Consider the following 144,179-nt stretch of genomic DNA (forward strand, 5'->3'; position numbering starts at 1 on the left):
TGGGTATATGTACCTACCTGGTCCAATGTGAACTGCTTTCTACATGAAATACATGATTCCTTCATTATGAAAACTCTTCAATAACATTTCTCCAAGTCTTACCCATGGCTATTTCCCCTAGAATTCCCTTTTCCCTCTTTCCATTTTGTCCATTTCAGTAATGAATAAATACATAAATGAAATTAAAATTCTATAAAATATTTTTTAAGAGGAAAACATAGAACCCAGTGGGCCCAGCAAATCTCAGGAATAAAGAGAACAAATTATTAAGAACAGAGAGCTCAGATAAAAGGTCTTGTTCCCTTCAATCTATTCTCCCAATTGCAACTTGGAGAATGACTCCACAGATCAAAGCTAACAACAACACTGATAAATCAGATTTGATAATGGCATCGATATTGATAATGCTCATCAGAGCTGCCACTTACTGAGTCCTTGGCATGTGCCAGGCCTCACAGTAAATACCCTGTGAATCTGACTTCCTCTAATCATATCTGTTCCTTGTTTGAATGCTTTCCTTTGCCTTCAGGGTAAAATTTAAACTTTAATAACAGAACAGATAAGGCTTTGTTCAATCTAACCTCTCTTTCAACCTTTTCCGTCTCATTTCCCACCACCTTCCATCCCACATACCAACCATGAAGGAATCCCTCCTTCTGGTCTCTAAGATGCCTGGTTCTCTCTCACTTTAGGGCCAATCCTACTTAGTTGGAAGGTCTCCGCTTCCACATCCCTTCCTCTAGGGGGCTTTTCTTGACCTTCCATATCCTGGGGAGTCTCTCCCATGCACAGAGCAACTGTGCTTGCTGCCATGGATGAATTTATCCCGATGTATTATCATTTCCTGCCTCTGTATTCTCCACTAGACCATAAATTCCATATGGACAGAGGCTGAATGCCAGGCTTACAGATTGTTCCCAGTAAATATTTATAGAATTAATAAATGGAAAAATTCCTAATCCTATGAATTACTTAAATGGAGAGAAGGCAGAAGTTACTCTCTTTGTCTGTAATATAAGCCTACCTTCCCCCAAAAGGGAGTGTGAATTCAGCGTCTCTGGTGTTCCTGTCAGACAGTCTGTTCATGCCCAGAGAACAGTGGGGTATTTTCCCTCTACCACATCTAGCACAGTGTTCTAAAGTGGGCAATGCAGAAGGAACTTTTGTCATTCAGGAGACAATATTGACATGCTCATTTATATGTATGTAATAATTGGAGCTACCCGATCCGAAGTGAACTGCTTCCTACATGAAATACATGATTCCTTCATTATGAAAACTCTTCAATAACATTTCTCCAAGTCTTACCCATGACTACTTCCCCTTTTAACCTCTTTCCATTTTGTCCATTTCAGTAATGAATAAATACATAAATGAAATTAAAATTCTATAAAAGATTTTTAAGAGGAAAACATAGAACCCCACTTGGGCCCAGCAAATGTCAGGAATAAAGAGAAGAATTTTACAAGTTTTTGCTATGTGCACTGACACTCCTGCCCACCCTGATGTGTGTGAATGTGAACATGAGACAGCCGTGAGTGGCATGACAGCCAGTGGACTGGGAGGACAGGAGGTGCTAGCACACACAACATGCAATTACTGCAGGTTACACATACTGATGAATGGGTTCAGGGAGTCCGTTATCTAACCTTAGTTACACAGTAATCTCACAAAGTGGACACCTTATGTTTGAAAACTGCTGTAAAACTATAGATAAAAATTAATACAGAGGGTAAAAACTAACAGATCAAAGATGATACCAGCACTGTGAGCATGAGCTGGCATGTCTACTCTTCCTAGTGTGAGATCTCCAAAAGCCACATTACTAACTAAAATAAGGATAATGTAATGTTATATGACTATAAGTCAACCAAAAATAAAGATGTTTAAAGCAGCTACATCGATTGGCATAAATCATACATTTTAACCAGAGTGTTGTGCTTGAGATGTTAACTGGTAACAAAGGCATACGTATGTAACTGATAAACAAACTTCCATAGAGGTAGGGTCAAAGGGTATTTTCATTGAGGGATGTTCGATCAAAACAGCTTGAAGAACATTTGTCCAGGGAGGAGCGAGTCCCTTCCTTCTCTCCCATTCCACGTTGTGTGCCGTCCTCCTCCACCTTCAAAGTCTGGAACTGTTATTCATTTAAAGGTCCCTTTATGGTCCCTCTGGTCCTGTGATGCCTACCCAGTTTTCAGTGTCTCTCCTCAAGGCCAACCCTCTGTTGTTTGGAAGTCAAGTCCCTGAATCAATGACAGCTGTGGACTTCAAGTTGAAAGTATGAGGCACTAGAGAAATATCTCCGTGGAATATTTCCTTAATATCTTTGTCAGTGCAAAAATGACACTAGTCATTCCTGAATACAATGAAATATAAGCCACAATCCCTCCTCTTCAGGAAGTAGTTAAAAGGGGTAGTATACAAATTAATGAACAGTTAGAAAAGAAAGACTTCTGTCACAAATGTGTGATTCTTCCCTCTTCTCCTGATCTCAGGCAAGTAAGCAGACTTCCCGACCTGATTTCATGTAGTAAGTGTGGGCCCACTAACCGAACCTTGCCATCTTCTGCTCCGACATTCACTAGTGCCATTGCAACAGCTTTCGCCTCCTCACACCAGTGCAGTATAAAATTTCACAGAGGCCAAAACCATCAATAATAATGATTTGCATTTTATTGGATCTGGATTGAAACCACAGGACCTATCAAAAGACAAGACTTTGATGATTCTACTGGAAATCTTAGAAATGAAACAGTTGTCTTAAAGAACAAGTGTGCTTTCTGAGAGTTGTCCTAGTGGTAATTTTTTAAATCCTCTGCTTAACATTTGACATATTAATGATCGACTTCTCAACCCAACATTCCTCACTACAAAAATGTTGAAAGGAATTCACTCACCGTTGTCCTTGTTAGTTGGAAATGAATGCTTATTGATCACTGGTATTGATCCACTTTAGATAAAAGCAATACTTTTCAAATGTGCCCAAAAGAGTTTGAAGACTAAAGTAAAAGTGTAACTTTTCCTGGTTGCGAGGTGATTGATCACAACTGATTTTGCTGCCATAAAACATAACTTACTCTGACACTGCTTATCGGGGCTCCAGAGCCGGCCCTCATTGAACTGCGCATTATGTATGAGTGATTGATGTGGGTTTGAATATTTTGTTAGATTCACCTTTCATTCCATTTTGTATAGCTGACTTACATGAAAGATGAGGCCTTGTGAAAAATTCTTCAGGAGGAATGTAACAATTATGAATTTAAGTGATCTCCAGTGATTTTGTGCAGCTGATAAAGCTAATTCTTGCTTTGTTTAGAATCAGAGAGCTCAAGTCAAGCCCAGCTCATTGGGGCAGTATTTTTCCAAATGGAATATCTTGGGGTTTTTTTTGTCTGTGTTAGAAGTTAAAAAAGAAAAAAAAACTGGTAAAAATCCTAGGAAGGTCAAGGAAAGAGAGTAGCCAGGGGTGTGTAAGCAGAGAGGAAAAACAAAAGACGTGTCTCTTGGGAACTGTAACATTTGAACTTTATATTCTGACCCAGGTTAATTCGACCTTATTTATTCATATCATTGTAACTAACTGAAATATATATTTGTAACATTTGCACGGGATTAGATTAAAGCTCATACAAATGGCAGTGGACATACAGTGATATAATGCCTCCTCCATCCTATTATGGGATGGGAATTCATGATCTCTTTGTGCACAGAAAAACTGGATTTGACGATGTAAAATGACAGCTGTTTTCATCTAGCTTCTCTTCCCAGTCCGTCTACCTCACACAACAGTCCATCATTAGAGATCATTACTGCATTACTATTGTTAACAAGGAGGAATAAAGCCTATGCCGTCGTCTTTCTTAGACATAATAAGTCTTATGGAACAAGAGTACCCTAAAGGCCCTTCGCTTCTAAAAATGATTAAACTTCATTCAAATCACAGCCTGTAACCCACTTCTGGGCATAGCATCAAAGTCAGCTCCAAAGGTGCGATCTAAGGCCGTATCCTATTCCTGCCTCAGGTTTTGCACAAGAGTAGTTTGCATGCATTATCCTCAAAGAACAGATTGCTTTTTACCAAAATCCTATGCATTTTGGCACTTGGTGAGTGTCTTAGATGGCATTAACTGTAAAGCATTTCTTTTTACATAATTATGGCTTTGTTTTCAGTGTGTGCTAAGATGGTTGTAAAAGTTTTAAATGTGAAGGGCTTGAGGAATAAGAGAAAAATCTTTGAGCGAAAATGCAAGCCTGTTGTTAACAATTAAAGTGAAATTTTTCCTGACAGTCTTTCAAAACTGAAGGAAAAAAATCTGAAAGGTTATTTTAATAATCGTCTCCCAAATTACACCATTATCGGAAACATATAGAAAATACAAGTCGTGATGATTGCCAAACACCTGGAGAATTAGAGCTATTGTTTTCTGGGTGTATTTATGTAGCAGTAAGACCATCTTTGTCAATAACTGATAAAACTAAATGCAGAGAGACCTGGTGTTCATTCTAATAATGAGAAATCCAGGAAAGGTCTTTGCCTCAGGCATTTACTCAGATGCCTAAATCCACCAACCTCGCCATGAATGTGTTAATTGACATGCTTGTATAAATTTTAGTAAAGCCATAATATTTTTGCATGGCAACTATTAAAAATATTTTTTCTCTTAATTTCACCAGGGAGGCTGAGACTCTGAATTTTTTCCCCCTTGCAGGAAAGAATAATTTAGATTTTCTTCCATTCCTGTCAGAAGTTGAACAGACGAACAAAACAGATTCTTCAGAGACAATTTTACACAGAGTTACATCCATCCAATTCAATTATAAATTAAATTGACTAACGAACCATAGCTCATTATGGGAATCAATTACTCAGAACTGTCTTTGGACCAAAAATGTGGAAAATAAAAAATAATGGTCATACTTCAATATACCAGATTGTCAACGTTTGAAAGCTCTGTTTTTCTCTTGCTTGGCATAGTCCAGCGCCAAAAAGAAATGATAATCATTTGTTTTACTGCTCCTAGAGATGTTCTCGTTTTATGAAGACTAGTTAATTCTTGAGTTTTGATCTCTTTGGGACAAGTACCTCAGGCTTTTCAGAGATGACAGGCCAACCCTGGAGTCATGTAATCGCATGGGGATCTTTCAGATCGACTTATGCAAATGTGTTATTAAAAGGAGCCTCATTTCAGCCTCTAGTGTCACCCAAGAAATGAGAGCCAGAAATCTTGGGAGGTCACGTTAAAAGCATTTTATTAATAAAATGATTCTAGTAACAGGATTGGGGGGCCATAACTTCTGGAGCATTTTCAGTCCAATTGTTTGGTAAAAGTAAATCTACAGAGAATCCAATGTTGCCTTATTTACCGAGCAAAAAAGCCTGGTAAAAGATCAGTATTAATGCCATAACACTCTTTAAAATCTTTCTCCTCTTGTGATCTACAGTCCAGAAATTTCCCATCTGTTACAATGAATTTAAAAACCGTTCTGCTTTGAACATGTGAAGGAGAAGGTGATGTGCACAGGCACGTATGGATGTGAGCGTGGAGGACATGTCATAAGCCAGCGAGGGGTCTGTAGCCCATGGAACACGTGATAAGATGCTCAAAGAGCTGTGCTGGGACTTTTTTCATGGAGCTGCACTCCTGGAGATGCTTTAATTTTCTTTTTCCTCATATACTTCTTTTTCACTCACACTTGGAGAGTACCAAGAGAAAATATTTCGAACTCAAGTGTTCACATAAACAACTAAGAGTTCAAAAATAAAGTATACTTTTCTCAACAAAAAAAGCCGAAAAGCTTTGATCACCCAGGAAAACTGTACTATACATGAAAACAAGTTAATCCTTATAAATATATAATTCAGCATTATTTTGCTTAGAACCTCAGTGTTTAAATATCCCTTTGTTAAAATGGACTAAATCTGAGTATTTTCACTAAAACATTTTTTAAAAAACATCAGACATAAAGAGAAGTGGCTGGAACATTTCAAATGTGGTTTTGGCTGATACAATGATGGGGGGACAGCTCTTCTCTCATTTACTTTTTTATCACTAGAACAAGGGAAAAAATAGTTGCATTTCTCTCCAGAAATGGAAGAAAGATGAATAGACCTGTGATTAGAAATGTAATCATTTAATAAAAGATCCCTTGAAAAATCATTTTAATAAATAGAGTCATAGTTGAGAGATTCATGTTCAGGGTTCAGAGTTCAGTTCAAAGATTGTAGGTATTAGATGGAATCACTTACAGGGGATAGGTTGCATTCTATAGTAAATAAATACAACTCCCTGTTTTGATGGCTTTCTCTTGTGAACAGCTCAATCCTTGTCCTTAGGCTTGGATTCATATCATGTCTCTTTCTTATCATCTGGGAGACGGTGGACAAGACAACCTCTCTTCACCTCAGCCTCCTAATCTTTAAAACTGGAATAATATTAATACCTATTTTGCAACATTGCTAAGAGAACAAATAAGGTAATGCACATACTTCACTCAATGGCGGGCACACAGGAATACTCAATACATGTTACCTATTATTCCCATTATGATTTTTCTTTCTATTTTATAATTTCAGAACATGTACAACTCCACACCCAAAAGGAAAAGCATATTGTCTCTTTTCACTTTTTCTGGGGCACTTTGTTGAAACTGGACTGTGCCTTGTTTCTCAAATAGCCAGTCAAAGCAGACCTTGGCTAGTTGTTAGGGCTGCTTACAAATGTTGGAGGGGGTGCCCAGGTCTGCAGCTGGGCTCGGAGGGGAGTCCTGCGGAGCACATGGTGCAGCTGTCTTCGTTCAGCCCTCCAACCTAGTGGTGCCGCCATTTCCTGATCCTTGGCCACATCCCCAAGCCCTGCAGTGCTCAGGGGCCACCCCTAAGGCATAGGCCATCACAGAAGATCACTATGAAGTAAGTGATGGCTGCCCTGGAGGCTACAAACACTCCGGACTTGGAAATCACATACATGTTTCTGGTAATTTGTCAGTGTTTAGAAGGTGTGCTTCTTAAAGGCCTAAGGCATGATCAAACAGTGCATTGCATGAATATCGTGCTCTCGAGCCCACATTCAACTGAATATTGGTGTTATCAGAGGTAAATACCTTTCTCTTTACTCCTTTGTATAGTGATAGGCAAAGAATCCCAGTTTGAAAAGCTGAAATCAGACTTGTACTGTATCGTAATAGTTCTCGGCAAAGCCTTCTGCTGTTTTAATTTTAACCAATTAGAAGAGCCAATCTTCTTTTCCCTCAGAAATGTTTTAAAAGATATCACATTCAAAGACTAGACATGCCTGCAATTAATTACTGGTGTCCAGCTAAAGGTCTACCATTAGCTATTGCCATGACAACCTTTAGAAGGCCTTAGCCCACCTGTTGCAAGATAGAAACAACATTAGGCAGTTGGTTCCTGTACTTGGCCTCCCTCTAGCCTATGGGGAATTTGTACTAATTAGAATTAGTTGTCCTTCTGTAGTCCAGCTCCTGACACAAATTGCATTCTGTAGCTTCTTGTTCCACTTGAGTTCACAGACAAAATAGCCCATGCCATGTTTGAAATGAAGCAAGGCAATATAAAAGGATTTTATGTAATTGGCTAATATACTTTAACATTTTAACTAATATTTTCAGTGTTGGTTTCTGGGAAGGGAGCTTCTTTGCTTTCTTCTCCTTTTACTTGGTGTTGTTTATGATGATAAAGCACGTAATTTTAATATGGCTTGTTCGGATGTCATTAACCCATTGTCAGGCTCAACTGCTTATAGAACAAAACAAGTGACCTTTAAAAATGATAGTTTGGAATGGCCCCATGGTGATGAGGATGAGAAGTACAAACAGCAAAGAAAACAACAGGAGCTTTTCTTCTTGCCTCTCACTAAAAAAAGAAAGAAAGAAGAACAAAAAACTTCATTGAAAGCATGAGCCCGTGAAGGAACAGCCGTAAAGAAATAGAAAAGCCAGGAAATTATTAGGGTGTTAGCATGTACAGCTTCACCAGAATCAGTGAGATCCACAGCCTCAGCAAGACACAACAGCAGCCAGCCACAGGACCCACAATTGGAGAATAAAAGACAAAAACTTGTCAGTGTTCCCCAGGTAAGACTGACTTTTAAGACTAACTTTTAATATCTCAGGAGATTAGGAGGGGAGTGAGGAGATGCTGCCGGTGCTCCATCCAATACTTCCTTTTCTGAATCGGACGAAGTGTTGACGATGGAACAGTGTTACTAAGAAGGAAAGTCTATGTCATCTTGATCATCTCATTGTGGCATCATTTTAGTTATTTCTAGAAATAGCACAACTCCCAGATTCAAAGCAAAACCAATGTCCTAAAGAATTTCTGTTAGATTTTTTCCCCAGACCTGAAGGAGCCTCAGTTTGCCCAGCTCATTTTCATTATAGACAGGAAATAGGCTTTGATTCATGCTGCACTTTTCCTGCTGAGGTACCTGAGTTTCCAAGGATTCATGAGACAAATGGTCTCATGGTTTTTATAGACCTTCTCTCTCCACAAGAGGTTTTCTAACCAAAGTATCTTAATCTTCCCACAAATAAGTAAGATACAGTTTTATTTTTATTTTTTTAAAAAGACCCAGTTGAGAGCTAACAGAGTGTTCTTTTCACAATTTAGTTGGGGAAGATGGTTGCAAAACCACCATTTACTTTTTCATAACAGAGGAAGTGGAAGTAGTTTTAAAATAAAATCTATACACATCCCGAATTCACTCTCCAAGCTCTCAACCATATCAATCTCATACTGTTCAGAATGGGACCGAGGCCAAGGACAAACGTCTCTCTTTCTTTCCATGACTTTGAATCTGAATTCTGAAATGATAAGAAGTACTTTAAAATTCTTAAAATAGATGGATTCAGAAATGTCTGCCCCAAGGTAGTGCCTAGTCACTCATAGACAAGCCAGAGCTGCCTTTGTGAGAGCATTAAGTGGAAAATGTATAAAATGTGCAAAATGTGCAAGGAAAATCACTAAAAAATCCAAGGAAATTTTAAAGTCTTGATTTAACTGAGAAAATTACCTATATTTTCAGTTTTTGGTGTTCTATTGTAAAGTACTGTGGAACTACTTGAGAACAAGAAGAAAGTCATTCCTTAGGAAACAAGAAACTTACTTATGAAAATGTCAAAGTGTTTATCAAAAAATAGCCTCTTCACACTTACCATGTGTCAGAAATTTTTATGCTATTTATTTGTTTATAAAACTCTCCTTTTCCTTGAGATGCCACAGAGGAAGAAAAAAAATTTTCACTAGAGCATTCATAACTGACACCATCAGTAATAATAACATAAATGAACATGAACCACAAAACTCAGTACAAACCACACTCCCAACTGGGGAGGCCAGAGTGGTTCCTTGACCCACCAGCATGAACAAGCTGAACGATGCACAGAACCCTCTCTGTTGGCTTGCTTCCATATCAAATGGGCAACACCAAGACACTTCAACTGACCCAAATGCTCTCGTGGATAGTTAGTTGCTCACTAAGGACAGATACCAAGTCAGTCCCTCTCTAGTATTCTCTGTCTTAATGAAAAGTACTTTAAAAATCAACTCACATTTATGTCAGGATTTATCCCAGAAGGCACCTCTTCCAGCAAGACTTTTCTAGTCCTCCCACTCCCATTTGCAAGTCACCTTCTGGGCTACCCTGTAGTGACATGTGCCTGCCTCTCGCTTAACTCTTCACTTTTTGTTGGCATTCTCTGCAAACAAAAGATTCCCAAAATAAAGGATCTTGATTTTCCCATAACCAACAAATAAAACAGAGAAATTAGTTTTACTGAAGGAGACCAAACACAAAGGCTGAAAAAAATGTCCCTAGTAATGATCCACAATCTGTTTCCCATGCCAGCCTCCCCTGCTGATCTATGAGTGTTGGAAAGCAGAGTGTGGGCCCCTCTAATACCCACCATCATACCAGGCACAGAGTAGATGCCTAATAACCATTTGATGAATGAAGGTGTGAATGAATGCATTTCATTATACTCTGAAAATCATGGTAAAATAGCAGTAAAGCTTGACATTCACCTTCATCCCTCCTGATTCACGAGTTGGATGAAGCAAGGCCATTTCAGATGATTAGTGTTTTCTGTGAATAATTTGTGTTTTGAGAAGGGTTTAAATTAACAAATAATATGGGGGGGAGGGTTGAATTGGTTCTGACAGAATTAATTGCTCTTTCTCCTATCCAAGCTCCCCTGGCTTCTGAAGGAACCAGAAAGAAGGAGATGAAGGATGGTTTATAAAGTCAAAGAGAGGAAAAGTGGTAAAGTCAAGGACACCTTAGGTCTCTGTGACAACTGATGGAGACTTTTCCGGACACCAAAGAAACAACTTTATTCTTAGACTTGATTGTTCATAAAAACCTGAGCAATTTCTTCCACTTCCTTAAAAGTGGATCTTAACTGTGATGTAACATTGCAAAAAAACCCAGACCTTAAGCCAAAAGTCACATTTGAGGTTATCCTAAGCTGAAAACTCTTAAATCTATTGCAATAACCTCTTAATTTTTGCTTTTAATGTTCCAGGGTTCTAGAATACCCTTAGAATAAAAAAATAAAAATAAAAGTAAAGATGAGACTCCTGTGATTGATGGGTAGTTCTGAGGCCTTATGTCTCTTCACACAGTTAATCTTTTTGATATGACCTTTCTTCTCATTTCTTTATTTTTTAGTCACCAAGGCATTTCTCTGAAAAATCATCTGTTACAATGGCCCTAAAGCAATTGTAAAGGAGAAAATAAAATCATTTATCAAAATTGTATGAATTTGTAATTCATAATAAGCAAGAGATAATTTAAGGAGGTAGTTTTCTACCACTAACATTGTTGTCAAAATAAATACGGAGAAGATAATTATAGTAATTAACAAAAGGGTTAATTTTACTTTGTCATAAGATTAGGTTCCATTTGATTTCTGATTGAAAGAAGATCAGTACCAAATATTTTGTCTTCATAGCTGCAGATTATTATATATTTAAGCTAAGGATACATAGCAGTTTCTCAATCATTCACTCGCACTGGGAAAGCACTGTATCAACACCCAAATGCCTCCGCCACAACTCTCAGCTCTTTCTTCCCAAGCTCCAGTCCATGGTTCCTTTACCTACTCAGCAAAGAAGGCTCATAGTATATCCTCCTAAAACAAACAAAAAAGTGCCACGTCCCATATATTTTTCCAGTGAAGGTGTTCGCTCTCTTACTGGAAAATAACATTCCTTGAAGAGCTCCTAGGCCTGAGCTCTGTTTGAATATGGGCATGCCAGAATTATATGCTAGAGCAGCACATGGAATTCCTCTAGCAAACCACAGGAGTGGTCATATCCTTCAAGTCAGAGTTTAATAATCGTGTGGTCAGTTGAGGAATTGCTGTTTTGTAAGACTAATAGGCTTTAAGCTGAAGGGGTGTGCATGAATACACATCTGTCTGTTGGGGAACTCTTGGCATCAGGTTAGGCTGCAGTGAGGGTCCAAAAACATTATAAATGGGGCAGAAGAAAATACACATACTACCTCTCTTCAGTAATTGAAGCAATTAGATAAACTCATTCTTGGATGCTTATAGCATTCTTCATTAAGTTTATGAATGTTTTATGCCAACCATACCTTTAAAAAAGAAGATAAATGAAATACTTTAGTTATCAAAGCTTGGTCAGGAGGTAAGAAATGTACTGTACCTGTGGAGGCCTCTTTCAAGATAGATTGTGCTTGACTCTGCACTTTGTAAAAGGCTAAATAACCTGGAGTAAGTTATACCCTTTCTATTGGCTCCATTTCTTTTTAAGAAATTGGGGGATATAGGTAGAATAACTACTATAGCATTTTCAGCTCTGACATTCAGTCAATCTGTGATCTTTACCAGGGCCAAGACTGGCAGCAGCTAACATCAAAAAGACAAAAATTGACTGCTTTCCCCCCAAACAAATTGCTAAGCTTTCTAGTCAAGTGTTATTTGCAATTATTAGGTACAAGAAGAAAACAAAAAAAATTTTAAAAGAATGTCAATGTATCAGTTAGCTTTGCTGTGTAACAAATCACACCAAAACTCAGTGACTTCAAACAATAAGTATATATTATTCTTCATGAGTTTGTGGATTAGTAGGATAGTTGGCTGATCTGGGACAGGTTCATCATACCTCAGTAGGGCACACCCATTTGTTTCTGTTCAGTTTGTGAGTTGGCTTAGACCTACTGGTGTAAGATAGCCTGCCTCAAATATTTGGTATTTGGCGGACTATTATCTGGGGAAACAAAGGTGATCAAGTCTTGGGTCCCCATCATCCACCAGGCTATATTTGGCTTATCTTTCTTGAGATATAGGTTCAAAACTGGCACATTATCACTTCTACCATGTTCTATGGTCCAGAGCAAGTCACCAGGCCAGCCCAGATGCCAAGAGTTGGGAAGTAAGTTTCACTTCTGGATGGGAGGAACTACAAAGTCTTATGGCGAAGTTCTTCTCTACAGGAAAGTGTAAAGAATCATGGTTAGCCCTGGCTGGTGGAGCTCGGTGGATTGAGCATTGGGCTCAAACCAAAGGGTTACCAGCTTGATTCCCAGTCAGCTCACGTACCTGGGTTGGGGGCCAGGTCCTCAGTGGGGGCCACGTGGAGAGGCAAGCACACACTGATGTCTCTTCCTCTCTTTCTCCCTCCCTCCCCCTCTCTAAAAATGAATAAATAAAATATTTTTTAAAAAGAATCATGGTTATTTTTGTGATCAATTTACCAGACCACAGTCACAGAGAATGTTTTGATGGCCATGAGAATACAATGGCAATCAAGATCCACTTATCCCCTCCAAGAAATTACAGTTTAGAAAGAGGGAGAAGCTAGACGTAGCTAATTAGAATGCAATGCAATAAATATTAGAACAGCAGAAATAGACGTGGGGCAACTTCTGCTTAAGAGACTCAGGGAAAGCTTCTCAAAGATGGTGACCTTTGAGCCAAGTCTTATTCAGGGCTGGCTCCCAGTGCCTGACATGGTTTCTGTCTTTCAGCGAGTACTCAGTAAATATTTGATGAAAACATGAATGAAGGATAAGAAAGAGTTGACATAAAGAGAATAAAAAGAATATCATTTCAGCCTTGGCTGGTATGGCTCATGTGGATTGAACACCAGCCTGAGTACCAAAAGCTTGCCGGTTTGATTCCCAGTCAGCTCACATGCCTGGGATGCAGGCCAGGTCCCCAGCTGTGGGTACGTGAAAGGCAACCGCACATTAATGTATCTCTCCCTCTCTTTCTTCCTCCCTTCCCCTCTCTGTAAAAGTAAATAAATAAAATCTTAAAAAAATAAAATCATTTTGAGAAGAATCATCATGTGGTATGAAAAAAGCTTGATATTTCACCTTTAAGAATATTTATTTTTCAACAAATATTTGCTAAATGTTCACTATGTGCTAAACACAAAGGATAAATAACATGAACTCTAAAGAAAATGGGAGAGAGAATACACCTCTATGTGCACTCTCTTTACTGTGAGAAGGAATATGTGTTTCCTCTAACTCTTGTGCCCTACTCACACAAACACCACTCAGCTACATTTTGCCATGTGATAGAATCGATGGCAGTGAACTCAGTAAGACTGTGAGCCCATGGCACATGGCTGGGCTGCTGAAGTTCACAAGCTCAGACCTCAAGACGCATGGTAGTGGCCAAATCCCTAGTTATTGTCCCAACAGAAGATCCTGTTTTTATTTCTCTTCCAAAGTAAAGTGCTCAAGAAAATTACAATAAATAAGTAATGTTACTATTTGGAATCCCAGAATGTGTTGAATACTCTCTAGGTTTCATGGACTGCACATTTTGGTCCTGGGGCATGTATAATCCTGGCATAGCTTCTGCAAGTCTTATGAACATGCCAGTGTTCTTCTAAATGGCAGGGGCTGAGTCAAAATCAATTTTTTTCTATCTACCCCATATTTTTAAGGCTGGCCGTCAAAAGCACAATACCATAAAAGGTTCACAAGATGTTTGGCTAGTTCAAAGACCTTCATCAGTGGGTGCCACAATGTTATGACTTGGAATTTCTCCACATGTATGTACAATGCTCATCCGAAGTGGCAAGCTTACTAATGCTTATCAAATATACCCAGAGTAAACTGTAAAAAAATAAAAAGAATACGTAGATTAAAAGTATTAAGCACCCCTTATCTTGACATTTTTAAGGGCTGCAGATATAAGTTCATTTCTATGGGCTGTAATACAGCTCTCTATTCTTTTTGCTTGATTTTGTGATACTAAATAGATATCTATGACATTCAAATACATAGCAACCAGTAGAACATAAGTCCTGACCAATCAGAATAGATATATGGAGACCCCAGGTGTGCCAGTCATTAACCTTTAGTTGTTGGGTGGCAGAGAGCTCTGGAAGAGGCACGGGGTGATGCTCTGGTGATCCAGATGGCTTGGACAGGGAGATTGCTTTTGGAGCTCCTGACTGACCTCCTTCACCAATCATCACAATTGGCACTGTGCCTTAAGGCCCATATCTGGTCTACATCTAATGAATACCTGCCTCTCCCATATGTGGTCAAGCTCATTATAATATACTTAAGATTACTGATTTCTAAAATTTAGGGAAAAGACTGATGTTGGCCATGTACAAATTGACAACATTTCTTTACCTTTATTTTAAGTAACATCTACAACCTATCTTTTTTGTTGTAGGGAAGCAATTATACATTTAAGAATAGCAGGATGAGTAACACAGAATCATGTGAAGTCAGCCTGCTAAATGTTTCATTCAAATGAAACAACTGCCAACCAATGTCAAACCAGCGCTTGCTTTGGGGGTAGCAATATCAGCATTTCCTTTCTCCTCCTTCCACCTCTCACCCACATCCTTTGACTCTCTTAGCCTAACGGGTGTGATGGCAGGTCTGGAGGTCTGAGTGCTAACAGTGCAGGCTTGTTGTAAAGACCTCGTGAAAAACAACCCAAGGTCCAGCTTTGGAGCACACACTGGGCTTCATTTCTGTGTTGTTGTTTTTCTGGTCTTTAAAGGCAAATTCTTTACTGGTGCAGTAAGACTGGAACTTGATAAACAGAACAAATGTTATTTTAAACACCATAATGATAATAATTTAATCAAGTGTGATTTGCTTTTAATAACATTATTGGCCTTTTCATTTTGAAAAGTGGCCATGTGAATGGTTTGCTTTTGCATTTTTAACAAGGAAGGAAATAAATGATCCTGCTTGTAGGAGCAGAAGACTAATGATGCTTATTCCCACACTCTGTTTCATGGAACGAAGTCAGCAGACGCTGCCATTACAAGTGATTGGCCTGAAACTCCAATCCCGATGAAACCAATGGCAGCACTGGGCCTGGTCCTTTCTCTGAACCTTGAGGGCATCCACCAGCCAGATCAATACTCACTAACACTTGCACTGCGCCTAATCGTTTACAAAACATTTTCACTAATATGTGCTCCTTTAAACCGTGAAGATGAAACAATGTCCAAATCTATAGAAAAGTTTTACAAGAATTTATTTGGGTCAACTTTTTAGGACATCCTCAGAAGCAAGATATCAATGGATTGAGTAAAAGCTCCAGAGAATGACAGTTTAGCCATTCCTTTTTGCATTTAGTATAAAAGGAGAGAATGTAAGGAAGGTACATAAAACCCATTGGTGGTAAATTAAGGAGGCAGGAGAAAGCAAAGTGGGGAAATCTCTGTGATTGTATAAAAAGTGACATGAAGAAACACATCCTACTTGCTTTTACCTTGGTGGCTACAGGATAGTTAATAATTAGCATTTACAGCACATAGAGATGGTATTCAGGGAAATGTGATGACAGTAAGGGGCTCTGTGACCCTGCCCTCTGGTGGTCTTGCATTCTGGTGCCTGCAGTTGCATCTTCAAGGAGTCTAGGAATGAAAATTACTCTGACATTTCAAAGGTATATTATCCTACATGCATAAGAACACTGGACAGAGTTCATGTGAGATAAAGATTGACCTTAGCTAAGGAAGCTATAGGCCCAAGACATGATGTTGGGAGTTTTTAATCAGACCATTCTTTGTGGTTACATTTGGTCATGGAGCTTGTCAGATCTATTACATACCCCTTTTCCATTCACAGCCATATATGCCTTTCATTTCATAGATGAGACACTTGGATTAAAACTGACTTGGCCAATGTCACACCACAAGTAAGTATGGCACTGGAACTTGAACCCTGTACTTAGACCTCCACATTCAAGTTCCTGCCTCTGCCCCATGGTGGATGGTGTGTTAATATAAGAAACTTCTGTGGCCCAAGCTGTAATTGTGAAAGGAACTGAATTCCATTCATTCCGAAGTCATACACACTCTTACCACAGACCATCTGAAAAAAATATGAATAAATAAACAAGTCATCATTAAACCTGCAAACTGCTGGGCGAACAAACTGCCAGGAGACTGAGCTGGAATAGTTCACATTAGAACACTTCATTTGCTCACACCTAAGGGCCTCTCTCATTTAAGAGGTTTACGGTGGTGGGAGTACCTATCGCTACCACCTAAAACAAGAGGAATATTGTTTCTGCACAATCTGCGAATACAGGACTGGACCATCATGAAAGTGTCTGTGAGTCGTTAAAGAACTTTCATTCTGCTAGAGCCCTCAGTTCGGGGAACAAATTGTTCATATTTTATATACACCCCTGTTTGTAAAATTGGCTTTACCAACAGCGAACTTCTTAAATGAACCTGATGTTGTTGCGCATTCCAGACAGCCAAGCTACATTCCAAGTCCAGAGGACCAGGGACTGGTGAGATTTGGTGATAATACCAGAGCAGTCTTGATGCCTTAACACTGATTCCTAAACAAAGACCAGGGGAGGGAAGAGGCTGGAGTAGAGAGAGGAAATAGAAGGAACATAAGTTACAGTGGATCCCCCCAGAGTCCCCTAAAAAAGTGCTTTGAGAAAGAAAAAGGTGACTAGTAAGTTTATTTATGCTTTTTAAAAAGCACTGCCAATCCCAATTTATCAGTTACTATCTTGTGACAATTTATTCATTGTTCACTGTTAGAAGCCAGAAGTTGCACAGAAATACATGATTGGTGATAGCTTCTCCATTTCAATATGGTATAATAGAGATAACACAGTGCCCAAAAGCTCTGCAGCCGACTTTTTGTCTGCTTTGTCTCCTTTCATTACTCTATCAGAATCTTCATTTAATATAATCCAAAAAAGCAAGGTAATTGCTTCACTTATCGGTTATCATCGCTCTTGCATACTTATCGTGTCAAAATTATTTATGTGGATAGGCCAGGTTGATCTTGCTGCATTCGGGAGCTTAAAATTTGAATAACTGTTCTGCCAGTTAGGTTATCCAAATTGCAGCATAAGCAATGAGCTTTCCTGGATGCTGGCGTCGGGAAGAGGAATAACCTCTTGGGTGTGCAGGTGGGAAGGGGAGCACTGGACTAGGGTGGCATCAGAGGAGAGAGGGGAGGGCCACAGGGCAACTGGAAGATTCGTTGTGGCACTCCACGAAAAGTAAAAGAAACGAAGCCAAGTGGACACTGCCTTTTGGTGTTTTTCTTCCCTCAACAATTGTCCACAGACTAAATAACACAGTTATTCTGAAAGGCAAAACAGACATTTTGACCTGGGCCTTTAAATATCCCCCCATCTCCTGTATGATGCCCCACAGAGGAGTGTTTCAAAATGCATTTTCCTTCTTGTTAATAATCATTTTTCACTCGTTCAGTATTTTGCTGCTTTAAAGACGTATTAAGCTAATGTAAAATGTGGCAGTTTTTGCAGTCTGGAAGTGAACATTTATTTCCACAAAATAATTTTTGTTATATAAGCCTTGTTTTGAAGTATCTAAGACTCTTTTTTAAAAAAATAAATATTCTTGGTAAAAAAAAATTAGAGTGTTCATTCCCAGGTCAACATCAGAAATTGTGCCTATGTTAGGAGAGACTGATTAAGCCCATTTTTATTCCTGCCAAATCTGGGGAGTTCTCATAAAGAGAGTCTCAAAACCAGTGGTGCCTTTATCCCGGATCTTCCAGAGCCACTAATGCCCTCTCAAAATGGCTGTGGTGTTTGAGCCGTCCTGACACGGTGGGACCTTCTCATACTCAGCCAGTCTTTCCCATTTACAGTCAGGGGAAGACTAGAGCTGCTGGATGATAGTCTCATCGTTGTCTTTTTCTTTCAATTCGTTGGAGTGACATTGGTGAAGAAAACCATACAGGTTTCAAGTGTACAACTCAACAAAACATCATCTGCATTGTGTGTCCATTGCTCAAAGCAAAGTCTCTTTTTGTCCCCATTTATGCCCCCTTTGCCCACCTACCTCTACCCCCTTTCCCTCTAGCTATCACCAGACTGTTGTCTGTGTCTATGTTATATATATATATATATATATATATATATATATATATATAGTCATATATGATATATGATATATGATATATGATATACACATATTATATGTTTTAAGATCATCTTGGGCTATGTAATGGAACTTAATATTTTTCAAATTCTCTCAATGTGACATATGATCCCATTTATTCACCCAGATCCTTCCACCCAAGTCACTAAGACTTGATATCAAAAGAAAATTTCAGTTTTATCTGGACTAATTGTTATTTCTGGACTAATTGTTAGTCCAGAAATTGTTATTTCTGGACTAATTGTTATAAAGGATCACCTTTGCCTTACAAAGGTGATCCTTTATCACGCTTTAATTCCTCAAGCGTGATGGTGAGCCAAGGGGTTGGAAATGGAAAAGAGAGAACCAGGTCGTGTTTGCGGTTTTCTTGGTAAATTGCATGAAAATGAAATGAAGAATACTTGTTTAAATCCAGGGTTTGTATTACTTTTCTAGGAACTACTATTACTCTAGAAGTTAAAACTAAAAACTAGGTAGATCTCACGATTTTTAAAGATCCTTGCCAACCCTAAAATGTGGTTCATTTAAGATGTAACACAGGGAGAATGTGTCGGAGAAAGGTTCACACCTGGGATAATAGGTAATATCCCAGTTTCTGGGAGAGTGTCTGGGATCTAGTCTGCATTCAAATATGTATCGGGTGAATGAATAAATCAGTGAGTGAAATCTTCCCCTAAACTCCAACTCCCAAAATGCCACGTCACAGTCTGCAAACACTGAGCACCTCTACTGCCGAAGGAGCCCTGTCTAAGACTTACCTATTAACCTTTCTAGACTCTTCCTTGATCACTTGGCACATTATTTGTTGACTCCTGTAATGCCGAGGTTTACTACTTTGTATTGTCATTATGCATACGCCTCTTTTACATCCTGTCTTATGCTGAAGTCAAGAATTCAAAGCCCATATACTTCCTAGTCTGTGTACTTGGTTACCCACCCTACAATGACTGATGCAGTGTCTTGTACACATTAAATATAAATGTCTAATAAAGTTTTATTTACTAACAAATAAAGGAATAAAATTAATATTTTAATTTAATATCACACATCTCTGTTACTGGGAATATCTAAATGACAACATATATTAGTAAAAATAGAGAAATGTAACCAAAATGACTTCTCAACATTGTGTGAGGCATTTAAACAAACCATCAGCATAGTAATTCTGCCTTAGGCTCACTTAGTTCCTTTAACTCTTTATAATTTGAATATCTGTTCACCAGTCATTATAATGCTCCTCCCTAAACCAAAGTCAGAGTAAAGTAGGGAGGTGAGAATGTTAATGAATAGATATTGAATGCTCACTTTAATACATGAGAAAAGTAAATTCTTCATACCTGAAATGCAGCATGCCATTAATGCAAGCCCACTACATTGTTTATTTATTATTTGCTCACCAAATATGTTTTGACCAATGGCCAGTCAGTGTGTGGCTGCTAGGATTGACAGATAAATAAGATAATTCTTCTGCCTTTGAAGAGTTTAAAGTCAGTGATGAAGAAAGAACTATAAAAAACTATATAATTTAAATCTGTATTTGTTACTTGTTAGTTGTGTAACCTTGGACAACTTGTACGTGTTCTCAAGGTCTTGGCTTCTTCCACTGGTTAAATAAATATGATCATACTCAGGTCATGCCCCTGTGATACAGCTGCTACTTCATGAAGCAGTGCTGGGTAGGTAGCAGGCAACTCAGCAAACATTGGCTGTGTCTGAGTGTACAAAATACCAAGGAAATAGAGAAAGCAGAGAACAAAGTCAAAATGTAAAGCAAGAAAGGTTTCACAGGGATCAGACTGGAGGGATGAGGAGAGAATTTCCAAGATAAGGAAGAAAAAGAAGTAGATTTCAGAAGTGGAAGCATCATTCACAAATGTGTGAAAGGTCTCAGCAAATTTTCAAGTCAGTGGATGCTGACTTGGGCACTTCCATTTTTTTATTTTTTATTTTTAAATTTAAATTATTTTATTGTTGCTCAATTACAGTTATCTGCATTTTCTCCCCACCACTCCCCCACACCCCCCTCCAAACCCACCCCCCTCCCTTACTTCTACCTTCCCCCTTGGTTTTGTCCATGTGTCCTTTATAGCAGTAGTTCCTGAAAACCCTTCTCCCCACTGTCCCCTCCTTGCTCCCCTCTGGCTATGGTTAGATTGTTCTTAACTTCAATGACTCTGGTTATATTTTGTTTGCTTTTTTCTTTTGTTTATTATGTTCCACTTTTAGACACTCCTGATCTTTTTCTTCTACCTAATTGATATCTAAATAGTTTTTCTCCACTTCAAAAATGTGACAGTTCTCTTTCCTTCTTAATTAAAATGCCCTGTATCAGCACTTGTTTTATTTTTTTTTTGTTTGATTTTTAGGGCAATGACTTAGGTTGTTGAAGTCATTTTTAATTTAATTTTAAGTTCTACAGTAAGACAGCCACCATCATGTTTGTAGCATATCTTTTACATACATATATCAAAGAAGGATCTGGAATCTGAATAATGACTTTATATTTTCTTTTTTAAAAATATTTTATTTATTTACTTTTAGAGAGAAGGGAAGGGGAGGAGAGAGTGGGAGAGAAATATCAATGTGTGGTTGCTCCTCATGTGTCCCCTGCTGGGGACCTGGCCTGCAACCCAGGCATGTGCCCTGAGTGGGAATCGAACCGGTAACCCTTTGCTTCATTCACAGGCCCATGCTCAATCCACTGAGCTACACCAGCCAGGACATGACTTTATATTTTCAATTTGATATCACACATCTGTGTTACTGGGAACATCTAAATAATAATACGGGTATGCGAAAAAAATGAAAAAAAGGTGGCCAAAATACAGATGTCTTAAATTATTGAAATACTAGATAAGATATGGATTTCAATTCTATTAAAATAAATAAAAATCCAATGTTTTTACATTAAAAAGCATTTATCCAATTCTGGGGACTTAATGTTATGTTGGTATAATATATGAACGCATTTTTCCTCCTTTCATTGTTGCCATTACAGTATAAGACTGTCTAAAACTTATTTGGGTCAAGGTAATCAGTATGTACTGCTTTTTCGCTCTATAAAAGGTCATTAATTCTCAGACAAATTTTTACTGCCTTTTAAAAATAGGTGCTCTGTTGGACTTTTCCCAGTGATCTGGGACCCTGCCAAGCCTCCGCAGATCTTCACATGTTATCGTTCTTGGCTCTGTGATTACATCAATTATTTTCTTGGCAAATTCGAGGTAGAGTTGGTCAAGCTCAACCAACATAAAATATGTAATACCCAAAGTAAATTGTAGGCTAGTTCAAATTCTGCTTTAAATTTTTTTTATTTCTTTTTAATTCTGCTTTAAATTTAATTTTTATCTTAGTCTTCTTAGTTTAGGCACATCTCTCTAGTCACTTTGTTTTATGATCACACACTTTTATACACACATGGAACTGCCAAGTGGCACAGTGAACAATGTAGAATCATCCAGAGCCCTTAACACTATTAAATCCTACTTGAGCCACAAGGAATAATTAGCAAGGTCTAGGGAACTTGTATGGGAATTTACCTATTTACAGTTAGGTCTGTTTGTGAACAGCCAGATGAGTCAGATAAGCATTTAGAGCAATTCTAAGATAGCTATAAAGTTTCTAAGTTCCAGGTGATGGACAGGAACTACATTGCCTTCTCTCTATTCCAAATTCCACCTGAAATGACAAAACACATATCAAAATAAATAAATTCTTGGCAGCACTTGAATGAAACAAAACAGAAAAGGGGAGGAAAAATGGGGATGACATTAGCAGATGAGTAAATTTGATGAAGTCTTAGATGATAGGAAGCAGATTGGGCTGTATTGTTAGATAACCTCCAGCAGAGTACATCACAACCCAAAATATACATATGGAAAAAGAAATGTAGCAGACGTGGTGATCACTTTTCTTAAAAGGTCTCTGGAGAGACTCCACACAGGTACAGGTAGAAGTTGCTCAGGGACAGAAATAAGGGTTTGTAACTAGACCATCATCAGAGCAGCTGGGATAGGTTATTTCTCTGTTTTCCCTGTATATGGAGTGGTTGGCTTATTTGGCAGTTGTGGTGCCTTTAGCATGTTAATAAAAAGCCACTTGTCAGAAAGGCACATCCTTTGACACAGAGCCTAGAGGCAGTCCTCTCATTCAGTGCAGTGGCCTTTGGTTAAAATGGTCCATTTGACCTAAAAGGATATTCATGCCAGCTATCTAAATTAATAGTAGCCCTTTGTGCTCAAATGTTAGTGATCAACCAAAGATTAACAGACATTTAAGAAAAACAAAGTACAATAAAGAGTAAGACTAAGGTGAATAAATAATATTGATCACAAAAGAGTGATAATTGAAGGAATAAAAGAGAGCATTAAAGATTTCTATTAGCATCCTCAAATTTTCAAGAATATACTCTATTTTTAGTATTTAAAAAGACTGTTATAAGTTTTTAAAAATAAAAATGCAATCATCAAAAAATAAATTAAACAACAGAGTGAAAATAGCAGATAGAATCTAAGATTAAAATTTAATTGGGAATTAATAAAACTTCCTAGAGTAGAAAAAGAAAAATATATAAGCAAGAAGCTATTTCAAGAAATATAAAGTCTCAATGCTCAAAATAGGGTCCACATACCAGCAGAATCAGCATCATTTATCTGATTAGAAACAGATTTATTAAATCAGAGTCTTCACGTTAGTAAGATCCCAAGATGAATTGTATGCATTAAAATTTGAGAAGCACTGACACAGAGCATAGATCCAAAAGGTCCAACGCCTATCTAAAAAGTGATTTAGAAGAAAACAATATAAACAATGAAATAGTTCAAATAACTGAAGAAATAACAAAAGAAAATTGATGAAAATTTTCTCAAACTGGAATAAATATCAACCCCCAAATCGGTAAACACCACAAAATATCAAGTGGAAAAAAACCACTAGATGCATCTTTATAAAATATCAGAACACTAAGCATACAGAGAAAAATTCTAAAAACTTTCAAAGAGTGGGTAAAAGTGTGATTACTCAAAAAGTAGTGACCACCAGAATGGTACCATGTCTTATCAAAACAACCAGGTATTAAAAACTATAAAGCAACTTTAAAGCTACAATTTTCTATCAAATGCAATTATAAATGAGATTTAAGTGAAAAATAAAGGTCTTTTTAAACATGAAAGAACTTAAAATGTTAACCTCTCATCTACCTTTTCTAAAGTTTTATGAGGATGTACTCCCATAACATGAAAATAAAATCTAAGAAAGAGAAAGAAAAGGAATCTAAGAACAGAGGTACAGTGAGAGAAACCTCAGAATGAACAGTAGGCCAAATAAGTAATGTACATAAATTAGAAAGAAACCAGAGGACTTTACAGAAAAAAGATGTATATTAATTGGAGGTGGGTTGAGGATGGTAGTGTGAATGGGAAAAAGAAAGTCATTGTGAAATATTAAATAAGCCAAAATGTGAAATTACTTTGAGTAATTATTGATATATAATATAAAGTATTTTATTCTTTATTATCATGTAATAAATAAATAATGTATATATTAGTTATTTAAACTTTAGTGTTTGGAACTATTTGAGATTATATTGCTTTCTCCATGTGCCTGCCTGGTCATACATGATTTTGGAAAAAGTAATATTCTTCATGTATATATATTGATTATTTCAGATGTTTATATTTTTAATTCAAATAATACACAGTTCATAAAACATATTAGATATAAAACTGGAAATTGTACACATGTAATTATATCAGTGTCCAAGTACAAATTATTATAATAATGCCTATATATATTTTGCTTTAGACTGTAAAAATATAGAAAGCAATGATTCAGCTGAGAGCAGTCAGTGGAGAGAATTAAAAAAAAAAAGAATTGTAGGTATACTGCTTTCTTCATCTCGAATGGGGAAATACAGCCAGTCTGAAGCTAGTGATTGAAAATTGTAGGTTAAGAATAATATCAACTAGTAAAGATAATCAATAGAAAAGGTAAAACAAAAAACAATAACAATGTCAAAGCAAGGCAAAAACACACCTGAGAGAAAGGAAAAAAGGCAGGGTATGAGTGTATAAAATTTTTCATCTTTCATCTGGAAATCAGTAGATATTATGTAAATACTTACAAAATATAAAAAATAACATTATTTAAAATATATAATGGTAAGTATCAAAATAACTAAAAAGAAAAGCAATCAAAGTCATTATCTTTGGAAACCTTTGGAGATCAGTAGAGGGCAGTGAGGATAAATTTTATGTTTCATCCATTTCCTACCTCTATAAGTTTAAATATTTTAAGCATTATATATATAATGTTTAAAAGTAAAAAAAAATTAAAGTTAAATAAACAAGTTCAATGAGATATACAGTATGTATAATAAGTATTTAGTTACCACTAAGAAGAATAAGAACTAAAATTTTACTATTAATTTGGTTGAGTCTACATTTTTTGGAGCATCTACTACGTGTGTGCTCTGGTGCTAAGTGCTGGGTCCACAACCCAGAGCCAGACAAACATGGCCCCTATCCTGATAGAGCTTATTGCCTACCAACGAAGACAGATATTAAGCAAATAATTACACAAATAATTGTTCAATATACTTGTGTTATGTGCTATAAGGAATAGTGTATAATGAGAAAATAAAACTGGAATTGAAGCCTGGGAGACCAGGTTGCTTTAGACCAGTCGTATAATAAGCAAAGTTTAACAAAATTTGATTTCTTGGTACTTACATATAAAGGCTATTGGATACACAGAAAACAACTCATATGAGACAACTGCTTAACTAAAGGCAACTAAAAGAGTTCTCACTTAAGCAAAGTTCTACCCTTTATCCAATGTAAGTCAAGTCAGAAATAAAAGCATTTACAGATTGTCACGGTTTTAAGTTTTCTGAACTTGAGAAATTTATACCACAAATGAATCAAATCAGTTGAAGTTTTTTTTCAAAAAATAATAATGGAAAGCTGACAGTTTGGCAATCTGCTGTTAGGCTAGGTAAACATCAACCCACTTTAACATTTGTGGGGGGAAATGCTATTTTCAGAGATGTCAAGAACTTCAAGTTGTGAAGGAAGTAATTTGAACTCCTGCACTTAAAAACTATTTACTTACCATTTCCATCAGCATTCACTCACATAAACTAAGTGTGAGGACCAGAAAGCATATTTTTACTCAACCTGTATCCAAGTGGGATATGGAATAGAGTGCGAGAGAGTAGTGGGTCTTCTGATGTGACCAGAGGGCTGGCCAGGCAGGGAGGACGGTCCTGAGTGAAGGAGGAGTCTCAGGGGGCACACAAGGAGAGTGCATTAAATAATTAGAAGACCATTTATAATTTACTAGAACTGTCATTACTGCCCCTTAAAAGAATCTGGGTTTCTCTCGTGTACCATGTCGGAACTGAGATGGTAAAGCCAATTGTCGACTGCTGGGACCCCAGAATGGAAAACTCAACTACATACAATGAATCAGCACCTTTCCTTACATCTACCTGTGTCTATGTGAATCCTATGCCATACGCTCTGCATTCACATAGTCCCCAGCTTTCACACCCATTGCTGCTGCTCCTGGTTTGGCAACCTGTTAAACTCAACCATTTAATTAGACTAGGAGTGCTAACTAGGAGTGCACTTCTGACTTGTTGTTCCTTTGAAAATATCCATTTCAACCCCACAAGTCTTTATGTACAGATGCACTGGATAAAACACATGGAAAGAGTTTATTCTTATGCAATCCAAGCAAAGGCAAATAAGCAAAAAGTTTATCCACAAGTAAGAAAGTCATTTCAACATGTATATTGTTCTTAAAATGATAAATGTAATAATATGTGAATCAAACCTTTTTAAGATAAAATAAAATCAACAGATACTAGGTTGCTGATTACTTCTATCTGTTCCCAATCTCAGAAATTTTGCCAAACCCCTAGAAAGCTAAAGTTAGGATAATAATTTCAAAGAAGGTTAAATTTTAGATTGATTTCCTTAGGAAACCCAAAAAGAAACCAGTATTTATTTTTCAGTGCTCCTTTTTTTCTTTTGGGGGGATAGGGTGTACTTTGTTTTATTAAATTACTTCCAGTCTTATATTAATATTAATAATCCTTGCCTTGTAGAATACCAGGTATTATATAATAGTGTGGTCCAGAATTGTTTTAGAAACATATGTACAGCATTTACTACATGCCAGGTCACTACATGTTTTATATATATTAATTCATAGAATCCTCAAATACCCTAGAAGATTGATATTCAGAGAGGTCATGTAACTTTTCCAAAGTCACACATCTAAGTAAGTGGCGGAGCTGGCATTTAAACCCAAGCAGTCCCAAGAGTGCTAGTGTACAAGAACAGCTTGTAAATAAATATCATATTTTGACTTTGACTTTCCTTATTGTTTCATCAACTTTTATCTTGAGACCTCAGCCTCAGGTGTCAGTAATTCCTTTACCTCTTGAACACTCTTGCCCTTGGCTCCACCTGCATTTCCGGCCTGCCTGTCAAACAGTTAATGATCTGCACGCAGACACTTACATGAACTAGTGGAGCTCAGCCTTTAGAAGAATCCTAGGGGAATTCTTTAAAGATCCTTCACAACATGAATAATCGCCCCCTAGTTTACTCATTTGTAAATTTTTGTTTTCATAGCATAGATTTTCTTCAGGCAGGGCGAACCCAAATTACCTTTTCTTAGCTCCTCTCAGAGGCATCCAAGAAACCTGATGGTTTTAACTTCCACAACAACCATTCTCCTACAGTTTATAAAAATGAAAGGTATGTAGCACAAAAACTCTTTGTGAGGGAATAGTTCTCATAAAATGGAAATGTTCGCTCCTTTTACTTGCTTGGAATGCTTATTCGTTCAGGCCACAGGACAGGGAAAATAAAATTTAAGTATTCAGAATGTTATTTCTATTCATTTAAATGTTTTTCAGGCCAGACTCGGTTTCCATAGAAGATAAAATTAAACTTTTATATCAATTCACTTCTCACTTTAATGTCAAGAGATTTTCTGTTCTATATGCTTAGTCTTGTGAGTAAATATCAGCTATCCCTGATTTCTATAATTACCACTTTCACAGATCTACCAGCTCCGAGAGTGCCACCCCTTCACAGATTTAGTTTTCTGAGATCAACAGTAGAACCAGACTAAAACATAACTTTGGGTACGATGAGTAAAAACTTAAGAGATCCAATAAGGGCAGACGTTCCAAAGTTGCCACCAAGTCAATCAATGATGTATGAATGCACAGCTTGACATTGGAAGCATAGAATGGTTTTGGTCTCAGTTGCTGAACCCCACGTTTTGATATGGAATACTCACGACACATTCAAGGTTCAAGTTGAGATCTTCTGTTGTAATATGAAACTTTCCCAATTAATGGCCAGCAGTAGAGATAAACATTACTGGGAGTAACCTACTCACTTTTCTCTGGGGTCTCTGAAACACATTTTCTAAAATCTTCCATGTGATCCAGATCATGTTATAGATTTGTTAACTTTGCAATGCATCGATTGAAACATCATAATTCTTTCCATGACAACAGTGTCTGATGTTACAGACACCCAACCAGCAAGGTCAATAGTTGACAGATGGCTGTTGAAGTCATGCAATTCCATTTCTCGAACCGTTCTAAAGAATGTAACTGAAAAAAAGGTAGAACCTGGACTAAAACACACCAAACAATAACAAGCACAAAAATAATTGCTCAAAATTTAATGAATCTTTCTTTGATATGACAACCAATGCAAGAATCACTGAATTCACTTTCTCCCATAAAAGTCAAAACATTTTTTAGATGGTGGCAGTTTATCTAAATTACTGGTTTTTCTCCATCAGTCTTTAGGCTTAATTTCATTTGCTTTTATGGATATGGTAACCCTTTTGAATAGCTTTTAACCTTTTCAAAGTTGCCTTGACCCAAAGAGCCTAAATTTTTTAATACAATATTGAATAATAAAAATTGAACAACTGAGTGCTTTTTCTTACCAGCGGTCTGCATTTGGTACACTAGGTCCTAGAGCAGAGTTTCTGTCTACATAAAAAAATTAAAATACCTGTATGTAGCTCAATTTTAGCAGAAACCTTCAGCTCTGACCTCTGTTTCATTGGCTCCATTGTTCCTCTCGCGACCACAATATGCTGGCTTTCTCTCTCCCAAAGAAAGAGTGGGCTTTATCCTGCAGCACGTCCGCTTCCAAGGGCTCTTACTTCAAGTGCCCTGCTCGTGATTATGGTAAAGTTAAGAAATCTGCAGCAAAAGAATGTCTCTTTCAATCACATATCTTGTAGATAACTTCATGACTAAATGTTATACACCAAGCCTTTTGTTTGCTTTGGTTTGTTTCCTCGCCATAGTCTCTAGGGCATTTTATGTGTAGTGTTTATTAGGATGTAGGACAAGATGATCCACAAATAAAATTTACTTTAAAATTGTGCTGTGCTATTCAATTACCAAATTAAAAGGAGAAAAGGCAACAGGGCATTTCTGCCAGCCTGTGAGAAGGGGCAGCCCCCAGCCCAATGCCCGCCAAGGTGGGCTCATGATAACAGGCAGAGGGAGAGGAGGCCCTTCCTGCATCCGGAGCAAGGAAGACCTATTGTTGGGAATGTCAGTCAGCTGACATTCTGCCTCCTGCTCTCTGTATCTGAAAGGGGGATCTGCATTTACTGAGCCAGTTGGCAGCATGCGCCACAAACAGCAACGCACTGCAGGCCCGCTGTATGGACTGTCACCCCGTGATAAGTGTGCCAGCTCAGTGGTGCAAAGGTTTTCAGATACTTTCCCCTGGGCTATCATTCTCCTCCTCCTCTTCCCCTCTCCCTCACACACACTGAGCATCAGGCTCACTTCTCAACATAGTCACAATAACCCATCCCGGCCAGTGAGGCTTAAAATTGAACCATGGTTCAGGGAAGCAGTAGGTTCTCCCTGCAAGCACCCTAATGTGTTCAACAACCATGCCAGGTAGCGCTCTCCCTTCTCAGAATCAACTACTTATGGAGACCATCTGTCAATGAAAGTTAGTTTTTATGCAAGTCCTCTAACCTAACATTTGAAGGATAAACAAACTTGTACTTATATGCTTTTCCTTAACAATAGTACCTGCCTAAATGTCCTCTTTAGATGCCTGCTTTGACTGTAGGCGACAGGAGTCCAGGGTGGGAGCTTCTCCAGTGGTTGAGTGTGCACCTCCAATAGGATAGCACATGCAGCTCAGGCTTGCCATGCCGGGCTCTTTAGATGGATGGAATTATTTCATTTGGCACCATGATTGCCTCAAATGATACATATTTTCAGAGAGAAACACTGCAAAAGTAAACTCGAACCAATAGGGACATTTATTTTCCAGGCTTAAAATTAATTTCCTGTATTTCTCTGGGTTAAAAAAAAATCTGTTGGAACTGCAACCTTATGAGAAGAAAAATCAGAAACTATTTCTTTTACACTGAGCCCAGTATCAGATGAAATGGAAATGTAAGGATTTCCTTAGCGTTAACCCACCGGAATTCTGCAGCTGAGAACTGAGGTCTGCAGACTGTTTTAGGTTAAGACCTTGCTCCATTCCATGTTAGGTAATCAAATGTCATTTAGGCAAAATAAATGGGAAGTACTCAGGGAATCAGAAGAGGTGAAAGAGCAGAATCTGGTTTGGATAAAAGTTTAATTCCTCAGTTCCAAGAAGCATAGCCCTTCGAAGACGGTGAGCAAAGTCAGACAGGAGTGGCGGAGTAATGAAGATGGATGCAGCTTGTTATCAGCAAGCCGTTTACTAGGGCTTGACATAACCTTAAACATTGCAGATAGCTCAATGGCACTTGCCACTAAAGCCCTAATTAATGAATAGCAGGCCCTAAATTAACAATGTGCATTTACAGTTGAATTCTGGGCACTCATTAAATGATGTTCAAATACTAAGCAGCAACTGTTGGCTTATTGCTGCTGAACTGCTCCATCCACTGGGTGTTTGGGAGGAGTTTCCACCAGGGCTTCCTTGTCTCCGAGGCCTGGGGACCAGCTGCAGAACAGAAAGGGACATGTTCTCCGGGGGGGACCGGGTGGAGAGAAGAGAGCTCAGCTCTGAGTGGTGACACCTGTGCTGCCAGTTAGGCGGGATCAGAAACAATCTCATATTTAGCTGGGGCTGCCAATAAAAGTAAAAAAAGAAAAAAATGTTTGAATCCTACCCAACTCTACCAAGGACGGAATAAGACATTTCAGAGAGGGGCCCCACACTGCACTTTTGTGGGCAGGCTAGAATGTTCTCTGGGGGTGGAGGGTTCAGGCAATGCACAGATCTGTTTGGTGAAAGCGTCATTAATAAACAATTAAGGGCTTGCAGGGAGGGAGCAGGGGTCTGACGACACCACACACGGGTCCTGACTGCTCCTTGCACGGAAGGAGATGCCCAGCCCAAAAGCTGAGGCACGATGGCCAGAGCCAACCAAAGACTGCTTTCTGCAGCAAGCAGTAGCTTATCGAACTCCTGTTGGGGGGCGGAGCGGGGGTGTGGGTTCCTCTTGATCCTGAGGAATACAGGGAGCTGTGGACTTGTAAGGTAACAAGGATGTGGCTCCCATGTGGGAAGGTATATATGTGACTATTAAATAATATTACCTTCAACTTGCACAGAAGTTAAATAAAGACAGAAGCCAAGTATGAGTAAGAAATTGGAGAGTAAATTAAGTGGAAAAGAAACATTTTTGAAACTTTCGTGCAAGTTGGCAATAAAAGAGGTTCCTGCAAAGCCATGCAGAAGAGTGGAATGGATTTAAGGGGAGAGATGTTCAGGAAACATCTCCCTTTGAGTTACGTCGGCTCTGGCTAAAGACCTGGGGCAGGGCCCTTCTGTCATGAGGGGAGAGCCTCCAAGGTTTATAAGCGGTCACTTTCTGGAAGCATCCATGCTAAAGAAAGCACAGCTGTCCGGCCACTGAGGGCACAGGGCAGAAATTGTGTAACAGCCTGGGCAAATTCCCCACATTGCAGTGCCAAGGTCCATGTATGGTCAAAAGCAAAGGCATTCTCTTGTTTCTATGGATCATTCCCACATCAGGCTTTTCAGACCTGGATTTGTGTATGTTCAGGGACAGGGTGTTCCCATGGTCCCTTAGAGGCAGTATAAAAGCAAACCAGTTTGCCAAAGGAGAAAAAAAATAACTCTTAGTTTTAAAATGCCAAAGGGAGTTTTGTGGAGGCAGGGGCTAGGGTCTGGGGTGCTATACTCTGCATGTCTGCCACCTAAGTATTCCGAAGTAATTAATGGGTGGGAATTGAACTAAGTGGGGGGAAAACAGGTGTTTCTCTATTCCCCAGGGCATTTCTCATTTATTATATATCTAGTCAAAAGTTTCTTTTTTGAGCAGACGTTGTCACATACAGCTAAACAGAAGCTCTGTTTAAAAAGCACCCTAAGCAATCATTTCAAGAGCTGCCCTCATTCCACATTGTGTGACTGAATACAAATCCTTTATTCTTGCCAGTTTGATGATGAGATGGAGATTTAACCTCTGCTTGCCATCATTATCAGTTCACTGAGTTTCTGAGTCTAAACCACAAAGCTCCTGACAATGTAAGTTCCTGGATGTTTGCCCCTGCCCCCCTCCCCGCCCCCACACCCAAAGCAGTCCAACTACAGAGCTTACTGGGAGAGGAGAAGATCAATGGGAAACAGTTTCTCATTACAACATTCCCCTAAATTTCTCAGAACTCCATCCATGGGATCTCTAGTCCCGGTAGTCATACAATTAGGTGGGGAAAAGTGGGATTCAGAGAATAAAAGAGAATGAACAAAGGGCAGACGCAAATCACAGCATCTTTTTCTGCCTCCATTAAAGTGGCATAGCCCAGCTCATCACAGCATATGTGTGTAGGCTGCATTTCCTTGGGTTTCAAAAGTCTGATGGTTCAATGAAAAATGTATGCCACAATGAAGCAACAAAAGAACTATCCGTTTTGGAACCGTCACTGGCAAAACTTCAAGATTCCCTAGCCCGTTTTCTGATTCAAAGGTCCCTGGGGTATCTCATATGTGTCCAAAATCACTGCAAGTGTCCTCTCCTTCTGCTTCATAGCAATTTCTCAACTTTCTCTGTCACTCCTGACTCCCAGGATGACTCTCCAGATGTTTTAATTGACATCAATGTTCAAGCCAGATATTTCCACCCTGACAGTCTTTTTTAAAAGTCTGACCTTGGCCTATAGAAGTTTTCCTGGACCTGCATAAAAGGAACCCATTCTTTCTCAGTCTAACATATTACCTAGGAAGTTAAAGGATAGCCATTTATTCATTGGAGGGGCTTACTCCTTGGGGGACAAGTCATCAACCTCTAACCTGTCAACTATTCATTCTCTCCTCTGACCAAAGACAGTTTCACCAGCTATTTATACCAGCCAGATTGTCATGTTGAGGTAAGCCCACATTGGCTGACTATATAGTCGAGGCCCTCACTCTTGGATGCTCAAATAAACATATTCAGGTGAAATAATTTTAGCAAAAGTCTCATTACTACACACAGGATAATATATTAACTCAGATGTTAGCCTTACCCTGTAGTACTAGTGTTTTTGCAGGACTGCCTCTTGTATTTAGTTCAAACATAACAGAACTCTATTTCACACATGCACACGCACGCACACAACCAGAATCGTGCTCTTTCAAGTAAGGGTCCAGGGTTTCAGATTCACTCTATCTTACAGCTCTGTTGTCCTCAACACATGGTACCCAAGATCACCATGCCCTTTTGTATCAAACCGGAAGAAGGGGGAAGATATGTATACCCATTTCTTAACCTTTTTGACTCAGCATCAACACACTGTGTACAATCAATTACATAACATCAGTGCCAAGGCCCTTGTACAGTCAAAAGCTAAGGCATTCTTTGTTTTCCTATGGATCATTCTTACATCAGGCTTTCAAACTTAGATTTGTGCATGTTTAGGAACAGAGTGAAACCGATTGCATAATTCCTCCTAGATATAAGGGGTAGAGAGCTAAAAGTATTGTAAAGCAATAACTTTACACCTTGGAAAAGGAAGCACAAATGCTGAGGAGAGTCATACATCTCTGCCAGAACATGAGACTAATACATATTTTAACCAAAGAACAATAACTATATATATATATATATATATATCATTTCAGTTTGCACGTTTTTTGCTTACTTGTGTTTCAGGTACATTATCTCTTTTAGTTCTCACCACAAACCTAAAATGAGCCAGGTAAGATATTATTACTCTAATTTAAAAGACAGAAAGAAAGTAAAGAAACGTAAGACATTTTCTGAAGAATAAACATGAGCTGAAGAAGATGATGTCAGCCCTGGCTGGTGTGGTTCAGTCTGTTGGAGCATTGTCCCATACACTGAAAGGTTATGGGTTCAGTTTCCAGTCAGGACACATGCCTAGGTTGCAGGTTTGATCCCTGGTCAGGGAATTTACAAGAGGCAACTGACAGATGTTTCCATCCCACATCAATCTTTCTCTCCCTTTCTAACCTTCCCTTCCCTTCTCTCTAAAATGTCCTCAAGGAAGAAAAAGAAGTTATCAGTAGGAATGGCAGAATAAGGACCTCCAAAAATCAGCTCTTACATAAAAGCAAAAAGAAGAAAAAGCAAAAACTGTCAAAATCAAATGTTTAAGAGCTCTGGAAATTAATCAAAGGCTTGCAACAACAAATATCTATTCAATATTCTTCATAAGAAAAGAAAGCTTTATGGTATTATAACTTGCCCTATTTCCATCTACCTCTCTTCAGTGCTGATATGAACTTGAAAACCAACAGCCTCACAATTACAGTAAATATCTATCTGCAGCCTAGCAGCCACTAGTGGGTTTCCAGAGAACTGCTATTATTTGACCAGTTCAGTTTACAGGAAACTGTCACTTGAAGAGTTGTCTTTATTTGACCTGACTCAGAACTTACTTCATGTGAACAGTCTTTTCCTTCAAGGTGTTTACCAAAAACAATCAGTGGCAATTCTATAACATTGTAGTTCCCCGGGGCAGCAATAATAGTTGGGGCAAAGATGAAGCTAAACAAAAAAAATGTAAAAGAAAAAGTTTGAGGATAAAAATGTTTATTGAAGCCTTAAAAATATCTGACATATTTCTGGAAATCTAGAAATCCATGTGGTTGTATGGAGCTGTACACATGCTCAGGTAAAATCTGAGAAGGCTCTAAACTCCTCTCTGGCTAACCTTGTACAAAAACAAGAAGTTAAGGGCCCTGGCTGATGTAGCTCAGTGGATTGAGCACAGGCCTGCGAACCAGAGGATCGCGGTTCGATTCCCAGTCAGGGCACATGCCTGGGTTGTAGTCCAGTTCCCTGCAGGCCAACTCCCAGCAGGGGACACACAAAAGGCAACCATACATTGATGTTTCTCTCCCTCTCTCCTTCCCCTCTAAAGATAAGTAAATAAATAAATAAATCTTTAAAAAAAAAAACAAGAAGTTAAGACTTAAGCATATTGTAAACTCCAACCTCCGTGACTCCAACCTCCGTGTTGGAGATGTATCCTAATCCAAACACCCAGCCCTTCAGCAGAGACTGGACACTTATTGGCTCCAAGAATTTAAGAAAATGTCTTTCAAATCATTAGCTTACCATCAAGTTAACTGAGCAGAGATCTCAATGGTTAAACATGATTTAAAAATAAGTAGATTTTAAATAATTAGTTCAAGAAGGTCACTAAACAAAATTAACTAATTATAGGATGAGAGAAAAAGAGACTGAATTCTAGAGCTGCTGCCACTGGTGTTATTTTAAATGTCCACTTTTTAAAATATGAGACATTCAAAGAAACAAGAAAGTGTGATCTATACATAGTGAAGAAAATCAGTCAAGAAAAATGGCCCTTGAGGAAATCAGGTGTTAGATTTACTAAAAAAAACACTTTAAATCAGCTATTTAAAATATATTCAAAGAACTACAGGACACCACATCTAAAGAACTAAATAGAAGTAGAATAACACAAATAGAAGTTCTTGAGTTGAAAATTACCATAAATAAAATAAAAGATTCACTGGAAAGGATAAGCATCCTCAATATCAGTTTTAAACTGGCAGAACAATCAATGAATTTGAAGACAGGTCAATTGACATTACAAAGTTTGAAAAACAAAAAAAAAGAATGAAGAAAAATGAAAAGTCTCATATACTTTTTGCACATCAAAAATTATACTAATGCATGCACAATGGAAGTCCCAGTCAAGGAGGAGAGAAAATGGCAGAAAAAAATATTTGAAGAAATAGTGGTCAGAAACTCCTCAAATTTCATGAAAAACATTAATCCATGCACTCAAACACTCAATGAACTACAGGTAAAATAAACTCAAAGATACTCATGTCTACATTTATATTAATCAAGTCATTGAAAGACAAAGAGCAAATCTTGAAAGCATCAACAGAGAAGTGATTCATCATGTTGAAGCAATCATCATTAAAATTGACATCAGTTAACATCTGTTTTCTTGTCATAAACCATGGAAGCCAGAAGGCAGTGGGTTGACATATTCAAAGTGCTGAAGTAAAAGTCTTCTTAAGCAAGAATTCTATATCCAGCTAAACTATCCTTCAAAAATAAAGAAGCAATTAAGACATTCCCAGTTGAACAAAAACTGAAAACTTATCACTACCTGACCTGACCTATGAGAAATACTGAAGGGAATCATCCATGAAAAAATGAAAGGACAGTAAATAAATTTACTGTCTTTATTTACTAGACAGTAAATAAAGCCCAGCTGATAACACCACAATTTACAATAGCCAAATGTTGGAAGCAATGTAAATTCCCACCAGTAAATGAGTGGATCAAAAAACTATGGTACAGGCAAGGACTTCTAGCCAACATGGAGGCATAAGTAGATATACTTTGACTCCTCACACAACCAAAACAATGACAACAACAAATTTAAAAACAGAAAAACAACCAGAACTGCCAGAAAACCTGACTGTATGAAAGTCCGACAACCAAGGAGTTAAAGAAGAAACATTCATCCAAGGTGATAGAAGGAATGGAGATGGACAGCTGGGGTGGAGAAGACTCATGGTAAGATTTCAGCTGGTGGACCAGGTGAGGCATTGGCTGGCAGATCAGGTGGTCCCACATTTGTGTGGAGATAAACCAGGAGAAACAACTGGACAGAGAGAGAGGCCACACAAACCAGGGTACAAGTACATGGAAATAAAGCCTCAATACCTCTGACTGAAAGAACCTGTAGTAGTTGAGGTGGTGGGAAAAACTCCCAGCCTCACAAGAGAAATTGTCGGAGAGACCCACAGGGTTCAAGAATGTACACAGGCCCACCCACCCAGGAGCCAACACCAGAAGGGGCCAATTTGCTTCTGGGTAGCAGGGTGAGTGACTGAAGGCCTGCTAAGAGCCTAGAAAGCAGCATTATTCTCTCTCTGGCCTTTCTTCCACTTACAGAGCCACAACACAGCCAAGTAGGTTGCCCTGCCCTGGAGAATATCTAAGACTATACCTCTTAATATATAACAGGCACTCCAAGACAAAAAAAAATGGCCCAAATAAAAGAACAGATCAAAACTCCAGAAAAAAATTACAACTAAGTGATGAAGAGATAGGCAGCCTATCAGATGTACCATTCAAAACACTGGTAAGCAGGATGCTCACAAAAATGGTTGAGTATGGTCACNAATTCTATATCCAGCCAAACTATCCTTCAAAAATAAAGAAGCAATTAAGACATTCCCAGTTGAACAAAAACTGAAAACTTATCACTGCCTGACCTGACCTATGAGAAATACTGAAGGGAATCTTCCATGAAAAAATGAAAGGACAGTAAATAAATTTACTGTCTTTATTTACTAGACAGTAAATAAAGCCCAGCTGATAACACCACAATTTACAATAGCCAAATGTTGGAAGCAATGTAAATTCCCACCAGTAAATGAGTGGATCAAAAAACTATGGTACAGGCAAGGACTTCTAGCCAACATGGAGGCATAAGTAGATATACTTTGACTCCTCACACAACCAAAACAATGACAACAACAAATTTAAAAACAGAAAAACAACCAGAACTGCCAGAAAATCTGACTGTATGAAAGTCCGACAACCAAGGAGTTAAAGAAGAAACATTCATCCAAGGTGATAGAAGGAATGGAGATGGACAGCTTGGGTGGAGAAGACTCATGGTAAGATTTCAGCTGGTGGACCAGGTGAGGCATTGGCTGGCAGATCAGGTGGTCCCACATTTGTGTGGAGATAAACCAGGAGAAACAACTGGACAGAGAGAGAGGCCACACAAACCAGGGTACAAGTACATGGAAATAAAGCCTCAATACCTCTGACTGAAAGAACCTGTAGTAGTTGAGGTGGTGGGAAAAACTCCCAGCCTCACAAGAGAAATTGTTGGAGAGACCCACAGGGTTCAAGAATGTACACAAGCCCACCCACCCAGGAGCCAACACCAGAAGGGGCCAATTTGCTTCTGGGTAGCAGGGTGAGTGACTGAAGGCCTGCTAAGAGCCTAGAAAGCAGCATTATTCCCTCTCTGGCCTTTCTTCCACTTACGGAGCCACAACACAGCCAAGTAGGTTGCCCTGCCCTGGAGAATATCTAAGACTATACCTCTTAATATATAACAGGCACTCCAAGACAAAAAAAATGGCCCAAATAAAAGAACAGATCAAAACTCCAGAAAAAAATTACAACTAAGTGATGAAGAGATAGCCAGCCTATCAGATGTACCATTCAAAACACTGGTAAACAGGATGCTCACAAAAATGGTTGAGTATGGTCACAAAATATAAGAAAAAGTGAAGGCTACGAAAAGTAAAATAGGCCCTCGCTGGTGTAACTCAGTGGATTGAGAGAAGGCTGTGAAACAAAGGATTACCAGTTTGATTTCCAGTCAGGGCACATGCCTGGGTTGCAGGCCAGGTCCCCAGAAGGGGGTGCACAAGAGGCAACCACATGTTGATATTTCTCTCCTTCTCCTTGTCTTCCCCTCTCCCTACAAATAGATAAATAAATTTTTTAAAGAAAAGTAAAATAAAGGAAAATATACAGGGAAGCTACAGTGATGGGAAGGAAACTGGGACTCAAATCAACTATTTGGATAAGAAGGAAGAACAAAACATTTAACCAGAACAGAATGAAGAAACAAGAATTCAAAAGAATGAGGAGAGACTTAGGAACCTCCAGGACAACTTTAAACATTACAACATCCAAATCATAGGGGTGCCGAAGGAGAAGAGGAAGAGCAAGAAATCAAAAACTTATTTTAAAACATAAGGAAGGAGAACTTCCCTACTTTGGCAAAGGAAACAGATGTCCAGGAAGTCTAGGAAGCTCACAGAATCCCCAAAAGTTTGGACCCAAGGAAGCACACACGAAGACACACCATAATTACATTACCCAAGATTAAAGACAAGGAGAAAATCTTAAAAGCAGAAAGAGAAAAGGAGACAGTTACCTACAAAGGAGTTCCTATAAGACTATCAGCTGATTTCTCAAAAGAAACCTTGCAGGCAAGAAGGGGCTGGAAAAAAAAGTATTCCAAGTCATGAAAGGCAAGGACCTACAACCAAGTTTACTCTGTCCAGCAAAGCTATCATTTAGAATAAAAGGGCAGATAAAGTCCTTCCCACATAAGGTCAAGTTAAAGGAGTTCATCATCACCCAGCCCTTATTCTATGAAATGTTACAGGGACTTATCTAAGAAAATGAAGAAGATAAAAAATATTAACGGTAAAATGACAACAAACTCACAACTATCAACAATCAAACCTAAAAAAACATAAACAAAAATGAACTAAGCAAACAACTAGAACAGGGACAGATTTGCAAAACTACAGACCATATGGATGGTTATCAGCAGGGAGGGGAAGAGGGGAGAGTGGGGGAAAAGGTACAGGGAACAAGAAGCATAAGTGGTAAATACAAAACAGACAGGGGGAGGTTAAGAATAGTATGGGAAATGTAGAAGCCAAAGAATTTATATGTATGACCCATGGACATGAACTAAGGTGGGGGAATGATGGTGGGAGGAGGAGTAAAGGGCAGAGAAGAATAAAAGAAAGAAAAAATGGGATAACTGTAATAGTATAATCAATAAAATATTTTTTTAAAAAACTGTGGTACATTTACACAATGGAATACTGTGCAGCAGAATGAAAGAAGGAGCTCCTACCATTCATGACAACATTATGGAACTGGAAAACATTATGCTAAGTGAAATAAGCCAAATGGTGAAAGTCAAATGCCAAATGATCTCACCTATAATTGGAACCTAATCAACAAAACAAACAACAAGCTAAATATAACCAAAAACACTGAAATAAAGAACAAACTGACAGTAACCAGAGGGTAGCGGGGAGAGGGATAATGGGGGGAAAGGGAGAAGGTCCATCAAGGAACATGTATAAAGGATCCATGAACAATGACAAAGGGGATAAGATCAAGGGTGGAAGGTGGGACTGGGAGGGGCAGGCGGCCGTGGTAGGTGAAAGTGGACACAACTGTACCTGAATAAATTGTTTAAAAACTATAAAAACTATTAGAAGTATAGAAAAATGTAGATTTTTTTAAAAAAGAAATGGAGAACACGGGTAAATACGTAAATATACAGACATTATAAATATATTTTTATTTCTAATTTTTTCATCTATAACATTTAAAATACAATTGCATAAAGCAGTAACTATAACTATGTTGATAGACAAATAATATATAATGGTATTACTTGTACAACAATAATATGACAAAGGAGAGAGGGGTAAATGCATCTGGAAACAAAGTTTTTATATACTATTGAAATTAGGTTGTATTAAAACAAAATAAATTGTGATAAATTATTATGTTCATTGTAAAAACCATGGAAAATATTAAAAAATAACCAAAATATATAGTAAAAGGGACAAAGGGATTAAGATGCCACACTAGACTTAACACAAAAATCCTTACTGAAAAACTCACAGGAACAAAATAGACATGAAATACGGAAAATAATTAGAAAATATGGCAATCCTACCTTATGAGTTAGCAGATTAGATGTAAAAGAATTAAACAAAGATTGGTACAATGAATTTAAACAAAAAAACATGATCCAACTACATGCTGTCTACAAGCAACACTGCGGGTTGAATGTGGAAATAGTTTGAAAGTAAAAGGATATACTATGCAATAGCTACTGAAGAGAGCTTGAGTGGCTCTACTAATATCAGTTAAAATAGAATTTAGGACAAATGTTACTACAGAAAAAGAAGGACATTTTAGAATGATAGAAATATCATTCCTTCAGGATGTCATAATTATAAACATAAATGCACTTAACAGAGAAACCAAATTCCATAAAGCAAAAAAATGAACTTCATTTCATTTGATGGCTGAATAATAATATCTAATATACAGAAACAAATTTTGTGTATTACATAACAGATGAATCTTAAAAACAGTATGTTCAGTGAAAGAAGCCATACACAAAAAAAGTGCATACTGCACAATTCAATATATATGAAATGTCCAGAATAGGCAAAGCCATAGATATAGAAAACAGACTCATGATTGCAGGAGTTAGGAGATGGGCAAATAAATAGTGATTAATAAGGGGTACAGGGTTTCTTTTGGGGGTGATAAAATATTCTGAAATTAAATAGTGATGATAGGTGAATAGCCTTTTGACTATAGTAGAAATTACTGGATTATATACTTTACAAGTATGAATTTTGTCATTCACACTTGTGAATGACATACTACACTACAAGTATAGTATGTCATTTATATCTCAATTAAAAATTACAATAAGTTTTAGCTTTTCCACCTTTCTCTCTCTCAAATACACACATACACACACCATGGATTAGAACCGAGTGAAGATTTGATTGCAACTCTGCCTAACAGTAAGACTTTTTGTTTGTTTAATATAGGGTGGGGCAAAAGTAGGTTTACAGTTGTTTATATCATACAATAGTAAATAATAATACAAGAATAAACTCTATTTGGCATACTTACAACTGTGGACCTACTTTTGCCCCACCCTATACGTGATTCATCTTCATCTAAAGTAAATTTTTTTAAAAAACACTAAAATAGCTCTTGTTGGGTTGGTTGGAGTGTTGTACCATACACCAAAAGGTTGCAGGTTGACTCCCAGTCAGGGGACATACCTAGGTTGGGGGTTTGATCCCAGATCAAGCCACCTACAGGAAACAACCAGCTGATGTTGTTCACTTGGGTGCTTTTCTCTCTCTCTTTCTCTCCCTCTCAAATCAATAAACATATCCAAGGTGGGGAAAAGCACTAAAATAGTTCAAATATTTCTGCAAATTTTATTAACCATTGCCCTAAAATAATTTTGTTTTAACTTTGATATTTGTATTTTTAGTGCTTCATAGCAAATATCATAAACTTAGTTACCTGGAACAACACAAATATATAATCTCAGATACGGTTTTTATGGGCCAGAAGTCCAAGAATGGTGAGTTGTCTTCTGCTCCGTATCTCATCAGGATCAAATCAAAATGGCAGAAAGGAGTGGAGTTTCATTTGGGGTTCTGTGTATGCTTTCATGTTAATTTTTGAAAGAATTAAATTCCTTGAGGTTGCGTGACTTTAAGGGCTCTTCAGCCCCTAAAGGCTGCCTCCGTGGCCCTCTCCATGATGTGGAAGTTTGCTTCTTCACAGCTAATAGAAGCACATTTCTGTCCTTTCTTCTGATTCTGATTTCTAGACCCTCTTTTAAATGGCTTTCCTAATTAGGTCAGGCTCACCCAAGATAATTCTCCTTTTGGTTAACTTAAAGTCAAATGATTAGGGACCTTAATCACATTTTTAAAATTTATTGACCTTTATCATACCATATAATCAAGGGAGTGACTCTTTTCAAATTCATACTCAAGGGGAGAGAAATACGCAGTACACATAGGTTATTGGGGTTATCACATAATTCTACCTACCATAGATTGTTCCATGCATGCTACTCAATATGAACCTTGTTAAGTTACAAGCATATACAAGCATGCCTAGTGTTTGGACACCCCTTGGAGAGACTTGGTCAAGCTACACATCATCAGAGCCAGACTCGGCTTATGCATAAGACTTAACAGTAGCTCCCAACCCTGGCAACCCATCAGAATAACCTAGAAATTCTTGTAGTTCAACTTCTATAAATTCTGGTTCAATATAGAAGATATAGCTAACCCCTTTCACCACACCACACACACACACCTGTTTTTGAAAAATTCAGATGAACAGCAAGATTGAGCTTCCTTAAGACTCTGCAAGCCACAATCAATTGAGAATAAAAGCAGTACTATGAGTAAACTTTATGTTGACTTGCTACATCATTAAATTTGTGTACATATGTAACTAGCTTACTTACTTTAAGCTCCAATTCCCCCTCACTTTTTGTTCATAGGGGGAAAAGTATACCATAGAAAAGGAAGCCTGTGGTTTAAAAAATCAGACATACTTGAATTCAAATTTCCACTCCATGTGTAACTTGTTTATAATCTCCATAAATACTTAAAATCTCAGTCTCCTTTCTCCATTCACAGAGTGAGAACATCCTTGCCAATCCCGTTCACCTCTCAGGAGGATGATGAAGATGAAAAGGACTGGCAAACTCTTCTAAACATATGTTGCTACAGGAAAATTTGAGCCTTCGTTCTTCAGTTCCCTTGACTTTTGGACTGCAGCAATTCCTTGGCTCTGCCCTGTGGACGTCCTGGGAGAACGCGTCTTCCTATCCCATATTTTGGGAAAGGGAGGGAGAGTTTCCTGAAAGGGGGCTGCTAGGAAGCCTGCCCCCTTTCCCGTGGGCTGCCTTCCATTCTCTTTGTGAGATCCGCTTGACAGGAAATAACTATGCATCTGTGCACAGTGCCAGTTGTCTGTAGGTGGAGGGGAAAATTTTAATATTACATAACAACCCTCCCTCGCACAGAATTACACATAAATTGGGCATGCGTGATCAATTACAGCACAAAATACTGCTTCTGCACCCACCTCCCCATACTTCCTCTGCACCCACCCGGTCGGCCATGATTTGTCACCACTCACAACCAGCTCACTGCCACTGGCTTATCCAGCCCCTTGTACTCAATACTTCACTCCTCTCACCAGTGGGAGAGGTTAGGAAAAGCAGGATGTGGCCTAGCATGAGTGGAAAGAGAAGTAAAGAATTCTGCATGAAAACAGGACTGTTAACAATTGAGCCTTTATCTTCTTTAACTTGCAAATAATATGTTTTATCTCACTTAAAAATTGATTCAGAGCATGAAGATAATATATGTCATGTGCAGTTTGTAATCTGATAGGCACTATCTAATCATGTGGTTTAATGGCAGGATCTCAAACTGGGTCAAAAAATATTAGGAGGCAGTAGTTATCATTTCCTCAAACCTTTTTCTGTGCACCATATTGCCCTGTTATCATTAACTGTGCATGTGTAAATCATGCTCTTGGACTATGAGCTTTTTCAGAGAAGGGATTGTCTTCTTTGTTCAAAATTTTGGCTTTTACCAAAATAAGAGCAATGATCTAAAAGACAGGAGGGTAGGGAAGCTTGACCCTCGTTTTGTCCAGGGCCTGGTACAGATATTTGTTGAATAAATGAATAAAAAATGTTTGCTGGCATGAGTTAAAATTAGGCAAAATTTTATTTGACCAGTGAGATGGCACTCGTTTTTCTCTTTAGGAAAGAAGCAAGGCTGGCTGAAGGTAAGGTTCACAGTCTTTGAGATGCCCTCTCTGTATGCCCTTTTCTTACCCCCTCCATTGCCCTCTCTGCCTCTCTACTTTGCTCCTATTCTTTGCACCTCAGCACATCTCACATTATCTTATGACTGCTCAAAACCTTTGCCTTAGAGTCTGGTCCAGGCCTCCTTATTTAAGCTCCCAAATTGCCTTCATTTTTCAGCCCTTTCCATTCACCACCTCCCCATTTCACTTCTTGTCCTGAAAGGTCATAGCAAAGTTGAGAAACCACACCCATACATTGTATGAAGCATATCGCTCTTCCTGTATTTTTGTGTCCTGTTTCTTGAGTGTCTTCTCTACCAGGACCCCAATTTCTTTCCCCAAAACCTCTATAGTCCACTCATTACCACTACTTCTGCTTTATCATTCACGACTTACCACCTGCCTTATTGGATGGGATATTATTTGAGCCAGTGTTCTCCAAAGAAGCAGAACCAACATGATGTACACACAGAAAAAGATTAATTATAAGGAATTGGCTCACATGCGGATGACGGCTGAGATGTCCCAAGATCTACAGTCAGAGAGCAGGGGACCCAGGAAAGCCGATAGTGTAGTTCCAGTCCAGTCCAAGTCTGAAGGCTTGAAAACTAGAAGAATTAATGATACAGTTTCGGCTGCAAGGTTGGAAGGCTTGAGATCCAGGAAGAGCTGGTGCTTCACTTCACGTCAGGGCAGGCAACAGCTGGCATCCCAGTTTGAAGGTGGTCAGGCAGGGTGCATTCTCTCTTACTCGGGGTATAGCTGACATTTTTGTTCTATTCAGCTCTCTGACTGAGTGAATGAGGCCCACCCGCATCAGGGAGAGCAGTCTGCCTAACTCAGTCTCGTGATTCAAATGTTAACCTCATCTAAAACACTTCCGTAGACATGCAGAATAATGTTTGGCCCGATATCTGGGCACTCTGCGTACCAGTCAAGTTGCCATGGAAAACTAATCATCGCAGGTAAAAACTTGTTACCTTAACCATCTGCTAAATTTTAATTATTTGACCTTATTGTTTCTCTGATGCATCCACTTTTTTTTTCTCTCAGGAGTGTCAAACTCATTTTCACCAGGGGCCACATCAGCCTCACAGTTGCCTTCAGAGGGCTGAAACAATTTTGGGACTGTATAAATGTGACTAGTCCTTAACTGTCAAGGAGTTGGAATTATATTCAGCCCTTTGAAGGTGACTGAGAGGCTGATGTGGACCCCTAGGAAAATGAGTTTGACACCCCTGTTCTAGAACTGAGGGTGGCATCCCAAAGCAAGTGCTGTGAAATGAAAGGTTCACTGCCCCCAGCCTCCGCCTTCTCTTACTTCCCAAGCCTGAGGCACCAGAACTGCTTCCCACAGGACAGCACCTCCCTAACGGGCCCTGATGCCTACAGGGAAGAATTTGTGGGAACCAGAACCTCTTTTCTTCTCCTTCCCTGCTTACTCTTCAACCTACAAATGTTGACTTTGTGCCTAGAACACACTCACCCTTTTTATTTATGTAACTTACCATGGATGCCTAATGGCTAGGCAGCCCAATCACCAATATTCATGTAGTTATGTAGTTCAATGTGTCAAATAAACATTATGAGAAGTTTTTTTTTGGTGCTAAACACTGTGGTCAAATTAAAAGGACATGGGATGACTAATCAGAAGACTTGAGTTTGAATACTGGCACCACGACTTGCTAGAAATATGAAAATAAACAAAACAGCAAATTCACTGAGTCCCCATGTTCTGATCTTTTTCCTTATCTGCCTTGCAGCATTGTTGTGAACATAAATGGAACGAGGGCTGATCTTGGTAATGCAAGTGCTTTGTAAATAAGTTGCTATTCCCAATATTGTGTATTATTACATCATTTTCAGTCTTCACAACTTGTTTATTTAAGCCTCCATTCATTACTTTTTAAAAAAACCTTTAAAAGGCCTCGGAAAGACAGAAGCCTCAAGCAAACCTCAAGCAAACTCAAGCAAACCTCAANTAAACAAAACAGCAAATTCACTGAGTCCCCATGTTCTGATCTTTTTCCTTATCTGCCTTGCAGCATTGTTGTGAACATAAATGGAACGAGGGCTGATCTTGGTAATGCAAGTGCTTTGTAAATAAGTTGCTATTCCCAATATTGTGTATTATTACATCATTTTCAGTCTTCACAACTTGTTTATTTAAGCCTCCATTCATTACTTTTTTAAAAAACCTTTAAAAGGCCTCGGAAAGACAGAAGCCTCAAGCAAACTTTAGCACCAGGAATCAGATAGAAAAAGAAGGAAAGAAATATACCCAAACTTTAGGAAAGGCAAAACTCAAAGAGCAGAAATGGCTGTGCAGTTGCTGCAGATAACAGGAGGGCACTGTCCTTGGAGGAGGTATTTCATTCACCATAGCAGGACAAAGACACTCTATTTTACAAAAGACCTTCATTTATTATAAAAATGATATTGGGGATCATGCATACCAGCTGTGAGGCTCTCCAAGGGTGAAAGCGACAGGAAAGATTGTGTCCAAGTGTGGAGGGGAAGAGGGTCACAACTCCTCAAGGTGGCCGTGTAGCCCATGGGGCAGCAACAGCAAACCAGTCCCAACTCGAATGCCAGCAAAGCAAAGGTGGGGTCATGGCAGGAGGCATCCACAGGGAGAATTCATATCTCTGCTTGCTCATGGGACTTCTTTTGTACTCAAGAAGCTTGGGTGAATTATGAAAGACATTTATCACACATTAAAAACATTCCAACACTGGAAAAAAATTTACCCTCATGTATCAGCAGCTTGAAGCTACAATGTATTTTTCATTATGTGATGTGGAAACACATGCATGATGAGTGGGTGGGTTTCTGGTCCAACACCAAATCCACACTATTCTACTAGTCATTGAATTCAGCCAAATGCAGGACAGGGCACTCTGGGTCATCAAGCATCTTAAAGTTAGAAACAAAAATCATTGCAAATGGTGCTTAAACACAATGATAACTGAAACCCCCATATCAGATCATCTAAACTTTGGTGTCGCATTATGATGAGGGCAATAGGCTTGAACATGACCTAGTCAAATGACGTTTATGTTCAACTATAAGCAGACAGACTCCATCTTATACCTCTTCTCTTAATCTAAACTCACTGAGACTTTTTCACTCTCCATCGCATCTGCTTCTCCATGGCCTGATCAGTCCTTAATTGTATCTAATGGATCACAATTTGTACCCTGGAAGGGGCAAATCACAACCTAATTTAGGAATGCAACAGCACTCTACATATCACTGTCTCCTTTGATCCTCTGACAGTCTTGGGAAGGTGTCAGGGGTGTCAGAGGAAATCCTTTCACTCTCCTCTTTTGTTGAAAAAACTTAGTCCAAAAAAAAATGGCTACCCCCAAGGTCTAACCACTGCTAAGCATCCTAGCTGACAGGAGAGCCCAAGTTTCGTGACTCCCTAGTCCAATGCTCCTTAAACATGGAAAAGAGCCTCTTAAAGCTTAAGGCTGTGAGACCCTCACAATGTGCTCCTCTGGGGCATCTCGTAATTTCCTCTTCAGGAGCTCCTTAAGAATCGCACAAGGGCATATCCAGCTGGAACCATTTACACAAACTGTACGGCCTAGAGGCAGGGGATAGACTTAATGACCCTAGGCTAATCAATTCCTGCTTCCTAACACAAGGAGTGATTGCAAAGTAATGATCCAGCAGACCAAGACAAACATCACAGTTATGCATTAAATGAAGTTTCTGATTCTTCGCTCCATGATAAATGTATGGTTAATCCTGATTCCTGATCCATCATAAATTGCTCTTCTCTTCAGGGTCACTAAGTGACATTGGACCGTGAGTCGTAGAGGAAGTTGAGTGGGAGAACTTTAGCTGGAGTGGGTGCAGTATTGTAGGTATTGCAAGTGTTCGCATTAATCTGTTGCCATCTGTCTTTATTTTGCTGACCCACTCAATCAGACACCGTAAATGTTAACAGCATAAAAATGCTTTTCTTCAACAACAGGCTTCACCTTCTTGCTTCACCTTGTGAATCTCAGACACCCCTTGGTTATCTCAGGCAGTGCCATAATGATCCCCCATCTCCTGAAGTGGCTCTGCACAGTGATGCCATATAAGACATTTTTCTAAATCCATGATAGGTTTTTAGATTCCATTTCAGGGGTACAATGCCCCTATGCTTTGCAGCAGATTTTACCCCCTCTTACACAGTAAGATCCAAAATACAGCCTTTAGCTTATCCTCTGAGAATGTGGACACAGACTAGAGTGGAGAAGGTTAAGCCAACTGCTTTTTATTCTTTCAAGCAGATTGTGATGGAAGCAGCTACACTCCTACCCCTGTGCCCCACCATCCAACACATCAAAAACAGGAACAGCCCCTATGTTCTTGCTACTGTCCATTATATGCAAAAGCTATTTGTGAGATGACCTGAGTGAAAACGTTCCAGGCAAGAGCCTTGACTTATAATTTCTAAGGAATCTGCCATGACTGGGCCAGTGCGGGCTGTCTTTGAAGTCTTTATCATCCTGAGTTTACTTTGGCAACCTTTCAAAGAATTGAGTAATCTTAGAAGTCCATTTTGCTGAGAACTTTTATCTGCATTGCAGTGAATGCCGTGGTGCTCTGCCCAGATCCAGCCTCCAAGACTGAGCCACTCAATCCTTCAGCAGCCAGCAGTGTTGATCCCTTATGGCTCTCAGCTGAGGCCCTCTCTAGTATTTGCCCTAGAAAGCCATGGTCACAGACCATCCCCTACAGCCACCCACATGCCATAACTGGTCCAGCAAGTGTACAAGGATCAAATGCCCCAGCCCCATCCAGGACAACTCTGCAAGGCTAAGCCAGCTTTAGAGATCCTCAAAGGGCACTGTGGTAAGGGGGACAAACACCTGAGGCTTTTGGTGACTTCTCCCTGTCCCCAATCCTATTATTTTCTCCCCACCCCACCCCCAAGTCAAGGCACTCTTTGAGTCTGCTTCCTGAGGAACCTGACTTACAACAGGGACATTTTAAAGATAATGGATTTATGAACTGAAATCAAAAGCACAGAAGTTTGTTGTCTTGTTCTCACTCTTCCTTTCAATATGACTGATAATTTTGAGCTTCGGGCTAGAGGGAGACTTCATTCTAGAAAATGATTTTGTAAGTGACAAGGGGACACTGGTGAGCCAGGTAAAAAATATATGTTACTCTCTCAAACACAACTAATTTTACAGTATTAAACACTATATCATTCTGAGTCAACTGCCAACTTTGTACCAGTTCAAATGTTGGTCACTGTGTGGAAATAGTTTGAGAGCTAATACTTCTTCACTACTCATACTCATTCATTCATGAGTTTTCTGAAGAGAAAACTACCTCTTCTGAAGGTCAACCATTGGGGATTCATGCTCCCACCTTTCTCTTCATAAATTTGGGAACAAAATCATGACTGGTGAGTTAAAAAATCTGATGATTTTTTTGGTAGCAATAGAACCAGAAGAGAGAATAAGCACATCACATTTGAGAAACCCAAGACGTATCTCTTTGCTGACCGTTGTATTGCTGCCCCCAGTCTTCTTGCAAATGGTACCCGTATTCTCTTCTCTTTTGTGTAGTTGAACATTTCTTCATGGGAATGTTGCCCATTTGTATGTCTTCTTTGGAAAAATGTGTATTCAGGCCTTCTGTCCATTTTAAAATTGGATTATTTGGGATTTTTGCTATTGAGTTGTACAGGTTCCTTACGTATTTTGGATATCAATCTTTATCAGATATATGATTTGCAAATATTTTCACCCATTCCACTGGCTGCCCTTTCATTTTGTTGATTGTTTCCTTTGTTGTATAGTTTGATATGGTCCCACAAAATTCACCAATAATCAAGAAAATACAAGTCAAAACCACATTGAGATATCACCTCACACCCGTTATAATGGTTGTTATTGAACAGACAAGAGGTAAATATTGGTAACTATGTGGAGAAAAGGTGACTCTGGCATACTGTTGGTGTGAATGTAAATTGGTATAACCATTATGGAACATGGTATGGGAGTTCCACAAAACTACCATATGATCCAACAATCTCACTTCTGGGTATGCACGTGAAGGAAATGAAATCCCTGTCTTGAAGAGACATTTGCACTCCCATGTTTATTGCAGCACGATTCACAATAGCCAAGGTATGAAAACAGGGACTAGAATGACAGTTGCCAGGTGTTGGGGAGTAGGGGAAATTGGGAGTTGTTGGTCAAAGGGTAAAAACTTCCAGTTATAAGATGAGTAAGTTCTGGGGTTCTAAGTACAGCATGGTGACTATAGTTAACTCTACTGTATTATATACTTCAAAGTTGCTCAGAGGAATCTTAAATGTTCTCACTACAAAAAAATGGTAATTATGTGAGATGATGGGGCATTAGCTACATAACTGTGATAATCATTTTGCAATTTATATGTGTATCAAACCATCGCCTTTTACACTTTATTTTTTAAGTATACTGTATTGATTATGCTATTACAGTTGTATCATTCTTTTTTCTCTCCTTTACTTTCCTCCACCTGGTATCCCCATTCCTTCCAGCATCCTCCCCTCTTAGTCCACGTGCATGGGTTGTACATATAAGTTCTTTGTCTTCCCCATTTCCAATACCATTCTTAACCTCCCCCTGTCTATTTTTTACCTGCCAGTTGATTCTTATTCCCTGTAACTTTTTCCCTCATTCTTCCTTTTCTGCTTCCTGCTGATAACCCTCCATGTGGTCTCCATTTCTGTGATTCTGTTCCTGTTCTATTGTTTGCTAAGTTTGTTTTTTTTTTTTTTAGTTTNATTCCTTCCAGCATCCTCCCCTCTTAGTCCACGTGCATGGGTTGTACATATAAGTTCTTTGTCTTCCCCATTTCCAATACCATTCTTAACCTCCCCCTGTCTATTTTTTACCTGCCAGTTGATTCTTATTCCCTGTAACTTTTTCCCTCATTCTTCCTTTTCTGCTTCCTGCTGATAACCCTCCCATGTGGTCTCCATTTCTGTGATTCTGTTCCTGTTCTATTGTTTGCTAAGTTTGTTTTTTTTTTTTAGTTTCAGTTGTTGATAGTTGTGAGTTAATAGTCATTTTACTGTTCATAGTTTTGATCTTCTTTTTCTTAGACAAGTCCCTTTAATATTTCATATAATAAGAGCTCAGTGATGATTAACTCCTTTAAACTTACTTTATCTGGCAAGCATTTCATCTGCCCTTCCATTCTAAATAGCTTTGCTGGATAGAATAATCTTGGATGTAGGTCCTTTCTTTTCATGACTTGGAATGATTCTTTCCAGCCCCTTCTTGCCTGTAAGATTATTTTGAGAAATCAGCTGATAGTCCTATGGAACTTCTTTGTAGGTAACTCTCTTTTTTTACTGCTTTTAACGGTCTCTCCTTATCTATAATCTCAAGTAATGTAATTATGATGTGCCTTGGTGTGTGCTTCCTTGGATCCAACTTCTTTGGGACCCTTTGAGCTTCCTGGACTTGCATGTTTATTTCCTTCACCAGATTGGGAATGTTTTCTTTTATTATCTTTTCAATTAAGTTTTCAACTTCTTGCTCTTCCTCTTCTCCTTCTGGCACCCACAAGATTCAGATATTGGAATGCTTAAAGTTGCCCTAGAGGTTCCTAAGCCTCTCCTAATTTTTTGAATTCTTGTTTCTTCATTCTGTTTCCATCGAATGTTTATTTTTTCCTTTTGTTCCAAATCATTGATTTGAGTCCCAGTTTCCTTCCCTTCACTGTTGCTTCCCTGCAACAAGAAACTTCCCAGTTTCTTTTATTTCATTTTGTATAGCCTTCACTTCTTCCTTTCTTTTGTGGCTGTACTCAATCATTTCTTTGAGCATTCTGATTACCTGTGTTCTGAACCCTGCATCTGATAGGTTGGCTGTCTCCCCACTGCTTAGTTCTTTTTCTGGAGTTTTGATCTGTTCTTTCGTTTGGGCCATATTTCTTTATGTCAGCGCAGTTGTTACATTGTAAGGGGTGGCGTCTTATGTATTCGGCAGGGCAAGGCAACCCACTTTGTTGTATTGTGGCACTGTATGTGGGGGAGGGGACACAGGGCGAAAAACTCCACTTGTTCAGCTCTTGCCCTGCTTTCAGTCACTTCCCCTCCTTCCCACAAGTGCATTGTGCCCTTTCAGGTGCTGTTCTGGTGCTGATTCTCAGCTGGATGGACTTGCATACATTCTAGGATCCCATTGACCCCTCCAACAGACTCATCTATGAGACTGGGAGTTTCTCCTGCCACAGCAACCCCCACAGAATTTTACAGCCAGATATTTTGAGGTTTTTATTTCCCCATGCTATAACTCTGGGCTGTGTGGTGTGTCTCACTTCCCATTTGTTTCTCCCAGCTTCTCTGCATGGTCCGCCAGCAGCCACCTTGCCACACATCCTCTCCACCCCTCCTTCCCATTTCCACCCCTCCTACCCAGTCTGGATGAATGTTTCTTCTTGAACTCCTTGGTTGTTGACTTCCATACAGTTCAAGTTTCTGGCAGTTCTGTTTGTTTTTTATTTTTAAATTGGTTGCTATCCTTCTATTGGTTGTACAAAGAAGAAAAGCATATCCACCTATTCCTCCATCTTGGCCAGAAGCCACATTGTACACTTTAAACTTACACAATATTATATGTCACTTATATCTCAATAAAGCTGGAAAAATAAGAAAAAGGGGACTGAGGTGCGGGTAACCTTGTGTTCTCTATTTTTCAAAGGCTTTTATTGAAGCATTTCTCTCAGTAAAACTGCTTTTGCAATTATATAGCTACAAAGCATATATAACTTTGAAATAACTTTTGACACTCTAAACATAAAACTTTCTCTAAGATTAGGGGTTTATAGAAAGCAACTTCCTTGAAATGCTTCCTGCTGGAATACTAACTACTGTGGCAACAACATGTAAAGTATATTCCCCAAGTTAAATGGGCAATGCCTCAGCTGAGAAAGGATTAAATAAAGAGAACCAGATTCCAGCCAGTTAGGGCCTGAACACCAATGAGAATTCCTGTAAATGATGTAATGCTTGAATCCTGATATCCTTTTGAAAAGAGCTTGTGGTTGAAGTTTCTATAAACCAGACTGAACTGGAATTTCCTCCCATTCCAAGAGTCTCCTTCTCTTACTCCTATACAGTTTTCTTAGGTAGGTTTGTTGAAATGTAGTAATGTTCTTTCCTAATGCTTGACCAAAAGCACTTTTTGTAACTGTGATTTGCATTTGGATTCTTTACGTGGTACTAGCCCACTGCTCTTCATGGGCCCCTTCTAACCTTACTTGGTAATGACAAGGGACTAAGTGCTTAATAGAAAATTCAGAAAGACACCATCTCTTCTCAGTCATCTTACTGACTAAATGCTGGCTCTTTACACTTATGTTCTTCCCACAGATCTCCAGGTTTGGGAGGCTTGTGACAAATGAAGACAGAGACCCACACTTCCAGCTACAGAGCCAGACAGAAAATTGTTGTGGTCTGTGAGGCAGCTATTGTTGCCTTATCCTCTTTTCCACTAGCATGTTGTTGACAACCAAATAAGTGGGACAGTTCCCGGTGACAAGAAGTCTGGTGAACTCAGGAAACCTGCCCAAGGAAACTCTGAAATTATTCACTCTCTAAAAGCCTTCAGAGCAGATCTAGAGACATATTGTACACACAAAGAGACAAGGGTAATGTGCTCTGGATTTTGTTTTAAGTCACCCTTTTAACTTAAATCCTGGAACTATCAAGAGAGTTAAGTTCATGAAATGGCATGAAAGCTGGTGAGGATTCTTAGGGCACGGCAAAATTTGGCATATCTCCCAACTTGGCCGAGGAACAATGTCCTTTACACAAAACATTTTTAGACCTAAAGGAATCTTTTCCTTGAAGAATTAATTCATCACTTACCACCCATTACATTAAACCTTAAAATCTCAGTTAACCAATAACCTCTTCTAACTTATCCCATTTGAAATATACTAAAAAGTAGCCATTCACTTTCCAAGGTAAATGTATGTCAAACACTACAGTACTAATGAGCTAATATATGTGAACTTTCTTTGCAAACAGAAAACTATACAAACAGAAGGCATCAGTATTCTTAAGACTGACAGCTCTTTTCATCATCATCACTGGTAGTATAGTCTCCAAGAGACCAGCAACATTTATTTTGCCCCCTGTTGTGCCCCTGTCCCTTAGCAGAGGCCTAGAAAACTAAAAACATTGGGTAAAGATTTGGTACATTAAATTCAAACTTGAATCCTCAAACATCTATTAAGCACCTACCATATAAGGCACCATGCTAACAGTTGATGGCAAAAGTATATACAGAGACAAGTTTCCACCTTCTTGAGGAGAGAACTCAGTCTAATCAATCTCCAAGGGCTCCATCACTCCAGATTACAAGGGCAATGACTGTAATAGCAGATACCTTGTGAAGCGGGCAGGAAACATTATTAAGTGGAGGTAGGCTACTGATGTTAAGACAATGGAGTGCTACAGGGATAGTGGAAACCAGAGAGTTGCAACGATTACTTAAAATTGTAGTTATTCAGCTTCAAATATTTTGTAATCATTGTACGAACAAGAATAGCTTTGTCAAATTTCTAGCAGATTATTCATCCTTGAGAAGGAATGAAGTTCTCATACATGTCAGGGCATGGATGAACCTTAAAAACATTATGCTATGTGCAAGAAGCGCAAAGGAAAATAAGACACAAAAGAACAAATATTGTATGGTTGCAGTTATATAAAATATTGCAAATAGGCAAATTCATAAACATAGAATGTAGATCAGAGGTTTTACGAGCCTGGGGAGGTGAGAGAATGGGGAATTAGTTGTTGCTTAATTGTTTCTGCATGTGGTGTTAAAAAAGTTTGGGAAATAAATAGTGGTGATGGTATACAACATTGTGAATAATTAATACCACTGAATTGTACATTTGCAATTGGTCACAATTATATATACATATATATATATATATATATATATATATATACACACACACATACACATACACATACACACACACAATAATATTGTTTTTAATTCAAGCATATTCTATACAATTTGGCTGGTCAATTGAGATTCCTGAATCTTGGCACACATTCACTAATTGTTTTGTTCACTAATTGTTTACCAAACAAATAAAGGCAGGTTTTCCCCTGCCCCCATGTTATTCCAGAGTTTAGTGGAATAGCACATTTTAATTCAGATAGCTATTGGTCTTGCTACTTACTAGCTATGTAACAACCTTGGGTAAGTTGAACTCTCTCCAGGGGTGTCAAACTCATTTTCACCGGGGGCCACATCAGCCTTGTGGTTGCCTTCAAAGGGCCGAATGTCATGTACAAATGTAACTACTCCTTAACTAGGGGCAAGGAGCTCAGCACTGCCACGGGGGAGAAACAAGGTGCTGGGTCAGATAAAACAAGGTGCAGGGCCAGACTCGGCCCACGGGCCTCGTGTTTGCCATCTGTGCTCTATAGCCTCAACTTCTCATCAGTAATACTGGGGCAACAGTGGGGTAATATAAGCCTACCTCCTAGGATTATAGTGAAGATTATAAGAGATAATGCTTGTAAAACTCTTTCCAGAGTGGCTGGCTCAGTTGTATTATTAGCTGTTATTAATATTAAATAGACTAATAAGAATTAGCTATTATTACTATTAGGAAAACTAGAAAAATGATTTACATTTTAGGTCCTAACCTAATGATTTCTTTGTTTATCTGAAAATTGTTGTTTTCTTGGGAACTATGGACACAATGTGAAGTTCCTAACGATGTTTTAAATATGTAACTTTAATCTAATGACCTTACTGACCTGATAAAAAATCCTTTAATGACTCTCTGTGGTTTTAATGAGCCCCAAACCCTATACCACCAGACTACCTTCTCTTCAGCCTGGTAGAGGACACTGTGGCCTCCTCACCCCCATTCTCTGCTTCCCAGCAGCCCTGATTTCTGTTGTATAATCTCTTTGCTTCCAGGGAAGTTGACTCTTCCCTTGGCTCCAGAGGCAGACAGCCTGGCACACCCCACGTTAAGCAGACCACTTCTGCCTTCTTAACACTGTGCGTGGCTCAGGGCAAAGCATGTGACTGCCACGCTCCAATCAGGGCAAATCTCAGGCTGTAACAAGTTCTGCGTAGAAGGCGGTTGTGAGGCCTGGAGCTGCAGCAAGCACTTCACTACCTTAGGGGTCACAACTCAATATGTGAGGGAGATTAGAGCCAAGGAAACTGAGAGAGGAATAAAGAGCCCTGATGAAGTTATGACTGGTGCCATCCTACCTCTGGATTTTTCTTTTTACTGAGCCTATGAATGTCCTTTATTACTGCAACCAATACTGCAAGTCTTCAATGGTTAAAAAAAAAGGAAGTCTCGTTTTGCTGCACTGCTCTCTTCTTCTCAACCCCATTCCAGCCATACTGGTCTGATTTCTGATTCAGAACACTACAGATCTTCCTCTGATTGAACCGCTCTCCCCAATGCATGCCTTCTGCCTGGCTTGGCTGTTCAACACCCGTCTTGCTGTCATTTCCCTATACTGCTTGTCCTGGTTCATTCTCATTCATCCTCAACAGTTCAGCTCAAACATCATTTCTCCAAGAAAGCTTTCAATCTAGATCAAGTTCTCTTATTATGCGCAGCCATACCATGTATACTTTGTAAGACTTGCCACTATGATAATTAAATAATTATCTAGTTGTCTAATTAGTTGACTGATGTATATCTCCCAGGATTGTCTATTTTATTCACTTCTGCTGTATCTGCAGGGCCTCATGCAGAGCCTTGTCCACAAAAACAATAGTAAATGCACATTAGTTGAACAAATGACTAGCTTTTAGTTGCCAAGGCTAATTGTTAAGGTGTTGACATAGACCCACTCGTAAAAATAAAAACACTTTATAAACAAATCAATAGTTGAGAAAAGAGGGATTAAGACAGGAACAACGTGCTGATCTCCGGCTGTGGATGAATAACCAATTCAACAGATATTGGTTGGGCACCCACTCTACACAAAACAGGGACTGGGGTGAGGGGACATCAGCCCTGCCCACCAGGAACTCTGCTGGAATGTAATTGGCTGGGCATTGAGAATACCACAGCTGTGAAATGTTCCAAGTCACATCTATTACTCATTGCTTTCGTGCTTAGTTCAAGCAGGGTCAAACCTACATGTGGCCTTTTAAAAAAATCTGTGTCTGCCCGTGCCCTAAATAACAGGAAAGGCATAGCTCTCAAATCCTCCTGTCTTGTAGTTTTCTTTGAATCGGCCTCTAACCTCTAAAGCTTGGAGACAAAGAGAAGAGCAGTGTTTGCCTCCAAGCCTATCTTTTCCAGGTGTATGAAAGCATTTCGTCAACTCCAATTCATGGTCCATATTCCAGTTCTACTACAGAATCATGCAGCAGAGTCAGTGAGAAACTGGAAATGAGACAGAATTTTGGTGGGAAGTCAGGATGAGCCAGAAGCCAGAATCAACTTTAGTTCCGAACCACACAGAACAGGGATGGCTCTGGTGTCTCAGTAGAGACAGGCATTGATCCACCCAGACCTCGGGCTTGCCGCCTACAAGATTTGTGACCTTGTATGTGTTACATACACTTTGGGAGCCTCAGTTTGCTCATCTATAGATCAGGGGTAAATGCATCTCACCTCATAGGATGAAATGAGATAAAATACAAGGCACACTTTACCCAAGGTCTGGTGTATAGAGAGCACTCCATGCACTTGAGCTTTTATTATTTTTAGTCCACTGAAAGGTAACAGATAAGAGTGAGGACTTTTCCCCACCTTTTGTTTTGCACTCAGACTGCTTTATTCAGTGATGATCTGTACTGACTCCATAAGCAGATGTTTCCTTGGAGATCTAGCTGTATCTCCCCCTGGGCCCATTTTACCCTGAAACAGCAACCCAGAAGGTGAGATAGTTCAATGCCATTGCTGTGCATCGTGATAATAGCACTGTTGACATGTCAGCCCTCCAGGTCAAAATATTATGACAATCATAATAAGTAAAATAAATTTAAATCATTTATTGATTTTAAGTGTTATCATTTTCCTCTACTATCAGTGACATATGATGTCAAATGTGACACATTTAAAGTATATTTTAAGCAAGATAATTAATGAATTAGCTTTAGGAGTTGAGTATTTAACATATTTTATAATGCAGTTTGATGAAAAAGTCCCCATGTAGAGAGACATATCAATAGAAGCTCCAGGCCATCAGCTAATATACAAACCCAGTGGCAACCTTCTCACCAAGGCTCTCACACACATGAGGTGAGAGAGGAAGTCAGACTATACTGCTGCCATTGCTCACACCATTCGGGTTGACATCCATAACCCAGCATTCATAGAAACCTTTGGAGACTTGCACTTACGGTCATTTGTTCTTCGTTGTATCCCAACCCCAACACTGTGACCTACCCTCTATTACCTGGTGGTTTCTTGGGTAAGGATGAACCCTGGCTGGGGCAAAAATGTTCTCAGACAGTCCTCCCCCTGGGCCCCATCAAGGATGACATCACAGCATCATGAGTAAAGGCTTTGCGAGTGACAAAATCCACATGTTATAGAAGAGAAGAGGACCAACGCCATTATTCCTGGGGAGTGGCCAGCAGTACAAAACCGTGGCAAAAAGGAGGAGGGAAAAGGGGAACAAGAGCGTCAATGACGATTAGAGATTTCCTATGCTAAATGAGTTATAGAGGCAATTACCCTAAAAATCTTGAAGTGGCCATTTGCTCAGTAACCCAGCCTGACCTGACACCCAGGCTGAGATTGCCATAAACTGGGGATTTATGGTGTTGGAATGCCCGTTTAGCATAAATTACCTTAGGGAACAGGTTTAAACCACTTGCATTTTTAAAAATTGTGAAACAACAACAACAAAATGAGTTTATGCAAATACAGGACCAGCTGCAGAATGAGGCCCTCTAACTCTTTATCTCCAAAGATGCAACACTCCTTCTCGCCTATTTGTTTTCCCTCGTTGGATGAAGATTCACAGCATTAATACATAATAACTGTATCTCACTCCATTACAGGTACTTCAAGGCCGCTCCGCATAAGCGATATGCATGGCTTCGTGTCTTCATCTTTAAAACTACCAAATATCTTGGTCGCAGACATCTGTTAGGTTTAATGCATCCCCTGCCATAAAAGTGTTGCTTAAGACTAATGAACAAATGAATGTTTGTTTAAACCTCTTTGTGAAAATCAAACAAGCTTTCAACAGCTATTCACATATTTATTGTTAGATGTGAATCATCACTTAGGTGCTTTGCCCTGAACTATTACCAGCTAATGCTTGTAGTTTGATGGCACTAATTCACTGGCTGTGGGTTTTGTTTGGATTTTTTTTTCCCTCTTGCTGCTTTCTGTCAGTGCCATCTCCAGAAAGGCTCTGGATGGAAAGTGCCAGAGTGTCACTGGCAGGCCTGACAACAGTTGTGAACTCTCATCGCCCCGGCGTTGTCTTCAGGAGGGTCACGGCCTCCAGGGACTGCCCAGTGAGAGCTGAATTGCATCCAGCACCTGCCTGCCTCGGACTGCACACTGAGACCCTCCTGAGCAAATAAGCACAAGCAGGGCGCACGCCCTGCCTCTACCCCCACCCTTTCTCACAAAGTAGCTGTTTTTTCAGACTCAGCAGCACCTGAAAAGCTCCCACAAGATTTACCCATTGTATTAAATAACAGGTTTTAGAAGCTGGGAACTGTTATTCTAGTGTTGCTGGGTGTCATTAAGGTTGCACGTCTATGCTTGTTTAATTTTTCTTCTGCCATTAAGCAAACTAAATGCTCGGAGATTTTTTTCTGTCTCAGTAGGGTCCACCCAGAATAGAAAAGAGAATAAGTGTTCCAGGGTTGTGTAACTGGGTTTTTTTGTTGCTTTCATTATGAGGAAGGAATTAAAAATCCCTCCTAGTCAGTACTTAAAATATCAAAGTCATTGTTTAATGCCTTTGAGTCACTGTAGAACTAATTCAATTGCACAGTGTAGCGCCGTTTCACGGTGTGTGGAACACAGATAGTACATAGAAGTGATTGCAAAGTTGAATAAACACCAAATTAGTTTTAAAAGTCTGCAACTTCCCGGTGGAGTCTTTCAAACTGAATGCACTATTGTCTGACAAAGTCGATGGTCGCCAAAAGGTTGCATAACCTTCCATGGCTGTTACTGTGAAGGGTGTCTGTCCCCTGACACTGTGCTACCTGGAGGAGACGGCTGTCCTCTGGGAGGTGTGCATGCTGCCAGCTCAGCCTAACCTGCCTGCCCGTCACTCACAATGTGGCCCTATGTTTGCAAGTAAGGGACCAACAGGGCAGGTGGCAGAAAGGCTGTGGCCGAGTAAGATACCCACCAACGATTTTAAAAGCAGTTTGAAGTAGATAAATACTGTGATTAAAGGGTTAGAAAACCCGCGTTAAGACCCCTTCTGGCCTTGGGACCATCATGGAGCCCCTTCCATGTCCTAGCCCAGTCTCCTTGTTTGGGCCCACAGTCAGTAAGAAGAATTACTATTAACTAAATACTATGTATATTCAGGCAGTGTTCTAAGCACGGAAGTGCTGGGGACACTTCGTCAAACAAAAGAAGTAAGCCCATGTCCAGTGATGCTTACCTTGAACAATCATAGAAATTTTAAAACAAACCAAAAAAACCACTTACTGATCGCATAGATGTGCCAAAGATCACGCTGGGGACAAGAGATGTAAATGCACCCAAACCACAGCCCCCATCCTCGCTCATTAACTCAACAAATATTTGTGACCAGCTGGTAAGCATCCGGGACTGGGAATGTAACAAACAAAAAACATTCAATTTCGTGTGTCATGAAGCTTTTATTTTGATCAGGCAAGATGAACAATAAACCAATAAATGGCTCACCTCCTTCAAGTCTTTGCTTTGCTCAAATATCCCTTCCTCAAAAAGGCTATGTGACCACCTTGTTGAAAATTTCGACCCCCATCCAGCACCCATTCCCCTTTGTCCTTTTGTGATGGTTAATTCTCCGTGTCAGCCTGACTGGGCCATGAGTTGGCCAGATCTATTTTTCAAACATTCGTCTGGGCATGAGGATGTTTGGGGATGAGATGAACATTGGAGTCAGTAGACTGAGTAAGGCAGACAGATTTCCCACCTTAATGTGGGTGGGCCTCATTCAGCCCGCAAAGGGCCTGAATGGAAAGAAAATGACTGTGAAGGAATGCCGACTTCCCCACCACCTTCAGACTAGGACACCAAGCTTCCACTTGCCTTCGGACTTACACCGGAACAACGGGTCTTCGCAGGTCCGGCGTCTGTCCGCCCGCTGTCAGACTGGGACTACACTGCTGGCTCTCCTGGGTCTCCAGCTTGCAGACTGCGGGTCCTGGGACTGCCCAGCCTCCCTAATCGGGTGGGCCAGTCCCTTATGATGAGTATTCACATGCATCCTGTTGGTTCTGTTTCTCAGAAGAACTCTGACTGATACATCGGTCTTTTCTCCATCACACATCGCTTTCCAACATACTAAACAATTCATCTATTATTTCTCAGTTTATTATTTATTTCCTTCAATAAAATGTAAGTTTCCCAAGGAACTTGCTCATTGATATAAGGCTGAAACCTAGTAGTCATTCAATGAATAATCGTTGAGAGAATAAACAAATAAGTATGAGTCAAGTGGAGATAAGTACAATGAAGAAAAATTGAACCAGGTAAAGGAAATAGAGGGAACCAGTAGCAGCTCTTTTTATAGAAGGTGGTCACGTCCCGGTGAGACAATGGCCATTGGTTCTGGGACAATCACACTATTATTTTATCGTTTAAATTGGAACTTTTTGAGCCCTTCTTCTTTTTGTAATTACAATTTTTTATTCTGAATTCTTGTGTATTGACAAGAGTTGTAAGAAATAACACTGAGAGATCCCACGTGCCTGCTTTGCAATTGCCCCCAGTACTAACAGCTTACAGAACATAGTACAGTATCACAACCCGTATATGGAGATAGACGTGATCCGTTACACTTATTCAGATCTTCCCATGCTTACTTCCCTCACCCGGGCAACCACTACTGAATCCTCCATTTCTATGGTTTTTCCAAACTGGACACGTTTGAAAGCAAAGACAGACACTATTAATAATTACTGCAGGACTGGCCAGGCAAAACATGATGGATGGCCATGGGTTTATTATAGAACAATAACAATAATAACCATTGCCAACAGTTATGGAACACTTATAGCATGTCAGGCACGGTACTGACCCTGTTCACATGATCACCTTTACAACTCACCACAATCCTATGAGACCAATACTATTATTGTTTACATTTTACAGATGAGGAAACCGAGGCAGGGTCACATTATGTCACCTTCCCAGGGCCACAGGAATTACCGCTTTTAGAACCAAGAATCCTAATGAGGCCTGTCTGGTTCCAGAATGTGCCTTTTTAACTCCCGCATATTAAACAAATAATTACAACAGCTAAGTTGTTAAATAATTACGAGTGAGCAAAGTGTTTTGAAGGAGAAATAGAAAGTGCTACTGAAGCATAAAATGAGAATTAGAAAAATACCTACCTCACACAGAATTATAGTAAGAATTAAAAATTATTAGCTGGAGCATTTGTATACCAAAAAGAACCTTTAAAAATGTTTAGTATCATCAACCTGTATGTCAGAAGAGATGGCCTTAAGTGGGTATTCATCATCTTGAATTTCCAGCATTTCAAAAGCAATGTCCTTTGAAGTGCTGTGCTTCCCATATATTCTTTGAGATGCTAAGAGAGAACATTGGGTTTTAAACTTTCAAAAATCCACAGTTTCCAACTGCAACCCAAGGGCAGAGCCCCACTCAGCCTGTGGGGCGGAGTTCACCCCACAGAGGAAATTGTCTCTGAGTCCCCCACCTGGGAGAGGGTCCAACCCAAGGGACTGAGGCTTTCAGATTCAGAATCAAGTGGGATGTACTGGAAGGAAAAAAGCACAGGGTCAGGGGGAGTCGGCTGGATGGAGTAGAACAGACCCAGGAACAGTTATATCAAATTTCACCCCGTATTTTCTCAAAGGAAGGATCATTAAGGATTTCTTAGCACATACCTAAAAAATAAATACTGATTTTAAGAAAAACTTTGATATCTTAATGTGGCAGTGAGAACACACAATCAGGAGCCCAACACAGGAGCGGAGTGAGAATACTGAAAACAGAATCTCTTGAAAGACTTGTGCTCAGACTTTCTGGATCTACTGAGATCTGATCCTGTGCCAACTGATGGGGAGTCAGAACGATGGGATCTTATAGAAGGAGATCGTCTGCCCATACCAGTTGGCTGCCATGGGATAGGGTAGGGGTTGCTGGGGGATGGCAGAAGAGGCAAAAATCAGTGTAGTGTGGCCCATGGACTCAGCTTTGAAAGGAACACTGGACTGTAACCAAAAGTCTGAGTTTGAGTCTGAGCTCTACTCTAGCTGGGAGGTCCTCAGCGAAGTCCCCAAGTCCCAGTTTCCTCATCTCTAAAACAAGGGTAAAAGTACTTGATGGACAATGTCTAACCACTCTGCTGAAACTAATGCAATGTTGAATGTCATCTGTAACTGAATTTTTTTAAGTTAATGGACAAAAATGCATGGGAATTAAATTAGACAAAGTATGCTCTGTATATACTCTAAAATTTTATATAAATAAAAAAATTCTTTTTATTTGAGAAAGATGCACTGAACAAGGAAAAGACAGAAAAATGAAGGGCTGTTACCCCTGCAGGAATTCCTAAAGGAATTCCTAAAGGAAGGGCTTGCACCTGAGACGCAGGCCAAGTTCAGGCCTGCAGGGACCTTTTAGAGCAGAAAGCACTTGGCTTGGAAAAGTGTACCCTGAGAAATCTCTGCACCCCATTTTTTCTAACCAGCAGGACTTTTATCTTGTCTTATGACCTCATTCCCAGGCTAGAAAGAATATTTTTCTGCTTTAACTACAAAAGATGATAGGCAGTGGACAAAGATGGGTCATTCTTGCTCTAGCCAGGTCTCTGGTCAAAGATCACTCCTCAGACAGGCCTGGGCTCATTTTAAACAGATCACACTATCAAGAATAGCAGCCTCTCCCATGCACAATCTAACTCTTACCCTCCCTTTTTGTCTCCAAAGCTCTTATCACTCCCTGACATGCTTTTCCCTGTTGGTCTGTTTCTTTATTGCACATTCCTTTACTAAAATGTAAGCACCATGGGGGCAGAAAGACCTTGTCTGATTGGATCATCAGTACCTGGTGTGGTGCATATTAGATGCACAATAAAAATGTTTTCAATACAAGGGCGGGCAAAAGTAGGCTTACAAATATTGGTGTGGAAAAAGATGTGCAAATTATAACTGTTACAATAGTTTTATTAACACAAAAGAATGTCACAATGCAACTATAAATATATTTTTACCTTCCTCTATATAAACGAATGAATGAATGAGCAAATTCTATTCTCATCTTTAGTCTATTGACATTCTCCCTTGGGCAATTCTAAAGGCTCTTCTGCTTTTTTACTCACTGTTTTATGTATGGTCTTTCTCTGTCATTTGACGCTTTTCCTCACTTAGTTTGGGTTCCTCCAAAAGTAGAGCTTGAGACAAGGACATGGGTGCCAGTAGTTGATTCAGAAGGAGACCCCAGGAGTGAAGGGAACAGGGAGAGTGAGGCAAGGGAAGGGGAAGAACCAATAAAAATGCACCTTACCCAGGTCACCAACGTGGGCAATGGGCACTTGGTTCTGCCTGTATTTCCCAAGAGATATACAGAACAGTTTCCAAAATATGGAGGATGAAACATTAATCCACACAAACTGAAAAGTTTTAAAATAAATGTAGTGCTTGCCCTTGAGAAAATTTTACTCTGAGTGAAAATGAAAACAAGAAATGATTATGACCTATTTATTGTACCAAAGGGAATTAATTTTTATTGAGTGCCAAACACAAGTTAGGCACTGTGCTAGGTGATTGATATAAATTATCTTATTTCATTATAGCAACAGGAACCGCTATATATGAGTTTCTGTCATTTAACCAGGTTCTTCACGTACATAATCTCACCAATTCTCACAACAATTAAATAAGGGTTTTTATCTTCATTTAAGAGGGGAAAAAGTGAGACTTAGAGAAAAGAAATAATTTGCTGCAGGTCACACCACGAATAAATGTCAGGTCTTTCTGACTCCACAGCTTGTCCCACGGAGAAATATCTGCAGAGAAGCAGGATAACAGTTGACTGACTATGTGATGCAGACATGAAATAACAATTAAGAGATGGGAAAAAGAATTGTGGGCTAGACTTTATTGGAACAAGATTTCATTCAGAAGGTGCATCTTGGTTAAGTCTTTTTAAAGGTTTGAGAGGACGAGAGAGAAGCGGAGAGGAGAAAGGAGGTGGCTGGGGAAGACAGCTGGAGAGGAAGGCAGGAAGGCGGGGCTAACTGGCTGGATGGAGCTGAATCCTTTCACGGAGTCATGAAAAAGCTTACGCAGGTTATCTTTCCTAACTAAGGTGCGTGTCATGGAATTATGGAACATGAAAGATAGGGATTTAGAACACGATCAAGGTCAAAGGCAGAAGAAGAGAAAAACTAAAGCCAAGAATAAAATCAAGATTGTAGTGATGAGTCTGAGGCTCTTAAACCTTAGAAACTCTTAATTTTTCAAAGTACATTTGAAAAGACATATATTCCACTTTTGCAGCCTGACAACAGTGGAATGCTAATAACCTTTAATTTCGCTGACTTTTAACCTTCTTAACCTGCTGTGCTGCTGGAATGGCGCTGTAAATCAACACCTGCCCAGTTGTGTGGGGAACGCGTACTGAATCACTCCAAACTTCCTGGTGATTTTTAAAAACACCACTCAGAAGATTACTTATGCTGTTTGTATTTTTCATACGGTCTTTCTCCTCACACTTGCTGCAGCTGGTTAGCACAGGCATCAAAACAACCGACAATAAAGAAGAAAGCAGGAAAGAACCTCAGAAAATGGTATGAGAGGCCAAAATACTCCTGACGTCCCTCCCCATCCCAGCTCTTCTAAATGTTCCTTCATTTTCCAATAAAAAATATTGGAATATTGCCTTGGGTCTACTAAATCATTAGCAAATTAAGAACCTGTTTTTAATAACATTTAACTTGTAAATAATGCATTAATTGACTAGCCTGAATGTTAGCTTGAGCATTCAAGACTCTGCTACTAAATTTGTAATGAAAGAAATGTGCTGTAACAGTAGGCTATATGGTGACTATAACAGATTAAATATGACAGTTGATATTTGTGAAAATGGGGTTATAATTAGAGGACACCTGCAGCTGTTTTCCAACCAAAACAACAGAAATTAAACATGCATAAAGTGTGTGTCTGAATGTCACATTTTCTGTTGGCTCATTTCTTTTGTTTTCCTGGAGTCCTGTGTTGGGCTTTTTTCCTATCTTTTTTGTTAGGTCATGTGTCTAAGCAAGTAACAAGTGGCTATTGGTGCATATACTTTATTGGATCTCTGAGTGATACATCCTGGGGAGGAAAGAAAAAGATCATGAATCTTTTTTCTTAGGAGTTAAGGAGATACTAAAAACATGACCAATGACCCAGCATATTTATGATGCTCGATTTAGAGGAAGCCACATGAGAAAGAACCAGCAGTCTCCTCTGTTTTGGCTGCTTTACTCCCAACCAACCCCATAGGATTTCTGAGATAAAAACATGGGAAACCTAGCACCTTGCAAGTTATACATTATTAAAAATGTACGTGGTAGAGGGTGACGTAGAGAAATTGCCGGAAGTGGTGATCAAATTGATTATTGGTAGTGACTAATAATTAACAAAATGCTGTAATCTGATCAATTCATTGATTCAACAAACATAAACAAATACTTCCAGTGCCAATGTTCAGCTGGGCCCCGGGATACATAACTAAATAAAGAGAAGGAGAGACCATGGAAGTCAGGGACAAGGTTGAAATAATAAGAAGTAAATCTTGGTCCATCCTGTCAAATACAACAGGAAAGTTAAATGAGATAAAGACAGAAAAGCTCCCATTGAATTTGCCCATCAAAGGTCATTAGCGACCTGGGCAAACATAGTTTTAGTGGAGTGTCGGGGACAGAAACCAGATTACAACACAGTACACAATGAATAAGAGGGAGAAAGTGACAGAGTGAGTTCAGACTGCTTTCAAAAGTCTGGCCATGAAAGCAACAGAGGGAAGAGAGTGAGGGCAAAAGAGAAAGAAAGTGCATGACATGAAATGAGGAGTCCGTTTTCTTAACACATAAGCTCATTGTGCACTGAGCTGTTGTGCACAGAGACTCTTGGCAAACTAACATGTGTGTGGGCATCCCAGCCCCCTGCCTTTCTTGTCAAAAGTCAAAATTCTCTTCCAAATTAAAGTTCTCATTTAATACAATTAGCCTTCATTTTACAAAGGATCTTATTAAAACTTGGATATACATTTAACTCTATTACATATTGTCAATGAGTTGCCACTAACTTGGTCAATAATCTGCAGTTTTCAGTATGAGAATTTTTACAAATTTCCTATCTTGTTCTAACTGGATTAGACTGAATCATATGAAATCGCAGCCCTTGGATTTCAAAACAACTGAATATTGGCTGTTCAAATAGTTCAACCTAATAGTAGATGGGAGACCACGGAGAGCATAGCATTTTAATATCATTTTGAATGAGACCTACAATGGAGAGAAAGAAATAAACAAGAAACCTAAAACAAAGGGTATGGAGTGAGTAAAAAAAATAGTAATCTTTTTGTCTGGGTTAGGTGTGTGTTCCCAAGGGAAATAATTTTTGAGCATGTAGCTTGATAGTAATAATAACACTTTTAAGGCGCATGGATGGCTCAGGGGATCAATTGGGATTTAGGGAGTGGGGTTTTTACCTGCAATCTGTCCAATTTAGTCAGACTAACTTGCAATTTTACACAGTTAAACATTTTACAGATCCGAGACCAACAGACCAAAGAAAAACACTCTTACAATTGGGTGTCTGAATAACTCTTGGCAAATCTTTTATCCTCATTGCAATGTGATTGCTCCATCTTTAAGAGGAAGCCATGAGTTACCTTCTTAGTCTCAGTTCAAGGTGAGAAGTCTAGAATTCTAAGTCAGAGTTAAGACAGTCCTGGTGCAGTCAGAGAGGGAAAGTAATTTTTTCAAACTGCCTGCACTAAAAATAAACCTAACATAGTCTCATGGGATAGCTACCCAGGCCCCTTCATGGACACTAAATTCGCTGTGGTGGGAGGTTGAGATGGACTAGGGGGAAAAAACCTAAAACCTGAAGAAAGAAAAACACCATAATGAGGGCACCAGTGGTGAGTTGATGGGAACTGAGCTACCACTGGGAATGCATTACCTGAGTGTTTTCTCCAGAGCAGGGTCATTGGACAACTCTATGAGGAGTAATTCCCCCAGCAGTGCATAATTTGGGCTCTGGCTAAGTTCTTGGAATGTCCTTTGTCAGCTGTCAGAATCTCATATTCATAAACAAGGAGGAAAAGACTCAGTAATGTGAAACTAAAGAACAAACAGCAACAGACCCTGGTCCATGTGTGTTTAGACCAATATACCAGGCATCCATTGCAGCCTTGACACCCTCGTGGCTGGTCTCAAGTTTCTCGTGTCTATGGCTAGGCAATCATTCAGAACAGCCAAATCCTTTGTGCAGGGCATCATAGTTGACATGAGAGTATTGAATCATAGGCCTTGGTTATTCAGCGTCTTGGAGAAATATACCAGCTCTTTATCAAGCTATAAAATTATTCCTTCTAGAGAAGGAACACATACAGCATTCTCTACTTTTTCTGGATTTTTATTTTACCAAGTTGCAGCCAGAGCTCTTTACTATGTTATATTTATATTATTACAAAATTGCTCATGGAACTGAAGAAGGTCTCAAAAAACAGTTCTGGATGGCATTCTCTCTTCAAGCTTATAAGATGCATTTTGCAAAACTTGACATGGTTGCTTTTGATATTATAATATAATACCTATAATGTACATGATGAAATACCTGACCTGCCTCCCTGAAGGTAAGACAGTTTCTAAATTCTAAAGCAAAATAATCTAATCCATATAGCCTAGCCAGACATAAAATTGCATCCAAAAATTCATACCAAGTGTCTAATCACCCTGAGGTTACTCCTGGGGGCTGAATGTCAGTTGTGTTTGGAATGAAGTAATTCGACCCATTGTGTTTCTTGAGAAGGATTTCTCTTACCACACATGGAAAAGTTTGTGGCTAATTATATAATTGTTCCAAACTATTTGTTCCTCCCTAAAAGAACTTTATACTTCCCATCCCATTGACATCAAGCTTAGTCATATGACTTTCGTTGACCAATGAAATGTGAGCAAAAGTGACAATTACCACTTCCACGCAGAAGCTTGAAAAGCCACCGTGTAGTTCTGCCATTGCTCTTTCCCTCTGCCCAGAGAATGGCATGATCTAAATGTGGACTCCTTCAACTTTAATTCCAGAATGATGATACGTAGAACAGAACAACAACTGATCTACAGCCGATGTGGAACACAAAAGAGAAACAAATCTTGATTCTTCTAAGCCTCCAAAAACTGGGGATTGCCTGCTCCCCAAGAATAACAAAAACCTGGCCACTGCAAAAGTAAAACAAGTGGTTCTGCTTCCTGAAACCCATCGCTAACTAATCTACCTGTGTCTCAGCACATAAGAAAGGGGATCCTGGGGGAGAGGGATGAGGGAGTTAGGAAAAGAAATCCCAGGAAAATATTGGTAGTGTCCTAGAAGAAGTGGTTATGTTCTATCAGCTTCATCTTCAGACAGTTATTCACTTCTAGGCTTTCTCTTAGCTCCTCTTAGTTGGTGATCCAAGGATATCTCGCTGTGAGAACACCAGTTTGAAAAAATCAGCAATATCTGACTTCAGAAAGCCAAAGTGTTGACCTTACAGATGTTCTGAATACCTTACAGCAACTAAACTGCATATCTCTAGTCCAGTGACTCCTCCGCTCCCCCAGACAATGGTTTCATACCTACTCCTCCATCTTCAAACCTCTAAACAACGTTGTCATCCTCACTCTGGGCTGATGGTTTTGCTTCCCCGTTTACTGAGAAGATGGCAGCGCTCAAGAGAACTTCACTCGGCCGCCACCACATCTACCCTCCCACCTGCATCTGTACCCATTTACTCAAGCTTCTCGCCCAGCCGTTCTCCTAACAAGACCAACCCTTCTGTTTGCCACTGAATCCCAGCACACACACCTACTAAAAGGCAATTGCTCCAGCAATCTTCTCTCTTCTATTTGGTCACTCTCTTCAACACTAAAACTTGTTTTCTCATATATTTCTAAAGAGCTTCCTTCACTACAATTGCCTTCTAGCTACTCTCCTTTCTCATATCCCTTTTATGGCAAAACTCTTTGAAAGGTCCTAAAGAGCTCTCCTTTGCTAAGCCTGTGGTCATTTCTCAGTCTTCATCTTACCTAACCAGTAATTAGCATGGGACATAATTACTGTCTCCTTTTTGAAACACTTTTATTTTGGGGGGGGGGTGGGCACTGAGCTTCCAAGACTGTTTGGTTTTATTCCTACTTCTCTGCATACTCCTCTTTGTCTACTCTTGATGTTTCTCCTCATCTCTGCCTGGTACTCCCCAGGCTTAGACCTGAGACCCTACCTCTTTTCTATCTATGCTTACTCTGTTGAGAAACCAATCCAATCTTAGGACTCTAATGCATGTATACTTCCAGCCTGGCTCTCTCCCCTGAAATCCAGAATCATGTATCCATAACATATGATACATACATGAATTAGACCTATTAGGCACCTAACAGTTGATATGTCAAAAACTGAACTCAAAATAGCTCCACCACCATCATCAAAAACTGCTCCTTCCACGGTCTTTCCCATCTCAGCAATTGAGAACTCTTAGTTCAAGTTTCTGTCCTTGAACTTTTTTAGTCTTTCTACAGAGCAATAAAGGTATTTTGTTAAAACATGTGAGATGGCACTCTTTGCTCAATATCTTCCCAGAGTTTTTCCTCTGCTCTCCCCTTCTACTCTTTTTTTCTTCATTTACTCTCACCCCACTGGCTATGCCAACTTCCTACTTATTCTTCCAACACATCAGGAATGCTGTGAGCTCAGCCCTTCTGCACTTGCTAGTCCCTCAGCATGGAATGCTCTCTCATTTTCTCCGTGAAATAGGAAGCAAAGTCACCACAGCTCTTGTGCTGACTTCTTTCATAACTTTATTCAGTGAGGCCTCCTGAGTCACCCTGTCTTATATTACAAACCCCACCCACTGTGTTCAACCCTCCTTCCCCACTTTATTCTTCTACTTATCATTTAGCAAGCCATATATTTTATTGCCTGTATCCCCAACCTAGAAGGTAAGCTCCATGCAGATAGGAATTTTTTGTTTTTTATTTACTTCATCCCAAATGCCTAGAATAGGGTCTAGTACATAGAAGCTTCAACAAACAATTGCTGAAAGACTTCCGCCAAGATGGAGGCATAGGTAGAAACACTGTGCCTTCTCCCACAACCAAGTTTGAATACAACAAAGGTTTGGAGAAACAAAGACACAACCAAAGGACAGAAAATTGAATTATACGGAAGTCCGACTACATCTAACCACTCAACGGGGGCGGTAAGAGGGGCGGAGCCAGCAGCGAGCAGGGTCGGGCAGGACAGGGCCCCCGACCCAGGCGCGCAGGCAGACGGGAACCAGTTGGGGTGCGGGGCAGACTGACCTCGGTCGCACATTCGCGCACAGTGAGACAGACCACGCAGGCCCCAGGGGGCGAGGGCTGACGGCAGTGGCACACTCGCGTGCAGTGGGACGAAATGCGTGGGCCCGGTGACGGCAGCAACTGCAGCACTGGTGAGGGCTGTGGTGGCAGGCAGTGGACAGGACGCCACAGTCCCTCTTTGACCCCGCCCCCACATACAGCGTCACAACCCAGCGACTTAGTTGCCCTGTTCTAGTGAACACTTTAGGCCTCTGATCCTGCTATGGAACAGGCACGAACAGCCCAAAAGATGGCGCAAGAAGAACTCAAAGTCCCAGAGCCAATAACTCTAAGCGACCGAGAAATTGCCAGCCTCTCAGAAGCACAATTCAAGACACTATTTATCAGGATGCTCACAGAACTGGTAGATTATAGTCACAAATTAGAGGAACATAGTCACAAATTAGAGGAACATATGAAGGCTAAACTAATTGAAATGAAGGGAGATGCACAGGAAACCAATAGTGATGGAAAGGAAACTGGGACTCAAATCAATGGAATGGACCAGAAGGAAGAACAAAACATCCCACCAGAAAGGAATGAAGAAATGAGAATTCAAAAAAATGAGGAGAGGCTTAGGAACCTCCAGGACATCTTTAAACGTTCCAACATCCGGATTATAGGGGTACCAGAAGGGGGAAAGAAACAGCCACGAGTGGAAAACGTATTTGAACAAATAATAAAGGAGAACTTCCCCAGTCTGGCAAAGGAAATAGACTTCCAGGAAATCCAGGAAGCTCAGAGAGTGCCAAAGAAGTTGGACCCAAGAAGGAACACACCAAGGCACATCATAATTACATTAGCCAAGACCAAAATGAAGGAGAGAATCCTAGAAGCAGCAAGGGATAAGGGGACAGTCACCTACAAAGGAGTACCCATCAGACTGTCAGCGGATTTCTCAAAAGAGACCTTACAGGCAAGAAGGGGCTGGAAAGAAGTATTCCAAGTCATGAAATCCAAAGACCTACAGCCAAGATTGCTTTATCCAGCAAAACTTTCATTTAGAATGGAAGGACAGATAAAGTGCTTCTCAGATAAGGTCAAGTTCAAGGAGTTCATCATCACCAAGCCCTTATTATATGAAATGCTAAAGGGACTTATATAAGAAAAAGAAGATGAAAAATATGAACAGTGAAAGGACAGCAAACACACAGTTATTAACAACCACACCTAAAACAAAAGCAAACCAAGAGGACAGCTAGATCAGGAGTGGAACCATAGAAATGAAGAACACATGGAGGGTTAGAAACAGGGGGGTGGGAGGGGGAGAAGGGGGGAGAAGGCACAGAAAATAGCATAGATGGTAGCTAGAAAATAGATAGGGGGGAGGGCAAGAATAGTGGGGGAAATATAGAATCTAAAGAACTTGAGACACGTGGTTATAAACTAAGGGGGGGAGAATAGTGGGGGAGGGAGGGTGCGGGTGGAGGGGATTGAAGGGGGGAATAGAACAACTGTAATGGTATAATCAATAAAATATATTAAAAAAATAAAAATAAAATTAAAAAATAAATACATAAATAAATAAATAAACAATTGCTGAAAGAATAAATGAAACTTTTTTTTTTGGCAAATTGCCTTCTTGATGGCTAGGCTCAGTATTATTTTTTTTTAATTTTCATTTCCCTCCATGTCTGTGGTTTGTTTTTCAGTTTCTGTGGCCATTCTACTACTTACTATCATCCAGGGATTGCTGTTGTTGTTGTTGTTTTTTCATTTTCTAAACATACGCTCTGGTCTACATCTTCACTTCCTTGATAGGTAGTTTGTTTATTTAGTGTTTCATCCACTTTCCTTGAGTGATAAGAGAATGTGAAACTTGAGATGGGTTTAAAATTCATCTTGTTCCACCCGCTTACTTCTGACACAAAAGGAAACTTAGGTAGAGAATGAAGAAGAAACTTTTCAAGGATGCACACCTAATTTCTTAGTTAATAGCATAGCAGGTCCAGGAACCTGGCCTCCAGCCCACGCCCTCTCATAACACTAACCACCTCATCTTTCTTCTGGCTTCTGCAAGTAAAACTAGCTTCTGCTAATTCTTCTGCTTCTTTTATTTTTTCTCTCTCCTTAGTTATATCATTTTGATATCTTCATAAATCTGTTTTATCTCATTTTACAAGAAAATTTGTATAAAATAAAGAGGTAAGATTTCTGTAGAATTTCAACAAAACCCCTACAGACTCTACTAAAGTTTTGATTAGATTCTCTTAAGATGTATTGTGTATAAATATGCAAAAGATGTGTTAGAATTTAAACTTCAGAACAAAAATGTTTCAGGAAATGTGATTAAGATGTTAATAATGGCACCTATCCCCAAGAGGTGCTGTAAAGCTTCAGTTAGAAAAAGTACATTGCCCAACACACAGGAAAAAAAAACAGAAGAAACATACACTATGGCATGAAATTTTGTGTTTGAAGTGTGAGTGGTGTGTGTATACCAGAGTTTCTATGTCGCTCTGTTAATTTTACACAATAGAAAGACCCAATTTTCTCCCTTATTAGAAAAATGTGGTGAATTTATAATGATGCAATTTGTTATAATAATTTATTACTCTATTTCCTAGAGCACTTTAGAATGTCCTTTTTTGAGTACTTATTTTTTAAAACAGGTGCAACATCCCCTTGAGCTTGTGAGTGCCCACAGTTGTCCACACCTCCATTTTGCCTATGATGGAAACTAAAACCTAAAGACTATTTCCCTCTGCTCAAACGTAGCCAAGTAATGGGGGAATGGAAACAATAGCTTGAATTGCTAATCCTGAATTAGTTTTGAGTCAGTCGGTCCTATACGTATCAGTAAATAATACAAAATGAAAAACTAAATGTTATTTTTTGTACAAAACTTTTGACATAGTTCTCATGGAGAGAAGGATTTATATCCCATGCCCTTGAATTTAGGTGCCTCTGTGATTGTTAGTTAGGTCAATAAAATATAACAAAAGTAAGTAAAGCTGGGCCAGATTCCAAAACTGGCATTTAAGAAACTGACAGTGTACATACCCTGACTCATACCCTTCTGGGAACCCTGTGTCCCTCTATAAGGAGTCCCACTACCCTAAAGCCACCACACTAGAGAGGCCAAGTGTAGACGCTCTAGTTGGCAGTCTCCGCAGATCCCCACATTTCAGGCAACACTGCCATGGTGGTAATCACGTGAGTGAAGCCACCCTGAACCCTGCAGACAAGCCCATTCACCAGTGGGAGACCACTGAGTGATCTCATTCAGTTCAGCATGGAACAGAACACCACTGAGCTAAGCCATGCCTGAATTTCTGAGTAATAAAATCCCCATATAATAAAATCATTGTTGTTACAGCTACTAAGTTTAGGGGTCATTTATTATGCAGCAATAGCTAACAGGAACAGAATTTGATATCTGGAAGTAGAGTCCCACCATAACAAAGCCTGAGAACATGGAGCAGTGGCTTTGGAACCAGACAGAGCGAAAGCTGGAAGGGCCCCGTTGACACGGGTTAGTGAAAGCGGGCAGAGACTCAAGGAAACTGCTGGTGAATACTCCGTAATTGCTATTGAAGCCTGGAGAAAAAGTGATTCTGGTTACAAAGTGGCAGGAATTTGGGCAATACCCTTGCCTGTGGCAATGTAGCCAATAGAAAATAGACTGTATAACTGGGCTGAATTTTGATTTCTGTAAAAAAATGCTAAAAGTGTCTTTTTAAAAATTTTAGGCATATATGATATAATACAGGTAGAGAAAAGTGAGCTGAAAATAAACTATAAGAAATTAATATTATTGTATTATATGACTGTATAATTTCTAGGAAGCAGAATTGAAACCTAATCAAAAAATGTCAACATATGGCCAGAAGTGCTGTAGACTAGGGGCTGTTCTGTGCTTTCTGTTCTCTCATTTTTGAGTGAGAATGCCCACTGCATTTGTCTTACATGTCTTAACATTGTATGTTGGGGGCAGAGGGCAAAAAAATCAGTTTCTTTAGTTCATAAGTCTTCAGGTTGAAGGACTAATAGTCAAAGAAATACACCTGGAGGGTCTCACTTGTATCTGATTCAGATGGCAAGATCATGGATATTGCACTTGGGTCCTGATGCTTCATACAATGAGAATTCAAGGGTTCTTTGGACACTGTGAAGGTATTTTTGCTTAGGAAAGGAATGTGAATAATCAGCCAAAGAATGGATGTTGGCAGTTTAAAGATGGGCACAAATTCTCTGCTACAGAGGTAGCAGAGAATATATATTGAGAAGGAGGTTGTATATCCCCACCCTTGAATCTGGGTGGGCCCTATAATTTACTATGATCAACAGAATATGGAAGAAGTGATGCTGGGCCAGTTGTTGGACTGAGCCAGGCCTTAAGATAAACAAACTTCCACTTGTGTTCTCATGGAGTGGTGTATTTGGAAGCCCTGAGTCCCCACCTACCCTCACTGTGTTGGAGAGACTATGTGTAAGTGTTCTATTGGTCAAGCCAAGATCAGTCTTCAAGCCCACGCACTGAATTTGTCAATGAAACCATCGTAGAGTCAGTCTCAAGACGAGCTCATCTGTCAGGTGAGTGTCCCAAGTCACCTCCATTGACTCCACATGGAAGAGAGAAATCACCCAACTGAACCCTATTCAAAGTATTAACCAAAAAAAAATGGTGAGATGTAACACAATAATCTTTTAAGCAACTAGGTGTTGGGGTAATTTGTTACACAGTGAGAGATAACTAGGATACTAACCAGCCATACATATAAGTAAAGACAGGTAGGCATACTTTTAACAATGGATAATGCATCCTAAAGTAGTGATGAGTTGATTTGTGTAAAGGTAATTACATTTCAAATGTGCTAAGGATGCTTTGTATTTTTCTTATCTGTAAATTATGCAGATAATAGTCACTACCCACCTAGTTCACGGGAGTGTTAAGAGGAGCAAATGAGCTAATGTTATGAAAACACTGGCAAAGCCTTTCCCACTGTGCATATGCAAGACATTATTACTACTTTTAAAGAAATATTTGAATGAAATGAAGAGATTCCTTTGCAAATGAAATAATCACCTAGTTTTTATCAACTTTGTAAGTTCAGCTTGTCACATATCTGATGTTTCTATACAGCCAGGTATTTACAGGCATGTAAAATTCCTGTCCTATAAATGTAGACTTTATTCAGTACTGAATTAAAGCAGTGCTTGTTAATAAAAGTATAAGAATATGCTTTAGTACAATGTTGAAATGTAGTGGGATATAATTTAATTCCAATAAGTAAAGCAAAGCTCAATCAAGCATATGACTCTTGGGTGAGGCGGTGGCTGGGGGGTGCAGGAAACAGCTACCTTGAGACAGAAACTCTACCCTCTGGCTCGGGTTCAGCCCGATCCTGGCACGGGATGAGGAGTACAATGTGCATAAAGAAGGGAGATAAAAGCAGTGTTAAATACTTTCTTCCATGACAAAGAACAAAGTGTTATAAAGGCCTAGTAGCAGACCTGTGCATTGCTTCTGTTAGGAAAGCTGGGACTGTGGGAAATTTCTCAAACTTCTGGTTACTGAACTAAAATATAGTGGTATTTCATATTTTTAATGATAGCTTTTCCCCTCAGAAAGCTAAAATATATAAAGATCATCTTTGAAAGGTCACTCCTTAGATTTAGTATCAAAAAGAAGGCTAATGTCTTCAGAAGAGTGCGGTTTAGTTCTTGTTTTTTACAGGAAAGAGCAAATGAGAAGCAGTCTCATGAATGTTCTATGGTATAACATTTGCATTCAGCTTTCAACCTGGAATGAGTTTGAGAAAAAGCTAAAAGCATGTAAACATGTAGGTGTGCACACACACAAGTACCCCTTGGTATCACTAGCAGCACCTGCTTTCACACTCCAAAACCTTTCATTTGTGTGGCCAGTATACAACGAAAGGCCCAGTCCCCCAGCTCTCCCACCTCAGGATTGTCTCCCCATTGGCTGCCCTTCTCAATGCCCCGTTAGAGCTGGGCTGCATTCTGCAGAGCAGTCAGAAGACCATAAAACCCTTCTCCGGGAGAGTGCTTGCCCAAAGCATCACAGGCGGGGTTCAGATTGGGCCCATCTTCATCTACAACCTGTGGAGCTCCAGAGGTTTTTCGGGGCCATAGAACTTGAGAGGATCCACTCCCTGCTAGAGGAAAAACCAACTCTGGCTGGAGGAACTGTAAAGGTATAACCAGCCTTATTTCCATCACCCTTCAGCATCCCCTTTTATTGCAATAGCCTCTTAGATTCAGAAAAAGTTCTAAAATCGCCCTCTATACAACCTGCCAAAACAGGGTCAAGACATGACCCAGCATTCACTCACTCTGAGCATATTATGCTGACTAAGGTGCAAAAAAGCAAAAGACGTATTGATACTTACTGGGTATCCTCACAAAACACCTGTAAACTAGCTTCTTGTCCTCCTTTTACACATGAGGGAATCGAGGGATAGAGAAGGTGCTCAGACAGGTCAGGAAACTATCTCTCATTTATTGAAATAGATAAAACTGGATTAAAACTTGAGTCTGGCTTCTTAACTACCTGCTTGCCCTCTACGTTATACGACTTCTGAGTGAGGATGGGGGTAATAATGATACCTGTCTTTTTTTAAGATTTTATTATTTATTTTTAGAGAGAGAGAGGAAGGGACAGAGAAAGCGAGGAAGAAAAACGTTGATGTGAGAGAGAAACATCAATCACTTGCCTCGCTAGCCTGCAACCCAGGCAAGTGCACTGACTGGGAATCGAACTGGTGACCTTTTGCTTTGCAGAAAGATACCTAACCAACTGAGCCACACCGGTCAGAGATGTCATTTACTGAAAGACAGAATACAGAATAGTAGTCAGGAAACCTGGGGCTTTTATTCTTTTTTTTAATTTATTTATCTCTAGAGGGGAAAGGAAAGAGAGAAGGAGAGAAATATCAATATACGGTTGCCTTTTGTGAGTTCCCTGCTGGGAACTGGCCTGCAACCCAGGCTTGTGCCCTGACTGGGAATTGAACTGCGATCATGTGGTTCACGGGCCCGCGCTCAATCCACTGAGCTACACCAGCCAGGGCCAACCTGGGGCTTTTAAAACACACTGAACTCCAGTGTCAGTCTCTAAATACCTCCATGACCTCAGGCAGGCTAGTGAACATCTGAATCTCAGGCCTCATCTTTAATACTGGAATAATTATAACATCTACTCACAGGACTAACATAAGCTTTAATATTCTGTTCAGTGGCAGGAATTGAAATAGGCACTCCATAAATGAGAATTTATTATTAGTCACTAGGTACCAGGCACCATTCATATATTATTTTACTTAATCTAACAAGAACTATAAAAAGAAGCTATTACACCTATTTAATGGATCCAGAACTGAGGCCTAGGATTGTCTAGAAACACAGAGTTGAGTCAGGATTTGACCTTGAGCCTGTACGTCTGACAAAGTTCTGCTGGTTTCATGCTGTTCCTCCACCTCTCTCAGTGCACCAGCCTGGGCTCACACCTACCTGACCCACAAGGGACTTTTCAAATAATCAGTTAATATTTGTCAGCTACGAACACGGTAAAGTTGCATTGTTCACTTAACCCATTGCTTCTCGAATTCCATTTCTGCACTAATGCTCAGGAGGGAAAGATATTTAACTTATATTTAGGTTACCTCTCCTGAGGGAAAATGCTGAACTTATAAATGGTAACACTATGAAAGTATTCAAAGATAGCTTCATTTAGAGAAAAGGAGTCTGGGTTAAGAATCGGAGCACTTGGATTTGGCTTTGCTTTTGGTTTTCACAATTCTCACTGACTAGCCGTGTGTGCTTAGACATGTAGCATGACCTGCCAAGACCTCTACCTCCCCCCCACAAAGTGAGAGAGAAGCTGAGAGGGTTCCTTCTAAGTCCAAGGTGTCACTATTTGGTACGTATACACCACCAGCATTCGAGAGCCTCTACGCTAGTGGTTCTTTCCACCGGGAGCCCAGCAACATGGTTATTGCTTTAATAGCTCTGTTATATCTCAGGCTCTAGGATCCTTGAGATTCTGATTCAGTTGATCTGGTTGCAACTTGAGAATTTATATTTTTTAAACACGCTTTAGCTTTTTGAGATGAGCAGTCAGATTCTTGAATCACTACTTCACACCTCTTTGCAGGGTTGGCAAAATCACCGTGCCCTGAGAGTACAGGACTGCCCAGAGCCTGCACCAAGGCCTATGCCTGACAGGGCAAGTGCATTGGTGAGGTAGAGCTGTATGTAGCATGCCAAATTTGACTTTCTTGTCCATACATTATCACATGGTAGACAGATGGAGAAGAAGGGTTGCAGATTTTACAAATTGTTTTATTATAGAAAAATTCATAGTCCTCATGGCATCAATTTTAATACTGAAGTAAAGGTCTAGAAAGCAATAGGGCTAACCCACCTAGCAATGGCATCACATTCAAGTTGAGAATTGCCCAAAGTCAAGAAAAGATATGGTCACTTAGGCCATGACCAATTAGGCCATGTGGTCAGTACACCAATACTGTGGTCATATCCCCCAGGAGCTAGGTCTGCTGAGCTGGCATCATGACATTATCTCACTAATTAAACTGAACACAAACAGGCAAAATGGAGTGGAGATATTTGAAAGGAAAACAATAATATCCAGTATCAAGAAATGAGTTATAGTTACTTTCCATATTGTCAAGCCCAGCTAAAGTTGTGCCAGAAAGGATACCACCAGCCAGAAGAGAATGAGTCATTTGTTAAAGCATAAATACCACTCAGTTCATCATAGTGAGCACAAATATTTACCCAAGGACCAGTGATACTATATGTAAAAGCCTGAAGGTCATGCAGGCACATATCCAGTGTCACCATTTTTAAAATAAAAGGATTGTGCAAGCCAATAGGTATATACATGCAGATAATTTGCCAATTTGGAGATATATTTTGTGTGTGATCTTGAGCACCTGTATTTTGCTGTGTATAATATGCAGCCAACATTTTGTGCACAATATACACAGGATTATTATTCCCATGGTATATAATCATTATAACCACATAAAATGTGCATCCTTATTTCTCCCCTCAAAAATTTGGGCAAGAAAATATGCACTGTACATGGCAAACTGCTGTAATTCTTTGTTGAGTACTATCTTCAAAATGGGCCAAATAACACTGTCTGTGGAATGTTTACTAATTATTTAAATACAAACAGCAAAACTCACTAAACACCTTTGCAGAAAGAGGTGTGTAAAGAAATGGGTGAGCTTTATCGACTTCAGGCCAAGATGGAGGCATAGGTAGGTAGATACATGGTGCTTCCATGCACAACCCAAAGAAGGACAACAACAAATTTAAATACAAAAAACAACCAGAACTGCCAGAAAATAGAACTGTATGAAAATCCAACAACCAAGGAGTTAAAGAAGAAACATTCATCCAGATCAGTAGGAGAGGCAGAGAAGGGCAGTCAGGCAGGGATGACTCACAGCAAGGTGCTGGCTGGCGGACCTGGCAAGGCAGGTGGCTTGCAGTTAAGGTGGTCCCACATTCATGTGCAGATAAACCGGGAGGAATAACTGTGAAGCAAGACAGACCACACAACCCAGGGTTCCAGCACAGGGAAATAAAGCCTCAAAACTCTGACTGAAAACACCCGTGGGGGTTGAGGCAGCAGCAGGAGAAACTCTCAGGCTCATGAGAGAGTTGGCTGGAGAGACCCACAGGCTCCTAGGGCATACACAAGCCCACCCACCTGGGGATCAGATCCAGAAAGGCCCAAGTTGTTTGGGGGGAGTGGAGGAGGTCCCTGAAAACTGACAGAGAGCAGAGCAAGCAGCATTGTTCCCTCTTGTACCCCTCCCACACATACAGTGTCACAAAGCCGTGACATGGGTTGTCCCACCCTGGTGGAAACCTAAGTCTCCACCCCTTATACATAACAGGCACGCTGAGACACATACACACAAAAAAGGGCCAAATGAAAGAACAGATCAAAGACCAGGAAAAATAAAACTAAGCAATGAAGAGATAGCCAACCTATCAGATGCACAGTTCAAAACACTGGTAATCAGGATGCTCACAGGTCACAAATTAGATGAAAAAATGAAGGCTATGCTAAGTGAAATATAGGAAAATGTACAGGGAGCCAACAGCGATGGGAAGGAAACTCGGACTCAAACCAATGGTGTGGACCAGAAGAAAGAAAGAAATATTTAACCAGAACAGAATGAAGAAACAAGAATTCAAAAAAAATGACAAGAGGCTTAGGAACCTCCAAGACAACTTTAAACACTCCAATATCCAAATCCTAGGGGTACCAGAAGGAGAAGAGGAAGAGCAAGAAATGGAAAACTTATTTGAGAACTTCCCCAATCTGGCAAAGGAAATAGACTTCCAGGAAGCTCAGAGAGTCCCAAAGAAGTTGGACCTAAGAAAGCAAACACCAGTGCACATCATGATTACATTAGCCAAGATTAAAGAGGAGAGAATCTTAAAAGCAAGAGAAAAGGAGACAGTTACCTACAAAGGAGTTCCCATAAGACTGTCAGCGGATTTCTCAAAAGAAACCTTACAGGCAAGAAGGGGCTGGAAAGAAGTATTCCAAGTCAGGAAAGGCAAAGACCTACATCCAAGATTGCTCTATCCAGCAAAGCTTTCATTTAGAATGGAAGGACAAATAAAGTGCTTCTCAGATAAGGTCAAGTTTAAGGTGTTCATCATCACCAAGCCCTTATTATATGAAATATTAAAGACACTTCTCTAAGAAAAAGAAGATAAAAATATGAACAGTAAAATGACAACAAACTCACAGTAATTAACAACCACGCCTAAAACAAAAACAAAAACAAACTAAGAAAATGATTAGAACAGGACCAGAATCACAGAAATGAAGATCACATGGAAGGTTATCAGCGGGAAAGTGAGAGGAGGAGAGAGTGGGGAAAAGGTACAGGGAATAAGTATCATAAATGGTAGGTAGAAAATAGACAGGGGGGAGGATAAGAACAATATGGGAAATATAGAAGCCAAAGAACTTATCCAAGCCAATGAACTAAAGAGTGTGGGGGATGTGGGTGGGAGGGGGTGTGCAGGGCAGAGGGGAATAAAGGTGGGAAAATAGGACAACTGTAATGGCATAATCAATAAAATATATTTAAAAAGAAATAGGTGAAATAGATAAGAGCAATATAGTCTTTAAAAAGACCCTGACACCTTCCTTTATGAGCTTCAGAAATTACAAGAACAATGTCATATATCTCCTCTAGATCTTCTAACCTCAATATTTCATCAGGTATGTATTGGGTTCTGTAGGAAAAAAACAACCCTTATTGATAAACTGTGTGTCCTGGTATAACCAATGATCTCACTGCTCTGCCCAGAGTATAACATGAAAACATAGGGACCTGTAATATATTGGTCTTTGCCTTTGGTTTCTGGCACAGAACTTCTAAGACCCTTAGAATTTCCTAAGTAAAAGTAATGTGTTTATTCATAAGGAATCCCTTTCCAACACACCTGAGCTTATTTTAATGAGATGATTTAAGGTAGGCCCCCTAGATGACTTCAGAATGGGGCTGGCTACCAGAAAGACCAAGTGATAGGTGGTTAAAACTTTCAGCCCCGCCCACCAATCTCCAAGAAAGGGAGGAGGAAGATTGGGAATTGAGCTGTATAGACATTCTTGAACAATGAAATTCGGAAAGCTTCCTGATTGGTGAACACATCCAGGTGCTGCTCAGGTGACAGGCCTGGAGAAGGTACAGATACTCCTCCCCCCACCATACTTTGCCCTATGCATTTCTTCCTTGTAGCACATAAGCATTTTCCAGAGTTCTGTGAGTCATTCTAGTGGGAACCTCTCATTTATAATCAACCAGCCCCACATATGAGTGGCCCAGGACTTGTGATTGGCATCAAAAGGGGACCCCATCAGCACCCTTCTGGCTTCTGAGAGATGAGGAAGTAACATTGAAAAAGATACCACCTATTTGTTATTAGAAGAAAGAAAATCTCCTTGGATCAAAGCGTATATCCATGTTCCTGAAAGCTGAACCATAGGTATCTTGCCCAGCATCAGCTCCACTCCCCTTTGCCTCCCTGAGGGTACATATCATTAAGTCTATTGAGCCAAGTTCAGAAGCCCTTCATAGGGGGTGGGAAAAAAACGGCCTATTTTCTAATGCCAGAGCTTCCCTGGGCTGATGTCCCCAAAAGTTATATTTCTGAACTAAATGAAAATTGACCAGCACCTTCATGTCAATCAGAAAATATCCCAGTGAGATGCTATTTGGATTATAATTTAGTTAATGTCTTCCTTATTTGTTAAATTTCATTTGGTGGCTGAGTATTCATTCTAGAAATCAGCCTGTTTTACATGTTAAATATTAACCTAAGTCCAAAATATTTCACCAGATGGCTTTCTTAGAAGCAATAAAAGTGAACAAAATGAAATAAAAGTGAACAAAAATCTAGGGCATAGGTAAAGGCTCTGCCTAAGTCCTCTCCTAAGTGAGGTGACAGAGACAACAAGAAAAGCTTGTAACGTTTAAAGATGTCCTGGAGGTTCCTAAGCCTCTCCTCATTTTTTTTGAATTCTCATTTCTTCATTCCTTTCTGGTGGGATGTTTTGTTCTTCCTTCTGGTCCATTCCATTGATTTGAGTCCCAGTTTCCTTTCCATCGCTATTGGTTTCCTGGACATCTCCCTTCATTTCAATTAGTTTAGCCTTCATATGTTCCTCTAATTTGTGGCTGTAATCTACCAATTCTGTGAGCATCCTGATAAATAGTGTCTTAAATTGGGCTTCTGAGAGGCCGGCAATCTGTTGGCCGCTTAGTCATGAAATCTAAAGACCTACAGCCAAGATTGCTTTATCCAGCAAAACTTTCATTTAGAATGGAAGGACAGATAAAGTGCTTCTCAGATAAGGTCAAGTTCAAGGAGTTCATCATCACCAAGCCCTTATTATATGAAATGCTAAAGGGACTTATATAAGAAAAAGATGATGAAAATATTAATAGTGAAAGGACAGCAAACACACAGTTATTAACAACCACACCTAAAACAAAAGCAAACCAAGAGGACAGCTAGATCAGGAGTGGAACCATAGAAATGAAGAACGCATGGAGGGTTAGAAACAGGGGGGTGGGAGGAGGAGAAGGGGGGAGAAGGCACAGAAAATAGCATAGATGGTAGGTAGAAAATAGATAGGGGGAGGGCGAGAATAGTGGGGGAAATATAGAGTCTAAAGAAATTGAGACACGTGGTTATAAACTAAGGGGGGGAGAATAGTGGGGGAGGGAGTGTGCGGGTGGAGGGGAATGAAGGGGGGGAATAGAACAACTGTAATGGTATAATCAATAAAATATATTTTAAAAAAGAAAGGCTTGTATTTTTGTTTTATGTTTAATTAATAAGCTGTATATTATCTCCTTTCTAAATCACTCATCCTCTGCCATCATGCCTTCCCCTAAATGATAGAGCTCTCTTCTCTCACCCATTCCTCCTCAACCCTAAATACCCAGATATGCACAATGTCTCAACAGCTACCAGTAAAAGATATAATACACTACAAAGAGTACTAGCTTGGGGATCAAGAGAGCAAATTTCTAGGTCTAATATTGCCTAATACTGCCACCAACTAGTTTTGGGATCTAGAGTTAAGTCTCTAAGGTTTTAGCAATTTTGTTACTATAAGAATGCATTTGGACTTCCAGCCAAAATGGAGGCATAGGTGGAAATACTAGACCTCCTCACATAATTAAATTTAAGGACAACAATGATTTAGAAACAAAATCACAACCAAAACAGACAGAAAATTGAACTGTATGAAAGTCTGACAACAACAAACCATCCATGCAGACCAATAAGACGGGCGGAGTCGACAGCTGGTGGAGAGGGGTTGAGGCAAAGAAAAGCGGTGGCTGCTGGACCAACCCAGGCGTGCAGGTGGGGGTTGGCAGATCCCAGGCGTGGGGTGGCAACAGGCAGACCCAATGAGGGAGTAAGGCGGCTGGCTGACCGCAGTCACATATTCACACAGATAAACCAGGTGAAAAAATGGACAGTGAGATAGACCGCGCAACGCAGGGCCCCAATGCCAGGAATTAAAGCCTAAAAGCACTGATTGAAAAAACTTTCGGGGGTTGAGGTGCCAGGAGAGGCTCCCAGCCTCATAGGAGAGTTCACTGGAGACACAGACCCATAGGGTCCTAAAATGTACACAAGCCCACCCACCTGGGAACCAGCACAAGAAGAGCCCAGTTTGCTTGTGGGAAGTGGCAGAGGGGACCAAAATTGGAGATAGAGCAGAACAAACACCATTTCTCCCTTTCTGACCTCGCCCCCAGTCACAACCCAGTGACTGGGTTGACCCGCCCTGGTGAACACCTAAGGCTCCACGCCTCATATGTAACAGGCACAAACAGAACAAAACAGTATGGCTCAAGCAGAAGAACAACGCAGAGCCCCAGAGCCAATACTTCTAAGCAACAAATAGATCGCCAACCTATTGGATGGACAGTTCAAAATACTGGTGATCAGGATGCTCAGAGAACTGGTTGATTTTAGTCACAAATTAGATGGAAAAATGAAGGCTACACTAAGTGAAATGAAGCAAAATGCATAGGGATCCAATAGTGATGGAAAAGAAACTGGGACTCAAATCAATGGAGTGGACCAGAAGGAAGAAACAACCAAACAGAAAAGAATAAAGAAACAAGAATTCAAAAAAACGAGGAGAGGCTTAGGAACCTCCAGGACATTTTTAAACTTTCCAACATCCAAATTATAGGAGTATCAAAAGGGAAGGAGGAAGATCAACAAGTGGAAAACTTATTTGAACAAATAATAAAGGAGAACTTCCCGAATCTGGAAAAGGAAATAGACTTCCAGGAAGTCCAGGAAGCTCAGAGAGTCCCAAAGAAGGTGGACCCAAGGAGCAACACACCAAGGCACATCATAATTACATTAGCCAAGATTAAAATGAAGGAGAGAATCCTAGAAGCAGAAAGAGATAAGGGGACAGTCACCTACAAAGGAGTACCCATCAGACTGTCAGCGGATTTCTCAAAAGAGACCTTCCAGGCAAGAAGGGGCTGGAAAGAAGTATTCCAAGTCATGAAATCCAAAGACCTACACCCAAGATCACTCTGTCCAGCAAAGCTTTCATTTAGAATGGAAGGGCAGATACAGTGCTCCTCGGATAAGGTCAAGTTCAAGGCATTCATCATCACCAAGCCCTTATTATATGAAATATTAAAGGGACTTATCTAAGAAAAAGAAGATAAAAAATATGAACAGTGAAAGGACAGCAAACTCACAGTTATTAACAACCACACCTAAAACAAAAGCAAACTAAGAAGACAGCTAGATCAGGAGTGGAACCATAGAAGTGGAGATCACATGGGGGGTTAGTTACAGGGGAGTGGGAGGAGGAGAAGGAGGGAGAAGGTACAGAGAATAAGTAGCATAGACGGTAGGTAGAAAATAGACGGGGGCAGGGGCTAGAATAGTATGGTAAATGTAGAAGTTAAAGAATTTGTGACACATGGACATGAACTAAAGGAGGGAAATGGGGGGAGGGGGTGTGCAGGGTGGAGGGGAATGAAGGGGGGGAAATGAGACAACTTAATGGCATAATCAATAAAATATATTTTTTAAAAAAGAAGGCATTTGGACTGATATTGAAAATTTAAGATTCCAAGGAAACATTTTCTATAATTTTAGCAATATTGACTAGTTCCTGAAATTAAGTGAAGGTCTCAGGGCTGTCTCATGGTTAATACTTAAAATTATTTTTATGACAACAAGAAAGTGGTTGATGCATACTAATTTCATCATCTAACAAAGAAAGAGGTCAATAGATTGTTTTATTCTTGGTCTGATTAGAGAAATACAGGATTACATACATCAAATAAAATTTAAGGAAATATAGGTAAACATTCCATCATAAGAGGAAGAAACAGAGCAAAGGTAATAGTTTATATATAAAACACAAGAACAAAAGCATCAGCAAAGAAGCAGAGAAAGAGAAATCCTAAAAGATGAGAAAAAAGCAAAAATAAATATAAATAAATTTAAGTTCTTTATTAAAAGATCAAGACTCCCAATTTGGGTTGAGAAATAAAATTCAACTATATCTGGATTTAGAATATACATATATATTAGAAGATGGGTAAGCATCTACCATGTTTATTTAAATAAAAAGATTAATAGCACAAAAAGTAGACAAGGGCACAGGGCAAAAATAATGTAAATATGGAGTGCTTAAAAAAGATAGACTTCACAACAAAAGTATAATAGGTAGAAACTATTATGTGCCTAGTAAGTACCATGAAACTTTTCCTTGATAAATCAAGTAAGCCTAGTATAAAGTAGATTAACTAATAATTTATGGGGATATAATTGTTATTAAGTTTATGCCCTTCTATGGGCACATGTGTTTTGAAAATATCTGCAGAATATTTTTAGAAGTTAATCATGTAATAGAACAAAAATAAAACTTTGTTAAAATCCATAGAGGACAGTATATAACCTGCATTGTCCAACTATAATAAAATCAAGTGAAACAAAGTTTAAAACAAGGAAACTACTCACTTGTAAATTAGAAAACATATATGTAAGTAACAAGGTCAAAGAGAAGATATAAATTGTGATCACAAATTGGTAAGAAAATAATAATTATTAGAGAATTATATATCAAAACTTAAAAAATGGAGATAAAACTATTCATTGGAAAAAGTAGGTCTATGCCTGCTTTATTAGGTCAGAAGTAACACAAATAGGAGAATTAAGCTTTTTTCGACCAAGAGACACACATTTCCCCTCCAAATTTGGGAGGAATAATGGTTGTTCATGCTGCTGTTGAGTTCTGTTTACATTTACATTGGTGAAATATTATGTTATTTACGTTATTAAATATTTCACCACATTTTTTGCTTCAAAATTTTTTTCTATTTTCCTCCTCTAAAACCTAGATGCATCTTAGGTCTGAAAAAGTATGGTCATTAAATTTAAAATTTTAGAAAATAAAAACATCTTATTGAAGAAGAAAGTAAATAACAAAAATAAAAGCAAAGAATAATCAAAGCAAACACTAATATATAATAGTTGGGCATATTCTAGCAAGTCTAGAAAAAATGTTAAAAAGAAAAAGGGCTTAAAACAACAATTTCATAAAATGAGAAATGAGATTATAACTATAGATATCAGAGACTCTCTTAAAGTTGTATAATACTACACACCATTACATTTTCAAACTTCACTGATTTTCTGGGAAAATACAAATGGCTGACGTTAACTCAGTAAGGACCACTAAACTTAATAAACCTTTGTCAGTGGAAAGAAATTGGAGGAAAAGGTTAATTCCCATAAGGTTTCTGAGTCAAAATTATTTTTTAAAAAAACTATTTTCAAGTTTTAGTCTGCATGTCATACATACCACTTCAGCACAGAAAAATAATGAAAAACTTTTAAATTCCTTTTATAGCTAATAGAGCCATAAAAACCTAAAAAATATAGCATTGGAAAAATTATAAACCAATACTACCTTTGAGTATAGATGTAAGTTCATAAGTAAATTATAGAAAATGGAATCTCTCAAACAATAAGTACGGTGAAAGATATGAGCCTTTACCCTACTCACCAACTGATAAGACAGCCTGCTCCAGTTTCATGTGGCAGAAGAAACGAGACTTAGGGGTCAGAAACAAAGGGTGTTATTACCTGTAGCGCAGGAAGCAGCCTGAGCATCATTGTGCATGTGATTGCCCTTTGCCCCTCATTCTCAGGGGTAGCGGTGTGGGCCCAGGTAGATGCTTGCATGTTCAGTGTGTTGCATTTAGGAGAGGAACTCTGACTTTCAGAAACTTGATTCTTCAGAAATGGGCATGAAGCATCTGGCCACTGCCCCAAAGGGAGACATTATCTTTATTATAGTAAGCATGCCTGCAGTTTGCTCCCTGGGGCAGACACTATGTCTTCAAGGCTATAAGCAAACCTGCCCTTTGTTCTGTAGGGAAAGACCACCTCTATTCTTGAAAAGATATTCTGAAACAAAGGGCAGTCAGTGGGCTCACAAGATATATAAAAATGTGAGAGACCCAGGGAGAATTACCTCCCAACACATCAAAGTGGTATTATTCTAAAAATGCAAGGATAGTTTAATGTTTGAAAATATAAGTAGGGCAAAGAGAAACAATATAATAAAATTCAACATCTATTTGTTGCTTATTAAAAAGGAACTATTTTTATAAATAAAAATATTTTAACTGTCTAATTTAAATCCATCAATTGAAATATATTTAAATCTATTAAATATGTATCCTAAAATAACAAGCGACATCATAACTTACAATGAAATCTTACAGATATTCCCATTAAAATCAGAAACAAAATAAAGATGTCTATTATGACTGCTTTTATTTAACATTTTTCTGGAAGTTGTAGTTAATGAAATAAAAATGAAACATGTAACAATTATAAGTGACAAAAATCATCATTATTTTAAATGACATAATTATACATAGACTACTCAAGAGGATGAAAGAAAAATCTTTAAAAATAATGAGTTCAATAAAGAAGCCACAAACAAAATAAGTATTTTTTAATGTGTATATGCCAGCAATGATTTATTTTAAACAATCTTAAATCATAATAACTATTTCTATGATTCCATTCCCAATAGCCTCGAAAAATTTAAATAGTAGAAATAACCGAAACAAAAAACAAAATGCCACCTACATGAAGATGAATTTAGCACTTTTGAGACACTCAAAAATATTAAAAAGAAATAAATCAGATGTTCTTAGACTGAAAAATTTGCGAATATATTAAATATTCCCAGGTTGAGTTGCAAATATAAATATATTCTAATTAAATTCCCTAAAAGATTTTAGGACAGAAACTTGATTAAGTAGTGTTTAAATGCATATGGAAGAATATCTCCAGATGATAATAAATTTGTTTCTAAAAATAAAAGCAATGAAGAGGGATTTAATCTTTCTGAATATTGAAATACACTATAATACTTCAACAAGCAAACAAAACAGGGAGGTTATAGGAAAACCAGCCTATAGTGCAGTAGAGAAAGTCAGAGACCAAAAACAGATGTATGTACCATAAATCAGTGAAGAAAGGACACCACTGACTCAACTGATTTTTTTATTAAAAAAGAAAACACATTTGAATGGCTCTCCTATACTAAATAATCCTGGATTGTAAGAGATATACTTTTAAAATACAACCATCGGAATGTAAAGTAAAATACAGATGACAATCTATTGGGTTAGGCAAAGACAAAAATACAAAAGGCAAGAACAGAAAAGTTATGATGGAATAAGTCATAAAGGAAAATAAGAATAGATTTAACTGCATAAAAACAGAAATCTGTACACAAAAAGTCACTACAAATAGTATTAAAAGGCATTCAATAACTACAATAAAATATTGTGAAAGTAATGAGAGGCACATATTCAGTAATGAGAGACAGCATAGGGAAGCTTGAAAGCTCAAGCTACAATTTATGTAGCCCCAAAGTTCAGGTGCTATTTATAATATCGAAGAGATGAAAGGCAATAGGTTAGGAGCTTGGGAGCAAATCTCAGCTCCATCTCTTGCCAGGGGTGTCGCCACGCCTCAGTTTTATCATTCATAAAATGGGAATACTAATGATAACACCACCTCCCAGCGTTGAGTCAAATGACAAAATGCACCCTGGGAAAAAGAGGAAAAACTAAATAAATGTGAACTATGGCAATATTGGTTGGGGCAGAGGGGTATAATTAATTACCACCTCTCTCTTCACTCACTGTTTCTCCCCACCTGGGTTAGGACCCAGGTGAGAGAAGAATTCAGTTGATAAGGACCTACACATAACCCTAACAGTTAATAATACCAGATTAGAAACACTGCTCAACCTGTGGCCACAAACCCACTAACACCCTTGCTTCATCCAACATTTAGGGAGGGGGAGGAATGCCCAAATAAGTGAGTCTTGTGTGGAAAACAAAAGACACAAAAGCTGATCCCATCCTGGAGACCAGCAGCTTCAAGGAGGAGGAAGGGCTAAACCAGGAAGCCTGGGAATTTCACAGGATGGTGGTCGGAACGACTGAGTTGATACCTTCGAGTTACCTGCCAGAGGAATCGCTCGACCTTCGGACCCAAAGGTGACAAGCAAGTGTTCTATTTCTTTCTCCTTCCTGATCAGTGGAAGGGAAGGAGGGCTCCCAGCCCCAGCCCCAGCCCCAGCCTCACTGGGTGAAACAGGAGGTGGGAGGAATAGTATCACCCATTCTACCCCATCTATTGTCTGGAAACAATTTAAGCTGAAGAAATGGCAATGGAATATTTTACAACCATTCAAAAGTATATTTTTGGAGACTTTCTTAACATTGGAAAATTGTCACAATACAATGTTGGACAGGCTGGAGAAGTAGCAAACCATTGTTTATTCATATTTACAGAGGAAAATTCTGAAAAGTACACTAAAATGTTAAAACAGTGGTTATTTGAGATAGTGGACTTACAGGCAAAAAAAAATAATTTTTTAGAGTTTATTTTTGAAACTTTCCACAATTTTTATCATATTCCTATTCAGAAATCCGACTGGTTACTACCTTCTTAAGACAATTTCCATCTCTCTAATTAACAGGACCCTAATTTAAAAGGATTGAAAGTATACAGTTTACTTCTTGGCACTGGAATTTAAGAAAAAGGTCAGGAAAGAGGGACATTTTTCTTTGTTTCTATATGCACATTTTTGGTTTTTTACAAGCTGCATTACTTTTGAAATTAAAATGTAAGTTTTAAAATTTGCATTTTAGAAGTTTTTTTAAAAAAACGGAGACTGGAGAAACAAAGCAAAGCTATGTGTGTGTGTGTGTGTGTGTGTGTGTGTGTGTGTGTATAAACATTAAAGTTTATGGTTGGACTTGAGTATACTACCATCTAAAAGCTGAATATTTATGTCAAGGCTCTGTTCTGTGAAGTTCAAGGGCAACAAACGGGCATTATAAAGATTAATAAAAACTTCAAAAGCCAAACCACATTTCTGTGGAGTTAGGAGCACAAACTGAAAGAATTAATTTGAGAAGGAAGAGGTGGCGTTTTTCTATGGTTGTTTTGTTTCGTTTTGTTTTTGCTGAGAAACCCAGTAGTTCCAGTTCTTTAATAAAAAAGAAAACTATGTAGCTTGTTGTGTGGAAAATGGATGATGCTTCAGTGTGTATCAGGCCACAGACAAACTTGCAGAGGCTTAAGAATATTGTTTCCAAAGTAGAATTTCTATCTAAAGGTCTAGTTACTGATCTAGCCCCCAGGCCCTCCGGGAGTTGGATCACCTATTAGGTGATGCATGTATGTTTGTACATATGTGTTTTCTAAAACCTGACCCCAATCTGAAGGATATGATGGGCAAAACTGCAGAACTGGCCTCTTGAAAATAAAAGCCAAATTGAATGAGAAGAAAGGATGAGCCCTTCTAATGCGCAGCTGCCAGATGGTAGATTCACGAGGCAATGATTAGAGGGGACAACTCTGTGATCGAACCCCCCAGCCACACTGCACTACCTTTAAGGTTTGAGAGCTGCTGCATTAAACTTTAATTATATTAAGACGGTGCTCTATTTACAAAGTGATTCTCATCCCAAGAATTCAGGGGAGGTCATAGACATTCTCGAGTTTATCTTCACATCACTCCCTGAAAAGCAAGTTGGAGCAAGTGTTGTCTTCTGTTTACAGGCCAGGGAATCAAATCGGGTAAACAGGTCCTTTGTATCCCCTGGTGAGGCCGAAGTCACTGAAGGAAGGGTTCTGCCTTTTGGCCTCTCGGAAGGAGCCAGCTAGCACACTCAGCTGAACTTTGCCTTCAGTTCAGGAGGAATCTTGATGATCAGATGGAGCATTGATGTCAGTAGGCAGAGTAAGCAATGGCTAAATGTATGAAATAAGCAACTCAAGATATATCCATCATAGGGCATGGAGAGGAGGTCTCCTTGATCACTTAATGCTGGAAATTCCACTAACAAAGAAAGTTTTCTTTTAGTTAGGTCATTGCAATTTCAACCCCTCCCTATAAAGTGTAAATACCTGTAGAGGCATACTACCTTTAGCTGCTTTCAGACAATAGCATTGCAATTTTAATTCATTTATTAAATTTCTCTTTAATTATGTTGCTAGCTGAATCCTGAGTCTCAGTAGGACTAGACACAGAACACATACATTTTGATAGAAGGTCATGTAGGTTCTACAGCCTCAAGTCCTTTTTGAGACGAAGCTACATATTAATTAATTTAATTAATCAGCTAGAAAAAATAGGTCTGGACCATTTCTGATGAAAACAGAAAAGTGTAATGAGAGGAAACTGTCCTCATTCAAGTCCTGCCTGGCCTTTCAGGAGCTACACTTCAGCAGGCAAGTCAGCCTCACTAAACCTCCATTTCCTTCTGTTGTGTGAGAACAGCCAAAGAGATCTTGGTTTGGATTCCCCCCCAGGGTACTTCTGAGTCAAGGATAGGGAGCAACTTTGGATGCTAACATTAGGGAAGCTGAGAGAGGCTGAGGAAGTGGCTTAAGTGAGAGGTTACCTCTGTAGTCAACTGCTTTCAGTCCCTTTGAGGACCCTTTGGGAGACTGTGGGAATCTGCCTCTAAATTGTCCCACCCAAAGAAGAGGAAGGTGGAAGGTTTACTCAAGAACTCTTGTCCCTCAAATGTTGAGGGTCACTCCTGGGCCAAAGACTCTCAGATACTTTCAGGTTATCCCAGGCCTGGGCTGAGCATCTTCCCATGGTAGCAGAGCACACCTCAGGCAGAGGGACACCAACCTGCCTGCCGGAACCACTGCACACAGTAAAAGAAAGTCGTGGAGGATGATGCAAACCCAATACTTAACATAATGTCAGGCACAGAATATAGAACCTGTAAATGGCAAATGTTGTGATTATTGTGATTGCCACAGGTTTGTTTGTTTTTTTATTAAAGTATAAACCTAGGCACTGTCTCAGCAGAAGGCTTGGGGGCCAGGAGACAGTCTGACCCCCTGAGTATGTATGGGAAGCCCTAAGAGTTAAGAAGTGAAAATAGTACAAATATGAGCTTGTGAAAGGCCACCTTCATGTTCTTCAGAGTTCTTCCTGTTTGGTCCTTTGGAAAACTGGCAGGTCCACTTTGCCACATCTTTAAAGAGAACCCAAAGAAGAAAAAGAAGGCTGCGGGCTCTCACTACCAGCCTCTCAACATAGAAGCACACCCTTGCGGTGGAAAATCCCCAACACCCGCCCAGGACAGAACTATCTGACTGAAGAAGGAAGCTGCAATAAATATTTCTGGTTTAACCCGGGCTGCATGACAGCTTCTCTGAGGTTTTGCTGCGAGTCAAGGCCCCATTCAACAGGCATAAAGACCTCACAAATTGACTGCCAGGGCAAACACTGGCCGTTTGAGCAGAGAACTGAGGCCTTTTGCCAAGCAGCTGAGCCTGTCCGTCCAGGGGATGCAGGATGACTCTCTGTGGGCTGAAGGGGAGCATAATGGAGCAGGGTGATCTCCTGTGGACAGGCACAGAGGCTGCACTAGCTGAATACATCACAATTCCTTTGTGCAGCGCTGTGCTTTTACCACCCTCGTATATGGAACACGGCTTACAAAAGGAAACAGTGTTGTTTGGCAGGTAGCAAATCATTTCAATTGTGCTATTTTTCTGTTTACTCAAACAAATATAAAGATGCTTTTATTTTCCACAAAGAATTGTTATCACTATTTGAATCTATGTTGCTTCAAAAACAAACATCTTACTTTTAGTATCACAGCCTAGCATTCTGTTCCTTAGAGAAGTGATATGCTTTAGTAAGCTGGTGGGCAACTTGTAGAATACTGAAAAGATAACACAAATTCCAGAATAAACAACATGGGGGGCTTTGTTTTCTGAACTCTAATAACTATGATTGGTCCCTACAATAATTTGGACATTAAATGACTAAGACATAAAGGATTGGCCCGCAGGGCTGTTCAATCCCCCCTAAACCTCCACGTGATCTTACAAGACTCTGCTCAGAGTCATCCATTTTTCTCTCTGCCAAAACTGGGCCCACCTTCCCTACAAGCCCACTCCCACTTCCAGCTTTGCTCCATGGTTACTCCTTCTCTGATGAGCTGGTGCTGTCTGGGACCTGCACCAGCTCGCAGAAAATGAGTCTCCTGCAAAAATTACTGGATTCACTTGTGGTTCCTTTTTTACAAGGCTGCCTCAACTCCTTCAGAGAGCTGTATCTACCCACCCTCGGCTGCACTGCCTGGCTAAATCTCTCTAGGATTCTAGTCTGATTTTGTTTTGATCCTTCCAATTTATGAAACTTGTGCTAACTTATATAATAAACTCAGATAAGTAAAGATGTCCTTATTATAGGCTAGTTTGTCTCTCTTCTGTCTTTTGTGTCTGAGTCAACGTTATCATCATCCTCCTCAAAACAAGTAACAATTCATGAGAGCTTATATGGATTATCCTGTGTCCTTCTCAAAACACAGAGAGATAACATGTATCCCCACTTTATGAAGGAGAAATCTGAAACTTGAGAGATTAAGTAACTGGGCTGAATTATTGTAGACAGTCAAGGCTGCTCTCGTTCTCCATACCCTGCTCTAAACTACCATGGTTTCCTTCTTTTTCATCTTAACGGGCTTTGGGGTCCTGGGGGACCACCTAGCATAGCACCATATGTATACTTTCCATCAATAAAGGCTACCATCATAATATCTCTCCTGTGTGGTGCCCCATACATCACTGGAGCTCTTTCCACATTTATTCTCTCAAATGACAACAATCACGATAGGGGTCAGTCAGGCAAAACTCTGCCTTCTCTGATTTAAAAAAGAAAACTTGAAATTTGACTTTGTTTAGCTGCAACAACAGCCAAGGCGCTCCCTCTACTTGGCTTCACTCTGTTTGCTCGCCCTTCAGGGTGCGCATTTCCCCCCCACATCATGTCCACCTCTGACCTGGTTGCCTCTGTTGAAGCAGGATGTGGTTTCCTCTAAGAAAAACACCCCCTTGATGGCGTTTCATGCCTGTATCAGTGGAGGGATAAGTGTCCCACAGCTGAAATCCAGTGAGAACCTCCTCATCTGCAGTATTTATAACTCGGCATGAAGAATGTTCTCTCCACAGAAAACTGGGGCATAATGTAGGCTTTCAGTGGAGGGCAGAAAAGGGAAATCACAGAAAATCAGTTCAATACCTTTGAGGTGTACAATGGAGACAAGGGAAATGTTTTCTCAACTATTTTGTGGGCAGAGAAATAAGATAATTCTTTGCCTCTTTAAGGCCAAAACATTTTCCTCAGTTAATGGTGTGACCTGGCCGTGTCGTTTCATAATCTGATCTATTTTCCCAGAGTTACTACAAGAATCACACATTGGCAAAGACCTTGGTGTGGACACTGAAATACTCAGGTCACCATCACAATGCTGCCACCCATTAGCCCTGTGACCAAAAGCAAGTTCTTTAATAAGCATTCTAAGTCCATTTTTCCCTTCCGTAAATGGGGTAATAAATCTACCTCAAAAGATTGTTGTAAGGATTAAATAAGAATTCAAAGCATGTGAAGTGCTTGATAGAAAGTCCCTAGCAAACTAGAGCTGCTAATCTACAATATTCCTTTTTAAAAATCATTTTAAAGTCCCATTTTGCTCAGGAGATTTAAGCATCCTGAAATCTGGTGATAATAAATATCAATATAGATGATAAGTTATAGCAATCCAGGTAAATAATACTCTGTGAAATAACATAAGACCTCCCAATCCCAATGTCTTAGCACAGTCAGATTTGTTTTATCACTAATGGCAAGTCCAAGGTAGGTGATCCTTGTCCAACACACCCCTGTGTTGAACCTCTCTTCTCCATGTGGTGACTCAGGGATCCAGGAATCTACCTACCACCAAGGGGCTTCTCCCATCTCTCTTGCATCTTCCAGTTGTTGGCTTCCAACCGCTCAGGTGGAACACGGAGAGAATAGACGTCCATCTGAAAGGTTTTATGATGACCCACAGTCTGGTGTGCAGCCCTCAGTCCCATCAGCTCCTCTGGACACACAGGGCTGGGAAATTCTGTCGACCTGTGTATCCAGGACAGAGAGAACCAGACATGGGTGACCGTTGCCAGAAGGATGGACGAGGGGGATTATTTCGCTTCTGATTTTGATGCAAGTAGGACCTATACATTGGAGTCCTGGGCCTAAGCAGAGACCACAAGGTCATTTTATATTTTTTTAAAAGTTAAACAGAAAAAAAGCCTGTGGTGATCAGAGAAAAAACTGTGTAGATAGTTTGATTTTTATTTTCCCCTCACTCCTCTCCCCTCTCGTCCCCTCTTGTGCAGTGTCTTTCTCTGTCTCCTACTGTCCCAGACTCCCAGCATAGAGCCCCCAGGTAGGTCTGTCCCTCAGAGAACTGCTTCACACTTCAGACAAGGATCTCCATTAAAGTACGCCTTATTTCCTCAGAGCCATATCGTCTGATAGAGGACAGCTAATTAATCCAATAAAGCAATTCATGCAGCTAGAATAATGGATATTGTGGGAACTGTGTTACTAAGCCCAAGTACCCTGTATTTTTAGTACATTCCTTCTAGAGACCTTAACCCAATAAATTGTTCAATGGTGAGAATTGCCACAAACCTGAGTCTGCTTCATTATGGCCAGCTCAGAGATGACCCACATGCAGTAGGAGCAGCTCTGATAGAAACGTTGAACACTTTAACTGTTTCCTTCTACTCAAGTTCAATTGGGGTGGTGAATTACATATCGCTAAAACATTTTGATATTGGGTTGAATCATTTAGTCAGAAAGGGTTCTTAAGAAAGTATTACATAATTAGGAAAGAATTTATGTAGCTACACAAATTCCTGATGTCATTTACTCTCCTTCCTAAATAAGGAAATCCAATTCCACACAAGAGTAGTAAAATGTTCCATCTCCACAGGTCAGTGGAATCATGGTAATTGGGTTCATGAATTCAAATCCTTCATTGACTATTGATTGGGAAAAAATCACATTCTTTCTGAACCCAGGGTATTGTAGGGGGTTTGTTTTGTTTTGTTTTTTGGATGTTTTAAAAAGAAAATGTCTTTGAGGTGGTTGTCAGAGAGGTAAGCCAGGCCCGTTCAGCATGAATTGTTCCCTGTGAGCAGGTTCATAAATAAGAGGTTTCTGGTTTCCGCATCCTGAGTGTGAAGGAGAGAGCTGCTCTTTCTGATGTCAGAAGCGGGGCAATGACTTTGAGGACCTGTTCATGGTATGAGGGCCACCCTCAAGAAGATCTGCTGGCACACGCTGAAGACATCAGCAACTAGGAGCAGGAGAAGAAGCAAGCGCCTGCAGCCGGGGGCCTCTGGACACAAAGCTACCCTCCTTAGGAGTGTGAGGACCCGAATTCCTGGGGACTGCCCCTGAGCTCGGCTCTCGCATTCTTTCCCTGCCTTGATGCTGCTTCCACCCCACTAGAGTATTGAGCTATTCAGATGCCCAGTGAGTTAGGCATCACTACCCTCAAGGTAGAGACTGAGAAGCTGAGATGCAGAGAAGGAAACAGCTTTCCCAATATCATTCATGCAAGGACTGCTCATGAGGACCTAATGGTCCATCTCTCTCCCAAGGCATCTCCTCCTCCCAGGCCCCTTATCTGTCTTGCTCTCAGCAGGCAACAAAAGGAAAACTCATTCCCACAACAATATTAACAAAGAGGGGACACACATCTAGATAAATCTGAACGCAAGGCTGGCCTGGCCTCTGCACTAGCCACGTGACTTTGTAATGTCCCCTCTGCGGTCTGAGCTTCGGTACCCTCCTCTTAGAATGGGGATCACAGGAACCACCGTGGGATAACTGTGAAGACCGTGTGAGCTGATAGGTATGACATGCCCGACCTGCCCAGCCCCTGGGAAGCGCTGATACCAAGAAACATCAATAATGGTGAGGATACCTTAATTTATTTTTAACTTTATGAGACTGGTCCTGGATAAAGTGTCCTGGGCTAGGGGCTGGAATACAAGAAATAGGACATGTCTCTGTCCTTGGGTTTAAAAATCTAGTTGGAAAGACAAGCTATATGCAATCGGAGAACAGTCTGTTTTCAAAATGAATGGGATATGTAAAATTCATACAATCAGAAACAAGAAGCAGTAATAAGTAGGATGTGTGAGGGTAATTAAGCTATCTTTGGAACAGAGTTTGGGACAGCACCAGAGGAGAAGAATGGAAAAGGAAGCTAGGAAAAGTGACCTGAGCAACAGCAGCAAGGCTTACATGCTCAACAAAAAACTCTGATGGTAGCTCCCAGACTCAAAAAAGATACTCAAAGTGCATTTTAATAGTTGCTTTCTAATGCCCTGCAAATTGTTTTGCAAAGGTCTAGCTCCCTACCTGAAAGTCCACCCTGCCACATAAGATGAATTAATATCACAAAGAACCTTTTGGGGAAAGGTGGAGAGAGGTGTCGCTCTTCAAAAGGCCCACATCATTAGGTAGGTCTCGCCTGGTAACTACCACAGTGAGTGTATAGTGGCAAGCCCTTGTTTCCTTTCATGGACATGGACATGGACATGACCAGTTGGAACTCTCTACAATGGTAGCATCTATCCTTTTCCTCTGAAGGCTCTGACCTACTCTTGTCATTCAATTTCCCAGCAGAAGCAGACTCTGTGCGTGCCCACATGGCTGTAGGTACCTAACTCACACAGAAGGCATTTCTTGAGCAAGCAGTGCATCTTAGACTTTAACAGGCACACGTATCACTGGGGGCATTTGTTAACATGCAGACTCTGTGTGTTCTGCAGGCCTGGGGTGAGGCCTGAGACTCTGCATTTCCAACAGGCTCCCAGGTGATGCCAAAGCTGCTGCTCCACAGACCACATTAAAAGGTGCAATTGATTAACTTCCAGGTGATTTAGGAATCCAGTTCATGGGGACTGATTGAGAAATACTAGTCATCAACGACCTGGTGCCCCTCCCCCACACCCCTGAGGTGTAAGTCTTGCTCACACACACACCGGTGTGTAGGCACGCTACTGAGCATTCCCAAGAGAGGATTGTCTTGACCAGGGGAAATCCCTTAGGGGTCTGTTAGCTTGTGACTAGAACACCTGAGACTGAATGGACATCTCTGATTCCCAGACCACTTAGGTGTGAAGTCACGGAAACCTCTACCATCCACAGATGTAGAGATCGGGAGATTTCCAAACCCCATAAATCTAAAATCCAGGAGATGCTATCTCTGTGGCAACTTCCTGCTGAAGGACTGGGCATTTCAGGGCACAGTAAAAGAAGGAAGGAGACAGCAGGTGCTCACAAACCTCTCACCCGGAGGGTTTCAGTGCCGCTCTGAGTGCTGCTGTTTTGGAATATGGGGGCGCGGGGACAGATCATCCTAAGGCCTGTGTGGAATCAGAGCAAAGCTCTGGAAATGACACGTTCCCATGACTTTAAAGGCTCCGAGAGAGCAGCGTCTGGGTCTCCCACTGAATGGTGACACACTGTGATCCTCTAGCTGCCTGCTGCCCACTGTCGGCATGGGTCACAGTCACCAAGGGCCCCAAGGTAACACTGCTTTTGTCCAGGGCCCCCCTTCTATGCCCATAACTCTGAAACTACATGACATCTTAACCTTTATAAGAATTTCTTCAAGACAGCATTTAAAAACACCCAAATCTTTCTTGACCTTTACATTTTAGTAGAGGCTTTTTCCCACTTAAATTGATGTTACAATAATTTTTTTTAAGCGGTGGCATTTTTAAAGCTACTTCGAGGGGAACTTCACTTTCCCTTACCCATCCTATTTGAGACCAAGCATTAATCATGAAGGGAAGGCACCAAGGACCCAAACTCAGCTTTATTGTTTTCGTGTTTGTGACATTTTCTTTCTATCGGCCAGCGGGAAGTTCCTACCCTTTCCATTTATTATCTGCAGGTGGTAGAATTTGTTTTCCAAGTCCCAGCCCTCTTCCATCACCTTGCACCCCCTCCTCCGTCACAGCCCGACCTGTGGGAGCTCCTTCAGACTGGTGTTTGGAGAGAATGTCTTGTGGATGTTATCTTTAACTCTGCAAAATGCAAGTTCATTTTGTCTGGGGCAAAACAGGCCTTTCCGTCTGCCAAGGGACAACTCAGCTGTCACATTCTAATTTTTCCCCCATACAGGTAACTCTTATAAAGAGAATGTAAGATGGTTGACCTATAACTTCACAGACATTTAAGTGATAAATCACAAAAATCTGAGGGCCCATCGGTCACTGGGCTCCCAGTTCTCCATGGCTACAGTCCGATAATGCTGAATAGCAGCTGCACCTTCTAACCAGGGATTCTTAGCCTGGAATTCATGGGTGTAGGCATGTGCATAGAATTCTGATGTTCATGAACTTGGATGGGAAAAAAATGCACTGGTATTTGCACTAAGGTCTAACTGAAATTTAGCATTTTATCCAATTATGAATATAGGCAAGAAACTACTGCTGTATTAGTGGTGCCTTAACAGAAATTAGTAGCATCCCCAATGAAAATCACAGAGGTTTTCATATCACATTCCAGTGGTTGGAGATAACTTGAAAAATTCCTTGTATTCACCAGTAGTTGAAAATATGGTCGTTATTCTTCTGGCTGCTTGATCTTGTTACTTAATGTATTAATAAAGAAGCATATATATTACTATATCACACCTTTGTGTTTTTTAATACTGTGATAATTATATTTCTATGTAATTGGGTTTTTTGTAAGTCCATGTTTCTTTATGTTATACAGTTTAAAGCATTATTCCAAGAAGCATCCACAGGCTTCAGTGAATGTGAAAGGGATTCGTAGCACACGTGGGAAATTGGTACAAGCCCTCCTTTAGATTTCTGGGTTTGTCCAAGTTCCTAATTGTCCATGTCATTCATTATGCTGACCTCCCTAATGCATGCAAAATTTTGAGTTGGCTTTCTTTAGTGGTCATTCAGGCCACTTTTCTTTGCATTAGGAAATATGTGATATTATCACAGGTAATATCACAGTTATTCACTCACTTTATCATTCATTTAATTAAAATGTCCTTAATGACCTTTTTAAAAAAGATTTAATTTATTTATTTATCTTTAGAGGGGAAGGAGAGAGGGAGAGAAACATCAATGTATGGTTGCCTTTCATGTGTCCCCTGCTGGGAGTTGGCCTGCAGGGAACTGGCCTGCAACCCAGGCATGTGCCCTGACTGGAATTGAACCCCGGTCCTCTGGTTCGCAGGCCGGTGCTCAATCCACTGAGCTACGCCAGCCAGGGCCCTAGTGACCTTTATTAAACTTTCTGCCAAGTATTGTGAAAGATTGGTAAGTAAATAAGATACTGTTCCTGCCTCCAAAATCTTGGACTCAAATAAAAAGTTCGTCATTCTTATAAACTCCTCATTACATGAGTGCTCTATGCTGTTATTCCACCTCTAGCAAGATCTACACCTAAGAAGCAAAGAACATCCTACCCAGCCTTATGCTCCATGTTGTCAAGAGACAGAAATGTTGTGTCTTATTCATTTTCTTCCAGAAATCGAGGATATTTATACAATAGGTATTTATTAAGTAGCAATTCAATGTGCCAACAAGAGAGATTGATGACTCTAGATGACTTTCACATTTCTGACTTGATTTTTCAAAGTGAGGATGTTACTTTTTATCAAGAAATAGAATGTGGGGATAAAGGGGAACCAAGCTTGCGGGGAAGAAAGATGTTGAGTTTTGATCTTGGTAAGCATGAGGTTGTATGATTATAGTTGGATATGTGGATCTAGAGCTTTAAAAAAAGTGTCTGTTCAAATCTTAAATACGGAAGCCATCACTTGTGTAGGTGGTAAGTGAAACCACTGGCGAATTTGAGATTGCTGTGTTAACACACAAACGTGCATTCTTTGAGGTGTTGCAAGTAGCCAGAGACAATGACAAGTGTACAGTAAGTGCCTCCTAGCCCAGTACCTCCATGAAATAATACAAAGCAACTCCAGAAATATAAAAGCTCTATGCAAAACCATGCTTTTAGTGTTTTAAACACAAAATAGAATAGAATAGAATGCCAAGAGTGCTAAAAATTGCAAGTAGAGAGAGAAAAAGAAATAAATCCCACACCCTTCTCTTTCTCTCTTCCTCCCTACCACAATGCTTTGCTACAAACAAAAGCAGGCAAATAAAAACTGCTCAGAATAGAAGACAGGCACAGGCAAAAAGACATCGGGGAAAGTTGGGGAGGACACCAGACGACTCAATAGGGCAGAACTTCAGAAAAGGGGTTTAGATGTATGTGTCTTTTAAAGGCTAGGCAGCTTCATAAAAGGGCCAAATGCATGATTTTAAGGGATAGACAAAATTAAAATGATCAGCTGTGACTTAAAGGGACAATCTTTCAAACACATAGCTTCTGAAAGAGAGAAAAAAAGAAAAAACACAAAGAATAAGTGTCCTTTAGCAATTAGGTAATTGCTAAAGGTAATCAAGTGGAAAGGAAAAAAATGTAGGGTCTTACAAGAAAAAATAAATCAACAACATTATTGAACTCACAGTTCCTCCCCCACCATCATAACAAAGAAAAACATGCTAAAGTGCCTGAATTTTACTAGACCAACAGTAAACAGTGCCATTTAACTAGAACCATGTAAAATATTTCACAGGACACAAATTTAAAAACAGAACAATGAAATCCAAAAAAATGATGTTACAGAAACACCTCCCCCCAATACTCATGAACTAGAAAGAAACCTATAGCCCATAATGAATTCTACTGAGCATTTGAGGATATGAAAAACCACTTTAAATTACCAGTTCACACACTGAGAAGACAAATGAACAAAAAAAGAAGAAATGAAAAAATAGTTGATTGAATTCCGGACACAAATGGAAAAAAAGGTGATATTATTTCAGAAGTAAGAAGAAATTACAAAATGCCCAAGGGAAAAAAAGACTCAAAAAAGATTTTACAAGGGACATTGAAGAAAGACAAGGAAACAACCAAGAGAATGAAAATGACACAAAAGAAGACATAAAGTTGGTCAGAGAAAAATAGGGGAAATAGATGGTAGGCAAAGAAGGAATAATATTGTCTTATTGGAGTCCCTAAAAGAAAAATAGAAGAAAATAAATCAAACGCAAATACTCTTTAAAATTCTAATCCAAGAAATTTTTCCAGAAATAAAATAAGCTTTGAAAACTTACAAGGCACCTAGGAAAATTAACCCAAAATGATGAAAGCTGGAACATATCCTAGTAAAACTATTAAATTTCAAAGACTAAAATAAAATCCAGAAGACCTCCAGGCAAAAAGAACAAATAATTTTTGCAAAATTATACTTTTACAGAATTAATAATGACAAAAGAGTTCAACTGGCATCAGGATTTTAAAAACCAACATAAAAAGAAGGCTACAATGGAGTAACATTTTTTTAAAATTTCAATGAAAAAATGTGAAAAAGATAACAATTTTCAATACATAAAAACTTCTGGCATTCTGAATCCATAAACTGTTCTTGAGCAAGCTACTAAACAATAAGCTTTATCCATCTAAATGATGATTGAGAAAACTTTAATGAAAGTACTAGTACAAAAGCATTTAAAATATGTAGATATACAAATAATACTTAAACAAAAGTAGGAAAATGCAACTAAAAACTAGGAGGAGAAGGCAGGGAAAATTGGATGTGCTTATATTGTTGTGTAGTAAGTAAATATCAAAGGATCAAAATCCTGATTTCAGGGAAAAGTTAACAAAATAGGTAAACCATTAGATCACTTGACCCCAGAGAAGGCTGTACAAAATTTTTTTTTCTGCAAAAAGGAAAAGAGAAGTGGGAAATAACCACTGAAACAAAACAAAACATAACAAAATGAGTAGTAGACCTCTATGCAAATAAATTTAAAAACCTAGATTAAATGGATAATTTCTTACAGAAATACATATTGACCCCTTAGGGTTAGAATGCTTAAACAGATCCATTTCCATCTAAGAAATAGAGAATTTTATTAAAGAATTCCCCACCAAAAAAAAATCAGCAAGCACAGATGATTTCATAGGGGAATTATAATATTCATACTTAAAAAGATAAAGATGATGCAAAGACATAAAAACCTACAGAGCAACAATACTCATGGAAATCACTGCGAAAATTCTAAACAAAATATTCGCTAATGTAATCCAACACACTTAAATCTCTTCAATACTAGTTAAATCACATCTAGCCACATGCGTGGCATTCTCTCCAGAGCACTCTTTCCTAACAGTAAACCTCCTCATTTTGGCGTCATTTGCAATCTAGATAGGCTGAGAATTTTCTAAATTATCAAGTTCTGGTTCCTTTTTGCTTAACAATTCTTTTCTCAATTTATCCCTTTTCTGTCACTTTACTACAAGCAACAGAAGAAACCAGGCTGCATCTTCAATACCTTGCTTAAAAATCTCCTCAGCTAAATATCCAGGTTCCTTACTTACAACTTTTGCTTTAAACACAACCAGAGGCACAATTCAGTTCATTTTCCTTCTACTATATGACGAAGATCATCTTTCAGTATCCAATGACTTGTTCCTCATTTCCTTCTGAGAGCTCACCAGAAGTGATTTTAACATATGTATTTCTACCAACAGTCTGTTTAAGGCAATTCAGGTTGTACCTCAAAATTCTTAAAGCCTCTTACTCATTACCCAGTTTGAAAACCACTTCCACATTTTCTGTTTTGCTACGGAAACACCTCACTTCCCAGTACCAAGCTCCCCATCAGATATCAATGGCCACTGTTATAAATCATCCCAAACTGGGTGTGGCCCAAAAGAACAAGAGTGTGTTCTTTCGTACTTCTGGGGGTGAGAAGTCTGAAATCGAGGTGTTGGCATCTCTCACGCGCCCTCCACAAGCTCTAGGAGGATCCCTTCCTCTCTTCCACTGGTGGCTGCCAACGTTCCTTGGCTGTCGACCATATCACTCCAGTTTCTGCTGCTACCTCACATCGCCTTTTTCTCTATGAATGTGTCTTATCTTACTCTATCTCTCTTGTATAACCATATTTATGATGGCATAGAGGACTGGATTGATAATCCTCATCTGAAAATCTTCAGCTTAACTATCTATATAAAAAATTATTATATAATGTAAATAGACTATAACACAGATTGAGGATTAGGCTCTGATGGCCGTTATTTGGCCCACTAGTACACGTAATAAGACTAAAAAACATCACATAGGCATTTCCATATACACTGAGAAAACATTTAACAAAATTTAACACACATTCTTGGTAAAACTACTCCAGGTTATAGGAATTAAAGTATACTTTCTCAACATAATGATTAGTCTAAAGCTGGTATCTTAACTAACGTAGACACACAAGAGTTAGTTCTACTAAGATCAGAAATAAGACACAAATGTTCACTATTTCTTCTATTGTTACAGGTATTAGCCAATACAATTATACAATAGGAATTGATTAGAGGTAGAAGAATAATTAAAGAAGAAGGAAATCTATATTTGTAAATAATATGATAATATACGTGGAAAACCAGAGAGAATCAATAACAAAACTAAATGAAACACTAAAAGAATTTATTGAAGTAGCGGTATATAAAATTAACATATAAAAATTAATAGCCTTTCTACAAACAATAAACAGTAGACATATTGATAGAAAAAATCCACTTACCCCAACATCAAGATGAAGTAAATAATATGAGTAAAATGAACAAGAAGTGTGCAAATCTGTGCAAAGGAAAAACTTTGGACATTCCTAGAGTACACTAAAAGAGGCTGAATAAGTGAATAGATACCCACTATTCCTGGATAGGGTTATAGCATTATAAAAATATCAATTCTTCCTAAAATAATCTATAAATTTAATACAATTACAATAACAGAGCAACAAGCTATGTTCTGAAGTTAGACAATTTGGTACTAATATGAGAAAAATGCAGTACTAAGCAAAAAACACTAAAAACTTTTAACAATATGTGTGGTGACTAGTCTTACCAGTCATTAAAACACCCTATAAAGCCTTGATAATTAGAACAGTATGGTGCAGGGACACAAATAGGTAGACAAATAGACTGGTGAACAGAATAGACCAGAACTAGACCCAAATGTCTAGTTCAATGTCTAGTTCCAATGTATATGGAAATTCAGTGTATGACAAAGGTGGCATCTTAAATCACTGGAGTAAAAATGAGATTTTCAATAAATAGTCCTGGAATAACCAGGTAGTCATTTGGAAAAAGATAAAATTAGATCCATATCTTGCACCATATAGCAGAATAAATTCCAAGAAGATCTAAACTGAAGCCATACAGTATAGAGGAAAATATGGCTAAATTATTGTTTATCCTTGGTAATAAAAGGCTTTCTAACTATGATTTATGTTCCAGAGACAATTTTAAAATTGATAAATTTGACTGCATACAAATTAAATTTTTTGCCTTTCAAAAACACCATAAACAAGTCAAAGGATAACTCACAAATGGGGAGAAAATATTTTAACATGTACTAGACGAAAAAAGTCTAATATTCCTATATATGAAGAAATCTTAAAAACTGAGGGGCAAATGACCAAAATCGTGAAAGAAAAATGCAGAAAAGAAATAAACAGATAATTTACAAAAGAGAGATAAAAATTACACTCAAATGTGAAAAATGCTCAAACTCACAATAATTAAAGAAATCAATTTCTCCCCTGTCGAAGTGGTAAATTTGTAAGATATGAGAATGTTGTCTATTTGTAAAGCTGTGGGGAAACAGGCACTTCCATCCATTCCTAGAGGGAATGTAAATTGGCATAACCTTCCAGAGGGACATTGGCAATATCTAACAAATTGGGTATACAGTTCCTTTTTGACCTAGCAATCCCAATTCTAGGGATATATCTCCAACAATACAAAAATAAATATGTAAAAACTTATTCGTTGTTGCATTTTTTGCAGTTGCTAAATACTGAAAACAACTTACGTATCCATATGTGGAACAGTGCTTGAATTGTCATATACTCATAACGGAGTACTACTACGCAACTATATAAAAATGAGGAAAACTATGCTACGTATTAAGCATAAAAAAGGGAAAGCCTCAAACACTATATACAGTATATGCTCCCTTGTACAAAAGCTTAGATAAAAAGTACACAAGTGTCTGCTCCTTTAAGCAAGAAGAAATTCAAGAAGGATAAGCAGGATTTGAATAAACTCAAACAATCTCAAAATACTTACCAACACAAAGGGAAAGATAGTGGCTTTACAGTGGAGAAATCAGCAGACACCAGGCTGAGTGACCAAGGTAAATATCACCCATAGGAAGAAGATATGTCCACATCACGAAGCCCTTGACATGACGTGCTGAAAAAGACCACGGTATCATTTCTGTGGCATTCTTGCCCCAAACTGCATAATCTCGACCCCATCATGAGAAAACATTTGACAAACCCATATTAAAGGACATTCTACAAAACCACTGATCACTATTCAAAAAAAGCCCAAGTTATGAAGGACATGGACAGAAACACTGTCACAGGCTGAAGGTGAAGAGCAATGCAGAGTACTGGACGGGATCCTGGAAATGGAAAATGATACTCGCATGAAAACTAGTGGACTTCCACTGAATTCTGTAGTTCAGTTAATAACACTATACTAATATTCATTTCCTATTTTTAATAATTATAATTTGGTGGTGAGAAATGTTAACATAATTGGAAACAGAGTGAGGAATGTAAAGGAACACTTTATAGGACTTTGTGCAACATTTTGTAATTCTAAAATTAGTTCAAAATGTTGTTTTAAAGCCATTAATTAATTAATGAAATAGATCTGTTAATTTCTCCTAAGGGTTTTCTGGAAACCTCCACTGTTCCACAACTCTCCCATAAAAGTTTCAAAACATTTCTAAAACCACAGACATACCACGAATCTTAAACTCACAGGGATCAGAAGGGCAGGTGGCCAAATTAGCGAGGAAGAGGAGACAGCAAGAAGGGACACCAGGGAAAATGGGGCATCTGAGGGAGAGATCTTTAAACGACCTATTTTATGTTGCTAAATTTATTCATAACCTGGAATGGGTGACAACTATCACAAGGACACAAAACTCATCAGGTAAATTCAAGGACTTAAAAAAAAAAAAGCCATCTAACCACCTCCTGTCCAAAACATTCAAGCTTAACCTTTCTCCTGAAAATGCAATCTGCTCCTTACACCCTGCCCGCATCCCAGACTCTGAGACCTAGATTGCCACACGAGCAGAACCATCACCTTGTCCTGATTCACTGGGCTCCGGGTACAGTCTCAGTTTGAGATCCTCGGGGTCTATGGAGATGTGCCTAATTATTGCTGAAGGAAGGCATGCACAATTTATGTCCTTCGCGTAACTTTGTCCTTAAAAGGGATTCTTGGACTCCATTTCAATGATGTCTTTCCAACAACCGTATGAGGTGGTGATCATCGTTCCCTCACTTTAGAAATATGTAGAAGAAATGAGAAAAATCTAAAAACAATTCATTGAGGTGCTCACAATTTAAACACTGTGCAAAAGCACCAAATATATTATCTCCAGCCACTGCACCTGCTTTTTGGTTTAACAGACTGAGCTTCTCTGGCAACTGTGTACCTGGAACTAGTAACCACAGGTAACCTAGCTGACACAGCTATAGCCATCACACTCACAAGGCAGTGATGTAGCTCTTTACACTCTTCAAAGCCCTTCTCACATGTTTTATTTAATCTGACCAACAAAACCATACTGGTAGGATAGGTATCCAGTAGGATAGACATTTCCTTTTAATAATGATGCTATGGTCTGAATGTTTGGTGCCCTTCCGAAATTTATGCTGAAATCCTAACATATAAGGGGATAGAGATGGGCCTTAGGAGGTGATAAGGTCATTAGGATGGAAGCCTCATAAACAAGATTAGCGACCTAATTAGAGAGGTTCCAGAGACATTCTTCTCTCCCTTCCACCGTACGAGGATACAGCCAGAGTTGACAAGTCTGTGTCCCAAAAGAACCTCCCCCAACCATGCTGCACCCAGATCTCAGACCCCCAGCCTCCAGAACTGCAAGAAACACATTTTCATTGTTTATAAGCTACCTAGTCTGTGGTATTTTGTTATAGGAGCCTGAATGAACCAAGTCAAATGATAGCACTGTCCCATTCAATAGCACTTGAAGCTACATAAAGCCCCTTTCTTTGCGTTATCTTACTTAGGCCCCACTAAAGGAAGACTATGAGGTAATATTACCCCCCACTTTCTAGATAACTGAAGCTCAGGATGGACTGATGCAAAGCCACTCTGGTAGTGTGAGGAGACAAGGGACTTAAGGGAAATCTTCTGAGTCATAATCTAGTAATGTTCTGCCACTACGCCATAACTGCAACAAAATGAAGAGAAATGAAGCGTTTCTGACTATGACTCCAAAAATGAGTCTACATGTGACTTCATACTAAAGGGAAATCTAATGGGATCACTCTGTTTAGCTATTTTAGTCACCCTGCTGCCGCGGTGGGGCTAGGTGGAAACAGAACAAGGTCTCCAGTCATGTAGTTAAGAGGTAGAACCTGATCAGGCGTGGGGCTAGGATTCAGGAAGTTATCTGCATGAGTATCTGTGGTTCACTTAGGAATCAGTCCACGGGTGTTAGGAGAGCCAGATAGGATTACGGTAATTCATTAATTAAAAGCTAAGACGGAATCGTTAGTATTTGAGGTAGAAGACAATTAGGCTTAAGGTGACTCCTATTACATAAAAACAATTTTTATTTGGTTTTGTTTGGGTTTTTTCACTGCTTCACTTCTTGCCCTAGTGTATCTTAAAGATGCCCTGTTCACCTTGCATGACTCAGGAGAACTGGTTTCATAAATGAGTCATAATCGACCCTTCAGCTTGCTGCTGTGTTCCATGGTGTTTCGAGCCTGGCCCTGGGTTTGTGAGAGGAGAGAGAGTGAGGCTAAGGGGAAAGAGATTGATAGAGAGGGAGAGAGAGGAAGAGGGAGAGGGAAGAAAAAGAAGAACAAAGAAACAGAAGAGGACTGAAGAGGGAAGAGCTGGCTGTGGGAGTGAGTGGGTGTCCAGAGAATCGTGTCCCTTCTGGTCCCTGGCTAAGCTGAGGATGGTGCCCAAGGGAAAATTCGAGCCACCCCTGTAAAGATCCCATAACTCAGGTGGACAAGCGCACTAATCTGGCAGCTGTCACTTCACTTATATTAACATCAGAGGCATGATCGATTTTATTGCTGGCAGCCTGGACTCAGGGAGCCACACCAGGTGTTACAGACCTGCACAGGTAGCGCTCCTCCCATGTGCCCCCCGGCGGCTGCAATGCAAAAGGTTTTAAGGCCTCCAGGTACTAGGGATTTGTGCTGGCCACCATTTGTTCTTACGGGTTTGTACTGGGGAGAAGCTTCACGTGTGCAAAGCAACATTCTGATGAATAGTAAAATATGGAACTGCATCAGGTCCTGAAGCTGAAGGTCACAAGAAAGTGACCAAAACCAGTAAACTCAGGGATGTTTGGTCCTGAACTTGTAAAGCCAAAGAATCACAGTTATGAAATGGAAAGTTTGTGGGGAAAAACAAATGCTTTGGTTATTACAGTGTTACTACATTCATAAAATATATTTCACTGGGGTGGGGGGAGTTTACACAGGGGGTAATGAGATTTTTGCTTTATACATTATTTATAACTGCTTAATCCAGGTACTGTGGGTTATTTTTTTATTCCTTCGTTTTCACAGCTACAAAACACTTCAGTATTTCTAATTTATTTCTGCTTACAATACAGATGTTCCCAATTGTGTTTCTAACTACATTTCAACTGTTATGATCGTGTTTATTTGTTTGTGTCAGCACACAAGCAAGGGTTGAATGTGCAGTACACTATAGTGAGGCTTCAGGAAGCCTCTACAAAGGCCTTTTGTGCTTTGGTTATCAACAAATTAAAATCTGCTCCCTGGCACTATCTTTATCATCGGAGGTTTTAATCTTCGGGTAATTCCCCGGTAGCTGGGTAAGCAGAGCAACAGCCCCTCTCCGTGCAGAAAGTTTGCCTGCCTTAAATCGGCACTTCTCAAGATGTCCATTTGGAAGCAACATTTGGAGAACATTTGGGTTATGTCCTCTAACTGAATCTCCAAGCTGTTGGTAACGGACTAAAGAAATTGCAGTCTGTACTGAATCCTAAGAAAGTGAGAGTGTCAGAGCCTTGAAGGTCATTTGTAAATACTGACATTTTAATTTTATTAGCATACCAAAGTGGATCCCTCACCCATTTGCACTGCCCCACAGGTTGTGGGGGGGAAGGATCTTTGTTTGCAAGGCTGAGTTGGTTTGTAGGAAATCTGAGTCAGAGGGGCGTTGCTCCCCTCTCCTCTCCACCACGGACTGATGCACCTGATTAGATAACAGAAACCTGTGGGCTGAATGTTCATGTAGTGACATGAAAGCTAAGATGCAAACACGCTCAGGGAAAACAGCCTCCCACTCACTCACAGAGTCAAGTCAGGTGTCTAAAACCAGTTATTTGGGGAACCAATAACCGGCTAATGTAGCCAGAACACTCTCCTGCCTGTCCTCAGAAGCAGCGGGAAGAAGAAACACCAGCACACCCTCGGGCTCGGTATCCTGTTCACAAACCAGGACTCCACCTTCATAGCATGATTTAATCAGGGCCAAACTCTAAAGGTGAGTTGCCAGTGACAGCCCGATCTCCCGCCAACAGCAGTGGCTAGGGCTCCCCACGCACTTGACGTGTTCGCCAAAACGCTTGAGCGTTGACCTACGAATGGCATTTCTTTCTGTACCAAAGCAAAGAGCCCTGCTCATGTAGAGCAGCCTGGCAGGTTGATAACATGCTAGAATCATTTTTCTCCTGGGGCTCAGTGCATTGAAATGCAGGTCCAGAAAAAAAACGAGGGGCCAGTGAGTGAAACGTGGAGGAACCAGGGCCACTTCAAATAGTCTCTGGCCTAAAAGGTTTTTTCCAAGTGAAAAGAAGAAAATTGAATGTGTGAACAAAATGATCTTTTAATGCCCCATAACTCAAGCTTTCTGACTTACCTCAAAAAGGAAGAAATGGTATAAAAGACAGACACCATTTTCTCTCTGCCCTCTGCTTTTGAGTTTTGAAAAGTGCTCCTCAAACATAAATGACCCAGCCTCTGTGCCCAAATAAATGTCGTGATTTACAACTCACACTACAGTTGCAAATCTCATCACCCTTCCCTACTCTAGGTTTAAAAACCTTGACTAGTTCAACTATTGAAACAGTGCAGTAGATTACAGCAATGCTCAAAGGTTCACTGCTTTTGGTTTTTGTTTTGAAGCGATACTGAGTGGGCAGTCAGCCCCATTCAAAATTCCCACATGGGCAAAATGTGTGTCTAGCGGCCCTCCCCTGCTCTCCCTGTGCTTTCCTCTCGCTCCTTAGCAACCTCCCCTTCATTTCACTGAACAACTTCAAGGTTCTTCCAGCTCTGCTCGTCCCTTTCAGTCCTTGGAAAACAAAGCCAACTACTACCTTAGTATATTCGCCTGTGTGATTTAGTTCTGTGTCTTGCACAAACCCAGAGAATTTCCATTTTAAAGAAAGCCAAAAGAATGAATTTTTCCAGGTGGAATGTCAGACACCATTACAACCAAATAAAATACCATTTTGGGCACAGGGGGTATATTCTCAGCATCTTTAAAGTAGATGAGCCTGTCAAATCAGTACCCACCAGGCTGACCTGGTAAATTCCAGGACAGAGCGCTCCCCCAGCTCCCTCACACACACCTTCCCACTGTGAATTTGTAGGCATGGTGTATAATATCTCTACCTGTCTACTCAGAATCTAATACTAATTGATTCTATTTAACCTTATACCTGATACCTAAATACCTGAAGTACATTAACAGACCTTGGCGCTTCTGGTTATTCTCAAGACCCTATTGCCTTCCACCTCCCCAAAACAGAAGAATAGAGCAGTGCTTAAAATATTTCCAGAATGATGCCTTGGCTGGTGTGGCTCAGTGGATTGAATGCCAGCCTGTGAACCAAAGGATCGCTGGTTCAATTCCCAGTCCAGGTACACGCCTGGGTTGCAGGCCTGGTTCCCAGATGGGCGTGCATGAGAAGCAACCACACATTGATGTTTCTCTCCCTCTCTGTTTTCCTCTCTTCCCCTCTCTCTAGAAATAAATAAATAAAATCTTAAATTTTTGTTTTAATTTCCAGAATGAATAAAAGACATGATAGAGTCACTATCTTTATAAAGAATTTATTCACTCCGGTTAGCCCTGACTTGTTTCAACCTGAAGTCTATGATGCCTTCTTTCCAGTCTGGTCTCCGCCACACACACCCATAGAAGTAGGAGGGGGAACAGAGATGACTTGTTTTATTTGAGCTTGTGAAAATGATGGCTTTTATCAAGTTCAATGTCGTAAGCTTTCTTCCACAAGAAGGAAAAGTATACTTCCCGGTGAGCAATAGTTCTTTATTACATAGAAATGGTTCCTAATTCTCAGCAGATGGAGCATTTGAGCAAACAGGGATATTCTCCCAAGTCACAAAGAATGATGTGATGGTCAATATGATTGATTGTTGTGAGCTTCCATAGCTCGTGTTAGACTGAGTTCCTGAAATATGGGAGAGAACAGTGCCTGCCGGCCAAGGGAAGCCATGGCTGGGAGAGTAACACAGACATCCAAAAGGCTACCGGGACAACCATCATTGCCAGTATTATTATTAAAAATAGGTAGGCAACAAAATAGAAAATTTAGGCAGTGTTTACTAGATTCAGAAAACATCCCCCCACAAAAAGGGAAACTTTCAATTTTCCAGGGAGTTTGAAATCTATAACTGCCCAGCATCATTTCTGGACATGTAGGGGAAAAACCTTATTTTTCTTATTTTCATTTGGATTAGTGTATGTCAATTAGTACACACATCAGCAGCACTTGGGGAATTACATGAGGCTTTGTTTTTTTGTTTATTTTCTTGCTTATCTGTTTGTTTTCAAAACAATGTTTTAGTACCCCACCACAAATCTATACTGAAATTGAATTTTATAGTCTATGTCAAAGAAATGTGCATCTTGAAAAATTCCCCAAGTAAATTCTGAGATTGACCCCTAGTTCAATGGCACACACACTAACCATTTAACTTTACCTTTGAGTGTTGGGATGACTAATTTTCAGATTTAAAACCCACACCTCCTTCATTTGGTGCAAGAGGCCAAGGAAAGGAGGGAGAATTTAAATGCTGAAGGCAACAGGGACAAGAGTGAACTCAAGATTAAAAAATGTAGAACCCAAAATAAAAAGAGCACAGAACTCTTTCTTCCCTTGTCTTTTTCCTCTGCTCTCTCATGCCTTCTCTCAGTATGCCTCCCAGGCCTTTCTCTCTCTGCCTGCTCTCTAAAGCTTTTCATCCCACGGTTCCTGTACCCTCTCTCCCTGCGTATTTGCCTAAGTGACCTCACATATCTCCTTGGCTCCAACCCCACATACGTTTGATTCCCAAATTAGTCTATTCAGGCTACTACAACAAAGTACCACAGACTGGGTGGCTTAAGCAACAGACATTTATTTTCTTACAGTTCTAGAGACTAGATGTCTGAGATAAGACATTGGCAGGCCTCTCTCCTTGGCTTCTAGATGGCCGTCTTCTCCCCATGTCTTCACATGGTCTTTCCTCTTTGTGTTCTGATTTCCTCTGCTTGTAAGGACAGCAGCTGTATTGGAATAGGGCCTAACTTAATAACCTCGTTATAATTTATTTCCTCGTTAAAGATTCTATCTCCAAGTGCAGTCACATTCTAAGGAATTGAGGGGTGAGGACTTAAACATATGCATCCTGGGGAAATATAATTCAGCCATAACAACTCCAAAGTCCATAACCCTAGACCTACGGGATGGCTGGCTGGGCTATGTCTTTGAAGAACTCTTACATGAAAACAAGGGACAAGATATCTATGTTGCTCAAGAGATCAAAGAAAGGACCGAAGGTCAAAAGTTTCAGCCCAACATAGAGGCCAAATTACCATGAGAGGGGTCTAGTGCCATGAGCAGTATCCCCTGACAGTGTGTTCCGGCATCACAAAGAGGGTAGAGCCGAGGCTGGCTGGGTGCCCAATGGGCCCGCCTTCAGGGGAGTCTAACATGGGCCTCCCAGGTCCCTCTTCCGTCTTTAATTTGATTACTTTAATGAAGGAACACGAGCTCACAGGGATTAAATTAGATGACCAAAATAAAGCAGTAGGAAATCTAAAATGCATATACATACGTGTGTCTATCGATGTAGCATAGCTGCACATGAGGAAAGTGATTTTTTGGAACTCATGCCCTCCCCGGAGTAATACAGTGGCAAACAAAGAAAAGGTGTGGGCCGTTTAAAACATGTTGAGGCCTGGGGTAAAGCTGGCAGATAAGAGTGGAGCTCAACTAACTCCGAAAAATCTTGCCCGAGAGAAAATTATCATTCAACAAGTGGATGTCCATGGCAATTTAAATGAAAGTTTTTCCAGAAAAACTTTCCAGAATCCAGGTGATTTGACATCAACAAACCTGCTTTAAGCATCAACTTGGAGGTATGTGCACCAAAGCCACTCCAGAGGCCTTCTGGTGACATGTGTCAGCATCAATGACCCAGCTGTTGGAAGACCCTGACTCCAAGTCTAATTCTTCTGTAGACTAAACAGGTGACCTAAGGTATGTCCTTATCTTCTCTGAGCCTCAATATTCTCATCTGTAAAATAGGAATATTACTGCCTATCCTAACAGCAAGTTGTAAAATTTGATAAGTTCATGTAATTTAACTATGAACTTAATCATAAATTTAATTCAACTGTGAATTGTAGCACATTATTTAAATATATTAGCATATTTTTCTCCTTGTTAAAGACCGCTGTGTACTATAAAAGCAAGTCATCTCCCTAGTAGACGGAACATGAAAGGTTGTAAGGGGTGCTCTTCGACAATCCACCTCATTTAGAAAGACGCAGACCTCCTAGTCACAATAGGGAAAAAATAAGAAAGATATTCATATTCCAAAAGACTGCAAAGAGGTAAAAATGAAAACCAGAAGTTGAAGAATAAGAGAAAGTGAAGAAATCCCACACACCAGAAGGGTAAGCAATCTTGAGGTTCTTTTCAGATACTAGTTCCAAACCTTGCTATGATTAGGATCTATGCAAGGTGTTTATAAAAATACACTGTCCTTTCCTGGCAACTCTCCACGCCACCACCATCAGCACCACTACTGCCCTCCACCCCCAGATATTCTGGGTCAGTAGACAAACGTTTGTCTGGAGGGTGAATTCAGAGCCTCAGAAGAAGCACCTCATGCTTTATACAACACCATGGAGTGTCTACCTAACCGGGGTTCCATGGGCAGTATCCAGGGGTGACTTGGGGTTTCCTTAGCATCCCTAGTTATCATCTCCAAAATATGACAAAATAAGTGTTCAAGCCTAGTGCAAAAGTGCTTTCTAAGCAAACCAGTTTTAAGACAAGGCCCCTGATCCTCCCCAATTTCCAGATTGCCACTATAAACCCCTCTATCTACAAATTTGGGGTTTACCAACTGCCCAGAACGATGAGAGGTACATTGTGTAATAGTGTTGAGTCCCTGCTGAGCTGTGGGAAGCTGGAACATGTAGAATTGCCTTGGTTTATCAGTGGTCTTCTCCTGGCCCATTTAGCTCAGATGGAATAGAAGACCCATGATGCCTTCCTCTCACCTCACTCAACCCACCATCACTTCTTGAGATGCTTCTTGAGTTTACATGAGAACAAGTGAAACAGCCAAACCCAATTCTGGAACCTGTCTCTAAAGACCCTGAAGTCTTGACTTCTGGTCATGATGACAGCATAGGTAAACAGAGCTCACCTCCTTGCACAACCACATCAAAAGGACAACTAAACTATAGAACAACCATAATGCAGAACCATCAGAACTTGAGCTGAGTGAAAGTCTTACAACTGCAGAACTAAAGACCCAACAAACTACGTCGTGACTGGTAGGAGGGGCAGAGACACAGAACTGGCTGGTCCCACACCCATGTGTAGAGGATAAAAATCAGCAGGAATATCTCAGGAGTGAGGGGTCCCAGCCCCACACCAGGACCCCAGCACCTGGTTCCAGTGCCAGGAAGATAAGTCCCAATAATTTCTGGCTATAAAAACCAGCATGGATTGAGGCTTTGGTGTAGGAGACCATTCGGCCTGGCATGGGCTCAGTCACCAGTGGCAAACATTTACTGAAAAATAACTTCCTAAAATCCATGCTAAACCTTCCAAGCATCAGTATAACCAGTCCAACCACTTTTGCCCTTTTCATTTGCAAATATCCTTCTTCTGTGATGTGATTAGCGGCATTGGCTCCTTTGTTTTCTGTAACAGGTAACCACCTAAGGCAACCTGTGCATAGTAAATGAGGACCATCTTGTAATGTGCCAAGAAACCCAATAAAGGCCGGTCACAGCAAGGGCCGAGGCTTTTGCTCCCCTTGAGAGAAAAGCCATGCTGTCCCTTTTCCTCCACTGGACTCAGTAGTCCACGTGAATGTCTCATTTCATCTATAAAGACTTGGGCACTGCGGGTCGGTGTCTGCATCACTTTGGAAAGACAGAAATTGCTGGAATCCCTGGAAGTTCCTCTCAAAGGGCTCACACACAGACTTACTCAGACTCAATATAAACCTCAGTGCAGGGCCAGTGATTGAAATGCACTAGAGACATATGGGGAGAAACTGGATTTCCCATCATCAGGGCAAGAGCTGGGGAGCGGCGTTCTCCCAGACAGAAGTGCTGGCAGAGGCTACTGTTTCTTTTCTGATACCTTTCCCCACAGAGCCAAAAAGCTGACAAGTGGGCTCCATATCAGAGACTACGCCAACCTGGCTTACACTGTTTGCCTCACCCTGGTGTTTCCCTGAGGCCCTGCCCCACCCAACTTGCAGGTCAATCCAAGCTGTTTCTAGTGGCTTTTTTATACAATGGCTTGGCTTGGCCTATGCTTCAGATTTTCCTAAAATCTCTCAAACAAGCAGGACTTGGCTTTAGCAAGACCCATACTTCTCACTAAGTCACCCCAGGCCTGGCACTAGCAGCAGCTGGCCTTGGTTCACAGCTTGGCCTCACCTGAGCACCTGCAAGCCCAGTACAAGTAGTAGCTACCTGTAGATAGCTTTGTAGCTTATGTTGTGTGACCTGTGGCAGAACACAGAAGGTAGATGATCTTGAACATGCCAAGCAAGAGCAGTCAAGACTCAGCTACAATAGGAGGGTATACACAGCCCAGACGGTGGATGTACCTTGAGTGCCAGCTTGGGTAATAGGGGAGGCTGTGCCACTGGGCTCTACAGGACACTTTCTACCAGCTTGGGAGATGTGGCAGCTCTACCTACTGCATAGGAACACACACAGGGAGGCTGCCAAAATGAGCTGACAGAGAAACATGGCCCAGATGAAGGAACAGATCAAAACTCCAGAAAAAGGACTAAACAAAACGGAGAGAAGCAAGCTACTAGATGCAGAGTTCAAAACCCTGGTTCTAAGGATGCTCAGTGAACTCAGGGGAAGAGTAAGTGAACTCAGAGAGAACTTCAACAGCATAAAAACGACATGAAAACCATGAGAAAAAAACAGAAAGGAAGGATATACTAACTGAAATGAAGAACAATTTGCAGGGAATCAACAGTAGAATGGATGAAGCCCAAAATCAAATCAGCTATTTGGAATATAAGAAACAAAAGAACAACCAATCAAAACAGCAAGAAGAAAAAATAATCCAAAAAGTGAAGATAGTTTAAAGAGTCTCTGGATTTCACATGTACCAACATTCCCATCATAGTGGTGCCAGAAGGGGAAGAAAGAAAGCAAGAAATTGGAAACTATCTGAAAAAATAATGGCAGAAAACTTCCCTAACTTGGTGAAGGAAATAGACATACAAGGCCCACCCCCAAGACACATCATAATTAAAACGTCAAAGGTTAAAGAGAAAAAGAAAGAATCTTCAAAGCAGCGATAGAAAAGCAGTTAGAAACCTGCAAAGGAGGCCCCAGAAGACTGTCAGCTGACTTCTCAAAAGGAACTTTTCAGGCCAGCAGGGAGTGGCAAGAAACACACAAAGCAATGAGAAGCAAGGACCTACAACCAAGGGTGCCCAGAAAAGTTATCATTTAGAATCAAAGGACAGATAAAGAGCTTCCCAGACAAGAAAACAACTAAAGGAGTACATCACCACCAAACTAGCATTGTATGAAATATTTAAGGGTCTCCTTTAAGAAGATCAAAAACAGGAAACAGAGTAGCCAAAGAACATATATGCATGACTCTGGACATGGGCCACGGGGTGGGGGTTGCCTGAGGGAGTGGGGCGAAGGCCGGGTGGAGTAGGACAAATCGGGGGATATTAGGACAGCTGTAATAGCATAATCAAAATGTATGCAACTAAAAAAGTAAAAAGGCTGAATTCCTAAGTCAGAAACTGAGGCATTTGTGGGAATTTGGAAAATTTGATCCCGCTAATTTTTCCATCCTGCTAATCACTGTCACGAGGTAAGGAGCAGGACCAGTTTATTAGGTTGTTATCACCTGCCCTTGACATACTGGACTCATGTGCTACATCTCAAATCATGCCCCATCAATGGTGTATCCATGGCCACAGGCAATCTGTTGGTTCTCCACTCATAGCCTGATTCACCTGAATCCAGGAAAATACTTGAATCAGTGCGGGACAACTAATATCAGTGAGGGACACTTTAAGTCGGTCTCTTATATAGTACACTATTTCTCTGTTTACTAAGAAGTGTACTTGTAACCTGATCAGAGAGTGTATGGAGCACTCTCTTTTATAACAGTTTTGTGGGAATCAATACAGTATAACCAAACTGGTGTCAATAGGTTAGATTTCTTATTTGTCATTACTGAGACTTTTCATTTCTTCATTGGAAAACTATTGGTTTACATCACGCCATTTGACTTTTGGTTCAAGAGCTTTCAAAGAAACTGATTTTTAAAAATGCATCCTTGAAAGCCTGACAGTCGAACACTAGGAAAATCTAAGTCTGGACTGTACGTCAGACTAAAGGTGGGTAATATGGAAGTGTACCAAGGTAACTAAGGGCAAGAATAGTAAGGATACAAATACATCGTTGTCGAAAGCCAGAGGAGCAAATGGAGCAGGCAGTAATAAAAAGTGGGCGAATATATTTTGACTTAAATTTTAAAAAGTGCTCCGTGTCGCAGAATTTTTCCCATTAAACACAATGTGTAGCGACTATTTAAAGGGAAAGCGTGTGTGCATGTAGCACATTAAAACAAATGGTCTGCCTCAGTCTCTGAGCCTCCTAAGCAACCATCCTCATTATCTTTTCATTTGTGCAAGGTTTCACAGTCTACAGAGCACTTTCTCAAATATTATTTGTTCATCCAACATTTATTTAGTTTTCTTCTCTGCTAAGCATTGTTCTCGACACTCCAGTTACAAATACGAAGAAGTAATACTTACCTTCAAAAACTCCAAAGAAGCAATATCCTACCCTGAACAAATTTAAGGAAAGACAGGTCTTTGGAGGATCAGAATTAGACAACGACTTTTTAACATGTAAATTTTCCCTTACAATTTCAAAGTCCAGGTAGGGAGAAAGAAAAAATCATCAATTTCTCAATATTTTGAGAAAGCTATTTCACTGCTCATTCGTTAGACCATTGCTAATCATTTGAGGGTTTCATGTAGTTCAAGAGGGTACTCTCCTAACTCTCTCTGTGAGTCTCTGGGGACACCCTGAGAACTCAGGGCACCCCTCCTTGCCATATCCTGGACTGGAAGGAGGTAGTTTTCTTTCTTCCTAATCTTAATAGGTTAAGGATTAAGATTACAAGTAAACATTGAGTATATCAATTTCAAAACCAATTAACAATACCAACAATTTGTCATGCACTGTGACAGAAATTACAAGAGATAAGTAAAAGCACACCCTTGGCCACAGAAGCACACCCTTGGCCAGAATGGGAGACACACACCAAAAAATCTGAGTAAAATCCACAATAAAGGTACGGGCCATGCCCTGGGGTAGACCTTTGCTCCTAGTGAGACTTGCCGGTCTTCTCACCAATGCCCTCGCCCACCATTAGTGGTGACACCGTGTCCTGTCTTTATTCAAACTCTTCAAAAGTCTAGAGCGGGTTATGAAAATATGTCCTCTGAGCCCTTTGGAAAACAAACCAGCCTAATTTCACTGGAAAGAAAAATCGCATCCGGTTAATCTTATTTGGGTGGGAATATTAAGTTAGGTGACTAGACAGACCTAGTGAATCCTGACTGGAGCAACAGTCCTGGGGAGGCCTCGAGATTTCCTCGTGGTCAAGTTAAACAATAATTTGTACCAAATGATACTGTAACAAGATGAATTCAAAAGGATTAAACTGCAGTGCCTCAAGAGAGAGCGAGTCAGCCCTGAGGAAATTCTCTGAGGCATTCTTCAGGCCTGTGCCTTATCCCCATGTCATCTGACATGCTACACAACTCGGACGGAGACACGGCTCTGCCGAAACCTGGGCGGATTAAGATGTCTCAGAACAGAACAAGGGACTGGCACTGCACCCAGCCCAGGATAAATACATGGTTTAAAGTTTCTTCAGTGAATGAATGAATTGCATGGAGTCGAAAGAAGCACTAATACTAACAAGATCCCATAAATGTAAGGTTCTGCACCATAGTCTGAATCTAAATGCTAAAATGCAACAGAGAAGTAATCACTGAGCAGTTTGATCAGCTAGCCATTTCTGCCCCTCAAAAGTAGGTAAAATATAAACAGAAAAATGAAATACTCTAGTTGGTTGCATCGTTAAATGTATAGAACCTAGAATGAAGGAGATGATAGCTTACTTTGTACTATCAGGCCGTATCTGGAGAATTTTGTTCAGTTCTGGATGCTACACACTGAGCTGACTTGAAGAAAAATAGAATGGTGATCAGGCTAAACATTGTGTCATGTGAGAAATAGTTTATTATGTGTGACTATCATCATAATCATAAAGAGAAGGTGCCAAGTGCTTTACATGCATTTTCTCATTTAGTTCTCGCAACATTTTGCCTGTGAGGCAAGTACTATTATTATCTCTATTTCACAAATAAGAAAATAAATGCTGAGAGAGGCCAGGCAATGTGCCCAAAGTCAGAGAGGTGATAGGTGGGGCCAGCCATGAATCTCAGCACAGCCTCTCTGGTTCCAGAGCCTTCGTACTTAAGAGGAAACAAATACCAGGAAGAGACGACTGGTGCAAAATCGTACTGACTTGGAGAGAGTGCTAGAACCAAAGAATGGAAGTCACTGGGAAAATCGGCTCTTTATATTTAAAAAAAATGTATAATAATCATTTTTGGTGTCTCACACGGATTCTCTCCCATGCTTTTCCACACCATTTCAAATCAAATTGACCATTTCCTTGCATGAGAGTGATTATCGTAATTGCCAAGAGTTTTCTGTTGTCTGTCTACAAGGGCTCACAGTTCAAATTTTTAAGGTGGTGCGTTTCTGTTGGCCACATTTCTGTGTCCTGTTAACTACTATTCCTATTAACTACTGCACAGATCTGGGGAATGTAAGTATCAAAAGATGTTTAGCTTTGTCTTTACCAAACAGACTAGCTGTAGCTGCCCTTGAAAGCCAGAAATTGCTCCTTCCCTCAGCACCACCTTGAAGCCAGGAGGGGAGAGGTAAAAGTCACCCTAGGTTTTAAAAAGAAGCAATCCATTTCCAAATTGCAATCTACTTGAAATAATCTCCCCAATTACATGGAAGTAATTTACTCTTTCTCTTTGGACTATCAAATATCTCTTGCTCTCATCCCCAGGGGCAGCAGCTGGGATTAAAACTTCCACTACCTGCCTGGGGTTTTATTATTTAACCCTTTCAAGCCCACTTAGGAGCAGACAAGTTCTGCACCGGGTGATGACGGAAGTTCCCTCTAGCCCTAAAATGTATCACTGCTATATGAACCTTATTTATCTTAGATACAATTCATTTCTAAAGCTGTTTATGAGTTTCTATACAAATTCTTTCTCCAGCACAGAGGCCTATTATAGCGCTAAGCCGTTGAAAAGTAAAATATCCAATCAAGTAACAATTCTACCCATGCAACTCAAAACAGACAAGTGCCTGTGTAGTAAGCTACAGGGTCAAACAAACCTCAAGGGGCATGAAACCTAGAGGCCCAGCTGGTTAAAGTCTCACTTTCCGCCCTGAGAGTAGAGACCTACTAAACTCAGAGGAGGAAACATTTTTTACTTCTAATTCCCTGTCCTGGGTGTATCCCTCCGAATCCCTGAGCTTCCTCCTGTTCAGCCTCTTACGAAAAGGAAGAAAAGGCCTTTTCATATAAACCTTGGTCCGTCACACCCTAGAACCATAGATAGGTAAGCATGACTTTTCATTTGCTTAGACTTTAATCTTTAGTGCTGTTTTAGGTTGACAGGAAAAGCCAGCAGAACGTACAAAGAGTTCCCACATACCCCTTCCCGGCCCACCACGTCTCCCACAGTTGCCCCCACTACTAACCCCTGGCATTGAGCTTGACTTTTTGGTAGAGCAGTCCAGGGTTACAGTTCTTAAGTTCCCTGACTTTCCGATGACAAAGGAACATGGTCAGGCCCATCCCCGTTCCGAATAGAACTCGCTCATTCCGGAGGCCTTCAGCCGCCCCTGGGAGCCGCCGTTCCCCCCTGCCTGAGCTGTGTTCTGCTGCACAAGCCTGGCCCGGAAGCAGCCTCCCCTAAAAGCAAACCAGGCAGGGAGCAGGAGGCAGGCACGGGTTTTGGCAAGAGCCTGAGGACAGCAAGTTTCAACAGAGCACTTCGAAGAGATTGCTGGCGACATTATTTTATTTAATTACAGTGGGATCATCCTTACATGGGTAAACTATTTATTAAAAACAACTCAGCAGACGTCGTGGGGCTGTTACGGACGAGGGCTATCCTCACAAATCTCTCTTCCAAATGCGCTGTGCTAGGATGCGCCTCTCTCTGGTGCCTGGTTCTTTTCCTGCACTCTTTTAATTGCTCATGAATTAAACTTTCCAAGGAGATAAGAAGAATGTTGTTGTGTTTGCACACAGACTGCATGACTAACAAGGATGATATAAATAAAACCACTCCAAGCCTTATCTGCGGGTGGACAAGCAGTACCTCTGTTCAAGTGCAGCCTGGGTTGGCTCCCACGCGAGATTAGGTTGTTATTGCGGAAGCCGAGGCTTGCACACTGTTAAAAGCCCCAGCTAATATGTGCACTTAAGACATTATGCCTAATTATGCTATTTGTCAGTAGGGGAACCTGTTCCCCAAACCTTACTCCATCCTGAGGCACCGGTGTGAATCTCAGCTTTGCAGAAATGCCAGGTAGACTCTGTAGGAGTCTGAGCCAACTGAGCTCCATTATTTAAGAAAATGGGCAAAATCCAGTCCTTGTGCATTCCGTACCCCCAGGACGATCTGTGTTTCTTCTTGGTCCTGCAGCTTTCACAGCAAATACATGTGAGGGGAACGGTTTGTGCTTTTATTTTTGGAAACTTACTACAGTATCTGTAAGCATCTTCTATGAAATACAGAGTTCTCTGTCCACTGAGTCGTTTGGGGGTGCTGGTGGGGAGGTTTTATGGGTTTGTTTCAAATTCAGGGAAAAAAAACTGCCCTTGGGAATGTAATGGTCAGCAGGATGACTGTAGCATATTTATAAGTTGCTAAAAGAGGTTTTTATGACAAGAAAAAAGATTTTGTAAATATTAATGTAGTGACAGACACTAAGTAGACGTACTCTGGTGCTCATTTCACAATATATTCAAATAAGGACCCATTATGTTGTAAACCTAAACTAATATAATTTTAGGTGTCAGTTACCCCTCAATTACAAAGACCAGAAAAGGACTGCCTCGGTGACCAAGACAAACACTGACAGAGTTCTGAGTCATGGTTTGGTCTTGGCTCACGACCGTAGGAGAGCCAAGTGTCGTGTGGTTAGCATTCTTTGTCTGTGAGTAGGTGTGGGGTGCCATGATAAGAGCCCTGAGCATTGTTCTGACTGTGTTGTGACTGCGCAGAATCCTCTGGTGATGTAAGAGCACCCGGTGTGTGTGCGTGCATGTATGTGCACGCGTGTGTCTTCCTCCTTGCCCCAACACCCTCATTAACGGAAGGAGGCCAAGTGAACCGGAGTGGAAATCTGATGTGCTGGTAACCCATTGGAACGCCTTTGTCTGTGAGTTACCAACCACTAGCCCAGAGGCTTCAAAAATTAATTTTTTCCTTCAAAAACATCTTTTCTTTTTTAATTTCTATTACTTTTTAATTACAGTGATCCCAATTTTCCCCCATTACTCTCCCCTGTCCTACCCACTCACCCACCTCCTACATATAATCCACACACACACACACCTGCCCCCTGCCTGTGGTCCTTGTCCATGGGTCCTTTATACATGTTAATTGAATTTGATTACTCCGAGTTTGAAATCACACATCTAGGCCTCCGAACATCTTACAGTGAACTAAAGCAAGAAAACCGTTTCACATCTCTAATCTTTCCTGTTGTTTCCAGGCAGAACCATCATCTCAGGGACTTCAGGAGGCAATCACACACCCCCAGCCATATCTGGACTCTGTCTTCCAACAGGTAGAAGTTTGAACCTACAGATCCATTCACATCCACACTCCCAGCCCCTTTTCATACATATTTCCAAATACCTAAAATCGCCCTGAATGTCCTCCTTTTCACTTAACACTCACATAAACATTTAGGTTTATTTATTGAATCTTCAAAAGTAGCCCCTTATTCCCTACAACAAGATCCTTTTTCCTGCATCTCACATCCTTCCTATGGACTCCTCGTCCCCCTTCACACACTCCCTTCCAGCAGACTTCTGACCAAAGCTGTTGTTGCTCACTGCTCTCTGACTTCCAGTTCTTCACTTTCCCCATTCTCAACTTTTATTACTCCAGGCTCTTATCACCTCAGTTTTCCTAGTCTCTCATCATTCTAATCCAGTCATCAACCCTATGTTTATCTGGTTTACATACTCATTTGAGACCTTTTTCAGGAACCTGCATATCTGGTTCAATTATTTCTTGCTTCTGGGTCAATCTGGCCCATTTTTTTTATTTTTCAACCTTTCATCCGGCATGCATCGTCCTATACATCAATTTTACCAGTATTTATTGAGTGCCTAATGGGCACCATGCACTCTTTAAGTGTTGGCTCTAAGGAGATGAATAAAATATAGTCCCTATTCTGGCGGAGCTCCCAAGGGAAGGGGCATACATCACGTGGGGTTAATTACCTCCATGTGATACAAACGGTATGAGAGGATCTCGGGATGCTCTGGAAGTCCAAAGTAGGGGAAGGCGATCGGGCGGTCATCCCTTCCTCCCCAGCCAGGTTAGGCTCCCCTCTGCAACACCATTACCATGTCTTGGCTCATGTTGTCCACACTTTATACCAGAAATGCCCTTTCTGTCCAAATTTTGGCTACATTACAGGATCATAGTCCTTCAGGTTTGTCATCATCTCCAGACTCTATTTATCTTGAACTTGGTGAACTACATTTACTATTCATACACCCCAAATTAGGATTATTTAATATGTGATGCTTTGCCTTCTCAAGTATATTTCAACCTCTAATTTAAGGGCATATAATTGTGCCTTAGCACTTCTTTTGTAGTCTTCACAGTGTACTGTTGGGAACACAGTAGGCACTCAATTAAAAAGACAGACATCTGACCTAGATTTCTCTGACTACCTTCCCCATTTCATAACATGAGTAACACCACATCTCCACATAGTAGGCACTTAACAAATGGAGGACATGTGAGATATAGGAGAGAACAAGGGCTTTGAGGTCAAATAGATTCAAGTTCAAGTCCCAATTCAACTACCCTGACTGTTTGATCTTGGACTGTTAACTTTTCTGGACCTCAGGTTCCTAAAATGCAAAGTGAGGGTTAATAATACAAACTTTATATATATTTAGAGGATGATAATAGCATGAGTCTGTGTATGAAAAATGTCTGTCACAATGCTTGGTACATACATATTAAGGGACCAAAACATGCTAGATCCTGTCCCTCCCTCTATTCTAACTCTTCTCTCCATCTCCACCCCTTCATGCCAGGCAAAATTTGGCAAAAACCACTTAAACATTCTCCACTTGTGTGGTTTGGGGTGCAGAACAGTCCTATATACTAATTCTCAAACACTCACCCTGAAGCTTAGTGAGTGCCTTCATTGTGTCCATCACACCCAGCTTCTCACAAGGAAAGTGGTGGTTTATCTATTTTTCACTGCTATCCTGTGGGCATAAATGTAATCAGAATTCTGAGATCTTTAGTTCTATAACTCTCAAAAACAAAGTACCCTCTATCTGACTGCCCCTCATTCTGTCACCTTGAACATGAGATGCAAGGAAATCCCAGAACGTTCTTCCACTCACAGAAAGGGTTAAACATTCCCAGTGCAAAAGGCAATGTTTAACTCTAAATGCCATACGAACATGGCCTGGATAAGCTGAAGGCATTGCATTACACAATTACCTATTTACTGGAGACAGTATATTTAATAACTAATCAGCTAATCTAATAATACTGAAGAATATCAGACTGAAAGGTCAAGTGTTTAAGATTCGGGAGCAAGTGGCCTTAAAAGTACGTTTCAAAGAGCCTCACAGATCAACAAGTCAGCCTTAGAGCCCACTGTCCCGCCATTGCTCCTTTAAGGGGCCCAGAAATGTCACTGTCTTTCAAATTCACAGCATTTACTATAGCCTCTACTCATAGGGGTTTTATTCCATGAGGCCTCCTAGTTAAAGATGATTATTTCACCTTGTGTAATGGCATATTAACTCTGAAGAAAAATGTCAAACGAGGAGGTTTTCAATAGACTCTTAATGAGAGCTTTTGCACACCATGTTATTTTTCCCTTGGGACTTTCTTGTGACGAGTTCTGCTTCCTTCTGTTGGTGGTTCACTCTTCTGGGCCTCCTTCTCGGAGATTTAAGTGGTCACCACTCGTAAAGATTCTCATGGTACAAATTCATTTTGTAAGTTCCTAAAACCCTCCTATTGAAAACTCACCCTTTGTTTCTTATTTTTGGAAGCCTGAATGGACAGTCTTTCTAATTTTTTCTAATAAAGGAAAAATCTTGTCACATGTCAAATTCCATAGATAAAAGTTCTCTGAAGAATCACCATATGGTGTTGACTTTTTAATATCTGATGATGCAGACTTGGCCAGCAAAACATTTATTTTTATTCCAGATATTTGAGTCCTTTTCACGGATATTTTTGTAAGTTGCTCTCACTTTAGTCTCCTGATAACTTCAACCCTTGGTACTTTCTTCACTATTTCTCAGAACAGAGCATCTTTGGAGAAAGATCTAGATATTCTTGATATCCAGGGAAACCAAAATCTTAAAAATCCTGTAGCTGTCAGAGTAGAATGGGTCATGCTGTAACAAGTTATCCCTGAAATCCCGGTGGATTGTACAAACATACTTTTGCCTCAGTGCATACCCATCACAGGTTAGTGACATGTGCTGTTCATGTGCTTACTCAGGGACCCAGGCTGAAGGGTATATAAAAGCAAAGTTGTGTTGAAAAAGAAGCCAATATGAGGCTAGAAACTCTCCCTTGCAATTGGACTTCTCCTTGTCCATAAAAATAAATAATGCCTAATACTTACTGAGCACTGCTTTGTGCCAGGCAGCATGCCAAACACATTACATCTATCCAAAGTGGAGTCATGTACCCCAGGAGTTTTGCAAGATGGGAAGAAAATATTAAAATACTTATTTCTGTATATTTTGTAATTTTATTATTCGATTTCCATTCCTGTGTATTTGGTAATATATATAATATAGAGTACAAGGCTAATATGTATAAAATACATATACTCATACATATATGTTAAGAGTACATCAATGGCTGTTTGCTCAGCCTTTTTTTTTAACTGATGAGATAGGATGATGATGAGGAGGAGGAGGATGTTGGTTCCTGTTTACAGAAAAGGAAACTGAGGCTTCAAAAGGTTAAAGGGAATTATCCAAAGTGTCAAAGCTAGTACACGGCAGAGCTGGGACCAAAGCGTCTGTTTCCAAAGTCCACACTCTCGGATGTAATCATTAAAGGAATTCCTGGTGTTCAAAGCCTGGTGCCTGAAAACCAAGCTCATTTCTGCCTGCAGAAATGCCAGCCTCTGGGGTGGAAGAAACGGCTATACTTTGATCATCTTCCACAGCGAATTGGGGAGGAAAAGTGGAAGAAAAGAAACTGAGGTTACCAAAGCCAGAGAGATGTTAGGTAGTAAACGCAAGAGAATTTAAAGAAAGTGAAAATCAAAGGGAAATGTCACAACATTTGGTACGACACCCTATTCCTCACCCATCCCCTTGATGCCTTTCTACAGAAATCAGCGTCCTGGCACAGGCGATCCATTGTCTGCACAGGCGTTGATGGACACATCCAGATTCCCAGCACCCAGGGACGGAGCGGCAATCACCATGAACTGAGACACTTAAAGCTTGTCTTCTGCTGATTGAGCACTGAGGGGTATGTATCCCCATGGGGTCCTTAAAAGCTACACCCACAGGAGAAACATTTTTAGGTTGTTCAAAATACTTGAAGCTATGTCAGTTTTTGTGGTCGTTATCTTCAAATTTCTTAACTAGTAATGAGTGATCCTCGTGTTACACAGAAAAGCACTAGACTCTCTGTAGGACACTCATTACAGAGAAAGGCTTTGAAGCTTAGGAAGAATTTTGGCACTTAAGCTGAACAAAATGTAAGACAACGCTATACTGTGCACATCTTTTTAAGTTCAGTGGAATTCTTTACAGGTAACCAAATTTCTTGGGATATCTTTGAGCCTGGGATAAAGATTTAAATGTTTATTTATATTTTTTTTTGTTTTGTTTTTATCTTTATTGTATTTTTTCTGTTACCATTTAGTCCTCTTATACTCCCTCCCCTCAGCAATCACCATGCTGTTGTCTATGTCCATGAGATTTAATTGTTTTAAAATAACTGCCGACCCCTTTAGTGCAGCACTGCCTTAAGTTCTCAAACAATGGAACGGTTTTCATGTCAAGTTCTTTTCAGGGAGATTCCTGCTCTTTGAAAGCAATGTAACTGTAGCTGAGTTATATAAAGCAACATTTTATTGCCTCCTGATGCTTTGTACTAACGATCTGAAAACTTGGTGTTTCATGGTTGGTATTAGCCAATCTGTGGTTGAAAATGTGAATCGAAAGAGGGGACTTTATGTTTTAGTTAATTACTTCTGACTAAGATGGTGGGAACCCTTCCCAGCACTTTCAGGGCCCGGAAACCCAGAAATCCACTGCAAAACCTACGTAAAGCAGCTGACCACATCACAGGAGTGGCCGTGGGAGAAAAAGTAAAGTGATTCACTAAAACACGCCTGATTTAGTGATAAATCGTTCTGTGTTTCAGAAATCTTACTCTTTTTCTCTAACTACCCTCATCGCTTTGCTTGTCATGGAAAGGAAGAGAAAATCAACACGAATAAGTAAAAAGGTGAACTTATTTGGAACTGCAGAAACTGACCACCCCAGTGGGACAGCTTTCCTCACTCTGGGACTTCACTGTGAAAAAGAATCAACTCTGCATGTTTTGAAGAGGTTCCCCCCTCCTAAATATTTTTATCTGAAAATTATAGTAAATCAATTAGTCAATCTTCCCTCTCTCTGTCACTGTCTCTTTTCCTTTCTCAAGGACTCCTAAGTTCTCTAATTCCAGAACACAAGGACAGTTCAACTTAAACCAGAATTTCCGTGCTTGCTTCCCCAAACTCCCTGTTAACTCCTCTACACATTTCCAGGAATGGTGCTCCTGGATGGTGTTTGAGTTTCAAAGAGAAAACGCTCATACCAGTTCAGATTACCCACAATGCACACTGCACAAAAATGTCCTTCCTAATGGCAAGGTTCATCGAAGAACTGTCCACTAATTTAATCATTTACCCTGAGATACCAGTTATCTTAATCTTACGCACAGTCCTTAAGTCGGCTATAGATTTTTGTGTAATTGAATACTGACCCTACCAGAATTCAAGAATGTTGCTTTTTAGTAAATATTACTAGAAGTGAAATGTTTCCGTTGAAAAGTACTTATTTTTATATGCTATTCAGGCACTGCAAGTTTTCTCCCTACTGCTTAGAGAGATACTACTGCGGCAGGCTCTGAGTCAGGCTAGTGGCTTTCACCCCCAGCGCAACCACACATTCCTGTATTCCACCCTCGCTTTTGATTTCCCTATGGGCAAATGAAGCCTTCCGTTTCCAAGGACCCTCTTTGGACACTTAGGAAAGTGGAAGAGTGCTCTGAAGGAACTGGGCAGTGGGCAACAGTGAGCTGTCACCGGCGCCCAGATAACTAACCCATTCAGTTTGCGTGTCTCCCTTTACTTTCCTGGTACCTGATGTATCCCTGGGGAAGCGACCACAACAAGGCTAAGACGTCTTCATTTTCTGTCAAAGCCAGGCCTCAACGACAGGGTCACGAGGCCCGGTCAGAACGCATCAGCAGCTGTGGCAAGCAGCAGTGCTGGGGCGGGAAATGCGAGGTGAGGGGAGCCACGGAGGGCCCAGCCTGCAGCTCCCGCAGGTGGCTGCAGCTGAGAGGCCAGCCGAGGAAACCCCAGCAGCAAGGGAAAAACAGATTGACTCTCAGTGACTCATTTAGCTCCTGGATTGGACAGATCTCTCCCCTGCTGGCAATTTGGCTCTGCATCAATAGCTCAGATACCAGGCTGAATAGCTTAAAATAATTAGGGGAAAAAATCTGCAAAACTGTTAGCCATCCAACTCTTTACTCTGTGCTGAAAGACACAGGACAAATGACATCTAGGTTATTAAATATGAAGTCACTGGATTTGCTGCCCATTTGGTCCAAAAGCAGAAAACTGGATAAAACTCAAATTTATAATTCAGTGTGGATGGCCTGTTTGTCCTTGAGGCAATCCATGAATTTTGGCCGGGCAGGCACTGTGACATGTGGAAATAACGTGGGGGGAAGGGGGGTGAACAATGGTTGATTCTGCCCCCACTCAGCGTTCACCCCCTGGGGGAAAAAAATGAAAATGTCAATAAAGAGTGTGAATGTGAAGAGAAATGGAATCTGAGCCCAGAGTTTAGTAGCTGGCAGTTTAAATTTTATATACTTTAGGCCAACAGGAGGCTGGATTTCCTGTACTTTATATCCAATGGACAAAAACAGAAGCAACAGGCTCATTTGGTATCAGTAAAGGTCAGTTAAAATTATAGAGACATCCTTTGGAGCAAATCCCCAGTCTTGTATTTGCATATTTATGAACTAGAGATTATGACAGGCCATTCCATTTATTAGAGTAGTGCTGCTATAGTTAATAGTCTGTCAGCATTTCCATTATAAACCCCGTTTTTCAGTGTTTTAATATCTCAGCTGTTAGAAATTGCGTCAGGCTGAAAAGCGGTCTTCAGACTCTCCGGGCCACAGCAGGGTGAGCTGCCGGTAGCGGTGGTGATGGGGCTTTGAACCCGACAAAGGCACTAAAATCAAGCCAACAATTTTTACATTGGATATTAACGGTAAATATAAAATCAAGGGTTTGTGAATTCCTTCTCCTCTCCCACTACGCCAGGTCACCTTTTCCCCGTCTTGGCTCCCTTCTCAATCAGTACCAGAACTTTCTTTGTCTATCTAAAAGGAAGACTGGGATTTTAGAGCAAAGATTCAAAGTTTCAACTTGTCAAAGTAGTCTTCCCCCTCTTTCCTGGAAACTGTACCAGAGTAAAGCAAAGATGCTGAAGGCATTTGTTCATCCATTTAGAAGTGACTGGCACACACAATTGCAGAGGCTGACAAGTCCAAGTTCTGTAGGGTCGGCCACAGTCTGTAGACTCAAGGAGGAGTTGCTGTTGTAGTTCAGGTCTGAAGGTAGTCAGCAGGTAGACTTCCCTGTTCCTCCAGAAAAGATCAGTCTTTTTCTTAAGGCCTTCAACTGATTAGATGAGGTCCACCCACTTTATGGAACATAAAATTAACCGTCACAGGGGCGAATCTGCTTTACTCAAAGTCTACTGACATAAATTTTAACCTAACTTTAAAAATGCCTTCAGAGAAACATCCAGATGTCTGACCACATATCTGGGTACCATGGCCTAACCAAGTTTCCCTATAAAATTACTCATATAGACAGAAATAACATTGTAGTTGAAACACCTCCTATATATCAAGTCCTGGGTTTGACTCTGGGAATGCAAAATTAATAACACAGTCCTTGTCCTCAAGAATCATATGCTTTACTATTTCCCTGCTACCAAAGTTTCACAACAAAATTACAAGGCCCAACATTCAATAGCTGGTCCCATCCTTGGCTTTCTCTTTAAATGACTCAGGATACCCTCCAGAAGGGGCACATGGATGGTGCTTTCAGCTGCATTCTCAAGAGAAGGCACTAGTGTCTAAAGACTCCGCACCCCACAGCAAGACAGCCTGCTCTTTCCAACCCAAATTCTTGTCAATTTGACCTGACGCAGAGCTGCCAAGTGATGTGTGAAGCTCCCTTGAGATCTGAGGAGAATTTAGAATAATAGAAAAGAAGAAGCAGTTGTCTTCTCATTAATAAATCATTCAACCAAAAAAAATGATCTTTGACTGCGGTTATATGGTTCCCTGATACATTTCAGGAGGATCCCCACAAATGCATCCTCAGGTAGGGAAGCCCCACTTCTTGGCAGCGTTTCCGGGATTCTCCCTCCAAGGAACTACACACTGGACCCCAAAGCCTTCATCAGAAACCGCCTTCAGGACAGTCTGACCCCAGGCAGTCCCCACTTGTATAACCAGCTCTCCCTGCCACCTGTGATTTTGAGATCTGCCTTTTGTAATAGACTAAGCAGTTCTCCTTGTCCTCTCCCCTGTGATTCCTTCTGGAGTCAGCGACCTTTTTTGAATTCTCTTAAAATGGGCCGTACTCCTGGACACACAGAGTAAGGTTTGCAGTAGTGAGGCAGAGGATGTCACTCAATTTTCCAGCTATTTGAGTGACAGATATTCCATATCAATTTTGCTTTAAGAAAAGCTTTAAAAAATAAATCTAAATACACGAATCACAGGTGGTGCTGCTGCTGTTTGCTGGCTGAGGAAAATAACTGATTGGATAAGAAGGCAAAAATGCAAAATGTGCCAACTCAACTTCCTGTGAGTGCATCGCAACATCCTAGGAGGAGATGAGGCACTGCGCCCAAGGCGCAGGCGTCCTCAGTGCCTGTGCTCCCCTCCCCCGCCCAGCTCCCAGTGAAGTGATCAGAACCTACGTAATCGCGTTCAGCAGCAACTCTGAAGGAGAACCATTACGTAATAAGACATACACCAGGATGTGTGTGATTGTGTAATAACAGCATGTCTCACCGTGCCAGGCTGATCGCCAAGAACCACCTAGTCGTGCCGTTACAATACAAGAACATAGGCCCTCCAGGCATGTTGAAATTATTTTGAGGATTTCTAAAGGAAAGTTTACTGATTGGAAGAGGACCTCAACTTAGAAAACAACAAAATAAATAATGTTTAAAAGTCTGATCGTGATCCCAAATGGTAAGTAAAAAATTACACCTAACCCAACAGAAAGTCTGGTGTAAAATTAAGACATTGTGTTATGATTCACTCATGTCACCACAGGGTGTAAGATGACAGAATGCTGATGAAAAAAAAAATTTTTTAAACAGAAGCAGGACTTCGGGTGGCATGTTATTCTCTTCGCAGTTGGACAGCTTTCTGACGAGAGTGGAGCCATTTCTCACCCAAGGAAGTTTCAGCCCTTTATAGCCCATTCTTCTGCCACGAAGAGACACTCCAAAGTCTTCTTAGACTTTTCACACTTTGAACTTCTTCCCTAATGTTCTCAGAGTCATCCCATCAAAAAATAATCTCAGACATGTGAGAGGCTAAGACTTTATTTGACAGTTGAACCTCCTCGGGGGTGCTTTCCTTCAAGTGAAAGTGTGTGCTAGGATGGAGTTCCCACACCTTATTTTTACAGTGGTATGTGTAGAATTAAATTCCAATATCTTATTTTTCTGTGTAAGCAAACTAATTACATTTCCATCTCTCCTGTTCTTCTAACTCATTTGCAGGAACAAAGCCCCACGTGCCGATGATAAGCAGTCTAAGGCAAGGGCAGAGGCGGGAGGGACTTTCTTCAAGGCATAAGATTAGTTTGTCGTTTCCTAGATGAGATTGTATCTACTTCGTAATCAAGAGTTCTCATACCAGGGCAAATACAGAGGCACATCACTGACACACTCCGAATCTACAACCCATGTCCTGCAGTTTTTCCATTGTGCTATTGGAACCTGAAGATGAAGAAGCTTTGACTATTACTGCCATGGACTAAATTGTATCCCCCAAAATGTATAGGTTGAAGTCCTAATTTCCAGTACCTGAGAATGTAACTGTACTTGGAAAGGAAGTCTTTAAAGAGGTATTTACGTTAATGAAGCTATTAGAATAGGCTCTAATCCCATGTGACTGGTGTCCTTATAAGAAGAGACACCGGGGCAGAGGGACAAGCACGTGAGGACACGGCGAGAAGGCAGCTATTTGCCAAGTCAAAGACAGAGGCCTCAGAAGAAACCAAACCTGCTGACACCTCGATCGTGGACTTCTTGCCTCCGGAATTGTCAGAAAATAAATGCTTGTTATTGAAGCCACCCACTCTATGGTATTTGGGTATGGCAGCCCTCATAAACTAATATAATTACTAATTTATTAATTTAACAAACAGTTTTTGGACAATTCTGAGTGTAAGTAAAATAGACAGTGAGGAATAAGGGGACTAAATGGTAATGGGAAAAATACAATAAAGATTAAAATTTTAAAGAGACAAGGTCTGTGTTGGAGTAGGGCCCACTGTCTGCCAAACAAGTGATTCTGACAAGGAATTCGTAGGAAATGTACAAATAATTATGTGTGTTCTATTCCCAAAATGTCATTTGTAAGATGATTTTGAATATTGCCAGTGATCTTAAAGAATATCAACTGAATGTTTCGGGCACCTTAATCATCAAAAAGTATTCAAAGATCCAACAGATGGCCTGCAAATAAGGACTTCAATTTTGCATGTAAACCCAATCTAAATTCCCACTAAGTTAAATTTGAGCCAGTATCTATCGGATTATTGGCATCTCTAGGGAGGGTGTTGAAACGGGCTTACGCCCACTCTCAAAAGCAATCACGCACATCTCTTCTTAACTCCATGTTCAGCAACATGTGGTTATGTTAAAATGGGTGATGGTGGCTGATTTATTGCAAGAAGGTGCACATGAAGTTGCCCTTCTCTCAAGCCTGTTGTTAAATATTTGCCTTTACACTACTGGTCATGGTGAGCCTCTGTCCACAGAACAGCTCTAAGACATTTAGAAAGTGAATTGGGCTCCAGCTGGTGTGGCTCAGTAGATTAAGGGCTGGCCTGCAAACCCAAGGGTCTCTCATCTGACTCCCACGCAGGGCACATGCCCCAGTCGCTGGGTTGCGGGCCAGGTCCCTAGTGGGGGGCACACGAGAGCCAACCACACATTGACGTTTCTTTCTTTCTCCCTTTCTGCCCCTCTCTCTGAATATAAATACATAAAATCGTTTTTAAAAAAGTGAATTCGTGATTGAGGAAATGTTATGGGGTAAAGAGGGACATCAAGGTAGGGGGTAAAACAAATGATAAAGTGAAAGATTCTTACATATTAAGCTAGAGCAGTGACTCAGAGTTTTTGGCCTGTACCCAAATCACCAGGAGACGTAGGGTGGGGCAAGGGATTCACATTTCCACCAAGCCCCCAGGTAATGCTGACACTGCTGTGCTCTGAGAGCCACTGTGCTGCATTGCAAGTATGGCCATTTCTCCAGCCACCAGCCTCACTCCTTTGCTTGCTGCCTGGGTGGGAAGTGGGTCGGATCACTTGACAGGTGGAGCTAATCCCACTGAATTGGCAGTTCTTGGTAAAGGAAATCAACGGCCAGGTATAAACAACATTTAAAAGAAAGCCCAGTGAAATACTCTCTGGAGACCTAAAGGCTGCACTGCCCAACGTTGCTAAACACCTTCCTCTAATGTATTCTTAACACGCCCAGGTAGCAGGTGGTTTGACCAAAACAATTTGAGTGAACACCTGTGGGAAGATACGATCTTAGAGCCATGGTGAGTTATTTGTCTGGGAGGCAGGACCCCACTCACACGAAGTGGTGTGGTTCCTATTTGGATTGCCACAAGGCAAACAAATAGCTAGAAACAGAGAAGTTCAAGCCGCAAAGAGAGGGACAAAACTAAAAGACATGACTGGTAGGAGAGTGCATAAGAATTTGGTTTCACAAAATAAGAAAGATGGGAAAATTCACCTATCTCTATGTGAATCTGATACTGAAGCTCTGAAATTTGGTTGCATATACATCGGCATTTTTTGCCAATTACCTTCTCAAGAAGCAAACAGATTGAAACTGAATATAGGATGAAGTTAGGCCCTTTTATAAATATGTAGCTGGTGATAACACTGTCAGAAATGAAAAATCATAGATAATTAATAATAAATTGTTCAAAGAAATGGTCCTTGCCAAACAAAACATCAATGAGATGGAAAATAATTTTCATTGACAAAGCATGTGCCCGTTGGGCATTCCAGAGGAATGTGATGGGAATAAACTTGATTGAACCTTTAAAAGAGTTTCTACTTGTTGGGTCAGATCATCCTGCTAAATCCCTCACTGTTAAAATGCTGTTTTGCTTTTCCTGGCTGTTCTGGGCACACCCTTTCACAAATTATGTTATGTGAAACTAAAGATCACATCATAAATGAGTTCCTGGATTGCTCAAGCTGTAGTTCGGGCTATAATTTTTAAAGCCTTCTGCTCACCCAGGTCCTCTGTGAGAAGTTTATCCAAAAGAAAAAAAGAAATTAACCTCAAGGAAAAAAAAACTTTGGAACCACTACAAACATGGAAGCCATGTGCACACCATACTGTCAGCATTCCCTGAAGGATCTGTGTGTGGGCTCCACTGTTCTTGGATGATAATCTGGAAACGATGAAGAAGGCTTTTATGTATTTTATTACAGTAAAGGTCTTATAAAATGTAAGTACCACAAATGTTAATAATACATTAATTATAAATTAAAAAATAATATGATACTATTTTTCCAACCACAAGTTGGCAAAAGGTTTTCAAGTAAGAACATAGTACCTGGTAAGTCAATGTGGAAATGAGTACACTGTGAAATTTAGTTGGTGTAAGTATAAATAAATACTGTCTTTTTGGAGGGCAAGTTGAGAGTGTTTGTCAAAATTCCAAATAGTATACCTCCCCTGTGAGGCAGCAGAGAGCAGGAGTTAGCCGAGACTCTGCAGTCCGAGTGCCTGGGTTCCAGCCCTTAACCATGACGTTGCCACATACAGCTGTGACACCTTAAGCAAGTTAGTTACCCTTTGAGCCTAAACTTATCATCTGCAAAATGGAGACAGTAACAGTATCTATGTTATCATAAAAATATAAAAGTTGGTTTTATGAAGTGCTTCCAACAGTGCATAGAAGCACTATGCAATCTAAAACCCCAATTCTAGAAACAAATTCTACAAAAATTCTAGCTGAGTGTCTTAAGTCTAATGCAACACTGCTTCTCACAGTATGTATATGAAAACTGACTCTAGATGTCCATTACCAAGAAAAACTGTAAATAAATCATGGTACATCTGTGTAATTGAATAGCTTACAGCCCTTTAAAGAATGAGATAGGGCTACATGTACCCCAAGTACAATATATGGTTGAATACAAAAACAAATTATAAAACAGCATGACCAGTATAATCCCACTATTGTAAAAACAAATTCTGTGTGTGCACACATGTGTGCATGTGTGTGTAATGAAACACACCCCATACTTACTTGGTGTTTACCTTAGTGGGACTGGGGTAGGGAAAATTTTCAATTCTTACTTTATATGCTTCTCTATTGTTTGAACTTTTGAGATTTAATTTGAATTGTTTTTGTAAGTAAAAAGCATTTTAAATCATTAGTCTGAGCATAGTTTAGATTTACCTAAATAATTCTCTCTCTCTTTTTTTAAGATTCAGAGCCATAGCCTGGGGGTGGATGCTGCTATTATCATTCATATAGATGACCGGCCAGGAAATGAGATGGCATGAATAGTCCATTTAATTAAATGTTTTGTCCTCCTAGATCTGTGTGAGTGTAAAATGTGGAAACACTTATGAAATAAGCTTTCATTGTACGGTAAATAGAGGGTAATAAGATTTGGTCAATCTGTCAGAGACTTAAGCCTACCCGAACTTAAAGAAAAACAGGCCTAAAATATTTCAGATGTGAAGTTATACTAAAAATCACAGTTTCAAAGTGTGAATCCAAACAAATCAATTATTTTAGTTTGCCTTCGGAAAGCGCATGTTAATACCTGAAGGAACACCAAAAAGAAGGTTAGCATTTTCAGCAACGAATAACTTCATCTAATGCTAATATTTTCATTTGCCAAATTATCTTTAAAAATACTGCCCGACTGAAGCACTTCTGTAATCAAGGTATCTCTCTGTTAGCACATGAAACTGGGGAATGTTAAAGTTGAAAGGGGCCTGAGAGGTTTTCTAGGTCAGCATTTCACAGAGAGAGACACTGAGTTCTAGAGAGGTCACAGGACTTTGTCAGAACAAACCAAACTGCATTGTAGGTCAATCAATCACCATTATGCTGTGCCTTCTAACATACCACTTTCCTAGCATGTTTCTGTAATGTTATGATGAAAACCATACACATGGTAAAGTAAAATAACATAATATAATATAATGAACACAGAAGCACCCAGTGAAAAGTTTTCTTTCTACCCCTGTACTCCAAACCTAGTTTTTCTCTTCAGATATAACACCGTCCGTGTGGAGCCTTTCAGAAACACTCTACACATTCCTAAGCAAATGTGTGCGTGTGTAGCATATGATGTATGCGCACATGCTTCGTGCTTATTTCTTTGTTTTCATGCAAGCATGTCATAGACATTGTCCCATAACAATACGTACAAATATTTTCCCATTCTTCTTAATGGCTACACGTGAAAATAGCATTCTATTATATGATATATTATAATTCATTTACCCAATACCCTGTTTATATTTAGATATTTCTTTTTATTTTATTAATTATACTATTACAGTTGTCCCATTTTTTTCTCCTCTTTATTCCCCTCTGCCCTGTACCTCCCCTCCCACCAGCGTTTCCCCACCTTAGTTCATGTCCATGGGCCATACATATAAGTTCTTTGGCTTTTCCATTCCCTATACTATTCTTAATCTTCCCCTGTCTATTTTATACCTACCACTTATGCTTCTTATTCCCTGTTCCTTGTCCCCTGTTCTCCCTCCAACCCCTCCCTACTGATAACCCTCCATGTGATCTCCATTTCTGTGACTCTGTTCTTATTCTAGTTGTTTGCTTATTTCATTTTTGCTTTTGTTTTTGTTTTTAATGTTTGGTTGTCGATAGTTGTGAGTTTGTTGTCATTTTACTGTTCATAGTTTTAATCTTATTCCTTTTCTTAGATAAGTCCCTTTAACATTTAGTATATTAAGGGCTTGGTGATGATGAACTCCTTTAACTTAACTTTATCTAGGAAGCACTTTATCTGCCCTACCATTCTAAATGATAGCTGTGCTGGAGAGAGTGAGTAATCTTGGATGTAGGTCCTTGCCTTTCATGACTTGGAATACTTCTTTCCAGCCCTTCCTTGACTATAAGGCTTCTTTTGAGAAATTAGCTGATAGTCTTAGGAGCACTCCTTTATAGGTAACTGTCTCCTTTTCTCTTACAGCTTTTAACATTCTCTCCTTATCCTTAATCTTGGCTAATGTAATCATGATGTGCCTTGGTGTGTGCTTCCTTGGGTCCAACTACTTTGGGACTCTCTGAGCTTCCTAGACTTCCTGGAAGCCTATTTCCTTTACCAGATTAGGGAAGTTCTCCTTCATTATTTTTTCAAATAAGTTTTCCATTTCTTGCTCTTCTTCTTATCCTTCTGGCACCCTATAATTTGGATATTGAAATGCTTAAAGTTGTCCTGGAGGTTCCTAAGCCTTTCCTCATTTTTTTGAATTCTTGTTTGTTCGTTCTACTCTAGTTGAATGTTTATTTCTTCCTTCTAATCCAAATCATTGATTTGAGTCCCAGTTTCCTTCCTGTCACTATTGGTTTCCTGTACATTTTTCTTTATTTCAGTTTTCATAGCCTTTACTTCTTCCATTATCTTGCAACCATACTCAAAAATTTCTGTGAGCATCCTGATTACCAGTGTTTGAACTGTGCATCTGATAGGTTGGCTATCTCTTCATTGTTTGGTTGTATTTTTCTGGTAATCTGTTCTTTCATCTGTTCTTTCATTTGGGCCATATTTTTTTGTCTCAGCATGCTTGTTATGTAGTAAGGGGCAGAGCCTTAGGTGTTCACCAGGGCAGGGCAACCCATATTGCTGTGTTGTGATGCTGTATGTGGGGAGGAGTCTGAGAGGGAACAGTGCCGTTGTCTCAGCTCTCAGTTGGCTTTCAGTCACTTCCTCTGCTACTCACAAGCAAATTCTGCCCTTCTGGTACTGATTCCCAGGTGGGTGGGTTTGTGTGTGTTCCATGACCTGCGGGTCTCTCCAATACACTCTCTTGTGAGGCCGGTAGTTTTCCCACCGCGGCAACCCCTACAAGATTTTTCAGTCAGAGGTTTTGAGGCTTTTTCCCCATGCTGGAACCCTAGGTTTTGTGGTCTGTCTCACTCCCCACTTGCTCCTCCCAGTTTATCCACATGCAAATGTGGGAGCACCCGATCCACCAGCCACCACCTCAGCTCACCATCCCACCTATCAATCTGGATGAATGTTTCTTCTTGAACTCCTTGATTGTCAGACTTCCATACAGTTTGATTTTCTGGCAGTTCTGGTTACTTTTTCTTTTTAAATTTGTTGTTGTCCTTCTTTTGGTTGTGTGAGGATACAAAGTATATCTACCTATGCCAGCATCTTGGTTGGAAACCTATATTTAGATATTTCTGGTCTTTTTATTACAAATATTCTGCTATCAATGAATATTCACATATGCATATATAGTTGAACGCTTACGCAAGTATATACAGAGTATACATCAGAAAAATATTTAGATGTGGAATTATTTAGCCAAAGGGTATGTACACATTTAATTTTGATAAGCGTTTTTATTTTTTCTCCGAAGATATATATTAAATTACACTAC

Source organism: Sturnira hondurensis, unplaced genomic scaffold (genome assembly GCF_014824575.4).
Source record: "Sturnira hondurensis isolate 20B ecotype Veracruz unplaced genomic scaffold, ASM1482457v3 Scaffold0013063, whole genome shotgun sequence".
Taxonomy (NCBI): Eukaryota; Metazoa; Chordata; class Mammalia; order Chiroptera; family Phyllostomidae; genus Sturnira; species Sturnira hondurensis.